The following is a 139197-nucleotide window of genomic DNA, read 5'->3' on the forward strand; positions in this document are numbered from 1 at the left end:
GTTACAGAAATCAAGCCTAGAGGTGACTGTCGTCTGGATCACTGTTGCTAAGTGTTCTGGGTCAAGGTAAGGCACTAGTAGATAGTAGCTACTCAGCTTGATGTAGATAGAAGAATGCCAACCGAGCTACTTTTGCAGTCTATTCCTACATGAAAAGAGGAAGGTATCAAAGATCACAACCAGGTTCCTGGCTGAGTGTGCAACTGACAGTTGCACCCCATCCAGGTCGAGCAGTCACGCTACCTTGCCACCACAGCACAAGGATCTTCAATAGGTAAATGACGGCAACTACCAGCAGCCATTTTGTGACTTGTGACTTGGGGACACCTGCCCTATACACTAAATTCTTAATACATGTTTGTATCATTGACATGCAGATGGTGTCTATTATACCACCTTTTAAATAATAGGACTAAATTTTGTGTTTGACTCCCAGCAGTCCAGCGTTATTACGAAACGTAGTAGGGTAAAGGTAAAGGTATCCCCTGTGCAAGCACCAGGTCATGTTTGACCCTTGGGGTGACGCCCTCCAGCGTTTTCATGGTAGACTCAATACGGGGTGGTTTGCCAGTGCCTTCCCCAGTCATTACTGTTTACCCCCCAGCAAGCTGGGTACTCATTTTACTTACCTCAGAAGGATGGAAGGCTGAGTCAACCTTGAGCCGGCTGCTGGGACTGAACTCCCAGCCTCATGGTCAGAGCTTTCAGACTGCATGTCTGCTGCCTTACCACTCTGCGCCACAAGAGGCTCTTACAAAACGTAGTAGAGTTAAATAAAATAACGGCATATTCAGCTACGAAGACGCAGAACTGCACAATCACCTCAGAAGCGCTCATCAAACAGTTTAGCTGAGATGGGCCCACATTATGAAGTAGATTTACCAAACGGCTGAGAGGAGAGATTGTGCTCTCCAGCAAAGCAGAACGGGGGAAATCGGACATGTCCTGATTTCAAAAACCCACACTTCGGAGAGAATCACGCTTGAAAGGATCAAGAGAACCAGCATAAATTGAGCGTAAAGAGGGCTGCCTGGCACGCTTTAAACCAGGCCTGGGATGTACACAACCAAGCGCTGGGATGTACCACTCGCTCTAGCGAGTGGTTTTGCTTCCCAGATCGTTTTTGGTGCAGAATCTGGTCAAAATCAATAAGGTGATACAAAATTTGAGTCCAGAAGAACCTTAGAGCAGGCATCCCCAACATGGTGCTGTCAACATCTTCTCTGCCACTTAATAAGTGATTTTAGAAAGAGGGTAGTACCAGAAGGGGCTTTGGCCCTGTTAAGTCTTCTGATTGGCCATACAGCTTTTATAAACCATTGCCTTGGCAGCAGCTGCCACTAGGGCACAAGGACTTAAACTATGCCATTTTGTGGCTGACTCCACCCCCCAGAGCAGCCATTTTGTGGCATCCATTTTGTGGCTGCATCTTCCTTGCCAGGTTGGAACGCCAAAATGTCGGAAAGGCTAGGGACCCTGTCTTAAAGACCAATGAGATTTTCATCAAGAGAGCTTTGACTTTCAAGAGCTCATACATCCAAAATCTTGGTGGCCTCTTTGATTGCTGACCAATACGCTTAACCCCCATGCACACCGGAGGACCAAGGGCCATATCCTGTCCGGGTGACAGCAGAAATTTGACTGAGTACAGTTCCATTTCAGCTAGACATTGTGCAAGAGTAATGATAAAAATCGAGCACAGATTTTTCACTGCCTGTCCACATTATCGTATGAACACCTGGGAGGGGCTCATGGGAATTGTAGTCCATGGACATCTGGAAAGACACAGTTTGACCACCCCTGCTGTATTCCAACATTTGATGCAGTTGTAGTCAAGTTCAGAAGTGGGGTCAGACTTGATTGACAAAGGTTTGTACCGGGACCAGGAAGGAGCTTGCAAAATTATCTCAGCAATATTGTATTACTCAAGCAAGAACCCAAGACAGGATACAATTGAGTTGAGTTTGTGCAAAGGCAACTTATTCATTTATTTATTAAAACCCCTACATCCCAGCTTTTACCTCAGGGTTCAAGGGAGCTTACAATAATAGTTAAAAACACTTTCAGCAAAAATCGGAGTCAGTGGAAAGTGGTGAGGCAACTAACTTTTGGCAATGCCCAAGGGCAGGGATTCCCAACCAGGTGTCCATGGACTCCAAGAGGTCTGCAGGAACTCTGAAGGAGGTCCATGGGAGCTCTGAAGGGGTGTGGTATGAAGGGGTCCAGGCTGTCTTCTCACCTCCTACTCTTCTTCCATATGAGGCAGAGCTGTGATAGTAATAAATGCAGTGGGTGGGAGCAAAAGGAGGGCTAAAGGTATGTGTAGTGATGTCATTTCTGGGGGTGTGGCCAGCTGACATCACTTCCAGGGCTCCTCAAAGTCTGAAAAATTACGCTCCTCTACGATCAAAAGATTGAAAAATGCTGCCCTAGGGGTTCTAAGGCAAGAGACAAACAGGGGTTTTCTCCTATCCAAGTACTACTGACCAGGGCTGACCCTGCTTAGCTTGTGAAAAAACTACACCATTGATTTCCCAATGTTACGGATAAGAGAAAAACGAAATCAGCAGGGCAAAATGATAAGTCTGACAGCCACTCTTGTTTGGTGTATAAATCATATAATTTCTGGGCAATCAGAACAGGCTCCTAGGTATATTTTCCCCCGTTTTCAAATACTTCTTCAATGATTGCCACTGCAGAGTCTGTAATCCATTTAACAGTAATATATCGATGAAGACGTATCCCTCGGCTTTCAGCTCTCTATCTTGAGGCAATTTTACTCCTACGTGCCTGCTTAGCACTGACCCTGCTTAGCTCCCAAGGTCTGACAAGAGCAGGCTAGCCTGGACCACCCAAGTCAGTACAGATAAGGTAAAGGTAAAGGTATCCCCTGTGCAAGCACCGGGTCATGTCTGACCCTTGGGGTGACGCCCTCTAGCGTTTTCATGGCAGACTCAATACGGGGTGGTTTGCCAGTGCCTTCCCCAGTCATTACCTTTTACCCCCCAGCAAGCTGGGTACTCATTTTACCGACCTCGGAAGGATGGAAGGCTGAGTCAACCTTGAGCCGGCTGCTGGGATCGAACTCCCAGCCTTATGGGCAAAGCTTTCAGACAGCTGCCTTACCACTCTGCGCCACAAGAGGCTCTTTCAGTACAGATAGAATATCGCAAACCCCAAATGCCTCTCCACCTCCTAGGAAAGTCTGCCATTCAAATCCACTCAGCCTGGAAAGGTGGCAGGCCTTGGAGAGCTTTTGGAAGTTCTCCAAGGAGGGAGCTCCTTCACCCCTCCAGGTAGCCTCTCCCACAGACCTGGAGCCAAGACGGAAAAGGCCTGGGCTCTAGCTGAGGCCAGACAGGCTGCCTTAAGCGATGCAAGAACCGTTGGCTGACCAGATTGTCGTTGGTGTCCAGAGTTGTACAGAAAGAACCGGCCTTTGAAAGATGACAACTTTCTTGCATCCCTGTTCATCACACAAGAGTTCTTCGTGAACAGAAATGTTATGCCACGGCACCTGCTGACACCTTTATTGACGTCTGCCAAGTGTTCTTAAAAAGTAAGCCGCATTGGGCTTCTGATTGGCTGTGCAGATTTTTTAAAAATGTTGCTTTGGCAGCAGCTGCCAACCCACCCCAGCGCAAGGATCAGCGTGACTGATCAGCACCCATTTTGTGATTGCCTCTGCCCGCCGCTCCAGCCATTTTGTGGCTGCAGCCATCGTGTGGTGCCAAATTTCAAAGGTGGCCACAGGCTCAAAAAAGGATGGGGGATCCCTGGAGTAGACAGAACTGAGCTTGCGGGATCAAGGACCTGATTCAGCACAAGACAGCTTCATGTGCAATCTGGGGGGAGGGGGGAATCAGACCAGGATTATGGCATTGGGGGAGTTCTTGAGGACTTTCCCATGCTCATGACAATACCTCCCAATGTGTCCAAGACTCAGATATTCTACTTGGGAAGCAGAATCCTGAATCTTCTCTGGCCTGGATTGGCGTTAGCCTTCCTCATCGCTGCCCCACTACCAACCACAAAGAATTCTGTTCCTCATCCCCTAACTTCCAACATCTCCCCCCCCACACACACACAATCAAAAATAAATCCATATATTATTTGTTTGGGGTTTTGTATTTACTGAAAAATGCAATAATAAAAATTTCAAAGCATTAAAATATTTTGGGGGGCCAAACAGGAAAACAATTGTGTATCTCATACAGTCTTGTTACAGTGCCAGTTGAGAATTCGGTTTAGGGCCAAGGATGTTGTGAGTTCCTGAAATGGGTGGCACAGGATCAGGAGGGCATTTAGCACCACTCAGATGGTTTCACTTAAATCCCACCACAAAATAAGACATTTGGGGACTTGGCAAATGAAGTCCACGAGTCCAACTGCTGTACTTACAGTTACAGAACTGGTGTATGAATAACTGGTCTTTTTATAGATTAAAAAGGTGTTGAGATTAGACCTAACCAAGCAGCTCTGCAGACTAGACAGAAAATGGATGTGGTTTTATATCCCTAAAACGGCCAAACTGCAACAGCTGTTCAGCCAGCAGCTCCCTTTTTCAGGCATTCCTTAAGAATACACAGTGGGATAACTGGCAGAGAACACAGCCTCAAGTAGTAGTTTTCACATTTTCTCATCAAAACGTAGGCTCCCGTTGTATAGAAAATGGACGAAAGGTGCTGTTAAAAATATTCTGTCTCCCTGTACCCCAATTAGCCCCTAGTGACAAGGGCCTCCTAGCGCATTTTCTTCTTTTTGGCCAGCGGAGATTTCTTGGCAGATTCCTTTTGCGGTTTTGGTTCATACAGAGCATTCCGCACAAATCTCGAAGCAGCGCCTTTGTCCAGTTTGGCGGCTTTCTTCTTGTCCGCGATCTCTTTCACTCTGTTCATGTATGTTCGTATCCTCTCCTGAAACGAGGACAGATAAAAATTACTGCACAAAGAAAGGTGTAGAAAAAGAGTTTGTTTTTATACCCCCTTTTCGCAACCAGGAGTCTCAAAGTGGCATACAGTCGCCTTCCCTTTCCTCTCCCCACAACAGACATCCTGTGAGGTGGGTGAGGCTGAGAGAGCCCTGATGTTACTGAAGAAAAAGGAGTCTCAAACCAGCTTATAATCACCTTCCCTTTCCATTCCTATTACTGAAGAAGAGTTGGTTCTTATATGCCACTTTTCTCTACTCGGGGTCTCAAAGCAGCCTGCAGTCGCCTTCCCTCTCCTCTCCCCACAACAGACACCCTGTGAGGTGGGTGAGGCTGAGAGAGCCCAGATATTTCTGCTCAGTCAGAACAGCTCTATCAGTGCTTTGGCGAGCCCAAGGTCACCCAGTTGGCTGCATGCGGAGAAGTGGGGAATCAACCCAAGCTTGCCAGATTAGATGCCGCTGCTCTTAACCACTACACCAAGCTGGCACTACATGGATTATTCACTTTTGTGGCCTGGGCCTCACATATCTGAAAGACTTTATGCCAATAAAATGTACTCTGATTCTAATTCTATCTGAAAGACTATCTCCTTCCACACAATCCTGTTTGCCAGCTGTGGTCTTCAGGTCACTGCTTGCTGGCTGCCCCACACTTAGGTCACTTGTCTAGTAATGAACAGCACCTGAACCTTTCCTGCCGTGGCCCCCCCAGTCTCTCTGGAACCGGATCCCTGAAGAGATGACTGGAAGCCCTGACCTTGGAGATCTTCAAGGAAGCACTACAAGGCTCGTGTGTGTGATCTTAAAGGTGCCACTGAACTCAAAATTTGTTCAAAAGCAATTATTGTAAGGACCAAACAGCCTCAAAACATACACAAGTAACAGTCATTTTAAAATTCCCAAATTATCCAACTGAAGTTTCAATTGATTAATCTATTTTATTGAGTTGGGCGATAAAAGAGGACAATAAAAGAAGAGCCCTGGAGAAGAGCCTAATGCTGGGAGCGATCGAGGGCAAAAGAAGAAGGGGACGACAGAGAATGAGGTGGCTGGATGGAGTCACTGAAGCAGTCGGTGTGAACTTAAATGGACTCCAGGGAATGGTAGAGGACAGAAAGGCCTGGAGGATCGTTGTCCATGGGGTCGCAATGGGTAAGACACGACTTTGCACCTAACAACAATATTGAGTTGGACAGACTAAATTTCCCATAAATGGAATGTGTCCCTTCCACTAATTCATGTTCAATTTTAGCACAGCATCAGATTGATCAAGAAACCAAAAGAGCTGGGTAAGATGCAAATCCTTCTGTCCCTCTTGCTATACATGCCCTGCCAGGTGTTAAAATATAGGGCAGGCTCCTTCAGCTTAAGAAGTATAGATTTCTACCACATTTCCAATATCTTAAACCTTTCTCCAGCTCTCCACGCAAGCATGCGGTCAAAATGGCTGCCTGCCCCAGACTTCAGGTAAGAGTTCTGTACCCTTGATGGACCCCACCAAACAGAGCTTCCTCCATGCTCTTCTGAGTTTTATCGCCTCTTTTTCTCCACCTATTGACCAAGTCAAGTTTGGTCAAAGCAGCATTTCCTGGCAGTCTCCAGGAATCTCCTTCCTGGAGGCCCTCTAGTATAAAAGGTAAAGGTATCCCCTGTGCAAGCACTGAGTCATGTCTGACTCTCGGGGTGACGCCCTCCAGCGTTTTCCTGGCGTTTTCCTGACAGGGTGGTTTGCCATTCCCTTCCCCAGTCATTACTGTTTACCCCCCAGCAAGCTGGGTACTCATTTTACCGACCTCGGAAGGATGGAAGGCTGAGTCGACCTTGAGCCAGCTGCTGGGGGTGACCAAACTGTGGCTCTCTAGATGTTCATGGACTACAATTACCATGAGTCCCTGCCATGCTCCTGGTAATTGTAGTCCATGGACATCTGGAGAGCCAGTTTGGTCACCACTGCTCTAATATTTAGCATCTCCAAATCTGTTCTCTGTTGGGGGGGAGGGGACACATAACCACCCGGTTGCCTTTAGATACAGCTATTTGCATTTGTATGATTGGGTTGCACCCGGAGAGCAACTGATTGACTTCCCCCTCCCTGCCTGGTCTCAGCCCAGAAATAAAATAGCCTGTTAAAACAAAAAAAAAATGTATTTCTTCACACCCATCTTCAGATGTCCTTGTTCACGTCTCCCCACCTTCTGAGATTAGGCAGTTGACTACCCAGGAAGGGGCCTTCTTGGTCCTGGCACCAAAGCCCTGCAACTCTCTCCCAGGGAAAGTCTCCTGTCCCCTCTGTCGCCATCTTCTTCCAGCAGATGAAGACATTGTTTTGTCTTCCCTCACAGCTATTTGCATTCCCTCACTGATCACTCGAAGAAGAAGAGTTGGTTCTTATATGCCGCTTTCCCCTACCCGAAGGAGGCTCAAAGTGGCTTACAGTCGCCTTCCCATTCCTCTTCCCACAACAGACACCCTGTGAGGGAAGTGAGGCTGAGAGAGCCCTGATATTACTGCTCGGTCAGAACACTTTTATCAGTGCCATGGCGAGCCCAAGGTCACCCAGCTGGTTGCATGTGGGGGAGTGAAGAATCCAACCTGGCATGCCAGATTAGAAGTCCGCACTCCTAACCACTACACCAAACTGGCTCTCCAACCAACGTTTCAATTGCTATGTTTTGTATGTATTTCAGGTCTGTTTCTTCATTGTTTTTAAAACGTGTGTTTTGGCGAGTGGGTTGATTTTAATGGTTTTATAAAGCGGTTTTATGTAATCCATAAGGGCAGAAAGGCAGGATAGAAATTTTATGTGCACACACACATAGAGATGGAACACACTGTCTGTGAGACCCTTTAAGGGTCTGCTAAAGTATATTTTGCTCAACTTTTGAGTTCTGAAAGGAAGCCTAGAGCATGCATTTGTTCAGAACAATTGTCTGTGTCTCCGAAAACAGACATTTCAACCTTCCCAAGATCCTAAAGGGGGGTTACAAGTTAAAATAAGATAATCCTTTTTCCTTCCTCTCCCTTCTGAGAGTTGAATTGTCTGCCCCAAACAGCTTTTCACTTACGGAATGGAAAAAAAGAAAGTTGCGTGTCCAATAATTATTTATAACTTCCAGGAGAGTGTGTTTTCCTATAAATACTTGGGCTTGCGTTAATCTCCAAGGCTACCTTTTTCTTACTCCTGTATGACTTTTAAAGTATTGGGTGGTTGATTTACTAGCAAAGATGGGAAGGATTTCCCCCTCCCTTTCTTCCAATTTGCCCATTAATTCATTTTCTCAGTGGTAAAGAATCCAGTTCGGCAAGAACGCTAAAAGCTTTTTTGGCACCAGTTGGATATGTGCTGTCCAGTAATTCTGAATCAGAGACATATTTATGGCTGATAATAAATCTTTTGGGTTTGTCTTCATATTCCATTTAGATGCAGGAGTACGGTATAGGAAACTGAGAAACCTTGCTGACTTAAAAAAAAAATCAGACAAAAAGATTTAGTTTGGAAAATGTGGGCTGGAGGGAACCCTCGTGGGCTTGGATTAATGGCTGTCCATCAGAACAGGTACTACAAATATAAATATGAACGCTATATTGTCTTTAATGTATAGTAAAAGCGCACTGCTAGAGTATATGTAGCCATAACTAATTGCAAACTACTAGTACTCTTGTTTGCAGGTACTCACTCAAACACACTCTGCTCTGGCGCGCTGAATATTTTCATTTGCAAAGGAAAAATGGGATTTGTTTGGCATCTCTTCATCTGAACCAAAATATTATCCCTCCTCCCCCCCCCCCCCCCCACCGGCATGCTCATTGCACTTTAGCTAGATGCAAAATTTCACGTTAGCCTATAGTGAATGTACTCAAGAGTTGGAAAATTGAAATTGGCACATGTCCTGTTTGGCTTTTTATTTATTTACATTTTTTTCTGACCCGATGCTCCCTCGATAGGCCTGTGGCTGTTGAAATCTCCCTGCCAGAAGGGATTATTCTGCTTGGAGACGTTCTAAAATGAGCCTTGGGTGGTTGGATGAAATCGGACAGGGGTTCCAGAACAGAATACGTCTTTATCTGGCCTGTCAAAAGGCAAATGGCAACAGCTTTTGCTGTTACGTTTGCCACTTAGGAACCCGTGCGCATGCACTCCTCGGGGATGCCGATAGGCTGAGCAAAACGCTATTTGCAGGCTGCAAGAACAAATTCTGGCTATCATCTGGCCGTTTATCAACTCTTCATCGCCAGTGTTGACACCTGGCCTGATGAGTAGTTTTCAACTACCCCAGGGGCCTTGTAGAGCATCCTATAACCTGTGACATCTCTTTAATAAGATCGGGAGCAGCGGGCGGGGGTAACTTGGGAAATCTTATTCTAAAAATTGGTTTCAGGCTTGCAAAATATGGCAGGAGGGAGAGACGGAGCTTGGTGGGCGGGCACGTGCTTGGCACGGGGGAGATCCCAGGCTCTTCTCCAGCTGCAGGTTCTCAAACAGATGGTGCCGAGAGGCTCAGATCATTTGAGCCTCTGGAGAATTGCTATCGGATGGGACAAAGACTGGGGACCCCTCAACCAGAGCACGATGTAGTCTGGCTGTAGCTGCCCAAGCATGCAGGCTGGGGAGCACAATCAGCATGGAATGAGAATTTTAAGAGTGAATGGGTTGGAATCCGGACTAACGGAAGACACTTCTGTCAAAAGAACAGAACTGCCTTCCCCTCCCCGCTGCAGCTCACTGATGTTTTGAAAATGCTGCTCAGGTTGGCTGGGGAGTCTGGGGGACCCCGCTTGGGAATTGCATGAGTGGCAAATCGAGGGCCCCTCTAATAGGAAAGCAGAATTGGTGAAAGGTACAGGCTCCATTGGGGGGAAATTAGTCTGTATTCAACCTAATAAAACAGATTAATCAACTAAAGCTTCACTAAACTTTTAATGACTGTTCCGTGTGTGTGCTTTGTGCCTTTCAATATTCTTCTTAAAGAACAATGAGGCCCATTCCGCACAGCAGCGGCCACACCGGAGCTGCTTGCATCGCAGCAGTCTGTGTCCACCCAGGGGACACAATTCAGCAGGGCATCTGGTGTCTCACTGAAATGTGTCCCACGGGGAAATAAAGTAATGGCGGATTAGTTCGGCCACGCAGGAGGGGACCTCAGTGTGGTGGCATGTGTGTGTTATTTTGCAGGAAGGTGGGATTGCGTGGAATGCAATCCCACCTTCCTGCAGAATAAAATGGTCCACCCCACAGCACAGCACAGCAGACCTAGCCGGGGCATTTTTCGCCCCCTTTGGAAGACTGTCTACACGGGCCTGTCATGGGACAGGCCCTGTTGGCCCCCACAGTGGGCTAGGAGAACTCAGAAAATTCTGCGTTCCCTTAGCCTGGGGCTTCTGGGGCTTGATCTGCGCCAGGCCCAAAAGGGCGTCGGCCTGGCAGCAACATAATCTCAAATCAGGGATTTGCCCGTGCAGAATCGGCCTGAAGCAAGCTGTGGTAAGAACTGGGTGTAAGCATTTGCCAAACCAATCAGCTAAATGCCTTTAATTGGCCGAGGTTACTAATTTCTAATTTGTGAAGGCTTCCTTTTGGAGCCTATAATGAATACAGAGGGAGGTGCTTTTCAAGGCTGAGTCTACACAGGAAACAGATTGTGCAGACTTAGATTAAAACTGTACCTGGTTCCCTTTCAGGCTGCCGAGTAGAGAGAGGTGGAAGAACGTCTTATTAAATGCTCTCCAGACAGATAAGCTTCTCTGCACATAGAGAACAAGGATATCGGGGGTGGGGAATATGGCCGTTTGCTCTGACCTGGACAGCCCAGGCTAGCTTGATCTCATATCTCAGAAGCTAAGGAGGGTTGGCCCTGATCGTTATTCAGAAGGGAGGCCACCAAGGAAGTCCTGGGTCGATGCCAAAACACCTCCATTAATTTCTTGCCCTGAAAACTCCACAGAGTAGCCGTATGTTAGCTGCAACTTGAAGGCAAAAGTATCTCGGCTCTTTCCCTGCAGTGCTAGCTTTCTATTGCAGAAGCAGGGTACTTCTCCATTTTCAAAGTAGACCTAACTGGAAAAGGGGACTTCTTGAAGAGCACGCAAGGGGCCAGCTTTGCCTTCCTCGAGCTATTCTGGGCTGGCAAATCAAACTGAAAATAAAACACAAACATGGATCAAATCATCAATTTTCCAGCGGACAAGACTGATTTGTACTCAGGTGCCTAACGGGCATCAGTGATCACAGATCTGCTGTAAGGAAAGTCACACATTTCAAAATACTGAAAATGCATGTCATTAATAATAATTCATCCACGATAAACCTATTCTTTAAGTGCCAATTTAATCTTATGCAAAGTCTTTTGCAGCAAGGGGGAGGTGTGCACTCAAATAGGGAGGGGCAAATGGAGAATCTTACCAGCTCTTGTTTTACTGCGTGTTCCTTTGGATTAACGCCCTGAGTGGCAAGATACACTGAAAAAGGAAGATTTCATTTTTTTAGAAAAGGCACGGTAGTAGCAATCCCTCCTGCACACTTCAGCTGCAGCCAGGCACATTGGCTGCACAGGAGGAAATGAACTTTGGAGAATCATCTATATCAGTGGCCCTTAACCGGGGACCGGACAACACTTGACAATTTTCTGAGGCCCGGGCAAGGGGGGGGGGTAGTCTTTTGCCGAGGGACTTTGCCGCCATCTTAGCCCCTGCTCCACTTGCTTTCCCGCTGGTGCCCCTGACTTCCTGCCACCCACTGGAGGGGCGGGGGGGCTCCCAGCAGCAGCTGCGCAGTGCCACACCAAGGGGGAGCCCCAGCCATGGCGGCTGCTGGAAAGCACCAAAGGTGAGCCGGCAGCAGAGTGGCAGGGCAGCCCCCTGAGGCAGCAGCTGGGGAGGAGGACAAGGAAAGAGCCACGGCCTGGTACCAACTGATCCACGGACCGGTACCGGTCCCTGGACCAGGAGCTGGGGACCACAGATCTATATCACAACAGGAAATGCATTAAAAGCTATCTGCAAACGGTGGCAGAGTCAGAGAGTAACACACCAAAGGCACAGAAGAAATGATTCAGACTGTTTTAACTAGGCAGAGTTTAGTTACTGTCCTGAATGTAGAAGAAGAAGAAGAAGAGTTGGTTCTTATATGCCGCTTTTCCCTACCCGAAGGAGGCTCAAAGCGGCTTACAGTCACCTTCCGATTCCTCTCCCCACAACAGACACCCTGTGGGGTGGGTGAGGCTGAGATAGCCCTGATATCACTGCCCGGTCAGAACAGTTTTATCAGTGCCGTGGCGAGCCCAAGGTCACCCAGTTGGTTGCATTTGGGGGAGTGCAGAATTGAACCCGGCATGCCAGATTAGAAATCCTCACTCCTAACCACTACACCAAACTGGAGTATGTAGGCATACTCACCCCAGAACAGTGAATTCAATGTATAAGCTGAGACCAGATCTAATTTTGCTTGTTCCAGGGGATCCAGCTAAAATAGAAAAAGGACAACATCATGTGCATTTGCGGTATTTCGTTAACATATCAGAGGCTGAATCTGTGAAAGCTTAAGGGGGTGGCAGGTTACAGTGGATGAGCGCTAGGGTTGTGAGTGTCCTGCATAGTGCAGGGGGTTGGAGTAGATGACCCATGAGGTCCCTTCCAATTCTATGATTCAGAAAAACACCATGTCAACACAATGTCAGAACAGAGACAATGCCAAGTTTTCCCCCTTCCAATTTTACAGTAGCAATTCCAAAGGGGTATCAAGACTCTGTTCTCAAGTTCACATGTTCTTGCCATGATTGCATGTTCATGCCATGAGCTGTTTTTTTCTATGCTGTTTCAACCTATTTATTTGATCTATTTCTTTGGTTCTGTCATGTGATGTTCATGGGTCTTGAGTGGCTGGAATCATGTTGTGTAAACCAGTGGTCCCCAACCTTTTTATCACTGGGGACCGGTCAACGCTTGACAATTTTACTGAGGCCCAGGGGGGAGGAGTCTTTTGCCAAGGGACGTCGCTGCCGCCAGCTGAGCTCCTGCTCCACTTGCTTTTCTGCCAGCGCCCGATTTCCCGCCACCCACTGGGGGCGCTGCCAGCAGCAGCTGTGCAGTGCCACGCCGAGGGGGAGCCCCAGCCATGGTGGCCGCAGGAGAGCACCAAAGGTGAGCTGGCAGCAGAGTGTCAGGGCAGCACCCGAGGCAGCAGCCGGGGAGGAGGGTGAGGAGCCGCGGCCCGGTACTGATTGATCCACGGACCGGCACCGGTCCCCGGATCGGGGGTTGGGGACCACTGGTGTAAACTAACTATGTGCACCGCTTTGGGTGGACTTTTTAGTATGGGAAAGCAGTTAACGTGTTTTGCACCTGGTTCTTGCGTGCCAAGATTTGATTTGGGAGGGAGGGGTCATGGGCCGCCTTATAGCTTTGCTGGCTTTGTTGCGATTCAGTTTCAGTAAGGAAACTCCTGGCACCTGTACATCTATTTTTACAACGAGATTCCTGTTGCATCTCAAAATTTGCTGGGGCTTTGATAATCAGACTCAGCTGACCTATTTAACTGGGGGGGGGTCCCGGATAATCCTTGCATCTATCCGCTCAGGACTGGTTCCTTGAGCAGGTCAAGGAATCTGGACAACTGACCCGGACACTGCTATAATTTGGAGTTCTGCAAACTCAGGTGAATTTCTAGGCCTATAGAAAAATCCAATTTGTTTAGGGGAAAAAAACAAGGAGGAAGGAAAGCAAAGACAGGGTGTGGGGACAATGCGCTATTCAGACTGCATTTTAGAATGCTATAGAAATCCCAAAATGGCAACTAACTTTGAAATCATGGTCCTTAATTATTATACCAACAATGATTATTATATACATTCGTGCTTCTGAGTGCTCAAACTACTATTTTCTCATAAGGTCCAGCAATGAACTCAGAACTTTCTTATATTTCAGATGGAGAGCATAGGATTACTTAGCCACATCATAAATTCATGGCAGAGAAGAGATGTGCATCGGGGACTGCCAAATTTCAAAGGTTTACATCTTGGCCAACGTACACTCCAAAAGTCCCATGGACCGGATAATCTGTTCCTATACAGGCCACGATTCAAGACAGCCAGGTCAACCAAAGCAGACCTCCCATAGGGCCAACTCAATGCTTGGATTTGTATCAATGTTGTGTGTTTCTGAACTGCTTTTCATACAGAACATTGGCAGTTTGCAATAAAATCTATTAAAGCCCATCAGATAATAAAAAACAGATTTTAAAAATCAACTTAACTCAGCATGTTACACATGTTAAGAGAGAATATATTTCGGCAACACCATCATAAAAGCCACTACTGATCCATCCAGCTTGAAGGCTCCCTAGCAAGGGTCTTCCAAAACCAGAAGGGCTTCCAAAACAGATCAGCACTTCCAAAACAGAACTACTTTCTGTTCAGGTGGGTGCAGCAACAAAACAGCTGCCAAAAAATGGCTTCCAAAGGAGGTGAAGCCAGTTGCAATTGAGGGAGATCTGCTGAGAAAACCCTTGCAACCGATCACATTTCACTTGAGCACATGAAGTTGCCTTCTCCTACATCAGAGCCTTGGTTGGTCCATCCAGTTTAATATTCTCTACTCAGATTAGCGGTAGTTCTCCAGGGACTGAGACAGAGGTCTTTCACACCACCTCCTATCTGGTTCTTTAACTGGAGATGCTGAGGGGTTATATCTAGTACCTTCTGCCTGCCAAGCAGAGGCTCTGTCACTGAATCATGGCCCCCATACCAGTCTCAATGACTGTTTACGCACTGGAGATTTCATGCCAGGCTGCAGGCTGGAGATTTAGTCGCGGCAGGTTGCCCCACCTCTTCCTGTACCCACATGGGGGCACATTTGGCTTGGTGCACCTCATACACCCTGAATTTGTGCTCCTGCACAGGAGCTGGGGCAGTGAAGTTCCCAGTGCATAAACGGTCAATTGGAAGCTATCTGAAACAGGACTCTCCACGAGATCTGCCTGCAATCTGGCGTGTGGAGCAACTGGTTATTTTAAACAACTCAGGCAGGGAAATTAAGGCTCTCTCTTAAGTAAAAAGGAGAAACGGTGGCCTTTGTCCAAGTCAATCCATCTATCACGTTGTTCTTACAGGATTTCTAGGGAATTCCAATTATGTGAGTGTACAGCTTACAAAACCAAACATGGATGCTGTCAAACATGGATGTCTGTCAGGACTTCTTGCTTCATGACTCATTTATGCATGGAAGAAGAGCTTTGGAGGGCAAAATTCCCCTGATGTACTTTTAAAAATTTTGCCCAAAGAAGTTACAGATTGGATTTTAATCGTTAAGGAACACAGATGTGTGTGGAAAGACCTCAGGCAGTGAATTGTGTGATAGGTGTTGAAAAGAACAGGAAAAAAGATACTTTTATATATTCTTTTAGACGTGTTCTCCATCCCAATATAGAAGGAATAACACAGCAGTTTAGCAAGGTCTTAACAGTCAGGGTTTTCCTCAATTCTAACAAGTTCTAGACCAGAGAATATGCTTGCTTTCTAGCCTCTAGACCAGGGGTAACAGCCTTTTCAAGCCTGTGAGCACTTCTGGAATTCTGGCAACAAAATGGCTGCTGTGGGAGGTGGAGCCAGCCAGAAAAGGTTTTCCACAGCTTAATTTCAGTGGCACAGTTCAGATCCTTGTGTTGTATTGTCAGCTGCTGCCAAAGCAGTCTTTAAAAAAAAATCTGCATAGCCAATCAAATCTCCAATGGCCAATCAGAAGCTTTGTTAACCAAAAGTCCTACCTGGTCCCACCCACTTCCTGAAAAACGCTTGGCGGATGCCACAAAAGGTGTCAGCGGGTACTATGTTGGGGACCCCTGCCCATAAATAATCTCAGCAATACAGACTAGACTAATATTAAACACAACCACTCACTGGGTTCCCTCCCAGTTTCTGCTGAAAGTTAGCCAAATGGACGGAAGCTACCTGTGATGCCCTCTTACCTTCTGAAGAAGTTCACTTCTGGACACGGACATCATCGTCTTGAGCATTTCATCCACAGAGCCAAGAGATTTTTCAAAGGTGGAAAGATAATCCTGTATCTCTGTCGGGTATTCTTCTGCCACCAGTTCGGTTTCGGACATTTTGTTTTCCCCTGCATGCAACAACCGGGACAAATTTCCGTTACAGAAATCGAAGAGAATACAGCTGCCATTCTTCCCTGCAAAATCCACAGCTTAACTCTGGTGTGCAGAGTTTGCTCAGTGATGGAGTCTGCTTCAGAGGTAGAAAGTTCAGTCCCTGCCATCTCTAACTAAAAGGACCAGGCAGCAGGTGATGTGAAAGACCTCTGCCCACACACACCCCTTTGGAGGGGCTGTGGCTCAGGGGAAAAGCCTCTTCTTGGCTCACCAGTTTATCCGAGGTTCAACCCCCGGCATCTCCAGTCAAAAGGGATAGATTCTCACTTGAAAACCTGGAAAGCTACTGCCAGTCTGCTGACCACGATGGATCAAGTCTGATTCAGTCAGACAACTTCATGTGCAGGATCATGAGTGTGAGGGGAAGAGCCAACCACAGTCTGTTTAGTTGAATTAGGATTTGAACAAATCTTTCATTAGCTCACTTCCCCCAAAGAAGATGTGCTAGCCCAAAGATACTATCATCATCATCCCCCCCCGCCCCCATGCAGCAACAAGTACCTGAACGGTGCCATTAAATTCATGACATGAACGAACAGCTCCAGTTTGTGTAAACTGTGACAACTATTGATGATGAAAGGAAGAAGCTCTTTAAAGTAGCTGTATTAACTTGTGAGCTTGGAATATAAGATGAACGGGTCACGATTGTGGACCCTGATACGCCAAACAGCTTTTTATCCTAAATAAAGTTCAAAGCAGGAGTGTCAAGCATCAGGCTCAGGGTCCGGGAGTGGCCCATCTGGGGTTCTTATCCAGATCATGACCAATTGGTGCAAGGGGCTGCTTGGGGGGAAGGGGCAAAGCTCCTTCAATTGTGGCTTCAGCAAAACCCCTTCCAACTCCATGATTCTATAATCAGACCTTCTGCCTGACATGGTGAAGAGACACCGTTCGGTTTTGGCATCACCAAACATCACCCTTGACGTTTTGTGGTTGGTTCTGCCTCCTCTGGCAGCCATTTTGAGATCGTGCCCACTGCCCTCTTCCAGAATCACAAAGATTCCTGCAGCGGCCTCTCCTCTTCCCCATGCAGCCAGCTGGGTGACCTTGAGCCAGTCCTAATTCTCTCAGAGCTCTCTCAGTCCCACCTACCTCACAGGGAGTCTGTTGTGGGGAGAGGAAGGAAAGGTATTTGCTTTGAGACTCCGTTGGATGGTAAAAAGCAGGGTACAAAACCCCAGCTCTTCTTCTTCCTTGGCTGGTAGGGAAAGACATAAAACTCAATCAGGTACATCATGGGTGGGTACCAAAGAACCTCTGGGCATCTCACTAGGGATCTCTGATGCACCCGATTCATCGGCTACAAGAGGGCTCCCCAACATTTTTGAGCCTGCAAGCACCTTTGGCATTTTGACCCTGGGTGTACAGCAGAATGATAAAATGGCTGCTGCAAACTTTTTGCTCTGCATGGCCAATCAGATTTCTACTGGCCAATGAAGCCCTGACCGGTGAAAGCTCACCTGGCCTCACCCACTTTCTAAAAACACATGGTGGGTGTCAGGAAATGGGTGCTGGTGGGGTTGGGGTTCCCTGGGCAAAGACATCCGCTTTCTGACATCAGCACTAGTCGTGAGCGCATGAGCTCACCACCTGCTTCCAGAAAACCTCTGGCTGCCAAAATCCACCCACGAACTGCAGCTACAGAACAAGGCCCACCAAGGGAAAATGAGGCTGTAAGGATGACTCCATATACCTCCAGGCAATCCTACTTATTTCCCTTATTGAATTCACAGAAGCAATCCCTTCCATATACAATAAAGCACTGTTTTACAACAAGCAGGAACTTGACTTGTTCCTGGCTGACTTTCCGCCTCCCCCCAACCCACCCTTTGCTAGGTGGCCTCTGCCAAGACTGCACTGCATTTGTTTAGATTATTCAGAAATTGGCTTTTTCTGCACAGGAGAGAGAGAGAGAGAGCCACATGAAGAGAGAGCAGGCGGCGCTATGGAATGTTCTGCGAGTCACAAGGCAAGGGGCCCCCGAATGAGGAAACCACAGTGGGCCACACAAACCATTTGAAGCACATGTCTTTAGACCAGGCTGGACAAGTCTGAAATTATCCTGGCTGGGCCAAGGAAAACTACTACAGCCATCTCCCCCACCCCAAAAACGTATGCACATTGAAACAGGCCTGCACCCCAGTTCATAAACGTGAAGTTTCTACATATAAGAAGTAGTGAGCAAGTTTGGTGTAGTGGTTAGGAGTGCGGACTTCTAATCTGGCATGCCGGGTTCAATTCTGCGCTCCCCCACATGCAGCCAGCTGGGTGACCTTGGGCTCGATACGGCACTGATAAAACTGTTCTGACCTAGCAGTGATATCAGGGCTCTCTCAGCCTCACCCACCTCACAGGGTGTCTGTTGTGGGGAGAGGGAAGGCGAACGTAAGCTACTTTGAACCTCCTTCAAGTAGAGAAAAGCAGCATATATAAGAACCAAATCTTCTTGTTCAGTAATATCAGGGCTCTCTCAACCTCACCTCCCTGACAGGGGGGCTGTTGTGGGGAGAGGAAAGGGAAGGCGATTGTAAGCCACTTTGAGACTCCTTCTGGTGGAGAAAAGCAACATATAAGAACCAACTCTTCTTCTTCTTTGGTGTGAGTTTGCTGGGTCTCAACTGCTTCAAGAGACAACCTGCTCAATAACTCCCTTGCATGCCACGCTCCATGTGTGCCCTTTGCAACCGGATTCTGCTGGCCTGGAATGGCAAAACCCACTTGCAAAGAGTCGCAGAGTTCCACCGGCATTACTTGGCACGTGTGGAATCTCCCTGCAAGGGGCTACCGGCTTCGTTCCCCTGGGGAATTAAGTACTGGAAAGGGGAGGTGAGGGGCTTTATGCAGAGATCAGTATCTCGGGGGGCCATCCTTCCCAAGCGACCGCCCCAAATCTCCAGGACTTCCCCCCCCCAGCCCCGCCCCAATATAGCAGACAGCGATGCGTGGGTTCAAATCCGGCCCCGGACGGGGAACTGGTCAACCTCCGGGGGATGGAGCCTGGCTAGGCCCTGCCTGCAGGCCCTGCCTGCAAAAGGGGCCTGCGGCGTCCCTCCAGCCCGCTCCCCGAGAGGATCCGGAGAAGAGACGGGATGGTCCCGCTCCCCCCATGCACCTTGAGCTGGCCGCCTCCTCCTCCTCGGGGCTCCCCTCTCCAGGAGGGAGGGGAGGACAAGCAGGACCCTGTTGCCCCAGGAGCCCGAGGAAGAGCCCTGCAGGGTCCTGCGTGGCTCTTCTCCCCTTCCCCCCCGCCGGCTCCGGCCACGCGGTTGGAATCCCGGGAGAGCTCCCGTCCCCGCCTGGCGCTTGGCACCCACTCCGCGCCTTCCCCTTCCGCTGCCTTCTGGGGCGGCCCCAATGGCTTACCTGCGGCTTCCTCCTTTCCTCCAGGGGCGGAGCCCGCGCCTGCGCAAAGCGGCCACGGCCCTTCTCCCGGTCCCTGGGGCGGGGCGCTTCCCGCGAGTAGCAGGAGGGGCGATGGGCTGCCGCAGAGGCTCGGGGCAGGGGCAATAGACCAATCCGTAACGCCCCCTTCGGCTCCTAGCCCGGCCCCACTGACCAGGGCGGGGATCCCATGCCTCCTGGCCGAATGCTCAGGTCATAGAATCATAGAGTTGGAAGGGACCTCATGGGTCATCTAGTCCAACCCCCTGCACTGTGCAGGACACTCACAAGGGTCACGACTCAAAGGCAGGCAGTGGCAAACCACCTCTCAAAGGCTCGTCTTGAAAATACTAGTCAGCTGCAACTTGACAGCATTTTTTAAAAAAAATACTGCTTTATGAAAAAATTAACATTTTTGGAAGTTTTCCTTTGCTTAATGGCCCTGCATTACAACTATAAGTTGTGACAATGGCCTGCTTATCTGGTCCTGGGGCATTTCATGAGGAAGCTCATGCCACCATCCTGGGGGCCAGGACCAAGAAGTCCACGGTCATGGCCAGGCAGATACTCTTGGGCCAGGTGCCCCCAGCCTCTTGGAACTGGCAGGACAGAGGGCACCTGGGGAGGGAGAGACAGGTATGTCAGGCCCAGGCCCTGAATGGCCTTCAAGGTCAAAGCCAGCATCTTGAGAACTCCCCTAGGAGCCAGCGCAGCTGACTCAGCACTGGACAAACGTGAGCTCTCCTTGGTGTTCTGGCGAGGAGTCTGTCAGCAGCAGCTTCCAGAGGAGGCACAAGGGAAGACCCCCACAGACCGAGTGACGGGAGTCTAGCCTGAAGGTGACTGTGGCTTTAAGAGATCTGGGGCCAACTTGGCACAGATGGAAAAACTGCTGAGCTACTCTAGTGATTTAGGCCTACACCGAAAGGGATTCCTGGCCATCTGTGCAGAAGCAGCTCTTGTCCATTGCAGCTCAATACTGCAAGTTTGTCTGGACAGGTAAATAAAAAAGCACTAGCCCCCAGTTATTAAATTACTAAATTACAAATGACAAGGAAAAAACATGTTAGCAACCAGTTACTAAAGCTGAATACAGAGGCTGTTTGGAATTCAAGGCAAATGTTGTCTTTCCTCTTGCTTTCATTCTATTAGAACAAGTCCCACTCTGTGATGCCCCCTTGCTTTCCAGAAGGATGTGTCTCATCAAAATACAGATGCAAAGCTAAGAGTACAGGAGAACACACCTGACTCGGGGCCTCTTTTTTCCTGGGATAAGAACATCCTCCTAGGAAAAAACGTAAGGTCAGCCTTGCAAGCAGGATCTGTCGAAAGAGGCCATGCGAAGATTTCTCTGATGTGGGTTTTAAAAAAGAGAGGCAATGCTCCATTACTTTTGTTTTTAAAAAACAGGAATCTATTTATACCACTTTCCCTTGGTTCAGTGGTTCTCAAACCTCCCTAATGCTGTGACCCTTTAATACAGTTCCTCCTGTTGTGGTGACCCCCAACCATAAAATGATGCAAGTGTTCTTTCACAGAAATTAAACCAAAACTGACCCATGGCGTGAAGATCCATTGTTCATGATTGTATATGTATTGGGGTTTTCCCCCCAGGGTTTCTCAGTTCAGTTCTGCCTCTTGTCCCACCATGCCGATCTCGCTATTTTCCTCTGCTCCAGACAGATGAACGCTCTACCTCGATCTATCCCGCAAGGCTCTTGTGCGGATGGCGCCTCCCCCCAGCCAAGCTGCTTGCCCTGCCGTGACTCCTGTGAAACGGTCATTCGACCCCCAAAGGGGTCCCAACACCCAGGTTGAGAACCACTGCCTTAGTTAAAAAAGCTGGGAGGGGCAGGGCAACTCTGGGGAGTATTTCTCAACTGCCCCCCCACCTCTGTGTGATGGACATGTTGGGAGGAAGAATTGGGGGGGGGGGGAGGAACACCTTCAGACAACAAAAAAGCTTGCTTGTAGTTCTGACGTTAACACTGAACTCCAATTCCCATAAGACATAAAGGGGGGGGTTATAAAAATAATATAACTGCTTATTCAGTACAGAAGCTTAGACAAGATGGGCTGAAGGAGGCAGTGATGTACCCCCTACTAAAGAAACCTCGCTAGACCCGCCAAACCTTCTCAACTACCACCCTGTCTCACACCTGGTGTTTCTGGGAAAGGTAGTACAGCAAGCAGCTGCAAACCAGCTGCCAGCATACCTGGATGAAGCTTCAGTCCTTGAGCTGTCTCAATCCAGCTTCCGACCTGGCCATGGGTTGGAAACTGCACTGGTCACCCTGACGGATGACCTTTGACATTAGCTACACCTGGCCCCACCCATTTCTTAAAGACATCAGGAAAGGTATGGGAGGGCACCATGTTGCCCGTGGGCATCGTGTCTGGGAGCCCTGAGTTGGCTTTATCAGGGGGGGTTTATCTGTGGGGCACGACAGAAACAACCAGTGAAATCTCTTTCCTGGCAAGATCCCCTTTGTTTTCCACGCGCCCCTTGAAGACATTTAGCTGCTTGGATTCTGTGTGGTGCTGGGCAGTTTGCAGCATACAAAATCCTTCTTGCTGCTACACCGACATCAAATTATGCATGGACCCAATTTCAGTGGCTGTGACGGAGCAGGGGGAATCTGCCTCTCCTTACCTGCGCTGCGTCCTCATCCTGAAACAGCCCCAAGGATCTGCTAGGTCACATTAGGGTGGTGAGACCACTGTTGGCAGGTTCCAGCACTGTATGAAGCAGAGGCAGAGAATGCTTCGCCCTAGCCTTTGAATAGGTCAGGGCTCTAGTCTTTAGCTGGAGAAATGGCAATTGAAGGGTGGCATGAGAGAAATGGGACAGTCTAGGGCATTGATGCTTTGTATTCTTGACACTTGGGGGGCAACAGTGGGGGGGACTTCTGGAATTCTGGCACTGCTGGTGGACCTCCTGAGGACCCCTGGGTTTTGGCCACTGTGTGACCCAGAATATTGGATGGGATGTGTGCTTAATCCCACAAGGCTTCTCTTATGCTGTTATGTCTATAGCTGTTTCGCATAGTACAATCCAGTTGCATATAGGGTATGGAAAGTGAATGGAAAGTACATCATTTAGTGTACATGAAAGCAGCTGGTGTTTCAACTCTTAAACTGTTTAAAGGTTAGAACCTAATTGTGCGCAACGAGGTTTGAAAACCACACGTGACTAAAGAAGTCCAGTCAAAGCATACCTGATGGGCTGCCATTCAATCACGAGGCTACAATCCCACCTAACGTTTCTAACTTTTTTATTCTTGAGAAACCCCTGAAACATTTTTCAGGCTTTGAGAAAAGGAGGTTGAAAGGGGATATGATAGCCCTCTTTAAGTATTTGAAAGGGTGTCACTTGGAGGAGGGCAGGATGCTTTTCCCGTTGGCTGCAGAGGAGAGGAGAGTAATGGGTTTAAACTACAAGTACAACGATATAGGCTAGATATCAGGAAAAAAAATTTCACAGTCAAGAGTAGTTCAGCAGTGGAATAGGCTGCCTAAGGAGGTGGTGAGCTCCCCTTCACTGGCAGTCTTCAAGCAAAGGTTGGATACACACTTTTCTTGGATGCTTTAGGATGCTTAGGGCTGATCCTGCGTTGAGCAGGGGGTTGGACTAGATGGCCTATATGGCCCCTTCCAACTCTATGATTCTGTGATTCTATGATTCTATGAAACCCCTGAAGTAGTACGATTGTACAGAATATGGTTAGGAAGCATAGCTGTGTACATGCTCAACTGAGACACCGTCACTTCCTACTCCCTCCAAGCCCAATATTGGCCATTTTGGGAGTGGGGAAGGGTTGACATAATCATATATGGTCATATCACTCAATAAATGTTTAACAATATTTAAAATTGTATAAAAACTTAATTAACTCCCATATATTCAGGAAACTCTTCCAGGGCCAATAAGAAACCCAAGGGTTTCCCAAAACCCTGGTTGAGAAAGCCTGGTGTATGGGCTATCTGCAATATACACGCTCCCTCACTAGGGGGCAGGCTGGTGACATGCTGCACCATTCTGTAGAGACCAAATGAAGAATGGGTCTTTTACCGTATTATTACCCAGTCATATATCAAGAAATTACTGAGAATTAAAACTGTTGCATTTCTAGTATTCTAGTTCAACTTCTGTCAGAAAGTTGTTCATTTCTCTCCTCATTTAGTTAAAAAAAAATAAAGGGAAATGTCCTGGTCAAGCCCTTAAATAGTTGGTGTGTTTTTGTGTTTATAACTTTTAACAGCATTTTAATTGCTTTAAACCAGAGGTTCCCAATGTGGCCTTTGCGTCCCATCGCTGCTACTGCCTTTCTTGATGTCTGTTAACTGGGGTCAGGGGCTAGAAGAAGAAGGAGAGTTGGTTCTTATATGCCGCTTTTCTCTACCCGAAAGAGGCTCAAAGCAGCTTAGTTGCCTTCCCTTTCCTCTCCCCACAAATTCAGAGTACCTTTATTGGCATAAAATTGCAAAGCATAAAATGAAATTTTCAAACAGTTTCAGATGTAAAATCTATCGTAAAAGATTTTCATTTAAAATTGCCAGTAGAAACTTTGCTACTTTTATAATAGTTGCTGTGTCCCTCACATTTAGTATCATTTTAATCCAGTGTTTCTCATTAACACAGCTGAATTTCAATTTCTTCAGATAATTAGCTAACGGGTGACGAAATACTTCAAACTTAGGACACACCAGAAGTATATGGTACAACTTGTTAGGGACACTACATCCATGTAAACAGTATCTCTCCTGAGGAGGGATCTTCAAAAATCTACCTCGGGTGACATTTGAGGGAAAGATGTTTAAGCGAGCTACTAGAAATGCTCTTCTTAACTGGTGTGTCTCCAAAATTTGGAGATACATGGGCATGGATTTGTAAGATAAGGGAATATCCCAGAAGCGCTCTCCCCACAATAGACACCCTGTGAGGTAGGTGAGGCTGAGAGAGCCCTGGTATTCCTGCTCGATCAGAACAGCTCAATCAGTGCTGTGGTGAGCCCAAGGTCACTCAGCTGGCTGCATGTGGGGAGTGCAGAATCGAACCGGCTTGCCAGATTAGAAGTCCACACTCCTAACCACTACACCAAACTGGCTCTAGGTGGAGCTTCTGACTGGCCCTTGGAGACATGTTAGCTGTGCAGCCATGAAGTTCACTGCATGACCTTGGGGGATTCACTCTTGTATTAGCCTAATTGGGTTCTAGGAAAGGGGACATGACTAAACTGTGAATGTGTAACCTATTCAGTTTAAGCAAAAATCATTTATTTTTATTGAAGAAGGGAGAGAGTTCATATCTATGACAGTGAACCTTTTGATACATTGCTGAAAATAGCCATAAACCAGTTTCAAAAGATATCATATTTGGAACAATAATTAAACATGTTCAACAACCACCAACAAGTAACAATTCAGGCCTGTTGTCTTTGGGCAGGCCAGGCCTGGCTTTCTAACATCTGGGAGTATCTTGAAGAAGTACCAACTGGCCAGCTGTGCTCTGCATTGGGAGGTTTTATGTTCTTCAAAGAAGTCTCTGGTATCTGCATTCTCAAGATGAAAGCCATCAGGATACAGATAACAGTAGGATTCTTTCCCTAAAATGTTAAGATATATAGTTTTTTTTATACAAAGCAATACTTCTGAGGGGACAGGGCTTTTCCTTGCAGCCTCAGACCTCCAATCCCTCTGGTCAGTGGTTAGTAGAAGAATTGGTTCTTATATATCATTTTTCTCTACCCGAAGGAGTCTCAAAGCGGCTTACGGTCACCTTCCCTTTCCTCTCCCCACAACAGACACCCTGTGAGGGAGGTAAGGCTGAGAGAGCCCTGATATTACTACTTGGTCAGAACAGCTTTATTAGTACTGTGGCAAGCCCAAGGTCACCCAGCTGGTTGCATGTGGGAGAGGGTGGAATCAAACCCAGCTCACCAGATCAGAAGTCTGTACTCCTAACCACTACACCAAGCTGGCTCTCTGCACCAAGCTAGCCATGGCGACTGAGGGAAACCTCCATATTCAGAGGCACTAAGCCTCTGGATCCCAGAACAGCCAGGAGGCAACTTCAGGGAAAGTCCTCAGCTTCTCTGCCCAGTTGTTTGGCCCTCCAGAGGAACTGTCCGGCCACTCTGTGAGGCTGGATGCTGGACTAGAGGGAACATTGGTCTGATCCAGCAGGGCTCTTCTGATGTTCTGAATGGCCTGCATGAGGAGATTGGGAAGGTTCCTAAGCTTCCAACATTCCAAAAACTGTGTGCAACAGAACTGTCAAGGTCATAGGGCTCTAATAAAACAGAACAGCCTAGGAAGTTGCTTAAATAAGGGCCAGGACTGTGTACTCAGCCTCTTGACTAGTACCATGTACTCTGCCTTGAGTCTCAGTGAGAACTCCACACAAAACTAATGTAAATAAGTATTATTCCTTCGTGCACATTCATGAGTCAATTTTTAGCAACGGGTGAATATGAGAAAGACAGCGCTACAAATGTGAAACCTTTATTCCATTAAACATAATGATTTCAAATTCTGAATACACCCAAGAAGTGCAAGCCATGCAGAGTAACAGACTAACGAACGTGGTGCCTTGAAGTAAACCAACTGGCTGCTTCTTAGGTCTGTCTTCAGGGGTGCATAAAATTACTAGATCATCTCGTGGAATGGAGGCTTGCAAAAATGAACACACAAAAAGTTAACCAGGGACAAACGAACACAGAGAGACTGTAAAAGGGAAGAACTTAAAGAACTCTGAACTCAAGAGCATCAAAGAACATCGATAGGTTTTCATGTGCTAAATCTGGAGGCGCGTTTTACAGAAATCAATTCTGCACTTCCAAGAAATTTCTTTTTTGAAACCCAGCTCTGGCCAACTGTTTTCACATTTTCTTTCTACGGCCGCCAAATGTCATTGAGCTTTGAAAAGGACGGCTTGCTCAGAAGCGTGTACTGGAGCCTTTCTTTGCTAGAACACCTCCGGTCAAACCCGGTTCAATTTAGTGACGATGAGTACCCGCACGGTCTGGTCAAAGGCACTGCAAACGCAAAGGCCCCTTTTGTCCGGGCTCCAGTCAAGGCTAGAAATAGGCTGTGTGGACAACGTCACGTTCTGCAGAAGGCTGACCGAACCGGCTACCCCCATTTCTCTGCCTTCTGAATCCTTCTTCAAGCGCTGGGCTGGATATTCACTGGAAATAGAAAGCAAGCTTGGCTTAGAAACATATACCAGGGGGACCCTTTTTACTGATACACCATTTTTGCAGTAACGGTTCAAAAAATCAATGGGCCAGATCAACAACTGAGTCACATGCTGTCTCTGTTGTGGATCCACCTTACGGAATGGCCAGCCTGATGTGGCCGTCAGAGCATCAGATGAGAACTTGAGACTTCGGTTCGAGTCCCCACTCTGCCACGGTACCTTGCTGGATGATTTTGGGCCACTTACATACTCTCAACCTAACCTACCACACAGGGTTGTAGTAAAGAGAAAATGGAGGTAACTAGAAGGATGTGAACCACTTTGGGTACCTGCTGGAGAGAAGGGCAGGGAATAGTAAATAGGCACTAGCCGTCATGAGGACTGGTCAGTGGGAACAGAGGAGACAAAAGTTAGACCTAGGCCAGTGGACTCCTGGAGTAAGGCAGAGGCAGATCAGGGAGACAAAGCAATCCTAAATCTCCCATTGCTTCATGTCGAGTGCTCAGCAATTCTACATGCTTCATTAACTTAGCAGAATCAGGGCATTCCACGGAATCAAGTCCTCATTTTGTGTGCCAAACTGACCGACTTGGCTCTGTTACTGAAATGAAGAAAGGTTGGGGGAGCTTGGTCTGCCTGGAGAGGAGACAACTAAGAGGGGATCAGATTACTATCTTCAAGTATTTAAAAGGCAGCCATGTAGGGGATGGAGCAGAGTTGTTCTCTCTTGCCCCGGAGGGACGGACCAGAACCAATGGGAGGAAATTAATTCAAGAGAAATTCTGTCTAAACCTCAGGAAGAAGTTCCTGACAGAGCAGTTTCTCAGTGGAACAGGCTTCCTCGGGAGGTGGTGGGTTCTCCATCTTTGGAAATTTTTGAACAGAGGCGGGATAGCCATCTGACAAAGACGATGATTCTGTGAAGGCTTAAGGGGGTGGCAGGTTACAGTGGATGAGAGATAGGGTTGTGAGTGTCCTGCATAGTGCAGGGGGTTGGACTAGATGACCCAGAAGTCCCCTTCCAACTCTATGATGCTATGAATGCAGGTTGCTATTTTCTTTAGTATAAACCATGGCGGCAGCTGCCAAACTATCCAGCACAGCACCATCGCTGTAATGTAGAAATCACTTGCCACTGGGTTCATGGGTCACATGGCCACCCCCAGTTGTTAATGATGCTTAATAGCACAAAAGAAAAGAGGGAGGTGAGCTGTTATCAGACACACCAGTAACCTACCTGGGACAGACACGCAAGAGGTGTTCCAATACTAAATGCCTGACATGTCATTTTTAACATGCAACCCATTGCCAGTTTTGAAGGGTGGCTCATATCTCCTGACGGACACAAGTTAGTGAGAAAATGACATTCCCACGAAAACAAGGTGATCAAGGACCTAGAAAGTGTGTGGGCACCTGTTACAACTTAAGCAGAACCAAGCACTAGAGCTGCTTACACCACTCCCATTCTAATGAGACGTTTCTCTCAGTCAGGCACGAATCCTACCTAGGCAGAGCCATGTTAAAGTGCAGAATTGGACAGAGTGCAAATCAGGGGTCCCCAGCATGTTGCCCATGGCACCTTCTGTGTCACCCGCCAAGTGTTTTTAGAAATGAGAAAGGGCCAAGGGGGCCTTTGCCCAGCAAGGCTTCTGATTGGCCACTAAAGATCTGACTGGCTGTGCAGATTTTTTAAAACACTGCTTTGGCAGCAGCCGCAAGGATTGTCATTGTGTGACTGAAGGTAAGTGGAGGCAGCCATTTTGTTGCTGGCTCCACTTCCTGCAGAAGCCATTTTCTGGGTGCACTCCCCACAGTGTGTTGGAATCCCAAAGGTGCCAACAGGCTCAAAAAGCTTGGGGACCCCTCATTTAGAATTCCTTCTGGAATTGTCCATTTTACCCTCCCTCCTACCCAGACATGAGCATGAACACTTACTATTTCCAAAGATGAAGATTTCCAGCTCCTCCGCTAGTCACGAAGATGTCCCTGTTCTGTGGAAGGTGCCGGACTTGCCACATGGTGGATTTGTGTGCCTGATAAACAGGAAAGTGCTATGAAGTTTTGCAATGAACAAGGTCATCAATGAACAGAATGGGTTCCAGTTATGTGTCCATGCACTGTAGGGAGGCTCTGTCTCACGGGCTTCTCATAGGAAGTGAAAACTGCATCCATGCTGTCCGGTGGGCAGGGACTGAGCGGCACAAACAATTGCTGTATTTAGTCCTTTATTGATACAGGACAGAAGCCAGAAAAGCCCTGATCAGCCTAACCTTGTCAGAGCTTGGAATCCAAGCAGGGTCCAGCCATGGCTGGTACTTGGATGGGAGAGGACCAAGAAGAAGAGTTGGTTCTTATATGCCACTTTTCTCTATCCGAAGGAGGCTCAACGCGGCTTACAGTCGCCTTCCCTTTCCTCTCCCCACAACAGACACCCTGTGAGGTGGGTGAGGCTGAGAGAGCTCTGATACCACTGCTCGGTCAGAACAGCTTTATCAGTGCTGTGGCGAGCCCAAGGTCATCCAGCTGGGTGCATGTGGGGGAGCGCAGAACCGAACCCGGCTTGCCAGATCAGAAGTCCACACTCCTAACCACTACACCAAACTGGCTCTCAGGAAGACAGTTGCTATGCAGAGGGGAGCAAAATCGCAACCACCTCTGCTCGGCTCTCGAAACCCTGTGATCTTGGGGTTGCCATGAATCAGTTGAAACTTGATGGCACACTATTATTATATTCACAGCACTGAGGAAAGGTGTCCGTTCTTCTGTCTAGCACCACTCACATCTCCCCAGTGCTTGTGCCCTCCCCCCAAAGTGGGGGACTGCTCAGCTCCACAGAGCTCTCCACTGACAAACTGTAATGTCTCATTTAATGCTGGGCAGAAGGGACAAATCCTGCCATTCTCCTAAGTTTCCTGGCATGCAAGGCTTGTGCTTTGGACAAACTCCTAAAGGGAAGTCCACAACTATGCAGCAACCACCAAAGAGTCATCTCTGAACAACTCTGTCATTTTATTTGCTCTTCTGACAGCATCATCCACAGGGCTTTGTGGGACAAATGTCAAGATCCAGATCAAACAGCAGGAGAAATTGCCCAGAGACTCATGGCCCTAGGCATGGCCCGTTAAGAAAAGTTGCCCCACATAGACAATTCTGTGCTTCATCTTGCCGTCATACAGCATAAATGAAACTTCTCTCTTCACAAAGAGGAATAGACCAGATTTTATACTGTACCTTCTCTGAAAGAGAAGCAAAACCTTTGGTCGGATGCTGAGTTCTCATGTCAAAGACATGAAATTTTCCTTCCAGGGATGTTGCCACCAACTTGTTCATATTTATATCCTTCCTGTCAAATTCCACACTGCACACCTAGGACCACAAAAGCAAGCATAAGATTTCAGCAGTATGCTTGACACCCGCAGAGGAATCCCCCGTGCTTTGGTCTACAGCTGTAACCAGTCGTGGTCTGGGCTGCTCAGTGTTGTACTTTTGCTCTTCTGCAAAACAAGCCCACCCACCATGCAGTTCAAAGGAGGAGGTTTGACAGAAACCCTAAAACCTTACTAGGGCTCAAGAATGGGATCCTGGACACCTGGGATTTACATTAGAAGAACCCAATCATTTCCGTTCCACACTGGACCATCCTGACAAATTGGAAGGCCCTATTGTTGCCACCACAAAGAGCCCTGAAACTGTGAAGGCTAAGGGGTGGCAGGTTACAGTAGATGAGCGATGGGGGTTGGACTAGATGATCCATCCCTTCCAACACTATTATTCTGTGATTCTATGATTCTATGAAACAAGGGCTCTACCATGATGTGGAACATGTCCTTCAACTCCTCCATTGCAAAGACTTGCAATGTACAAGGTTATAAGAACAAGGGTATAAGAACAGAAGAGAAGCCATGCCGAATCAGGCCAATGGCCCATCCAGTCCAATGCTCTGTGTGTCAGACAGTGAACAAAACCCAGGTGCCATCAGAAGGTCCACCAGAGGCCAGACTTTTGCCTTTGTCCCCCAAGCACCAAGAATACACAGCATCACTGCCCTAGACCGAGTGTTCCATCTATACCTTGTGGCTAAGAGCCACTGATGGACATCTGTTCCAGATGTTCATCCATCCCCCTATTATTACTTATTAAATTTCTAGACTAGTTAATAAGCTAGAAGCATCAACAAAACGGCAATGTGTCATTGTCAGCCAGAAGGTGGATCCCTTGTCTATCCTAGTGGCCATCAATACTTCCTGCAACAGTGAAGTCCACATGTTCAGTACTTTTTGGTTAATGAAGTACTTCCTTTGATTGGTTCTAAAATGACTGTTCATCAATTTTATTGAGTGCCCACAAATTCTTGTATTGGGAGAAAAATACCTCTTTTTATTGACCTTTTCTATTCCATGCATAACCGTATAGACCTCTGTCATATCAGCCCTTAGCTGCCGTTTTTCCAAGCTAAAGAGCCCTGGCCCTTTTAACCAGTGAAAGTATCCCATTCCCCCTTAACCATTTTAGCTGCTCTTTTCTGCACAATCAGAGCAGAGCGTTTTATCTTTCTCCCAACAATCTCACCGCTTAGGAAAAATAGAGAACAATTACTATCCAAAACCGAGCCAAACTTCATTAATAGGCTGACAGGGGTGGGGTGGGAACCAGAATATACTGTACCAACATCCTCGTAAGCAAAAATTTCAGGCTGGAAGCAACTGCACCCATTAAAAGGTTCAAACTGTTTCTTTGTGAAATGTTTACCCCATTCTTTATGTTGGTCTCCCATCGTAGTGACATGTTCTTAAGGTCGAACAGTTTAATATCCCCGTTGTCGTAGCCAGCACAGACCACACGCTCTTCTTGATTATAAGCATTGCCTGGGGGAGGGGGGAAGGATCACTGTTTAGATAAAGAACTGTCCGACATTCCTACAACAAATCCCTAGCATTTTTCTAATCCTGCATTTGACTAGAAGACAGTTCTGGAAAGGAGATGTATGAAGAAATACAAGCTTTGAAGAAGGGCTGTGGCTCAGTGGTTGAGCATCTGCTTTGCATGCCAACGGTCCCAGGTTCAATCCCTGGCATCTCAAGTTAGACAGACCAGCCGGTACGTGATGGGAAAGACCTCTGCCTGGGACTCTGGAGAGCCATTACCAGCCTGAGCAGTCAGCCCTGACATCAACAGATGAATAAACAGAAATAAATTCTGGCGTTGGCAAAAAGCTTTATTCAGAACAAGTTCCTAGGTATAAAACCTCATTTTCGTATTTTACTTCCTCAGTAAAAGATAGTTACCTTTATGGACTTTTGATACTAATAGACCCAAATTATATGGCTTTAAATATAAAGTATAAGGCATATAAAATAAAGAATTAGGTAGTGGGTTGAAGAATTTGTTCGTATCCCTGAAAAAAAAATCAATTCAGAAATAAGTTTACTGAGGAAGTAAAATACGAAAATGAGGTTTTATACCTAGAAACTCATTCTGAATAAAGCTTTTTGCCATCGCCAGCTTGGAAATTTCTTTCTGATTATTGACCTCAACAGATGGCAGGTCTGGCCACTTATAAGGCGGTTTCCTATGTGACCGTTACTTGGACCCACAAAAACATTAAGGCCCTTAACATTAAGGGAGTAGTTAGAAGATGCATGACCTACCACCACCATCTTAGATTTAGGTAGGAAGTTTAATGCCCCCTTATGTGCTACAATGGAACAGACTATCCAGTGCCATTTCTGCAACAAGCTGAACACCAGGAAGCATCCAAGACTTGTTCCGCTCGCCTTTTGTTGGGTTACGTAGTTTTAATGGGGGGTGTAGAGATTTGTCTAATTTTGTCTCTGCTCCTAGCTGTTGGGCACACCCAGGCTGGGGCAGGGTCAAGAAAGGTCAGCCTCTAGTCTCTGTGCAAACATCAGAAAGACAGAGTTTCTGTAAATAGCTAATCTCGAGAAACCTTCCTGGGTGAGGATTAAGCCATGTCTCGCACGCTGATAACAATGTAATGTGTACACAACAACAATCTTCTGTAAACTTTCATGACTAAAATGTATATTGCAAAGTCTGCTTTCCTGGGCTGGAAGTAAAATAAAAGGCTAATCTGCTCGAGAAGGCAAGCAAGCTTCAAGCCAAGCTTCAACCAAGCTTCTTCAAAGCAAGCTAGCACAGAGAGAGAAGCAAGCCTTGTGTCTGTCATTACTTCAGGAGGGGTTTATGTACAGTTGTAACCCGCCATGAGTTGTTGCCAAGAGTGTTGGGCTAAAAATAAAAAAAAATCAATCCATCAAAATAATAAAGGGAGCCTCCGGAGCGGGCTTTCTAAACCAGGGTTTTGTGAAACTCTGGGGTTTCTTGATGGCCCTGGAAGAAGAATTTCCCAAATGGGTGGGAGTTCATTTACATATTTAAAAATTTGCTTACATTTGTTATATGGTTAGGTCGACCCCCCTCCCCACCAAATGGCCAATGATGGGTCTGGAGAGGGTGGAAAGGGGAGGAGTCCTGGGTGGGCGTATCCACAGCTCTGCTTCCCAATCATATTCTGCCTGATCGCGCCACTTATTGGGTTTCTTGAAGCCTGAAGAACGTTTCAGGGGTTTCTCAATGGTCAAAAAATTGAGAATGGCTGTTCATGGACTGCATTCACTTGCAGACAGAAACTTTCAGTCTCGTCATGTATTCTGACTACCCGCTAAGGGCAAATGAGCAAGGTCTCTGCAGGCTCAATGTTGTCCGACTTGGGAGACAAAATTGATGAAAGGAAGATTGCTCCCATGACTGGTGTTTCTGCCAACTGTTCAGGATTTATTCACCTATGGTACATACCAAACGCTACAGTCCAGCAGTCTCTCTTGCTTTCAGCTTGGGCGGGCTCCATATTGGCTACCGGAAAGTCTTTTTGTCTTGGGTCCCACACCTTCACAGTGCCTGTAAGAATGGATAGCTCCTTACTCTGTTACTGGCAAAATGGCTTGTGTTTATTTCTCAGACCCTCCATTAGCTTTCAAGAAATCAGATGTTACATCTTTTTAAAAATTGTTCCTTATACTTAGCATATGGAAAAATCAAACAGATGACATGGCTATTTTCTGTGCTTGCAAAATCTAATGGAAATCATCTGTTTCCCCTTTTAACCTAAGGAATTATGTATTTTGCCAAGTGACATAAAAAGTTAAAAATATTACTTTCCAGGACCTGAAAGCTGTTTTCTTCATGCAAGAGGATAATCAAGAAACCAGTACTATAAATGTATATACAGAACTGTTTGCAGTTGGATTGCTTTACACTGTTGTTCGTACCGCCGCCCATATGAAGGTATCAGTTTGCTACAGCCCGTTAATGACTTATGTAAAAACTCTGTTCCATGTAGAACTCAAAATAGAACATACAGCATATGTAGATCTGATTGCAGGATACTTGTAACCATATCAGATGGCAGCTGCGGAACCCTGAATGGAAAAAAAGACTGACCAATACCACTGTTACCAAGTATATACTGGTTGAGAAAAATCCATGGAGCGGCAGGGATCAGTCAGTACAGGGAAGGCATGTTTTTAAGAAGGTGTTTGGTGTTGCAGGTTTCGACTTTTAAAACTTCTCCCTGCTGAATCCTAAAATGGCACTTAGATTTTAAGCATCTTTAGAAACAAAGAGTTGTGGTCCTAAATCGTAGTCCATGACAACAGCCAGAGGTCCAGAACCCGATCCATGGGAAAAGTTTCTTCAGGTTTCTCATCAAGCTTTAATGGAAGCTCAACATGAGCAGATCTCCAAATATACCTGAACACTTAACATACTTGTCATGTTCATTCAGATTCTGCACCCCCACCAGTCCTGTTGGTTGTACACCATTATTTGGCCAGTTTGCACATAACAGTATACTGCAGCTTGCCTACACATAGGAAAAGAAGAAAGCGGAAGCACATGGCAGAAGCTGAAAGCAGAGCTGCAACTCCTTTCCCTTTTAAAAGAGGCTTAATGCCGCATGCCACAAAAGACTCCACCTTCTGATTTCTAGACTTCAGACCTCTATTCAGACCTCAAAGAGCCTCTTGTGGCGTAGGGTGGTAAAGCAGCAGACATGCAGTCTGAAAGCTCTGCCCATGAGGCTGGGAGTTCAAGCCGGCTTAAGGTTGACTCAGCCTTCCATCCTTCCGAGGTCGGTAAAATGAGTACCCAGCTTGCTGGGGGGTAAAGCGTAATGACTGGGGAAGGCACTGGCAAACCACCCTGTATTGAGTCTGCCATGAAAACGCTAGAGGGTGTCACCCCAAGGGTCAGATATGACCCGGTGCTTGCACAGGGGATAGCCTTACTTTTTATTCAGACCTCATTTCTTTCCAGGACTGATTGCAACTACAGCTGGGAGCACCAAGCCTCATTCACATCATGCCATGCCCAGGCTGGGTGTGACATTTATATTCATCTGTAAATCTCTGGTTCATGTTCGATTGATTGAGGACCACAGCCCCCGCTCAGTCTGCTAGGGCATCACTTGCCTAAAAACACCCATGGAGAATCTTAGCCACTGGATGCTAACTTCTCGCCCTGACTTTCATGACCCAGGCTAGCCCAATTTCATCAGACCTCATTGTCTCTGGTATTTGCAGACTGGTAGGCAAGCCACTTGAGCATGGAACACATCAGTACGATGACAGGCATCCTTTAGCATTCGGACGACGGCACGAAATCCCTTTTTAACTTTCATATTATGCTAATTCCAAGATGGGAAAGGACCCATTCTCCCACCCACCCCCCAACGGTAACCTTGTAAGGGACCACCTCACCATCACGACTTCCAGTCACAATTTCTGGTGCTCCTTCCCCAATCCCTAAGCCACCAACACCGTCGATACAATTTATGATTTCTTGATGTCCCTTCACAGAGTACACCGGGACTTCTGGAGCTTCCAAATTCCTGAAGAGGGCAAAAAGGACAATTATTTTGTGTTCCTCAAAAGTTCACAATGCATCGAATTCTGAAGCTTTTTCTGACTCACATGAAATGCAATCTTGATACAGAATAAGACGATAGCTGAGAGTGGTATATCTTAGAAGGTGGGCTCGAAAAAGAAACACTTTAGAAACATTGGCTGGGCCGACACCAAACAGATTTCTCTTGACCACCCAGCAAAACTTTAGAATTGTTTTTTAGACAAGAGAGCACTGTATGGTATATATTGGCCACCGAGGAAGACACCAGTGGGTCAAAAGACATTTGGTCTGTTGTTCACGTGCAGTTAGATACGTTTTGTTTTTACTTTATTGGTGCACTTTAATAAATATTTGTAATAATTTTTAATATTGTTTTAATATTGCTTTGCGGTTCAACTTTTGAGTTCCTGACTTAGTCCAGGTTGGGTTTCTGTTCCCTTTTTTGGTTCTGCAAATACTCCATAGACCAAAATGTCTTTGGAACTAGGAGGGCAACTTGGCATTATAATAAACGGTTCTTTGCAAGCCGTGGGAGAACGGCGTTAAATATGGCAGGACCCTTGCCTCACAGGCTGGCACACTGTTTTTCCACAGTCAGTAGTACGGCTCAATAGTCTAGGCTTGTGTCAAAGTCAGATCCTGTAAAAACCTGACAAGACACTACTAGGGATTAACTCCCCCTTGGACCCCCCCCCCTTTTCAGCTTGTCTTTCACTATAGCCACTGCCCACTGTTTGCAAGGCTATTAGTGATAGGACATTTTGGAGGTCATTACTTCATAGGATCCCCCAAATCAGCAGTGACTTGATGGCACTTACCACATGCACACAGCCTAACACAGAGTTAGTGCTATAAACAAAAAACGCGTTGTTACTATGGCAAACTGGCTTCTTTGTGAAGCAAACACCATCCAGACAATATGGAAAGGGGTTTTGTTTTTCCTGTTTTGTTTTTTTTAATTAAAGGAATCAAATAGAATCCCTTCACCAAAGAGCTTTCTTTGGCTACACTCTGCCTGTGAAGAACAGCTTTTAGAGAAAGCCTTCTATTTGAATATGACCTTTCTGAAACAATAGTCAGGATTCACAGAGCGGCTTTATGCACATTCAAAGACTTGGTCATGCCCAGTGGAAATCTGAGTACTTTTCCCCTCTGCACAGTTAACTATTGTGGCTTAGGACACCTGGCTTTGGAAAGTTCTTCGTAGTTTGCCTTCAGGCACTGGGAAGGGAGGCTGCTGTCTGAATGAAACAGCCCTAATGTCCCCGTGGGCACAGAACTAGCTCCTGGGAGCTCAGCCAGTGTCTTCTCATATGAAATGCCAGGAAAAACCATACAGGGCTGACATAATCAACCCAACTGTCTTTAACAGAGAAGCTTTGAATTAGCTCACTCCTTGCTAAACCTGCCAGATCTTTGGTTGAGGCCGGGTTGTTTAAGATCTTGGCCCCCACACCCACAGGCTTTGTTATAACATCGCTTGAACCCTCTGTGGATGGTTGTTATATGGTTGTGGGGTGGGTGGGTGGAAGGATTTTCTGGATGGAGGTTTATGGTTTTAAGGTTTGGGATTTTATGGGGTTTTATGTAAGCCGGCTTGAGTCCCACCAAGGGGGAAGGTGGAATATAAGTGTAAGTAAGTAAGTAAGTAAGTAAGTAAGTAAGTAAGTAAGTAAGTAAGAAAGAAAGAAAGAAAGAAAGAAAGAAAGAAAGAAAGAAAGAAAGAAAGAAAGAAAGAAAGAAAGAAAGAAAGAAAGAAAGAAAGAAAGAAAGAAAGAAAGAAAGAAAGAAAGAAAGAAAGAAAGAAACAGGGATTTAAAAATGTTGCACAATATTAATGGACAAATGTAGTATTCTCACCATATATTTAAGTTGCCACCAAAGTCTCCTGTAGCTAGATATCTTTGCTGTAAAGAGGAAGCGCCAAAAGTTCCACATTTTATAGGCTTTGACTTTTCAATCTTGAAAGAGAAAAAAACAAGAGTTGAGGGTTTTTTAAAAAAAAATCAGAGCTAGGTAATAATACATCTATAGTTCCCCTCTAGTCAAGTCACGGATTGAACAGTTCTGCAGGGCCTGGAAAAGGCACCACCAGGCATTTGGTTGAGATCAACCAGAACCACCGCTTCCAATTGCACCCCCCAAGCCTCCCTCCTACAACCATCACTACAGATTTGCCCACTCTGCTGGGCCACCAGTAAATGATGACTTATTGTTCTTCCCAATGTTCTGCTGTTCATAATGTGGTTATTCTTATTATTGTATTTCAGTGTTCCGCAGGGCCTGCAAAACAGAGCTCTTCCGCCAGGTCTATGGTTGAGGCTGGCGTGGCGAGGAAGATCTGACGGACTCCCCCAGTGTTAAGAGCGTAAGTACCCGCCATGTGATCTGCGCTCCCTCCTCCCACTCCTGTACTAGATTTTTTTAGGGGAGGGGTTAGTGGGTGATGTTCTGTATTTGGATGAATGTCCAGAAGTGATTTAATCGGGTTTTAATGGGGCTTTTAACATGGACTGTTGTAACCCACCACAAGCCAGTTATGAGAGTGGCGGGCAATAAGTCAAAATAAATGAATGAATGAATGAATGAATGAATGAATGAATGAATGAATACATACATACATACATACATACATACATACATACATACATACATACATACATACATACATACATACATAAAATAAAACTGAGTTATTTGTATTGATCTGTTTGATGTAAACCACCCTGAGCCTTCGGTGAGGATGGTATATATAAAAATAAATACATAAATAAATTGTCATACTGAAGTGTTAAAGAATAGATGTTTCAAAACATATAATTTTCAACCTGAACTTTAAATGGAGTTGCCAGCCTCCAGATAAGGCCTGGAGATCTCCCAGAGCTCAGTTCCCTTTTAGAAAACGGCTCCTTTGGAGAGTGGAATCTCTGCTGTTGTAACCCTCTGAGGTCCCTCCTCAAACCTTGCAATCTCCATACTTCCCAGTCAGGAGATGGTAACTGTAAAATATGTACTAAACATTGCAAACGTTTGCAAAATTCAGATCTGATAACCCATAAAAGCAACAATAGAAACGATAGCAACCACAATGATTCCTGGATTTGTAATGTTGCCTGTTTGCAAATAGATTTTGCCATTTCACATAGTGAAATGCAATTGCAACGTGCATTGAAAGAGCACTCATTCATGTGGGTCACAGGACCCATAGTATGTGGATGAATCTTTGGACCTTCTCTGAGAGTTATGCCAGCCAGAAAAAAAAAAAAAGAATTATCACTTCAGAGGGAAGACGCCTCACTGAGAGTGACTCCTATTGCTTTGTCCAACTTGAAAAAATAAGTTGTCCACAAAGCAAGGAATCCGGATGTGATCTTTAACCCCTCCCTTACGATGGAGGCTCAGGTAATGAGAGTAGCACAGCTGGCATTTTTTCATCAAGCCAAGCTACTAGTGCCCTGCCTGGCCCTGGAGCAGTGATCCAGGTGATGCTCACTTCTACACTAGGCTACTGTAACTCACTCTATGTGGACCCCACACTTATCCTTGTCTCAGAAACAATAACTAGCCCAGGTCCTCACAGGAACTCCTTGGAGGACTCATATCCAACCTATCCTGTGGTAGCTGCACTCTTTGCCTGTTGAATTCCAGATCAAGTTTAAGGTATTGGTTCTCACCTGTAAGGTCATTTGCAGTCTCGTCTGGCATACCTAGTTCTCACTGCCTAGGCCTCACTGCCTATGTCCCAAAAGATTGTTGCGCTCTGCAAATTCCAACTAGTTGGTAGTCCCTTCCCCCAAGGAAATACAACTGACTTCAACCAGAGCCAGGACATTTTTGGTTCTGACCCCTACTTGGTGGAACAAGCTCTCTGAGGAAATCCAGGCCCTGTTGGAATTAGCCAGGTTTCACAGGGCCTGCAAGATGGAGCTCTTCTGTTGAAATTTTGGTTGGAGTCAGTGATCTAACATCAAGTAGGCCTCCCCAGGGAAGACTCCCCATGAAGTATTATCAGTAAGGTAAAGGTATCCCCTGTGCAAGCACTGGGTCATGTCTGACCCTTGGGGTGATGCCCTCTAGTGTTTTCATGGCAGACTCAATACGGGGTGTTTTGCCATTCCCTTCCCCAGTCATTACCGTTTACCCCCCAGCAAGCTGGGGACTCATTTTACCGACCTCGGAAGGATGGAAGGCTGAGTCAACCTTGAGCCAGCTGCTGGGATCGAACTCCCAGCCTCATGGGCAGAGCTTTCAGACTGCATGTCTCCTGCCTTACCACTCTGCACCCCAAGAGGCTCTGTATTATCAGTACCAAAAATGAGACTGCACTGATGGTACTGGGCCATGTTTAAAGAATTAATGTACTGTACTGAGATGGGTTTTGAAAGTTTTAATGTCTAATGTTTTATTAATGTTCAATTAGCTTATATTTTTGTTATTATTGTTGTAGTTGAACACTGCCCTGAGCCATTAAGGAGGGTGGTATAAAATGAAATAAATAAAATCAATACAGGTTGAATAATAATAGCATACAAAGATTGTCAAGAAATTCTGATATGCCAGCGCCTAGCTCTGCTGTAATACTTAAAAAAAACTTTTGGCATGCATATGAGGCAAGCTCATATCCGACCTATCTATTTGCTATGGCAAATCTAGACAGCATCCTAAAAAGCAGAGACATCACCCTGCCAACAAAAGTGTGTCTAGTCAAGGCTATGGTCTTCCCAGTTGTATGGCTGTGAAAGTTGGACCATAAGGAAGTCCGAGCGTCAAAGAATTGAGGCTTTTGAACTCTGGTGCTGGAGAAGACTGTTGCAAGTCCCTTGGACTGCAAGGCGAACAAACCGGTCAGTCCTAGAAGAGATCAGCCCGGACTGCTCTTTAGAAGGCCAGATCCTGAAGATGAAACTCAAATACTTCAGCCACCTCATGAGAAGGAAGGACTCCCTGGAGAAGAGCCTAATCCTGGGAGCGATTGAGGGCAAAAGAAGAAGGGGACAACAGAGAATGAGGTGGCTGGATGGAGTCACTGAAGCAGTAGGTGCAAACTTAAATGGACTCTGGGGAATGGTAGAGGACAGGAAGGCCTGGAGGATCATTGTCCATGGGGTCGCGATAGGTCGGACACAACCTTGCAACTAACAACAACATGAGGCAAACACATAACTTCTGATAAAAAGTGTTACACTCTGCTGTTTTTATTTACTTATTCCACTTATATAATGCCCTCCCAGCATGCCAGCCTTGTATCTTCTCCCACCTTTGCTTCTGCCACTTTAATATATTGCTTGGCAAGTAATACTTGGCTTTAACATTCTTTATAGCATAGAAAGGTTTGACAAAAATCAAATGTGTTTAAATTGGCACTGCCAAATGATGCTCACCACCACAAAACTATTCTAAAGCACACAGGTAGTTCCATGCTCATTGCTATAGCAAAGAACAAACAGTTTTCCATGAACAAAATCCAGGGATTGCCTGACTGGCTGAGTAAAGTAAACCTATCTGACAGGAGCGGCTTTCATTGTATTCTCCTTGATGCTATAAACGACCAATATACTGAGCTCTCCTGCATCACCATAGCAACAGCAATCAACACTCCCAAGGAAGCTAGGCCCTATGTACACAGGCAAAAATAATGGCTATCACCCTGACAACTAACGTGGCATTCCCTATCGTTATTCAATGCTCAATTCCTGACCCTTGAGCTGCCAAACAAAACTGAGCGAGAAAGCATTCGTGCCAATGCAAGCAGGTCGGCTCCTCACTGTCTTACTTCAGTCTGAGATGCACATCTTGGATTACTGGCAGCTATTTCAGTAGAACCCAACCTTCTTTAGCCTGGGATGCAAGTCAACCATTGTCTTGAGGAAAAGAACTAAAGGATGCAAATTAATTTACTGAGGAAAAGAACTAAAGGATGAAGAAAAGAACTACTGAGGAAAAGAACTAAAGGATGCAAATTAATTTAAAATCTCAGTTTTAGGCCCATATTTATATTTATACGTATACTTATATTTATATTCCACCCTCCCCCAAAGGCCCAGGGCGGTTTACAGGGAACAGGGAACAGATACAGATAACATGAGGTAACACAAGTGACAACAGCAATAACAGTACAGCAACAATTACCCCAACATGATAACAGCAATAATAATATGATAGAACTGCAAAGGAGCCTCGGCTCAACTACTGGGACCCAGTGGGTTAGGCAGATTAGTGGCAGTTGTAATCAACATAAATTCACCTTTGACAGCTTGGGAAAAACTGTACACACAGAGACACACACAACTGTTTCCCTTCTGAGTGTGTGTGTGTGAAGAGCCACCAAGCGGCAGACTAGCAGGAGTGGCTTCCCATTGCCTGCCTCTGCATCATGGTTTCCTATCCAAGAACTCACAAGAGCAGATCCAGCTCATCTTCCAAGATCGGGCTAGCCTAGACCAGGGGTACTCAAACTGTGGCCCTCCAGATGTCCATGGACTACAATTCGCTGGCAGGGGCTCATGGGAATTGTAGTCCATGGACATCTGGATGGCCTCAGTTTGAATATCCCTGGCCTAGAACATCTAGGTCAGGGCACTCTTTTCCGTAGCCGGCATTAAATTTGTGCAGGTTTTGACTGAGAGCTTGGTTTAACTTCCATCTTCAAGCAGATGGCGTTAAAAGAAATAGTACGGCCATACCCTAGGCAGCAGCAAACACCACTAGTTTTACAGTGGAAGAGCTCGATTCATGTCCAGGGGCACTTTGACGTCTCTGATGAAGGGAACTCTGCCTCTAACTTCTAATCTGGCAAGCCGGGTTCGATTCCTGCTCCTCCTTCACATGCAGCCAGCTGAGTGACCTTGGGCTCGCCACAGCACTGATAAAGCTGTTCTGACTGAGCAGTAATATGAGGGTTCTCTCAGCCTCACCTCCCTCACAGGGTGCTTATTGTGGGGAGAGGAAAGGGAAGGTGACTATAAGCCCCTCTGAGCCTCCTTCGGGTAGAGAAAAGCGGCATATAAGAACCAACTCTTCTTTTAACTGGAGATGAATGGGATCAAATCTGCTTCCTTCTGTATGCCAAGCAGATGCCACACATCTCTTTCTCTCTAATGTACCTCACAGGGGGTCAACCCTGAGCTCTCCCCTCCGGAGTGAAGCACTCTCTTCCATTCTAAGATGGACGGGATGTGGCAATAATAAAACAGAAAAAGGACAACCATATGTCTATGGGCCTTCCATGTTCAGAAGTTGTGACGAGGTGTGTGTTCCCCCTGCATGCAAAGTGTTCTAGGAAAGGAGAATGCTGTTGAGAAGGGCCAGGGACCTGTTCCAGGTTGGCTACTCTGCTCCCTTAGTACCCCACGTCTCTCTCCAGTAGGGATGCAAAACAGCTTAAGCATCATCCTGACAACAACCCTAGAACAGAACATCTGTGGTCCTCCAGATGTTCATGGACTACAATTCCCAGGTGCTCATGGGAATTGTAGTTCATGAATATTTGGAGGAGCACAGGTTGACTACCCCTGCCCTAAAAGGTTGCGTTTCTGCAGGGGAGTGGAGCTTTGCACCTAATTCTCCCGGATCCCAGCATGACATTGTAACCAAGGGCAGAGCCCTCAGTAAAAGCGGAGATAGACACGGTTGCCTAAAGGAAGACTCTCTCAAAAATAGTGAGGAAAGGCATGCAGTTGTCATAAAACTTTACTTGGACACGTCTTAAATTGTTGGAACAAAGTTTATAAGCCTAAATGAGTCAATTTGATTTATTTACTGCCTGTCTTGAATGCATTTCCCTCGAGGGGGGGGCGGAGTCCAAAGAGGCTGACGTCGTTCTCCTCCAATTCATCCTCGCAACAACAACCCTGTGAGGTAGGCTAGGCTGAGAGTGGGACACCCAGCAAGGTGCGGAGGGTTCGCACCGGCGCGTCTGCAAGTGACTAAGCCGGGGGGGGGGGGGCTCTCCATGGATCGTGCAGGCGCCTCGCCCTTCCCCCGCCCGGTGCCCGCGGGCACTCACTTCGCGCAGGAGGGTGAGGCGGCCGCCCTGCAGCTCGTACAGCTGGATGACGCCGGTGCCGCGCGGGAAGCTGCCCAGGCAGAGGAGGCGGGCGCTGCACGGCACCCACTTGCAGTCGAAGATGGTGTAGTTCAGGCTCTGCTGCGTGTGCGCGATCATCTGCGGCTTCTCCAGCGCGCTCCCCGCCGCCACCCCCGACATGGCCGGCCGCCGCGCTGCCCGCCCCTGGACACGCATGCGCCGCCAACCGCCACATCCGGCCCACGCCGCATTTCGAGGGGCGGGGCCGACTTCCCTCGGGCGAACGTTGGTTAATTTATTGGGAAACTTCAATAGATCTATGTTATGTCATGTTGTATGCAATATGTATGTACACGGAGGAGAATTCACGGCCACCCTCGCGTTTTCCCAATTTTTAACGGGCACCTTCCGGGATTCCACTGCGCATGCGCAACCAACCATAACATCCGGGACGCGGAAACCTAGGGTCCAGAAACTATGGCAACGTCCACCATGCTAATTCCAAATTTAAATTTGTATTCTATCAGTCGAAAATCATGTACCTCTAATTCAAAATTAAAAGAGGTATTATTCCCATGGAAAATAATACCCTATGGAAAATAATACGTCGTATATATTTTTACATTTTGAGTTAAAGGAATATATACATATATGCATACATATTGTGTGTGTGTTTGTGTGTGTTTATACATACATATGTTAAATGTATATGCATATGTGTGTTTGTATATCAATTTTGAGTCCAGGGACGACTTTGAGACCCACAGGTGTGCATGCGCACACCCGCAGACAATTAATTTTGAAAGATTCAAATAGGTAGCCGTGTTGGTCTGAAGCAACGCAATAAAATCCGAGTCCAGTAGCGCCTTTGGGACCAACAAAGATTGATTCAGGGCGTGAGCTTTCGAGTGCTTGCAAGCACTCGAAAGCTCACGCCCTGAATCAATCTTTGTTGGTCTCAAAGGCGCTACTGGACTCGGACTTTATCGAATTAATTTTGAATTAAGAGTTATAGACACAGACTCAAAGGCATATATGCACGCTACATACACAACTGTGTGCGCGTATAGATATGTATGTTTGTATATATATATGCCTCTAGTTCAAAATCGAAAGCCAGCCGCACACGTATAATAACTCTCCAGACAGTGTGAAGCAGAGGGGCGGGGCCTCCGGAAAGCCCGCCCAGGCTCCGCCGGCCGAGCGGAAATGGCGATGGAACAGTGACGTTTTCTTCCGCCTTTGCGGGCACGTGTGAGGCATGGAGACGGCTGTCGTGGAGCCAGGTTCGGCTGCGGTCCCCATGGAGGAGGAAGAGGGGGAGGAGACGGTGGCCGGCGAGGCGGCGGGCTTTAGGCCCGTGGAGCGGCGGAAGCAGCGAAAGCGGCGGCGGGCGGCGGCCGAGGGGGGCGAGGCGGAGGGGTCGCTGCCCAGGAAGCGCCCGGAACTGCCCCCCTTGCATGGGGAGGCCCTGCAGGTGAGTCTTTCCGCCCCGCGCGAAGGGGAGTCCCGCCGTTTCTGGGGCGGGGGGCTAGGAGGTTGCCCTGCTCAGGTCCCTCCCCCAGCATCTCCAGAGGTCTTCTCCCGGGGAGTTGGCTGCCCAGACGGCCTAGGAGATGCGCTCTGGGCCTCTCCTGGAGGTTGGCAACCATGTCCCCGCCCTGCGTGGCTCCCGGCTGTTTTTGTCCCTCGAAGGAAGGCGGCGAGGGCCTTGGAGGTGTCATGCAATGACCGCTGCTCTCCAGACTGCTACTCCCGTGGAGAAAAGGTGTATCTGGAGGGTGGCATGGAGGACAGTCAGCCCATCTGAGAGTCCCTTCTGAAATCTCCAGGGATTTTGGCAACCCTCGTTGGCAGAATTACCCAGGAGTCTTCTGTCACCTTATACGCTTTGCTGTTTTGGAGAGGAAGGTGGTTTGCACCCGTGGACCTTCCTCCAATGCCGTGTTTGCACTAGGTGAGATCAGGAGCTATGAAGTGGAGCGAATACGGATTGAAATGGAACGATGTCAAAACGAAGGACACTCCAGGAAATCATAGAACAATAGAGTTGGAAGGGTCCTCGTGGGTTATCTAGTCCAACCCCCTGCACTATGCAGGACACTTGCATCCCTATCGCTCATCCACTGTAACCTGCCACCCCCTTGAGCCTTCAAGATGTCAATGGAAAGGGTAGGCTTCTTTGCCCACTAATGACCATTGACGGTTAAAGCAGGGTTTATCACGTGCGGGTGCAAGACAAGGGGCCTTTGGTCTCAAGCCCCAATTTTGTGCATGAGTTATCCCAAAATCATTCTTGCTGTGGGCTGGGTCTTTCTTCCAAAGCAGAGTTCATGCTTAAACCCTCAAGTCATTGAGTAGACTGGAAGCAAAAGCACTGCCACTTTTTGTACCTCTGTCATTTCATAAATTTTGTGTTGAACAATGGAAAACAGGGTTGCACGTACCTGTAACGGGTGTTCAAGTATCTTCTGCGCAGGCACCCATGGGCTCATACCTGTGCAGTCCCATGTGGGACCCCACAGTACACATGATGACAAGCTGAAGGGTTTTTTTTTTCATACAATGGAATTTGAAGATCTTGTTTAACACCACATGTAAACCCAGATGTTAATCATGAGCCACTCCAAGGAAGGGGATATTGGCCTGATAAATGTTAAGACAACTGGACTGGGTGGTATTTCAGCTTTCTATGAGGTCCTTCTTGTCACTGAAGGTTAATCAGTTTAATCATTGTATTGTATGAGTTAAATGTCTGGTGCATTGAAATTTTGTATTAATTAGGGTGGGAAAGCTGAAATGAGGAAAATTCCAGTGCCAGCAAACAGATACACACCTCTGAAGGAGAACTGGATGAACATTTTCACACCCATTGTAGAACACTTGCAGCTTCAAATTCGATTCAACTTAAAAACAAGAACCGTAGAGATAAAGGTAAGTGATAAGATCTATTGCAGGGGAATTTGGAGGTGTACCACCTTGTGTCTGCTTGGGCAGTGGAGGAGTGTCCGGTTGGTTAGTCCTGGCATGGCCTACAACTGTGCCTGTTCAGCTCTCTGCCTTCTATGAGTGATGAATGAAGATGCAAAATCAAAGTCATCCCAGGATGCTTTGCACCACCAAGATCATTTCAGCTTTCTAAGTCACTCGTCCACATTCCCAAGCCCACTCTATAGAATGTTAGGTGAGAAAAGATCGACCTGATCCCCAAATGTATTGTTCCTTTTTATATGTAAACCGCTCTGAGCCTCTGGGGAGGGCGGTATATAAGTATGATGAAGGAAGGAAGGAAGGAAGGAATGTCCTGAAAAACTGAACTGAAGAAGCTTACCACCTTCTGAATCATCTGAATTTTGCATGTCAGGTGGCAAGACAGTCACAAACCACAGGTGACTGGGGCCCCACCATGCAAGGGCTGTAAGAAGGCTGGTTTCTTTTATTATAGGTCTATTTATTATTTACACTGTTATGTATTGTAATCATTTTAACAATTTACTAATGATGTGTGGTTTTAACCTGAGCCTTCAAGGAAGGGCAGCATAAACATAGAATAAATAAAAAATAATAGTCGAGTTGGAGAATTCTGCTGCCATCGCAATGGTGGGTGACAATCATTCATATTTAGATTGGGCTGAATTTTACAGTGAGCAGCTATGCCCAGGGCCGAATTTTCCTATAGGCTAACTAGGCTTCAGCCTAGGGCCTCAAGATCAAGCTGGGCCTATATTCCACATTTTTAAATAAAGGTTAGAATCATAGAGTTGGAAGGGGCCATACAGGCCATCTAGTCCAACCCCCTGCTCAACACAGGATCAGCCCAAAGCATCCCAAGTACCAATCACAGCATGTTTCATTTAACAAATTGATATATATCACAGTAATGATGCATTTTATTATCTCTCATGTAATTTACAAACTTAAAAATGGGAGGTGAAAGTGGAATAGCCTAGGGCCTCTTTTCATGTAAGCTAAGCCCCAGACTACATGTGTGCAGGAGGGGGAGCTGACGGTGCCATGGTCTCTTCAAGTAGGGACTTATGAGTCAGGGAAGGAGGCAAGTTACCTGACAGCTAAAGAGAGCCAACAATGTTTTGGAATAGTTTGTGGAAACCCAATGACTCGGGCTGTGTGAGAAGGTTGAACAAAACGTACTAGCTTCACCCTCTGCATTCATTATTCTCCCCTTCTTTTAGACTTGTAAGGAAACCAAGGATATAAGTGCCTTGACAAAAGCAGCTGATTTCGTGAAAGCTTTCATCCTTGGATTTCAAGTTGAGGTGAGTTGCCCGCATTAAAACATATGTATGTTTACAGCTTACTTTAAATCCTTTTGGAACAGATTTGTAGCTCAGTGGTAGAGTGTCTGCTTGGGAAATGGGGTCGATCCCCAGCATTTCCCACTAAAAGGACCAAGCACTAGGTCAGGTGAAAGGCTCAGACCCTGGAGAGCCGCTGCCAGTCTGAGTAGGTCACTCTGACCTTGATGAGCCAAGGATTTGCTTGGAGACAGGCTGTGGCTCACTGGTAGAGCATATGCTTGGCATGCAGCAGGTAATCTCCAATTAAAATGCTCATGTTATAAGTAATAGAGCTAGTTTGATGTAGTGGTTAGGAGTGCGGACTTCTAATCTGGTATGCCGGGTTCGATTCTGTGCTCCCCCACATGTAGCCAGCTGGGTGACCTTGGGCTCGCCACGGCACTGGTAAAACTGTTCTGACCGAGCAGTGATATCAGGGCTCTCTCAGCCTCACCCACCCCACAGGGTGTCTGTTGTGGGGAAAGGAATGGGAAGGCGACTGTAAACCGCTTTGAGCCTCCTTTGGGTAGGGAAAAGCGGCATATAAGAACCAACTCTTTTTATGGGAGGGACATTTCTGCCTGAGACCCTGGAGAGCCAATGCCAATCTGAGTAGGCAAGCCTGACCTTGATAGACCAAAGGTCTTAATCAGTAGAAGGCAGCTTCATGTGTGCGTTCATCCTTAGAATATGTACAGGGAAATACGTGCTTTAAAAAAAATATCAATCCGTGGACGGTTGGGCATCTCAATTCAGTCCCAGATGTAAAATCAACTCCTACTCTGGCTTCATAAAAATGAGTTCAAGTGGATAGCCATGTTAGCCTGAAGTAGCACAACAAAATGAGCCCAGATATAAAATTTGGCTCCCGCTGTGGCTTCATAAAGGTAGATTCAAGTGGATAGCTGTGTTGGTCTGAAGCAAAATTTGAGTCCAACAGCGCCTTTAAGACCAAAAAAGATTTATTCACGGTGTGAGCTTTCGTGTGCATGCATTCTTCCTCAGATCATAAGAATACAGATCTCTGTTCCATTGTCAGAGGAAGTGTGCAAGCACACAAAAGCTCACGCCTTGAATAAATGCTGGTCTTACAGGTGCCATTGGACTCAAATTTTGTTGTGGTTTCACGCTGTGTGATTAACGCTGTCAGTTGGCCTAGATTAATTCCACCCTTATTTTAATTGATTCTTTATAACGGACCTCTCTTAAATGTGAAAATTGGGCTGAAGGACTATACAGCAGGTGCTTTTTTGTTTCCTCAGAGCACATTTCAGAGGAAAGGGGGATGTCATCATACAGATTTTTAAAGCAATGTTTGTTTAAACAACATTGGGTTTCATTTCCTTTTGATTGATGGGGCCCAGGGTGCTGCCAATGGTGAGAGCTTGCCAATGGGGCCTTTGCCCACAGCACTACCCCCCACCCCCTTGGGCCCTCCTCCCAAACACTCCAGTGGATCTGGGAGTTCAGAAAAGGGCCTGGGATGGGGCTGCACAGATGGCTCTAGGAAGGTCACATGTGACTCCCATGAAACTGCTGTATCAGACCCTGGGTCCATCAAGGTCATCGTTGTCTGCTCAGGCTGGCAGGTGCTCTCTAGATTCTCAGGGAGAGTTATTTTTCATCACCTGCTGCCTGGTACTTCTAACCAGAGATGCTGGGGATTGAACCTGGGGCCTTCTGCACGCTGCTGAGCCAAGGCCCCTCCTTTATAGCAATGGAGCAATTAGTAGAAATCCACTCCTTGTGTTGTGAGCATTTGCAGGATGGTTCAGCTGCTGACCTTCTTCTTCCTGCTTTCTCCCCTACCAATGAACCACAGTTTGTGCTGTTCCTAGGGGTTCCTCCAGATCTCGGGAGCCCCTTCTTGGGGGGATATAGGGGGCACCCATTTGCTGCATTTGCCTTGGATTGTGCCTGACTCTTGTGAAGCCTTAACTCTTCTTTCTTACATGTTTTAGGATGCCCTTGCACTTGTTAGGTTAGATGACCTTTTCCTAGAATCCTTCGAAGTAACTGATGGTGAGTATTCCAAAGCCCTCCTTGAGAACATACAATTTAATAAAACCTGTCCTGGAAGGAAAGACCGTCTTTTCCTTTCCTGTGATACAACAGAAATCTCCTGAAACAAAAGCTTTTCGACAGAAGTATCTCCTTAAGTTGCTTACTGACATGTGTTACAGATAGCAGCCCTACTTCACAGTTCATGGGTTTAAAATCTAGGACATTGGGTTGGATCTAGCCATTTCCAGTTCCTGGGGGCAGGGGGAGGGGGGGAGAAAGGTTCCCCTTTGAGCGCACACAAAAAAAAACCTATTCTGAGAGTCATGGGACCAATGTGGACAAAACCCACGGGGAATGGAGTTAGATGAGTGGTCAAGAACTGAGTGGAAAAGTGGAATATATCTGACCCATTGTTTTACTGCCCTTGGATCCTGAGACTCATTGCAGATTTGATGTCCTTTATTAGAATGACCTTTCCCAATTTTGATAGCATCCACACGCTGGAATTGTCCATTTATTCTAGTTAGTTGCTCCTCTTCTGTACACAGAATTGAAATGGTGTTTCACTGAAGTGCTTCGCATAGCACTATATTCTCCAGAGATGCTCGAAGTCATATGTTTGCCTGAAGAATAATGAAGAGCTATCAAGTCACAGCCAACTTACGACAACCCCTCCTCATGGGGTGTTCAAGACAAGAGATGATGCCTTCTTCTGTCCAAGTAGTGACCATGGCCAACCCTGCTTAGCTTTCAAGAGCAGGCTAGCCCAGATCATCCTGGGATGAGCAGAGGTGGGTTGCCATGGCCTGCCAGGGCTTCCTTGGTGGTCTCCCATCCAAATACTAATCACAGCCAACCCAGCTTAGCTTCCAAGGGGGCAGTTTCCCCAACTCTTTAAAACAATACGTGCATATTTAATGAATTACTGCTTTGGTTGAGACAACCTTGTTCATCAATGACAGAAAAGCCCCCCATGCCTATAATACTCAAGAGTGCTTGTTACATAAATGCATCTGTTGAGTTCCCTGCCTATGGAAAACTAACATTCAGGGGACAAGGCTGTTTTTTCACATGTAGGGAAACTGATACATTTTCTGTGAACCAGTCAGATCTGAAACATTTTTGCTTCCCAATAAAGCCCCTTCATTGAAAGACTCCATAGGATTGTAGCGGTTAAGATGCTGGACTAGGATTTGAGAGACCCAGACTCGAATTCTGACTCTGCCCTGGAAGCTGGATGGGTGGCCTTAGGCCACTCACGCATTTTCAGCCTCAGCTACTTTACAAGGTGGTTGTTTTGAGGATAAAGGTGTGTAGGGGGTGTAAGCCACCTTGGCTGTCAATCGGGAAGAAAAGTGGGGCATAAATGCAGTAAATAAATAATTTTTAGTATGATTTGTTTTCATAGGAGTTTGGATTGTCTCCCATTGAAGATGAAGAGCTTTTTTTTTTGCACCCGACTTTTTACTACCTGGAGTTTCAAAGCAGTTTACAATTTCCTTCCCTTCCTTTCCCCACAGCAGACACCCTGTAGAGTAGGTGGGGCTGATGCAGTTCTGAGAGAAAAGTAATCCAACTGGCTATGTGTGGAGGAGTGGGGAATCAAACCCGGTTTTCAACAGTTGCTCTTAACCACTACATCGTCCTGGCTCTGTCTCAAGGGATTAACTAGGCCCAAGATCATTCATTGGGCTTAGAATAAACATGTTTAGGCTATGAATGTAAAGAGAAGGCATCTTTTCTGTTTTCTCTTTAGTGAAACCTTTAAAGGGAGATCATCTTTCTAGAGCAATTGGAAGAATCGCTGGGAAAGGCGGAAAAACCAAGTTTACTATTGAAAATGTTACAAGAACACGAATAGTTCTTGCAGACACGTAAGTTATATTTTGTGGTTCCTTTCCTTCTGAGTGTGATATCAGTCCCATTTAGCTGTGAGCTTTATAAAAGTAGCAAAGTTTTTACTGGCAATTTTAAATGAAAGTCTTTTACGATAGATTTTACATCTGAAACTGTTTGAAATTTTCATTGTATGCTTTGCAATTTTATGCCAATAAAAGTACTCTGAATCTGAATCTAGCTGCGAGGACTTAAAATCATTGATTGGGGTTTGCAACATTTTTTGAACCTGTGGGCTGTTTTGGACTTCTGACACAGCTTGGCAGGCACAGTCACGAAAATGGTTTCCAGTGAATGACTAAATCATACAATGTGAATGGGCCTTACCTAAGGATAACCCCACCTCTGAATAAGACAGGTGAATGCAGAAGCTAAGATGTTCAGGTGATGTGTGTTTGTAGTTTTTTAAGTGTTTTTGATTGGGGTGCAGCTCAATATCTCACCCTTGGACAGGAGCTTGGGAGTGATTCTGGATGCCTCTGTGTCAATGGCCCAGGTCACGAGAGTAGCCCACTCAGCGTTTTTCCATCTTCATCAGGCAAGGCTACTAGCACTCTGTCATTGGATTGCTTGGCTACAGTTTTCCACTAAACTCACTCTACGTGGTCCTAACCTTTTCTCTGACCTGGAAATTGCAGCTGGTGCAGAATGTGGCTGCTAGGGTCTTTAAGGCCATCCAAGGTCTCCAGGATTACCTGTCTCCTTATGCCCCCTGCGGGGTGCTTTGCTGTACGGATGCAAAACTGTTGGTGGTCCCGGGCCCAAGCAAGGCTCTCCTGGCCTTGACCAGGACCAGGGCCTTTTCAGTCCTGACCCCGACCAGGTGGAACAAGCTGGGTGAGCTGAGGGCCCTGACGGAACTTTCCACAAAACAGAGCTCTTCTTCCAGGTCTTTGGTTGAGGCCAGGGCCTGAGATCAGGGCCCCTCCCTGAAATAACCAGGTCATCAGCTAACCTTGTAGTGTCCCCTGAAGCACTGGACCGAAGCCTGTGTGTGTGTGTGGGGGGGTATTCTCATTGCAATGGGTGGGTTTTAATTAGTTTGACTGTTTTAAGGGGTTTGACTGTGGGTATGTATGTTGTTACCCGCTACGAGCCACTGTGTGGGAGTGGCTGGTTTATAAATAATTTACTATTTTGTGGTTAAATGATATGAAGCTCCCCCAGCCAGTAATACCAAGAGGGGCAATATAGAAATTTAATAGAAAGATAGACTATAGATAGACTATAGATAGATAGATGACTGCTGTACTGGTCTCATGCAGTGGGGCTGTTATGTTTTTAAATAAGTGGCTATTTCAAAACATTCTGTATGTATCTGAAGTGGATCCTAAACTTGTTCTGCTCACAGATTTCAGTGCATGGATGGTATGAAACTCGTCCATCTGGAGACGTTTGCACAAGGGTGCTCCAATAGCACAGAATGTTATGTCAGATGTAATAGGCTAACAAACCAGAACAGAATGTTGTCTTTCAGAGTGCTGTGTCCAAGGATATGGCCTTGTTAAAGCCACAGGAGACCCTGGAAGGATTATTGTAAAGAGATCTCGCAGCCTATATGAGTGCAGTTGATTTAATAAGCAGCAGATCTCAGTGAACTATTTATCCCAGTGATTTCTGCTCGCTTTACCTGCAGTCTTTTTTTTTTTTTTTTTGAGAAACATTCCTAATTGTCTGCAGTTGCAGGAAGGCTGTTACGAAGCCAGGCAGCTGTATTCTAGTCTGGAGGGAAAGGGTACTGTGCTGTAAGGTGGCCCTGGAAAGGATAAGTGAACAAATTAGCTCAATTAAAATGGAATCCTGAACTGCCAAGTGTACTTTGGCAGATGGTGTAGGCGTTAACCACACAGTGCAGCAGAGCTGATCTGAAAAGAGGCTGGGCGCCAGATGCTTTAGCGACATTTAATGTGGGGGATTGTTGAAGGAAGGGCTGGGCTTCAGGTGGGTGGCTGCAAGCAGTTGGTGGCGGGGGGCGGTGGGGAGCTGGAAGAAATGCCCTAGGTGCTAGTGCCACGATGTTGCAAACGGGACGATCAATACCTGCAGTCTGTTCAGTATGTTGTTTGGCAAACATGTTTCAGTGTGTTTTCAATTCCGCCACATTTCATGCACGATCATTTCTATTTCAGGAAAGTTCACATTTTAGGATCTTTTCAGAACATTAAAATGGCACGAACGGCAATTTGTAACCTCATCTTAGGTAAGCATCGCTTAACAGGCAATTCAAAGCCCCCAGCCTTACGTCCGGGCAGGGAAATTCCAGCTGTGTGAAAGAATCGCTCTAGTAGTTCTTTATATATAGTAGACATAAATGGACAGGAAGGTACCTTGTACTGAATCAGAACCAGGGTCAATATTGTCTCCTCGGACTGGCTCTCCAGGGATTCAGGCAGAGATATTTCCCGTCACTTAATGTCTGGCCCTTTTAAATTGGAGATGCTGCCAGGGACTGGACCTGGGCATCTGCCTGCCAAGCAGGTGTTGTACCTCTGAGCCATAGCCCCTGCTTAGACAAAAGAGGCTTGTAACTGGTGGTCTGGTTTCTTTCTGTAGGTCAGTGCAGCTCATAAATGCTCTTTATATATTATATTAATATTAAAGAACCAAGTCCTGACCTGGATGTCAGATCTTAGTCAGATCTTAGAATTTAAACAAAAGTAGCTCTGGTTAGTAGACCACTCTACCTGATGGACAGAGGCATATAATGGCAAGCCACATCTGAAGTCCCTTGCCTTGAAAACTCTACAGCAGGGGGGCTAAACTGGCTCTCCAGATGTCCCTGGCAGGTGCTCCTCTTAATTGTAGACCATGGACAGCTGGAGAGCCACAGTTTGGCCACCCCTGCCCTACAGGGTCACTTCAGCTTGACAGCAATTTCCAGTACAAAGGAACCAAATCCTATTTTGCGGGGTGGGGAGGACGAATCTGCAGTGGGAGGGGGAATCCTGCTGGACCAATGGAAATGCAGTTTCACTAGAACAGTACCTTTGGATCCAGGCCATTAAAGAGCTGAAGTTGGGACTGCTGTGTTTTGTTGATCTTCTGCAACTGTGCCTCGTATCTGGATCTCTAAACCTTGAAGCATCAAGTTCCTGCATGAACTGTATTAACATGTGACTTTCATTTCCAGGAAGTCCTCCATCAAAAGTGTATGGCAATATCAGGGCAGTGGCCAGCAGAGCAGCAGAGAGATTCTGAGACAATTCAAACCACAAGATTTTCTTCTGTGCCAAGCTGGGAAATGGCTTGTATGCAGAGCTGCTATGGATGGACTGGTGGTTTCATCTATTGAAAGAGGATTTTTGTCTAATAAAGAGAATCTGCCGATAGTTTTGTGTCGTGGAAGCAGTGAACTCGCAGGATCTTACAAAATCGAGTTTCTGATTTGTTGCTTCTACTCTTAAGTCAGTGTAGTCAGATCACTGTCAGATGATCTGTCATCTGACAGATTAAGTCAGATCACTGCAGCTGCCTTATGGTGACCACAGAGAATTTTCAAGGCAAGAGATGTTTAGAGGTGGTTTGCCGCTACCTCCCTCTGCAGTGACCCTGAGCTTCCTTGATGCTCTCCCATTCAAGGACTAAGGGGGACTGTACTGGTTTAGATTCCGAGATCTGGTGAAATCAGACTATCCTGGGCCAGCCAGGTCAGGACTATGAAAATCAGCGTTTTAAAATAGGGTCTGTTAAGTGTAGATTCTGCTTTAAATCTAAGTCACGGTTAGCATTTTCCAAGAATTGCAACTAATCTACAGATTGCTGATCAGTTTCCGCATGTGAAAAGTCAGCTTTGATCTTTCAAAAGCAACTTCAGTGAATGTCAGAATAATAGTCTGAAATTGCTCTATAGTTATAGCTAGTATCTGAAGTTGAATGGTAAAGGTATCCCGTGCAAGCACCAGGTCCTGTCTGATCCTTGGGGTGATGCCCTCTAGCATTTTCTTGGCAGACTCAATACAGGGTGGTTTGCCATTCCCTTCCCCGGTCATTACGGTTTTACCCCCCAGCAAGCTGGGTACTCATTTTACCAACCTCGGAAGGATGGAAGGCGGAGTCAACCTTGAGCCGGCTGCTGGGATCGAACTCCCAGCCTCATGGTCAGAGCTTCAGACATCATGTTGGCTGCTTTCCCTCCCTGCGCCACAAGAGGCTCAATATTCAACCTCAAGTGGTTAAATAACAATACCAATTCCCAGTGCTAATGTTGCTTACCAGTTCTGCTATCCATATATGGTAAACTGTCACATTTTGAAACACTTGACCAAGGGACAGCGGAATAAAAATTTAATGAATAAAACTAAAGTATCTATAGTTACATGCTAATTGTGTGTGCATTAGAGATGTAACATTTCTGGAGATTTTGAAGCCACAGGGGAAAAGGAAAATTTAAATATGTGCAGTAATTAATATCTCCTTGAACCTAAGCTAGTTTTACTGCTTTTGCAGCTTTAAACTTATAATTATATTGAACTGCAATATTTGAAATCTTTATGGAATTTAGGTCATGCCTTAGTTTTTTTTGTTTGTTTTTTTTGCAAAATTGCAAATATAGACAGTGCATAATAATGCTACCTTAGCCAATATACATTAACTTTTGGCTAACTGAAAAGTAGGAAGAACATGTGTTTAAAAACACAAGATTTGTTAAATGGTGCAAAACTGCATTATTTGGTCAGGAAAACCCCACAGGTAACACCAAAGATCAATAGTATCTGCACAGCTGGATGTGGTTCCTGCTAGATGTTGCATTTGTTCTGGAGGTTTTGATTAGAGCAGGACTTTTCAACATTTTGATCCCGGAGGAACCCCTAGAATATTTTTTCAGGCTTTAGGGAACCCCTGGAAGTGATGACATTTACTGCTTCTATTGTGAAGAGACTCCGTCTGTAGACCATATGAACTGGGGAGAGTTGCAGAACCATAAGGTTCCCCCAAGTTACAGATCTCAGTTCTTAGTAAAACTTTTTTTTGCTCAGAGGCTTTGGTGTGGTTTCTGCCCTCCTCCTGATCTGATTTCCCTCCACTTGGGGAGAGCCCTAAGCTACTTAACATCCAGTCTGTGGGGTTATGTGGAAGTGGTTTGAGGAAGAGGTGAAAAGGTCAACCAGAAGGGAGGCAGGGCACATAGGTCACAAAAGCAGTGAAAGTACTGCTCCCATAATTACATCTATAGCAGTCACCTTGTATTTTAAAAGCATTTCACTCATTGTACAAATCAAAATATTTCATAATAATCTACAAATAATCTACATATTTTGAATCTTTCCACTGGAACAATGTCTCCTGAATTTTTTTGTGACTTCACATCTCCAGTTTGAATAAATGGGGGGTAGCATGGTTGATTACTGAGGAACATCAGAGATGGAGGAAAGTAACTCCGTGAAAAATTCTGAACAATTGATGGCTTCCTCAGTAGAATCATGTTTAAGGCAGTGCTAGTACACTCTGCATTTATAAAGTTCCAAGTATTCAAAACACTTCAGGATTTGGTTTTGACTCTCTGTCCCTCAATATGCATTAAGTACCTCATTTTAAAAGGCACTAATAAGCAATACAAACTTGGCTAGGTTTTAGAATGTGTACATTGACTTCGTTGAAACATGTTCTGTTTCTTAACATAACTGTATTTCCCTTTAAAATTATATAACTACATGAATACACATTTTAGCTTGTTTTGTCAAAGATAAGACACTATGATAAAGTTCAAATATTTTTTTATTTTTTTATTCATACAGTATGAAGGTTCCTATAGTTCCAACAACGTATGATATAGCATGCAAAGGGGAAAAAAACTAAACATTCAACATAACCCATTTTCCACACACAAACTAAAAAAAAGTCTCATCCCCTCCCCCCATAAGAAAGTAATGTTAGCACTATATGCTATAACGCCAGCCAGGATATGCACAAGCAATTAAGAAACAGAAAGCATTTGCTAAAATGTTTTGTAACAAATCCTTATGTACAAAAAAAAAAAATTCACAAAAAGACTAGTTCTCCCTTGAAGCAGAGCGCATGGCAGTTGACACTGGAACAGGGAACAACCACTGGCTGGGATTATAAAGCCACATCCTGATCCAGAGGAAGGAAATTAACATGTCGTGGAGATTCTCTGTTTTTAAACATTTACCAAAGTTTGGCAACATTATCTTCTTTTAAATTATGCAAATCATGTAAACAAGAGGAACTTTTTTTTTCAAATTGATCTACATGCAAAACTTCATGTCATGCAAGGACACCAAGCACCCGGGTTTCTCACAGACGGAGCCCATGATGTGCAGCACTCAGTTTTGAAGGAACAGCTAAAATCAGGCAGGCCACTGACATTCATACAAGCCTGCCTTTTCCATGGCTGACAAAAAATCCTTTTGCTGTTGTTGATGGTAGCAAATAGAAGAAAACCCTGCTACAGAGGAAAGGATGTACTATCCTAAAAAAAAAAAAGTCTAATGTAAGTCTTTCTTCCAACCAACAGTACCAGTTGCAGAAAAGGAAAAGGATGATATAAAGTTGTATAGAACATAGTTCGCTACTTTTATATCACACATCAAGTTGCTTTTATGAGTCATGATATGGACAAATCTAGACAAAAATTCTCCAAGTGAAGAAGAGCAGAAGAACAAGAAGTATTAATTTAGATAATGTGACGCTTTCCTCCTTCCCTATGGCAGAGGTTTAATATTTCCCCCCATAATATCCATTATAATCATATATATACACACATATAAAATATTACCAGTTTTATTTGTGCAACCTGTGATACTATGTTAAATGCACAAGGGAAATTGTAACGGTTGAAACATAAATTAATGGCAAGAGAGGTTTCTGTTTTGCTTTTCTTAAAACAGTTTTACTGTGCACCAGGAATCCTATCCAATCACTTTGCTCATCCCAAATTCTAAGTGCTGCGAAACAAATGCAAACGCTTTTAATTGTTTTATCTGCTCTGAATGGGTGGCAGCTGGTCTTCAAAAGGGTTGCCTTTTTAGTTCAGCTGCACCCATTTACTAAGCGGAAGGACGAAATGGCTACTGACATTCTGTAAATCCTATTTGCACACAAGGTCTAGTTCTTGGCATTAACATTAAATTACATATTCTCATACTAGTAAGTAGAATTACACTTGGAAGCTATCAAGCAAAGATGCAGACCCCGATAATAGAAATAGATCAACAGGTATATAAACAAATATTACGTTTCCTGTCTTACAAAAAATATTAAGGTAAATTAACAGGAAACCATGCTTTCTCAACCAGTCTATAGATAGATATCTGAAATAAATCACAGGAAAAAGGAAAGAGTTGACCTAACAACCATTTAAAACTTTACATTCTTCTACTTATATATATATATATATGTATATATAAAACTGTGTGACATAAAAGTAAAGATGTATATCCATATATTGAACTGTTAATGTTCTGCTTGGCACTTTGTACTCTAGTTTTGTTTCTGAATCAAGTATATTAAATTAAAGCCCACTTAGCTACTACATATAGAAAGCTACATATATATCTATATATAAATACACACATATATATAGATAGATATTTCCTTGTTATAAAAGATGAGAAAAAATAAATTAAAAAGCCAACCCCCCTTCCCTTTCCCCACCACACTGATATGCTCTTTCCATCTTGCTGTCCTTCAGACTTTAAAGTGCTACACAGAGTTATTGAGAGAATAAAATGTTCAATAACACTTAGTTGGCTTCATGAGGCTCATGTTGGAAAATGTGGCTTCACAGAGAAAAATACTTCCATTTAAATACACAGAGAGCGTTGCTGGACGTCTTGAGCAGATCTTCAGAGATGGAGAAGAAAGCAAAAGTGTTGGGTGGTGTCCTAAAGAGTCACACATCTACCACCATCTTTTTGTGGATATCTAAGCCTCCTACAACCTGAAACAGTTATGCAAGAACAATGTGGGGATTAACAAGACAGTGAAGGAGGGAGGAATTCTCAGGTTTGCCCTTTTACAACCTCAGTGGCTTGGATCCCAACATGGCCTTCTGCTAGTAGAATGCATTTATCTCCAAATTACTGCTACTGGAAACTAAACAGCAATCACCCGAGGGCTAAATCTGAGGACTGCAACAAGGAATTGCCCCCCCCATCCAACCCAATTTGCAACAAAATTACTCTTATTTAACAAGGCTGCATGTCTAAATAATGCATTAAGTGGATGTAGGTGACTTTGAATCCACATTTACGCACTATAATGAACAGAAGAATGATGTTGTTCTCCCTGGATTCTTAAAGCCGAAATGATTATCACGATTCCTAATCAATACACGGGCTTTTTAAACGTATTTTTAATCTTAGGGTAGTTTTCATGATGTTCCCTCAGAGCAGAATCCATACAAAACCATGTTAACATCAGAGGATAATTCAACAATTCAAAAGACTACTTAAAAAGGTGTTAGTGAAGAAAAGCAGAAGAGGACCACAAAACAAGCAAACAAACAAAACCTGCACCCTGATTGGGCTGGCCCCTTCGCTTGCCGGTCTACCTAGCAGCCTCCCTCACAGGGTGCATATTATGGGGAGAGGAAGGGAAGGCGGTTTTAAACTGCTTAGAGACAACTGAGGCCTGCTGGGTGACTGTGGACCATTCCTAGTTCTTTCAGAGCTCTCAGCCCGACCTCCCTCACAGGGTGTCTATTACAGAAAGAAGAAGGGAAGGCAATTTTAAACTGCTTAGAGACACCTGAGGCCTGCTGGGTCACTGTGGCCCATTCCCAGTTCACTCAGACCTCTCACAGCCCCACATCCCTCACAGGTTTTTTATTGTGGAGAGATGAAGGGAAACGGTGTTTGTAAACAGCTTTGAGACTCCTTTGGGTAGTAAACAGCAGGGAACAAAAATCCAGCTCTTCTTCTAAGGGGCAACAGTGAAAGAAGCATGTGGGCACATAACATTATATCAACAGTAAAAAAAGTGGAGAAAGAAGGAGCAGGGTGGACACCTGTGTACTGTGACTACTCCATGTGGATTAGGGCAGGGGGGCAAAAAGGGAAATGAGGTTGTATGCAGAACTGGGAGGAATTGTTGGCCATGTAATCTCCCCCTAAGAAGAGTCTCCAGTCTGATTTTGTCAGGGATCAGGCTGAGCCCAGCCTGCGGAGTCTAGGATAGAAGCACATCCGAAATCCAACAGCCAGTTGCAGATTTCCAAGAGAGCTTTATTAGACTAAGTCCACAGAATGCTAAAGCATGCCAAGATCTTCCTAAGCAAAGATCTTGATAATAACAAAGTACAAGAAAACGCACGGGGCAGTTATAGAGCCCACCAAATAAGGGAGGGGGGATCCAAAGGTATTTCGGCGGGAGAGTGAGAAAGTTACAAAAGAAGGTTGGTTCCCAAGCTGCCAGATGGCCCGGAACCTTATCAAGCGGTAGGCACTTTGTTGAGACTTTGAGTTGTCTCCGTAAGGACACTTACAGTAAGACTGATACATTCGCATGGAGCCTCTCCCGCTGGGAAAGGGAAGGGAGGAAGAAGACCAGAGGACAGGTTTATTGCTTTATGGCCTTGGCCAGAGCGGGCTGGTGAGATCTAAAGAGTGTGTGAAGCGAAGTACCGAGATGGCATGAATCGGGGTTCATGACAGATTTTCCCTTCACATATCTGAACACATGGCTCTGGAAAGCTCACCTGTAACCACTATGCCACAATTTCCAAGGGTCAATCCTCTCCCACATTCAATTAATATTTCAAACCACAGGTTCTTGACACCCATCTCTCCACACCCATGTCCTCATTTGTCACCACACCACCACAACACCCCCCCTCACAACACACATATTCAACCTCATGCACTTACAGACTGGGAAACCCCTCTCCTTACTCTTCCCATTGCCAAGCTCTCTCTATCTTAATCACTCCCTTTCTACCTCCCTCTCTCTTTGCTATTCCCCCCCCCCCACTAGCACCCATTGTATCAGCTACAATGGGCTTTAATTCTAGAGACTAAATAAATTCCCGTAATTTTTTTTGAAAGAAGCAGAAAAAGCAGAAAAAATAACCAGCTAGCTAGCTTGAAACAACACTAGACTAACCATCTGCAGCATCAACTTATCAGGACCTTAACTTATGATCTCATGAGGATGATCGTGGGTGGAGGTGTTATCCATAACCTCAAGGGAGAAGGACCCTTCATGGTAAGTACCCAATGGTCATTTTCCTGAGTGGAGGACACTTTAGTGGGACCCATAAGAGCAGTCCATTAAACCATAGGTGGGAGAAGAACATCCTCATTTATCACTTGCTGAAGAACCAATCTACTAAAACTGGCATCGGCTGAGCTATAAGTTAATCCTATAGTGCCTTATAAAGGTGGAGAGGTTTGACCAGGTGACAGCTTTGCACACCTGTTCAGCTAAGGCTGTATGTGAAAAGGCGGCATTGGTGGCTGCACTACGCATCAAGCAAGCAGTGATCCCCTTGGGAGCTTGAATGCCTAGCGGTTTGTATGCATCAGCTATGCAAGACATAAGGTACCTGCCTATGGCTACAGAGGATTGGGCTTTCCCCTTTGTTAGGTACCATAAATGAAATGAAAAGCAATTCAGACTTTTGGAAAGGTTGTGTTCTAATGAGATAAGCTTTCAGTGCCCTTCTTACATTTACAATATGCCAAAATTGTTCTGTAGGATGTTTTGGATTTGGACAGAAATTGGGAAGACTTATCTCCTGTGAGAGTGGAAGGAAGAAGAGACCTTTAGTCTAAAGGAGGGGTTGGTTCTGAGAACCATCTTCTCCTTGTGCAAGATGCACAGAACTAGTTTGGTCGAAATTATGCTTAATTACGATATCCTTCGAACAGAGGTCACTGCTACTAGAATGATAGTCTTTAGTGAGAGATTTAGAATCCAATATTCACCAATGGGTTTAAAAGGTTCCTTCTTAAGGGCCCATAAAACAGTACTTAGTATCCACATTGGGAAGTGTGACTATGTGGTGGTTGTTTGGCCACTACCCCCTTAATAAATCTCAGGATGTATGGGTGCTTGCTAACTGAAAGGATTGTGATGAGGGCTACAATCTGTCTTCTTAATGTAGCAGCCCTTAAGTCCCTTGATGCCCCTCCCTATCCTGGGGAAAGGCAGTCAACCTTCTTTCTACTACATCATCTTATGACAGCTTTCCAAGAAGAGTTCTAGATTCAAGTCGCAGATGGTTTACTAGACTATAGGATGGTGTCCACTACTTAGTCTCTGTACCCTTTCTTGAGGAGAGTCATCCTCTCAGCTTCCAGGCGGTTAGCTTTAACCAGTTGGAGTCCAGGTGCCAGACTGGGCCTTGTGTTAGATCTGGCAGGACTGAGAACTGTAAGGGGTCTTTGGTCGCCAGTTGTACTATCATTGAAAACCATAGCCTCCTCGGCCAACATGGGGCCACTAGAATTACTTCTGCCCAATATTGCCTGACTTTGTGTTAGAATCTGGCAATGACTGTCATTGGTGGAAAGGCTTATAATAGGCCTTGTGGCCAATTGGAAGACAGTGCTTCGATTATTTTTGATTATTTTTGCTTCTCTGCCCAGAGAAGTATCTGGTGATACCTGGAACAGCATCTGGCTGCTTTCTGGTTGGTGCTTGTTGTGAACAGATCCATCACTGGGGTACCGAAGTGATGTGTGATCATGGAGTAAGACTTGTATTTCAGCTCTCACTCCCCTTATTGAATCATCTACTGACTCAACCAGTCAGCCTGGATGTTGCTTACGCCTTGAATGTACTCCACTCTCAATGAGATTATTCTCCATCCAGGACATAATTTTCTCCACCTCATGTTGCAGGTTGGATGAATGCAATGCTCTCTGGTGATTTGGCCAAAATATTGTCTGTTCTAACTATCAAAGTAGATGGTCACTGAAGTGATGTAGAGCAAGTAGGAATGCTCTGAGTTCAATAGATTGATTGGGAGTCTTGATTCTGACATGTTCATCTTCCCTATGCCAGGATGTTGTTCAGTACAGCCCTCTAGACACTGAGGCTAGCGCCATAAACAGCTGTACATTGTTCTTGCTGATGCAGAACTTTCCTGAAATCAGTTTGGATTCAATAACATCGACCTCTTGTTTGCTATGGCATTCTGAAATAGCTTTGAGAATTATTGGAGGGTGTGAGCATGCCATCTGCCCCACTGAATTGCCTCCCAGTTGACTACTAGATGCCCTAGTGCAAATAGGGTTTTCATGCTTACTCAAAGAAGTCATGGCCTACAATAAGGTTTTCATTTCAAATGTGCAGGCGCTGTTGCCCTTGCCCTCTCTCCTCCCCAGCATCAGCCGAGGAAGTCTGAATCAGTTCACTGCCTGTTGATTCTGCCACCTACTGCAACTCCGTCATAAGCAGGGATGATTGGGAGGCAGTTTCCTCCATGAAATCGTCCTGGAAAAGATGCGGGCTTTCCTTTTCCTTCTTCTTAGAGACAAAAGGAAAAGGAAAGAGAACAAAGGAAAAATAGGAGGAGGGAGGAAGGGGTTCACAAAAAAGGAGTCAAGAATTAAGAAGAAAGTAAGAGGTAAGAGAAAAAAGGAAAAATCAACACTGAGTCCAATTTGTCACAGATAGCTCCTAACTTGCTGTTCTCCCTAATGAGGCAGGAAAGAGACTGGCTTCTGGGCAGAGGACACATCCTCACACAGGAAGTGGGAGAAAATACTTGATCCTGCTTCCTTGGAGATGAGTGGGAAATAACCCACTAAGATGTCCTTCACTCAGGGGGAGAATGGGAAAGAGAGATAAGCTGCAGTATGTATGACTGAAGAAAAAAAGCACATTCTGAAAAAGAGGAGGGTGAAAGTGAGAAAAGGAGTGTATGTATATATGAAAGACCTCATGAATCCCTTTATAGTAAAAAGTACTTACAGCACAGAATTCCTCAAACGATATTCTTCCGTCACCATCTTTATCTGCATTTATTATGGTTTTGTCTACAATCTGCTGCAACTGAGTATCTTTCAGATTGTTCCCAACCATCATCTTCAAAACTTGGAACAGCTCCCCATTGGAAATGTAGCCATCTTTGTCCATGTCATAGATGCGGAAGGCAACTGTAGAAAAGTCAGGGAAGTTCAGTAATAAACTTGTAAGTGGAGATATATATGTGTTCTCAGGAACTTGTTGGCCACTGTGTGAAGGATTCTAGACTAGATGGATCATTTGTCTGATCCAGCATGGTTTTTCTTCTACATAGTTACTATATTTTGAAAAGCAAAATACAGGGCATATTTCTAGACTGACTACTGCAAACAAGTGATTCCTCTGACAAATCTCATTTTAAATACTCCTATTTAAGCTGTGATAATTGCTACTAACTAGGAATATTCCTAACTTTCTAAACCTAAAAGAGGACGTTTGCAGCATTTTTTTAAAAAGAGCCCAAAAGAGGATGGATGCTTAAAAAAAAAGAGGACACCTAGTAAGAGGTCGCCTATCCTCTGGGTCATATCCTCTAGTCCATTCAATGTTCTTGGCTCCCAAACCCTTTGTCCCTATTCTAATGGCTCTCACATCCATTGGATGACCATCATGCTACTATCCTAATTCAAGGTGGCTTGGACTTCACAGAAAAAATTATCACTGCTGTTAACAGTAACTCTACCACATATGCCATCAACATAAGAACGGGCAAGATCAGCTCATAAATATCACTGTAATATATCTTCCATCAGTAACTCAAACTTATTTCAACAGGACTAATTTCCAAGAAAATATAGGGCCAAGCAAATTTCGTGTTGCCCATAAAAGCTCATCCTGAAATCAATGTTAAGTCTTTATGGTGCTAATGAACTCTTGCTTCAAGACTCATGAATACATAGTGAATATTAATATAATTAAGGATAAAGGGATCCATCATAATGGTTAATGGAAGGTGCTGCCACAGTGGCCTTTTCCTCACCTTCTTGCTCCTCAAATAGCCAGCTTTGTGCCAGAACCCCTTCATGAGGCACACCACTTCCCCCCTTTGTGGGGGGGGGGGGGAGAAGGGAATGAAAATCAAGACAAGCAACCATTTTTGTCTCTTCTGAGGAGGAGGAGATTTGACTACATTCCTCAGCATTGCTGTGGACCCCCCATCACTGAGTGGTTCTGTGATGCCTATGTGGTTCTTCTAATCCCTCAGGACAAAATAGCAGACTGCACGAGGAAAAAATGATGGGGAAAGATCAACTCCACCAAATCCCTGCCAGTTCTTTGGGGGATCCAACCACAGTATGGTACTCCATGTATGTACAAAAAATATCCAGTACTTACACCTCAACTTCTGTTCCTTGTCACCTTTCACACTGAACTGGGAAACTCCTTCTATAAACTCTAAGGAATACAGGCAAAAAGCAATTATAAATCATTTTGCATATGAAGCAATCAGACCATCATTATGAGCTTCAGGGAGAGAGGTTTCTTGATCTGGACAGTTCTAATGTTGCATGCAATCTGTCTGCGATCAGCAACATTTGTGCACAACTGTCAAGAAGTGTTCTGCATCTTAGGGATGAGAGTGTTATCAAGGAGATTTAGAAAGCTGTCACATACACCACAATGTACAAATTAGCTACTGTCCTCCATAGAGTGTTTAGCCTTTTCTGATATGAGTTTAACTGTTATGTATGCAAGCACTGCTGACAGTTTAACTATTCTATATGTAAGCTGAGAGTAACAGAACCATTATTTCAAAAGCTGTCTACAAATGATACAATATATTCCCTACATGCATACACACCCTGATAAATATGGGCTGTGATTCAGTGGCAGAGCATCTGTTTGACATGCAGAAGGTCCCAGGTTCAGTCCCTGGCATCTTCAGGTTGCAGGTGATGTGAAAGATCTCTCTCTGACCCTTGAGAACCAACCAGCCTGAGCAAACAGCATTAACTATGATGGACCAAGGATCTGATTCGGTATAAGGCATCTTTCAGACTAAAGACTTCTTGCTATTGAAAAAATTGTAATTTCTCGTGGCATTTGCATCAGGTCATCCTTACCATTGTTCTCCTTAATATTTATGAAAAGCCTCTGTAGAAGTGCTGTCCAGGACCACATTCGGTGTCCAGCCTGTGCTTCTGACTCCATGGGCCAATCAGGATGTGCCCAGCAAAGCTGGGAGTGAATGGATTGGGCCAGTCCCTTGAGCACCCGCCTCCAGAAGCTGCCTGCTCAGCCAGCTTCTGGGCCAGCCCCTTAAGCACCCGCCTCCAGAAGCTCGTGCCCACCCCCTACTTCCCCACTGCCCCAGCCACTCCACCGTTACCCAGCTTCTCCCCCCCCCCAACCACCCCTAGCCCGCCGGCCATGTCACCCATGCCAACCCCAGCCCCCTCAGTAAGTCTTCAAGTGCATCCTCAAGGCAGGGGGAAGGAACGCCACTAGTGCCCGTTGCATTCCTGCATGCAAAGGCCTTAAAAGCTAGTATAAAATAAATTGATTGTCCTCTCATTCAAAATCCAGAACTGAACCGGTTTAGAATTCTAGTTTTTAGGCAGGCAATCTGCAGTCTATAATTTCACCATACTTGAGAATCAAGACAAACCAGAGTTTTGAAACCAGAAATCTTCAATCTCTATACTACATTGGAAGAGAGGGAGGAGGGACAGGAGAAGAGCCCAAACTCTTCCTCAATTCATAATAATGTCCTTTCTGGTTCAAATTCCAATTGCTTTTGTTTGTATTTTGAACAAAAACTAATACATCCTTACAACTTGTCTCTGTAGTACTTGGAATTACATTTTATGGCATACATGGCCTGGCCCAACAAAGTAACAGTTGTGTCAGGTCCAGCCCTTGTTCTATGTAATAAGTTATATTTTTGCTGAAGTAATTTTATAGTTATGTTTCTAACAGCATTATTCATATGAGACTTCCCTACATTAGAGAAAAGGCAATCTTGCCCTGTCTATCCATATTTTATAATCAGAGAGCTCTTTCTGCAAGGAACTGACCAGCAGTACAAACTCTACTACTAAAACAAATACAGTAGAGCAGGGGTAGCCAACCTGTGGTCCTTCAGATGTTCATGGACTACAATTCCCATGAGCAAACACTAGCAGGGGCTCATGGGAATTGTAGTCCATGGGCATCTGGAAGACCCCAGGTTGACTACCCCTGCAGTAGAGCATGTGCACATTTGTATACTGATGCTACGAAGTGATTTTATAGTGTGCACGCATCTCTGTGAAATGTTATTACCAAATGATGGAATCAGATTTTGACAATACTCTGTTCTTTGTGGCATTTGTAAATTTAAATTTGTGCTTGGGAAACAGCTCTTATCAAATAGAGATACAGAAGTTCTAAAATTGCTGAAATCCAAAAGAACCAATCCCAGCTGAATACAATTTCACATGCCAAATTAAGAAATATTCACCAAGGGAAAATCTTACCTTTGAAGTCCACTTCCCCATTTCCATCTGTATCAAATATGTCTATTACTCGTTGTACCAGTGGATTCTGTTGAAGTTCAGGCAAAGACATGAATTCTTCCACACTCAAAGAACCAGAATTATCTAAATCAAGCTTCTTAAACCGCTTTCCCAAGCGTTTGATCTCATCCGCATCAACTGGGTGGATGGGAGAAAGGAGAGAAAAAGAGTTTTCAGAAGTAATTTGCTTCACATTTATATATAGTGCACAAATTAATAAAGCAGCATTTCCTGTTAATGCAGTACTAATTTGTTTGCTGGTATAAAAGTTACATAGGCCTGGATCCAAACCACAAAATTAGCTACACAAGCTGCCTTTCCATTTATGGGAGCAGTGGTGCGCCAGATTGAAGCAATAGTGCTTACAAAGTACACAAGAAAAACTTTACATGAAAAACGTTCCAAAATAACCGACTAAAGCTTCTCACCTGTATTTCACTGCTGTATCATGATCTTCTGGCGCCACAGCTCTGAGTCTGTGCAGACTCGTGGCTGAAAGGATGGTTCTCATGCCGGTCACATGATTGGTAGATGACAGCAATGCTGTACAAATATTTGGCCATACAACAGGCAGGATGCATGAACTATTACTTTACCAGAGGCAGGTGGTTGGGAATACACAGAATTCAGAACTGTGTAGCTCAGAGACCAAATTGCAATTGGGATTCCCAAAGAGTGGAAAAAACTGAATTTGTCTTGGACAATGCAATTTATTTACTCAATCAGATCCACTCTTGATTGCTGGCATATGCACATTTATTAATCCCCACTCTGCCATGGAAACTTGCTGGGCAACCTTGGGCAACCAGTCACATACTCTCAGGCTATTCTACCTCACAAGGTTGTTGTAAGAATAAAACAGAAGAGAGGAGAAGGATGAAAGTGGGTTTGGCTCCCCATTGGGAAGAAAGGCAGTGTACAAATGAATTAAATCAGTTAAATAGCAGTTATCTCCCTGGTCACATGGGTGCGTACTGTTTCATTTTGTCACAACAGTTCTACTCTTCATGTCTGCAGGAGTGTTCAATAACTTGTAAAGGAAACAACTGTCAAAAATCAGTCATGTTGCTATAGGAGCCACTTGGGGGCAGGGAAAAGTAGGTTAGAAATAATATGATAAATATTTGAATAAAATGTCAGTGTGAAAGGAAGATCAAGGCAGGTAATCTGCCAAGCATCTACGAAAGAACCACCCAAATCCATCATAAATCAGTGTTACTACATCAGTGTACTACACAAAGCTTCAGAAAATGCTGGAGACTACCAGCTAACAAAGAATGATGCAGTTTTGATTAGCAATCTTTAATGGAATTTTAGAGAGGCATGTGAAGCTTGCGTCCTTTATGAGGCTTGGAATTTTCATGTACAAATGATAACAATTTGTTAAAGCTTATATCCATTGTAGATATGAATTGAGCCTAAAGGGACACCTAATAGAAATCCCTGGCTCCAGCTGGGCTTACGTGTGCATTCACTACAGCTGACCACTATCGCCTAAACTGCATAGACAATGCAGAAGTGATACAGCAAGCTTCTACGCTTCTACCTCCATTGACTGGCAGGCTACATCACATATGAAGTAGCCTTATCCTGAATCAGACCAGCAAACCATCAAAGCCAGTAGTCTATTCAGGCTACCAGGAGCTCTCCATGGTCTCAGCCAGAGGTCTTTCACATCATCTACTGTCTGACCCTATTTAACCAGGGATTCATATAGATTTTAGATTGTCCAGTGATATTTTGAATCCAATGGAGTTATAAATTCATTTAATAACAGTTAAAAATGCTTTAATAGTTTCCATACTCTCTATATACAGTATTTGCTGGCATATAAGACTACTTTCCCCCCCTGAAAAACATGCCTCCAAGTGGGGGGGAGGGTCGTCCTATTCGCTGGGTGCACTTCAGTTGGGATAGACATAGCTGCCCATAGTACTGTAATGTAATGTAACAAACTCTATATTTTGAGTGGAAATGTTGGGGGGTCATCTTATACGCCCAGTCGTCTTATACACCAGCATATACGGTATGTTATATATTTTTACATTGTTGAATCAAATTCTCTTACATTTTTTAACTGTGATAAGACCTCCTACAACATGACCAGAAGATGCTCTACCACTGAGCCACTGCCCCTCCCTATATCATGAATTTTACCAGATGAAAAACTTTTCCTCCATTAAAACAAGGACAGCTGGGTATAGAGTACTCAACAACAGCCCAGACCGGAGGTTACGTATAAATCTAAGGACGTTGAGTATAGCCATTATTCTCAGGCCCATTTGGCAAGCCGTATACCTGACCACTTGTGTGCCCTTGAATAATCTCGTGAGCACTATGTTAATTTAATGTTAGTCGCCAATATGTTGCTTAAGTAGTAACAATTCTCTGCCACTGAAATATTAAGAATGTATTATTGCTCTGGAAATTTTATACTGAGGAAGAAATGAAGAAACAAACAACAACAAAAAAGCTGGCTCTGTTGGCCAGAGAAGTCTCACTATATAATCAAAGGCAACCCTGTGGTTATTTTTATTTGCATGCCATGTTCTCATAAAGAATGGCGTTTCAGCAACATCTGCAGCCCACGTTGCTTTTAAGGTTTCCCCGATCCTCAGAAGTGGCTTTTAAGAGGTTTGTGGGCTGCAGCCAGATGAAAAAGTCCCAGGAAACACGGAAACTGTTTGGATCTAAGGCAGAGATTTGCTCCAGGCCACAGCTGGCATTCAGGCTCAACATTCAAGGGATTGTACCAACTTTTTTTGTTTTCATCTGATTGCTTGAGCTTCAGGTGACAAATGCAGTTAATGCTACTCTTTTGGCAGAAATGGCGAAGAATTTCCCCTTCAGTTGTTTAGAGCTCTAAAGTTCAATGCCCATGTTCTCCTGAGGAGTCCAAATGCACACACATGACTAAGGCTTTAGAAGATAATTCTGAAAGGCTAGCCTGATAAGTCACAAATGAGAATTCAGCAGGAAATCAGCTCCTTAGTCTCTGTTACAAACACTCTGCTAAATATTTAGCTGGGATGCACATGAGAATTTCAAGCTTATGGACAGGAACTAACAGTGCATGTTTAGTTACTGTACAGGAACCAATATGAAATCATGATTGAGACATATTAAACATAATTAACAATAAAAAAACAACTAAAGTTTAGACTTACAGTGCGAGCACATTTCCAGTGGGTAGCTTGCTTCATTTCCCTGAAATTGTGAAAAAGCATGAATAGTAAAATGCTCAATTTTTTCCATTTTTGCAGGTTATCCAAAATGAAAAAGGTCATTCTGTATACTACAATTTCCACTTTGTGATCAGATTACTTTACAGATTCTTATTGCCAGTAGTTTTACTGAAAAGGCATTACTGGCCTTCTTATTACCATGAAAATGACAGCAGCTAAAACATTTTCTTATGCAAAATTGTATCAGTATATAGAGTGTGTTGAGAAAAATCAAAGTCCCTGCAATTGACAAAAAATACATAATTATTCTTAGCCCATGTCACTGCAAAGCAAAATAAGAGAGAAGTGCAATAGAAAATGTGCATTCTGCCATTCTTCCAAAGAGCTCAGAGTAGCAAGCTTCTGGTTCATTGTGGGGATATAATTTTTTATCAACCAAAACAAGATGTAACATACTCCAATTCACAACCCAATTACAAACAGGTGTTTACTCTGGCATGGTAGAACAACCCCCCAAGAGATCAGAGCCCTGTGGGACCCAAAACAATTCTTCAGAGCCTGCAAGATGTTCTGCCAGGCCTACAATTGAAGCCCATACACTATCAGTAGAACTGGCTGCCCTATGCAGACATGCACAGAATGTATGCAAACAGATAAATCAACTAAAACCAAGCAACTACAGAGGCACCCTGCCTGAGCACATTCTCTCACCCCACCCTGTTATAGAAATGCCCCTGTGCAGTTTTAATAATATTTAAAAAAATTTAATTTTAATAACAAACCAATTTAATTTTTTTACTATGACTGATAAAGTTTTATCCAATGTATACATATGATGTAAACTGCTCTGACCCCTTGGGAAGGCCAGTATAGTAATCCAATAAATAAATAAAAATAATTCACTTGTATTTTCTGGAACTTCAGTCTGAACACAATGAGCAGCTTTCTGATGAGAAAACTCAATGAGGTTGAAATCCAATATGCTCTCTTGTTTTTAAGCAGCATCCAGCCAGCTCAGTGGTTCTGTGGCTAGGGCAGTACCACCCAGCATGACCAAATATTTCACAATTTCCACCTAATGCGCAGTGTTCTGTCTTGCTGATGCATACAGCAACCAAAGCAGTGAAATTCAAGTCTCACATTCACTGCAGACCCTGAATGCTCTTCTGATTCTTGAAGTCTAGCTGGAAGTTGAATTTGTAAGAATATTTACAAGACATTCCAATTAAATTCAAATTTACTAGATTTGCTTTTTCAGCACTGAAAACACGCTCCAATAGTTGACAGTGCTCCAAGTATGTTGCCTTTTGATGCATGCCTTTGGTTTTAGTATATACATGAACAGATGCACCTTAACTAATGGTCTTTACAAACAGCACTGCATGCTTTCTACTTGAGTAATTTTATGTTTAGAGGATTTATTAACTTGGCCTTTCCAAAATGACAGCTTTTTATAAGCCAGTAAGCAAAAATAGCTGACATCTTACTGGCACCATTCTGGGTTGTAGACCCATAAAAATACATAAGTAATCTATCCATACATCAGGTTCTTTTCTACAAACAGGCTATCCTGACCAAGTCTTTTGAGTCAGATGAAATTTTTTCTAAAAGTTCTTTGAGCAGTGAAGATGTCCAAACTGCTATTGAAATGTTGATATTAAGATCACTGAAAACCAGAGGGGGCAGAGAGAGAGAGAGAGAGAGAGAGAGAGAGAGAGAGAGAGAGATACAGCTGACAGACACTTAACCTGGGGAGCAGTTGTCTATGACTCACAAACTATTTATAGCTTCAGAGAGGAATCAACTTAAGACCTGACTGTAACACACTGATCTAACACTGCCCTGGACCTCAAGAACAGGAACACCAAAGGTTTTGTCACCTATGTCTTAAAAAACAAAATATATCGTTAACAAATATACTGTTAAATATATTTACCTTCAAAAACTCTTCCCTTCCCAGCCACTTCCCTACATTTCAGGAACTCCACATGGTGAGGAAGCCTAATTACCTCCAGACAAGCAGAGCCCTCTGAACAATCCAGAAGTGAAAAACTTGGACGTTTGTGGCCATCTTATAGAGCAAGCAGAAAATCTAGTCACTGGGTTGGATCCAGATTGAACAGGCTATTTTTTACCAATTTCCCCTTCTGCTGCAGACCATCCTCATGTCATTTTTGAGAACCCCCTATCCCACAGCAGTAACTCTGTGGGGGGGGGGATAAGAAAATTTTGCTCTGTTGATGGGTAATTTAGTTGCAATCCAACCCACTATCACCACAGTTCCTAGGCACCATTTTCAAACTTGAAACAGAAGACCAAATGGTTGGCCAATAAGAAAAACAGGTAGGAAAAAAGCATACAGTCAAACAGCAACCTGAGCCTCCGGGGAGGACAGTATATAATTATAAATATAAATAATATAAAACCAAATCTAAATTTACACTGAACCTCCAAGCAGTTGTATGGCTAGCCACAACACTCTTTGGGGTGAGAAGTGCAACAGTGTAACTGTGGTGCTTCCCACAAAGCAGCTCTTAGAATCATAGAATCATAGAGTTGGAAGGGGCCATACAAGCCATCTAATCCAACCCCCTGCTCAACGCAGGATCAGCCCAAAGCATCCTAAAGCATCCAAGAAAAGTGTGTATCCAACCTTTGCTAGAAGACTGCCAGCTCTTCTTTCACAACAGGAGTCTTCTTTCATAGGGATAAGAACAATCCAAAGAGTTGCTCCTGCTCCCCAATATATATATGTATCCCGCCACTCCCCAATGGGATCGTGGCAGATAACATGGTCTTAAAGCCTCCTTAAAATACCCCCATTAAAAGACTTAAAAACCCATAACATGACGGATGGTCTCCCAACCTACTTCCCCATCCCAACTAGAGGCATTGAGAGCATGGGGCGGCATGATGTCCACAGGCCCACAACCTCCCTTCACCGGGGCGGGGGGGGGGCAGCTTATCTCCACCACTGGTCAACCATAAACCCGGCGGAAGAGCTCCGTAATGCAGGCCCTGCGGAAAGATGTCAAATCCCGCAGGGCCTGCAGCTCTCCCGGGAGCTCATTCCACCAGGTAGGGGCCAGGACCAAAAAGCCCCTGGCCCTGGTCGAGGCTAAGCGCGATTCCCTAGGGCCGGGAACGACCAATAGGTTTCCCCCTGCAGAGCGTAAGGCCCTGTGGGGAACATAGGGCGGTAGGCAGTCCCGCAGATATGTGGGACCCAACCTGCGTATAGCCTTGAAGGTTAAAACCAACACCTTGAACTGAATCCAGGCAGCAATGGGCAGCCAGTGCAACTGCCTCAGCAAAGGCTAGATGTGGGCCCTCCAAGGTGTCCCGGTGAGGACCCTAGCAGCTGCATTCAGCACTGGCTGAAGTTTCCGGGTTAAGGACAAGGGTAGGCCCATGTAGAGCGAGTTACAGTAATCTATTCTGGAGGTGACCGTCGTATGGATCACTGTGGCCAAGTGATATGCATAGGAAGGACTTCCCATCTATGCTCTGTCAGACTGCCCTTCTGAACTCAGGCAGTGTGGTCACAATGATGGGCACAGGCAAGCTTAGCACCTGTGGCAGTTTTTGCAATGGCAGTAAAATCATTCCTAGCTTTAATATGAACAAGCATCAGGCCGTTTCAGAGAGTAGCCATGTTGATCTGCAGTAGAACAGCTGGGTTCGAGTTCATTAGCACCTCAGAAACCATGATATTTTGGAGGCATAAGCCAGGGGTAGTCAAACTGCGGCCCTCTGGATGTCCATGGACTATAATTCCCATGAGCCCCTGCCAGTGAACACTGGCAGGGGCTCATGGGAATTGTAGTCCATGGACATCCAGAGGGCCGCAGTTTGACTACCCCTGGTTTAAGTTTTCAAGTTTTCAAGTTCCCTTCATCAGATACTGCTGTTCAACTTGAATTTGGGGCAGATCTGCACTGGGCTTTTTATCCCTGGTGACCCCAAATTAAAAAAAAAAAAACCCTCATCTGCACCTTATTCAATTTCCATTCTGGTATTTAGCACTTTAAATTTTCATTCTGCAACGTCTATGATCGATCCGTGGTGACACTAACTTTCCCGTGATATCCAGGAGTGGTTATAACTAGTTACATTTGAGAAAATGGCTTCAAAAGCCCCAGTATTAAGTGTAGATCTCTGAGTTTTGCTAGATTAACTTCCTCCCCCTCCTCCGCTGCTATAATGCGGTAGTCTGTCGCTGATTGGTCATGGCATCCGTTCAAAGACTGCCTGATTTCCGGTTGCCATTTCCTCGCAAGGTTTATTTCTGCCCTCATTTCCAAAGTTACTGTGTTCCAAGCCCACACTTCTATGTGCCGAAATTTGCCTTTTGGATTGTCTTCCCCCACCCTCGTTCTCCCCCCCATTGCTTGTTCAGGAAAAGAAAAATAAACAAGCAGCCACTTGCTCCATTCCCCCCCCCCACACACACACACACACACTTACTTTGGCTGTAGAGGAGACAAGAGGCAGGAAAATAAACCCCTCTACAGCCTTTTGCTCCTTCAATGCCAGCTGTAGCTTCACGACCACCACTCCCCTCCCCCTTAGCTTCCCCAATCAAGCGGGAAAGAGCCAGACAATTAAATGTGGAATGCAACGTCTCTTTCAATTTGGGAATAACAAAAGGAGAAGATCAGGGTTCAGATCTATCTGAACTCAGCAGGATCGACAACGGGGGAAAAAATAAGTGCAGAAACAGCCCTAGTTGTTCTACTGTAAACCAACTTGGCTATCCTCTGAAACAAAAGATGATGGAGCATTGACTATTGAAGGCTCACAGCTACCCCCCCCCCCAACACACACACACCTCCCCCCAAATTCTGGTTGGTCTCAAAGTGGCTACTGGATTTGAATCTAACTATCAGGCAATTCCAAAGTGATTAAACTAACATTACTTTAACATGTGTTAACAGTAACACAATAATCTGTATTTTACCTTACATTGTTTGAATTCAAATGTATGCTAAACTATTTTGTGTTAAGTGCAATTGATCTTCCCTACCAAAATAAAAATGGCACATGTAGCTTAAATGTTTTAATGCATTTTAAAGCAGTGGTCCCCAATCTTTTTGAGGCTGGGGACTGGCGGCAGCAGGGAGGGCGATTGCCTGTGGCAATACCCTCATCACTTGTTTTTCTATCCTACATTTGTCATCATTTTCAAGGAGCCTCCATGCAGAAAGCGAACTGGTTGTAAATATAAATCCACTGAAAGCAAACACCTAGTCAAGGCCTTCCTTTTCCCCTTCCCTGAATGTTTTCTCAGGGATAAAGCACATGCCTGAAGAGCTGAAATTAATTCCAAGTCCAAGAAAAATGCATTGTGAACCACTGCCTCTCTTCTCAGAGTATTTACTGTTATGTAAGGACCACCAAGGAGTCACCAAGGCACGGATTCTCTCTGGATTTTTTGTGGATTAACAATGGAGAGAAAATGGTGGAAGAGAATGGGAAGACAGAAGTGTGGAAGAATGTTTATACAGATGAAATGAATTAAGTAGTAAGGTATGTGAAAATAGAAGAAAAACAATTACATGGAGATCAATGGAGAAATTATACAAGGATACAGCTTTGAAATACAGTATTTGCTGGCATATAAGACTACTTTCCCCCCCTGAAAAACATGCCTCCAAGTGGGGGGGGGGGTCGTCCTATACGCCGGGTGCACTTCAGTTGGGATAGACATAGCTGCCCATAGTGGCCCATAGTACTGTAATGTAATGTAACAAACTCTGTATTTTGAGTGGAAATGTTGGGGGGTCGTCTTATACGCCCAGTCGTCTTATACGCCAGCAAATACGGTACTGTTTATTCACTTTTGAGTCAAAACAAGGAAAGATAGCACAATGGCTCAAGTTACTGCCAAGCCAGTACATATTCCTGGGATCCCAGAAAAATTCTACAGGGAATTATTCCAGTCTAAACCCACTCATTTAATGGGGATAAAACTGGAGTGACTATGCACAGGATTGCATTGAAGACTTCGTAGAGCTGCTGGTTGAGGTGGCAAAGTAGACATGGCCTTTTTTCTACTGGGTATTCTCTTGGGACATGATCTCAGTTGAAGCTGCCAAGCAAATCCACTGGCCCTTCTTGAACTTTAGGCCCTCCACAAATGCCTACCTACCTCCATTTAAGACATCTGAAGATAATGCAGACAACAAAAATTTCACTGCCAACTTCTGTCAGCAGATCAAGCCTTTTTTGGGTCTTGTTTGGTATTACCTCAATGATCCTGCCTTCCTAAGTATTGTTTTGTATGTATTTTAACTCATTTTTTAATTGATGTGTGGTTGAGGGTGATTAATATAAATGGCTTTAAAATGCGTTTTCTCATGTATATTTTAAATACTAAGCTGCCTTGGTATCCCTTGTAAAGGCAGAAATGCAACTAAGGGTGGCATCAAGAGTGTTCAGATGGCAGGATGTCCTGGCATAGTGAAAACACATTATCCTTAGCTGATATGGTGGCAATGACTTGACTGAAATGCTCTTTTTTTCATTGTCACAGCAGGTGTGGGTTTGTACTGCTGAGGAAAAATGTTCTTTGTAACTGCCAATCCACAAAAAGCCAGAAGCAACAGCACTTGGCAGCAAGAAACAACAAGACAGAAATCCAACACAGAAGGATGCAAGATGGTCATTTCACTCAGGCAGTATTGTAGCAAACTGTGCAGTTATGTTTTAACGCACTGCACATTCAAAGTAATTTCAAATGTATCCTATTCATTCTAGGCCCTATTATGCACAGCGGCAGCGACACCGGGCTGCTGCTGTTCCATTGCAGGGGGCAAAAAGCCCCACTGTTCCTCACGTATGCACGGGGGAGGGGCTCCCCCAATGCATGCTGGGTGCCCCGATGCAACGGCTCCACGCACACAACACAGGGCTGGAAGCACTCCGGCTCAGCGGCGGCGGCGGGACGGGATCAGGGGCTTGGGGCCCCCACTGCACGATGGTGGGGAGCAGCAAGCTGCTCACCCAACGTGGGGGTGGAGGATGCCTCTGTCAGCTCCGCTGAGCCAGCAGGGGCGAGAGGCTTCCCTGCAGGGACACCCTAGGTCAGGGGAGGAGCTGGGCCAGAAAGCCTGCTTCCTCCGATTATGCACAGGGCTAGCCTGACCTAGCCCTCGCCTACACCGGATCCAGGTCCGCGGAAGAATCCACAGTTCCTTAACGCGGGTCTTCCTGGGTGGGCCCAGGGCTCAGATGGCGACGTCATGTATAATCAGGGATTTTCCTCAAAGCCCTGTCACCACCAATGATAATTCTTTGTTAAAATAGCCAAACACAAAGACAAACCAAACTGCCTGTTGCCAGTGATTAAAGGCTCTCATATGCTGCTTGCCCCATCTGTCTCCATACAACTGTGAAACATTCCTGCAAGGGAATTGCTGGTAACTATTTTATCCCAAGGCCAGGGAGTCAAACTCAAAATTCCATTACACTGCCATTCCCTTACAGTCACATTATCACAAATAAAATAAATTGTGAGGAATGTGGATACACGAGTTGAACAAGGTTAGCATGAATAGTGAGATAAAAAACCTATGTCCTTGTTGAGTCAACAGGCAGTTTGTTTTCTCCTTGTATTTTTGTAAACTACACTGAATTCCATGGGATTGATTGGCTGTTTTGACAAAGAATTATCATTGGCTGTATTTGGTTGTGTGACACAGAATACTGATGTAACAGATTTGATTTTTGCTATATATTCCCTGTCACGTAAGGAGTTCATAGTCTGATGAAGAGTGCTTGCACTAGAAAGCTCACACCCTGAATAAATCTTTGTTGGTCTTAAAGGTGCTACCTCAGACCAACACGGCTACCATTTGAATATAAATTAACCCATTTTAATAATTCTAGGACTGCTTGCATTTCATATTTTCATCTGTTATCATTGTAACTATTTTAATACTGCAACTTCATAAAGTATATGGCTAAATACTTTTATTAAGATTATTATTAATACCTGAGCAATTAGTACAAACAGGTTTTGTCTTAGTTTAGAAACCATGGACAAGTCCCACCCTCAATTCAATTTTGCTGATTTTATGAGGTGCATTCCCTCAAGGCAGTCATCATCTCTCTACTCTTCCTCCAAGTGCTTATTTTTCCCATTATTATTTTGGCCAGTTCACTTCGTATTCCCTTTCCCCATCTCACTGACACGGTTTTCCCTTTTGAAAGGCTCGATTCAGACAGTCTTCCAAACAATAATTTTTTCAACTAAAACTTTACATGCCTTTCCCAGAGGTTCCTTGTCTCCATTTCCTGGTCAGCACTGACCACAGTTTGTCATATCAGAAGCATATTGTTTGCTTTCAATACCCAAAATCAGGAAGTCACCTCCAACTTTTTTTCTTCTTCCCTGATTCTGGCCTGAAAGTCAAGCCCTGAAAATATGGATTTCCCAATGAAGGATGCAACATAGAAGATGATTGAATTTCCTGCCACAATTCATCAGGCAACTGTTGTTGAAGCAGCAGTTAAACACATGCCGCACAAGAAGACACAAAAAACATCAAAATGTCTCAGATCAAACTATAAGAAGACATGAATGTAGAAACGCAGCAAATGCTGCAGGCAAATGGGAGGAAGCATGAAAATTAAATGTGGATTTTAAAAAGGCAGCAAGAATGGACAGTAAACCTTAATGGAATCAGAAATGCAAGCAGTTTAGAAGATTACAAAAAGGGAAACACAAGAAACGCTTTTGCTCAAGTAAAGGGGTTCCAAATGCCATTTGCAGCATTATCAAATATAAACAAGGGAAAGAACTGATTGACCAACCAAGTATCAATAACTGGTGATGGGAATACACAGAAGAACTGTGCACATGCAGAATGGAAGTTCACTCTCTTCAAAATGAAAAAGAAATAGATCTTGAACCAGCCATTCTTGAGGAAGAAGTTGAATGAGTCTTGAATCAATTGCCAAACAACAGGGCCCCATGCATTGGCATCATACCTGTGGAACCGCTGGGATGTGTCCCAAACAAAGCTATTACAGCTTTGTGTCAGAAAATCTGGGAAACTTTCAAGTTAAGTCAAGTCAAATACCTTTATTGGCATAATAGCAAAACATGTATATAAAAGAAAAAGCAATTCAAATCCCAGATCACTTGGAGAAAATCCCGTGGAGGAATTTTGCAAGGCCTTCGGTTACTTGAGGATTGTGATCCAGTAAAAGAGAGTTTCCCTTTCCTTTCTCTAATCTGGGAAACTAATAACTGGCCAGAGGAGTGGAAACGAGCCATATTCATCCCACTACCAGAAAAGGGTGACTCAAAATACTGTTCAAATTACTGTACAATAGCCCTAATTTCTCATGCTAGTAAGACCCTGCTCAAAAGCATACAGCAACACAGAGCAACAACTATTGCGAGAAAATTATCAGATGTTCAAGCTGGTTTTCGATAGTGGCATAGCACTCATGATCATATAGCAAACTTGCGCTGAATTATGGAAAAGTCATGGGAATATCCGCAGGACATCTGTTTTATTGACCAAAAGAAAGCTTTTAATTGTGTGGATCATAACAAATTGTGGGAAGCTCTGCAACATTTGGAGGCGCCAGTACACTAGATCAAACTGACGCAGTCGCTCTACTCAAATCATCATTTGGTGACACTGACTGGTTCAAAACAAAGAAAGGAGTGCAGCAAGGTTAAATTTTTACCCCTTCCTGCTTAACTTGTATGTTGAGATTATTATGAGAAAGATTAAATTCAAAGAATCAAACACTGGAATTAAGATTGAAGGAAGGAATATAAATAATCTTCAGTATACTGATGACACTACCCTCCTGTCAGAAACTAAGGAAGGCCTAGAACGCCTATTTACAAAGGTCAATGAAGTCAGAAATTTGGCCTTTTCTTAAACACTAAAAAGACAAAAATAATGACCACTGCAAAAAACCCAGACATGTCACAATAACTATTAATGGTGAAGAGATCGCATGCATTCAATAATTCATTTTTCTTGGTTCACTCAAAATTTACTCCTTACGCTTCCAGGCAGCTAATGTTTCTGGGGGAGAGTCAGGGTGGCCATCCATCAGGAGGAAGAGAATGTATTATTTATTTATTTATTTTATTATATTTGTATACCACCCTCCCGAGGCTCAGGGTGGTTCATATGGAACATAAAGAATACATGGAACGTGTTTCTTCATAACATAACATATAAGTGGACTGCAGCAATAATAACAATAATAGTAACCATAACTGAAGGTAACAATCTAAATCATAACAGTTCAAACAAGTCCACGGTTCAGGTGTATAGGTTCCTGGGAGGGAGGTTCAGAAGACCTGCAGATGATTTTCATTGACCTCAACCGAATGCCTGATGGGAGAGCTCTCTTTTGGAAGATCTTCTCCGCGAGGCCATTCCACTAGGTGGGGACCAGGACAGAGAAGGCTCTGGCCCTCGTTGAGGCCAAATGGGCCTCTTTTCGGCCAGAATCCTGAGCTGGTTAGTGGTGGCAGAGTGTAGGGCTCTTTGGGAAACATAAGCAGAGAGGTCGTCCCTCAGGCACACTGGGCCCTGGCTGCGTATGGCCTTAAAGTTAGGGTTCTTTTCTTTAATCTCTGCCACACAATCTATTTGTATCGTTACTCTTGCTTACTGTAGCTTTAGAATATATTTTAATACACCTTTTAAAAGATGTTTGGCTCAGGTGTGTTTTATTTAGGGTGACCATACGTTGCGATTCTGGTGGGACAGTCCCGATATTTAAAGACTGGTCCCGCATCCTGCAGCATTTTCTAATAATCCCAATTTTTATTTAGGCACCCACTGCAAAGCAAAGCAGCCACCAAACCGGCAGTTCCCACCGGTCACAGCCAGCACCATGTCATGGGCGGGGGGGGGGGGGTGTGTGGAGGAGTAGGCAGCGGCATAGCGGCGGATGACAGTAGACAGTGTCTACTGCTCGCGTCCTGGACGTTCGTGTGTATGGTAATTACCAGAAATCTCGTTTTACTGACTTCGCCGCTGTCTCATAGCTTTCATCTGTATTCTATAAGATGTTCTTGAGGCTTCAGTGTGAGCCTTCCTCCAAACTCGCTGTAGTTGTCTCAGTTACCATTCCTTGCTGTGAAGCTTCTCATTGTACCAGGGGGCTTGCTTGAGATGGAGACGGAGAAGACATTGGGGAGCTATCTCATCGATGGCAGTCAGCATTCTGTCATGCCAGTCGATGACCACACCATTTAAAGAAGTGCTGGGAGGCATTGGATCCCACAGAACATTCAGGAATCCAATTGGATCCATAAGTCTCTGCAGGTGAGCTAAAATTTCCTTGGCGTTCAATTAAGGAGGGAATGGAAGCCTTAACTGAGCCTTCAGGTCATATTAGTCTGACCATGGCACTGCATTTGCTGCAACTGGATCCACATTCAGACTCACGTTGAAAATGAGATCCAGGCTATGGCCTACTTGGCGGGTAGGGCCAACAAATTGTTAGAGCCTTAATGTCACCATGGTCCACACCAGGTCCAGCTTGTTTCTAGAGGACAGCAGCTCAGCATGGACCTTAAAGTCCCCCAGAACTAATAGTCTGGGGAACTGTAGCATCCAGGCTGCCACCACCTCCAGCAAGATTGGCAGGGCATCTGGAGATGCATTGGGCACATGGTACACCAGCCAGATGGCCATGCTCTGACAGCATGGGAAGGGCTCTGAAGGAGAAATCCTCTCTGATTAGGATTAAACATTTATATGCAACTTAAAATTCACTCCTTACGCTTTCTATCAAAGATCTTTCATAAATGACCTTCAATACAAAAATAATTCAAGCAAAAGATTAATTCTTCTTGGATGGAGCATTTAAAATGTAGATAAGACATCAGAGATAATGAACTACCGCAGAGGGGATTGCAGGATTTAGAATTTATAGCCAGGATCAGACCAGGTTAAAGCTGTTATGGGATTCAGATACTGTTGCATTTCACAACTACACTGAAAATCAATGGTTCCAAATACTGCACATTATAGAACCATTACCTCCTATTTTTTCTAGTTAAACTAAGCAATGTATCTATTTAATAAACAAGTTTCAATTTCATTGCAAATTCATGAATTCCCACTCTTATCCCCACTGCTTCATATAATATAGAAATGCTAATAATTTTTGCTATGTCTAAGGTCTGCAAGAGATTATGATGAAATTGTGTTTACTCACATTCGGTTTTCTTGGGGTGGAGGGGAAGGCTGCATTCTTTTTTTCAACTATTCCCCCCCCCGCCCCCGAAAATAGTACCGTACACAAAAAGGGTCTAAAATTGTTTAATACAAAGGCATTTGCTCTAGCGACTCATGTACATGTATTTGTCTCATGCCTTGCTACATGCTACAGTTTCAAAGTGTAGAGTTATAAAACAAAAAACAGACCAATGCCATGAATCCTCTTCCCTAGCAGCAGGGGAGTTACTTTAGCAAACCAGGTTTTTATCCCAGCTCAGGATGCCATACCTGGTTCTCCTACCTCTTATTTGAGCCTCACCGTCTCCCATGGAAATAGGTGAGGCTGAGAGAACAAAGTCATGTGGTGAGCTTCATGGTGGCATGGGTAACTGAACCTGGATCTAAGCACTACTACCACACACACTCGCATAGCTGGTGAGGGAAGCAAGGCTCCTGATAACAATGGAGCAATACTTCACTGCAAGTGCCTAGCGGAACCAAGTCTCGGGGTTTAACCTAACAAAATCTTAACCAAGATGCCGTGTCATTTGCAGTGATTAATGTTCCTGCTTGGAACTGGGTTAGATTCTTCAAGCAAAGGTTGGATACACACTTTTCTTCTTCAAGCAAAGGTTGGATACACACTTCTCTCTTCAAGCAAAGGTTGGATACACACTTTTCTTAGATGCTTTAGGATGCTATGGGCTGATCCTGCATTGAGCAGGGGGTTGGACTAGATGGCCTGTATGGCCCCTTCCAACTATGATTCTATGATTCTAGATTTTCAAGTGCAAGACTCTATGCAAGAAACAATCATGTATTGCCTTAATTCGAGGAGAGTCAGAATGCAGACTCGGATATGGACAAACCCAGATTTGCATCTCCACTCTGCCATGGATGCTTGCTGGGTGAACTTGGGCCAATTACACACTCTCAATCTAACCAACCTCACAGGGTTGTTGTAAAGTAGAGGTTCCCAAAGTTGGCGGTACCTCCCCCCAGGGGAGGGGTACGAATAGGGGGGAGGGAAGGAAATTGGGGCAGTAGGGGGACAGCAGTCTGATTCTTCTCCTGCAGCTGCATTTTCCTAGACTTAGTGAGAGAGTTCCAAGGTGACTTGCCATTGCCTGCCTCTGAGTAGTAGTGACCCTGAACTTCCTTGGTGGTCTCCCATCCCACTGCTGACCAGGGCCAATCCTACTTAGCTCCCTGAAGAAAATGACAGCTTCAGAAGGTGGCCTGGAGGGGATCATATTCCTACTGAGCTCCATCCCCTCATCAGATTGGCTTCACCTCAGACTTCCAGGACTTTCTTAACCCAGGGTTGGCAACCCTTCCCCAAAAGTCCCTGACTTTTAAAGGCTGGAAAAGCCTTCTCCTGCTTGCTCCTGACTATATGATTTCCACTGCTTGCTTCTCTCCCTCTCTCCCTTCCCCAGTCTTTCTCCCCAATAAGGACCCAAAATGGCTTTTAAAAATAACATTTACAAATATTTTTTCCGGACTAAAACATGGCCGCTGCACAACAACAAAAAAAGAAGTGTAGGCAACATAGTGTTCTTTGAATTTGCAATAGACCTAACACCAGGAAAGATGTGAGTCTATGTGGTGGGAGGGCACTAAGGAGGTGGGGTTTGGAAGTCAAGGAGGCACCAGCCCAAAAAATTTTGGGAACCACTGCTGTAAAGATTAAATGGGGGAGGGATGAACAACGTATGCCACTTTGGGTACCCACTGGAGAGAAAAGCAGGGTTCAAGTTAGTAAACAAGATAAATTCACAACCAATCTTTATTTTACTCTGCAATAAAATTTCAAAAAAATTGGTTTCGAAATCTGGTTTATGACCAATTCCAGTTCTATTCAAGCTGCTGTGATTCAATAGACAGGTGGACTTGAACCTAGGTTTCCTACACAGTCACTCATCTAGACCTGTAAAATGTGAACAATGGGACTAATGAAAGAGAGAAGGCAATTAGATCTGCAATAAAAGAAGAGGTATATTCTTACTACTTCTGACTCTAAGCAACTCACTGAAGTATGTTGCTGCTGCTGCTGCCTGCTGCTGCCGCTGGACCTGCCTGGGGATGGCGGAGGGCCTGACTGGTGCTGCTGCTGCTGCTGCTGCTGGTGTAACACAATACAGTTGAGATGGCTATTTAGACTTCGCATCAGTGTGCTCATACAATAAAGGGGCCGGATCCAACTGAGTGTACTGGATCAGATGTCCCTTTGTGACGTGAAACTTTTTCACTCCCTTCTAGTGGTAATGGCAAGTGCCATCAAGTCACAGCTGATTTATGGCAACCACATAGGGTTTTCAGGGCAAGAGACATATAAAGGTGCTTTGCCAGTGCTTGCCTTGGAGCCCTGGACTTCCTTGGTGATCGCCCATCCATTTACTAGCCATGGCTGACCAGGCTTAGCTTCTGAGATCTGACGAGATCAGGCGAGCCTGTGCTATCCAGGTTGAGGATGTTAACCAATCTCTTCTACTACTACAGCTCAAGATACCTTCCCAAATGCTCCTTTTGGAAGTCCCATTCCCTAGGAATAGCACTGGAGAAGCACTGGGGTCTGCACTAAGACAGCAGAGGCAAAAAAGTAACTTAGAGAAATCCTGTCCAGTGAAATACTCTGTTGGATCCCAGCCACTGTCTTTTCCCTCGTCTTTTGAGAATTTATACCATAACTTCCCCTTCCCATCCTGTTACAATAATGTAGACACAAAAATGCTGTACCATATGGACTAGTCAGCAGCAGTTTGTGCTTGAAGATATACTGCTTCATGAGGTCTTTCAATGGTGTTTATAGTTAAAAGTTCTATTAATGGCATGCAGCCACTTAGTTGTCCTTTAAGCATTCCACAATTCTCTGGAACGTTCCAGTCTTGCCCTGCCTACCCATAATCCCTGTATAATAATGGAAGTAACTACTTGTTGAATAGATTAGGTATTTGTTTCAAAATGGTTATTCTTAGGTCCTTTTCATAGTGGGTTTTTAAAACTCACACAGGCTCCTGAAGGCAAATTGATTTTTTTAAAGGTTTCCTACTTGCAAAGTTTCCTACTTTTCAGCCCTGGCCCTGATCTGGTGGAGTGAGCTTCCGGAAGAGCTTAGAGCCCTGACAGAGCTCTTCTGCCAAGCATCTGATTGAGGCCAGGCCAGCAAGATTGGGTCCCTCCCTATATAGGCCCCTGTAGAGTCCTGTACAGGCATACCTTCTGGTTAAATGGGCAGGGGCACCTCTCCCAAGTACAATGGTGGATAATGGGGACCAGTGTGCCCTGGCATTATAGGCTGCAGTCGGGGTAGGCATATAGATTATTTTACCTGCCACTGAGGACAACTGTAGTTTCTGTTTTATGGGGTTGTATTCTTTTATTGTAAACTGCCACGAGCCGGACTGGTTTCAGGAGTGGCAGTGGATAAATCCAACAAATAAACGAACAAACAAGCAAACAAAATTATCTAGCAAACCAAAATGGGTTCTCCATTGATTGTTATCAAGGGAACCCTGTGGTAGAAACACCTACAAAACATTTTTTGTTGCAGCTTTTGACAACAGTATAAGGAACTCTTACACTTCATGAATAATGCATTATTTCATGTTCTGCATACAGGTTAATTATATTGTGTTTACATAGAGAAGAGTTTTTTCAAACATTGTTCATAAGGTAGGCAGTTTTGTATTTTTGATTCTCATTTTGTACTATTTGAGTTTTTGTGGTTTATTTCTAATCTGTATGTACTATTACACTGGAAAGCCCCTGAATAAGACGTTGTTAAAAACGAGTTTATTTCCTCCGGGGTTTGTTTTGCCTGTTTGCTTTGCACCACATTGAGGCATTAAAGAAGATTAGTTTTTTGCATTTTTGCCATCACTAGCCTGTTGTTTTCCCTGAAAAAGCCAACAGGGTTGAAAGACCCATACATAATGTCCACATAATTGTCCAAATAAGTATGGAATTGAAAGAGCTTAATTTTAACCAAGCCTCAGTCTCCAGTCCTTGGTTTACTACCGAAACTCAGTGATAAAAGTTGAAACCCCCAGAAACACTTTTATTACCCCCAAATATTAACCATCCGGTAGAAATCTGATTACTTTGCAAACAGTGCAATGCTCTGTAGTGTTACAGCGGTTCAGGCTCATTGATTTCAATGGACTTGGACAGGAGTAACTGCAAAGGTTCGCATTGTAAGTGATGTGATGAAGCAGCACAGCATTCTTTTTATCAGCAGTCACCCTTTAAAAAAAAATCACTCTTCTATTGAAATGACCAGTCAAGCAAACATGAAGGCACACTTGAGGTTTTGCCTAATGCTATGCTTGCCGAGTTCATAGCTTGCTCATCAGGAAACCGCTGGCGAAGCCAAAGGCACAAGCCCACTTGGTGGGCAGAAGAATGTGAGCTCACAGAGTGCTTCAGAGCATGGAAGTGAAGCTCAGTACGTATCGTCATTTCCCCCTCTCCCAAGTCAGGAAGTTCACACATGTGCACTACACACACACCACACCACATTTCACTGGAAGATATTAATGACCTATAAGCAGAAGCTTCATACCTCATGAACAAGAGAGACATACAATACAGCTTATTTTAATGCAGCCTGGGGAAGGCACTGGCAAACCACCCCGTATTGAGTCTGCCATGAAAAGGCTAGAGGGCATCAGCCCAAGGTGACCTGGTGCACGCACAGGGGATACCTTTACCTTTAGAATCTATGGGGTACATGATTCTCCTTCGGCAGTGGAGAAAAGAATATATGTAACAAATTTACTCCTTCATCAAGTGACTCTAGCTATGTAGCAGCCACAGTGTGAACCTATTTTTGACACAGAGAATACATAGGGTTGGAGTCAGAGCAGAAATGCAAAGGCATTTGGGGACATGATCTCCCTGCCCTCCTCCAGCCATCTCCAGAATGCTCCAAAAAGCTGATGCCAGAGGTCATAGGACTCAGGTGGACAAGAACTCACACTGCCAGATAGGCTGCACCAAGATAAAATGATGGAACCTAGCAAAATCACCAGCTTCTGTTAAGAAATTGGCTTTCCTATGTTTTCAACTATGGTTCAGGCATATGGTCTAGTAAAATAGCCTGGAAAAGAGGCCTTGCAAAAGGAAGAGTTTTCCTCCGTAGCAAAGCAAGCTGTGATTCAGAGACATAGATGAGAAGGGAGGTAGCCCAGCTGCAGATCATTCCATTAGGCCTAGTAACTCCAAAGACATGAGAGAGGTGCTTTCCATCTTGTTATTGCCTATACATGGTTGGGAGATCAGTATTTGTTCATTTGAATCTGCGGAGTGTCTGGTTATTTGACAAGTCTCTCTAATTGGTCAGATCATCACCTCAGCAACAAGTATGCTGGTTAGGTTATATCATTTCCCCCACACCTGACTGGCTAATTAGAATCTGGCCAACAATGGGTATGGGCCTGGGCCATTAATTAAAGGATTTCATTCTAGTTCTTTGCTTTACACCACTGCTGCAAACCATCGGGCTACCAGCCATGTGATGGCTAGGGTCAATAGAGTCCATTATGCCATTGTTACAAGCCATGGCTGCAAGGCATTGTGGATGGTGGTATATGCCATGGTGTTGCTGACCAGTTGTATTGGGCCCCAGGGCACTGCTTTACCCATTTATTGTGACTGGCCTTGTGCTTGCATTAGCCTGGGTGGTGTCTTGCTTGATGTGTCTTACTAACTTGAAATCTTCCCTTGGGCTCTGAAGATTAGAATCCTGAACACCAACCTCAGTTGAGTAATATCTGAAAATCTTGAAAGACCCTACAGGATTTACAAAAGTGCTTAGATATACTTAATTATATCTTTATCTTCACCATTCACTGATCGGTTTTGATTATTTCTGCACAATTTAAAATAAATCACTTTGATTATGTTTTGTTGAGTTTGAATTCAGCAGGCTGCAATCTAATTCAATACTTTAGCCATCACTGGCTACAATTACCAGAGTAATTGTTTGTGAAACTCACCTTGAAAGTTTCCTACCCTGCAAGGATGACTTCCTTAACATTATGGTTTCTGAAGGGGACTTGCAGTAGCAGCAGCTTGAGGTGTGAGAACTCACACTTTAGCCCTTTTTGGTTGGTTGTTTTGCTTTGACCAACCTCCATTTTCAGACAACAGCCCCAGTTTGGCAGGTGGGACTTGAAGTTCTGTGAAAGCTGCCTCTTCATCTTTTGACAGAAGTTTGGGATTTCACCTGGCTACCCCTCCTCCTTGCAGCTTCCCACATGGTGGCTTTTTTGCCTACTCTGGTCCTCCTCTCAATCTCCAGCATCATCTTTTTCAGAATTGGCTGGGGAAGTGTGTGGCAGGAATGGTTCACATTAGCATAATTCCCAGAGCATGATGTTGGATCTGATCAATTATGTTTTCAAAGCCATACAGCAAGATAGTAAAATTTTGCTCCTAAAACAGTGCAGTTAAAATCAGTAACAAGAAGCAGAGGAGTTGATTCTTATAGACTGATTATGCCCAAGGCACGTAATCCAGGGTTGCAACAGCAGGGCAGCCCCGATTGCACACGACGCTGCCACCATCCCAGCCCCGGCCAGTCACAGCACCCCGGAAGTCCCACAGTAAGGGAACGCAGAATCTTCCGCATTCCCTGGGATGCTGTGGGCGCCAGTGGGGGCTAAGTCGGGCTGGTGCCATGCATAATCAGCAGGGACACCGCACGCCCCTGTCAGCTTTGTGGAGCTGGCTAGGCAGTCCCTCCACCCCCACCTCCATCATGCAGTGGGGGCTTCATGCCCCCCCTGTTCCCCCCCTCCTCACTGCTGCCTCTGAGCAGCATACCAGACTTTCCAGCCCAGCGTTTTGTGTACGCACACTACACCAGGGCAGTCTGCCTATGGAAACACTGGGGCATGCTGTCCCAATGCAATGGCCAGCAGCAGCCTGCCGTGGCTATTGCCGTATATAATGGGTCATATGCCACTTTTCTCTACCCGAAGTAGTCTCAAAGCAGCTTAAAGTCACCTTCCCTTTTCTCTCACCATAACAGACACACTGTGAGGTAAGTGAGGCTGAGAGAGCTCTGATATTACTGCTTGGTCAGAACAGCTTTATCAGTGCTGTGGCAAGCCCAAGGTCACCCAGCTGGTTGTATATGGGGGAGCGCAGAATCAAACCCGGCTCACCAGATTAGAAGTCCACACTCCTAACCACTATACCAAGCTGGCTCAGAAAGCACTACTCTTATAACAATATTATTTTTAAAGCAAGTATTCAAGCTTTCAAGAGTGACAAAAAGACGGGATAACATAGCTTCCAAAGATTTTTAAGATTCATGAAAAAATTGCCACAGGCCTATAAAAATGATATCTAACTGTCCCACTGTAAAAGACCATATACTTCCTCCAACAGCTAGGCTATAGAGAAACATCCTAGCAGCTGTCAGAAAAGCCAGCTCCAAACTATCTAAACTGTTGATGGTGCTGGAAAATGCCATCAAGTTGCAGGCAACTCATGCCAATCCTGTAGGCACTTTATCACAAGACATGAGGAGAGACAGCTTGCCTGCCTTTGAGTAACAAACTTGGACCTCCTTGGTAGTCTTCCATACAAGTACTATCCAGGGATGACCCTCCTTCTTCCAAGATCTTAGCCATAATTTTACATTTATCTGTCTTCTATCTTAGAACTCAAGTCAGTGTATACAAGGTTCCCTGAAATACTCCTAGTCAAGCACAAATCATTCCTACATGAGTTCAGTTTCATCCTGGATCTAGTATATATGCCTACAGGCTATCATAGAAAACACTGTCAGCAACCTTCCTCCACATCTCCTGTTTCCAACTGCATGCACTCTTTCTAAACAAACGTTTAGCCTGGTCTGTGGTGTCTACTTAAAATGTAACATGGAATTTGTTTGTGTCCTTATAGCCAGCTCTTTTGCAAAATGCCTCTGAACAGATGTGATGTGGGATGGATACCGTGACATTAGCATGGGACTTCCAGCCATCACCATGTTTTGATTGATACTTTGCACACACAGGTAATGTAGGAGTATCAACAAGCATCATTATGACTGGTGAGAAGCAGTGAGTTACCAGGAACACCGTGGGAGTGGCTGTTATTGTTACATTAGCTTTCATTTTCAGTGGTGTTCTTATGCTTTTGATAATACTGCTGGGAGAACACAAAATCAGAACTAGGGCAAGCACCAAGGTGGCAGCTACCAGCATAGCAAGACAATTGCCTGAAGCCAAACCAGCGTTACTAATTTGAGCTAAAGTTCGAACATAGCCTAATGTCTCTTTGGGAGTGGGAATGGTTATTACAAAACAAAGTTCAAGAAGGCTAACTGCTTAAGGGAATTCTACACACAAATGATGTATCCAACACTCCACATAAGTTAGTCTATGGCATCGCTCTTGATTGTCTCTTTTCACATCTGTAGAATCTAGTTAGAACTAATCAATGGCTATATTTTGGGTTTAGTGGGAGCTCCCCAATCCCCATACCAAATTATATTGAGTCTTTAATACAGTCTATCTCAACTTCTTTACCACTGAGAAACTCCTGAAACATTCATCAGGCTCCGAGAAACCCTAGAAGTGGCGAAATCATGCAGAACATCATTGGCAAGCATAGTTGTATACATGCCAAATGGAGGTCCTTTCTTTTCCCACCTCCTCCAGGCCCATCACTGACCATTTGGGGGTGAATCAGCATCATATATGGTCATATCACCTGATAAATGTTTAACAAATTTATTAAATATATTAAAAATTAATTAACTCCCACCCATTTGGGAAATCCTTCAAGGACCATGAAAACCCGCCAGTTTCACAAACCCACCATTGACAAAGCTTACTTTAATAGGTATGTTAAGTGGAATAGTTACAGCAGACTGTCGTGCTATAAAATGAAAGACAACCTAAAGGTATTTTCTTCTGCATCTCAATTGTTACAGAACCATTATAATCTCTTCCACTACCCATACAGTCAACAAGAAAGCATCTAATCCACACCAGGCAGAGAAGCAGTAAAGCCAGGTCATCCATATACAAGACAAAGGTTTCTGCATGCTCTGACAACTCTCCCAGCTATGGGGAAAGCATATTACTTTGTGACTTTTTAAAAACAAATATTTATTTATAATTTGATTTATATCCCACCTCTTTTGATTGAGTCATCTCAAGGCAGCATACAAGAAAATGGTAAAATAATGTACCCCATAAAACTCCTTAAAATATTAAAACCCACAATTTCCACACAACTAACCATAACTGTAATTCAACAGATGGCAGTAAAAGTCAACAATTTCCCTCTATTCTAGTCAGCTATTCCAACCTTCCACTGCATCCACATAGAACTGATCTCACTCAAGGCCTCAGATCTTCTGCGCCGAATGTACAGCACTTAGCATTGGGCGGGAACCCAGTACGTACCTCCGGGCAACCCCTGGCCTCAACCAAATGCCTGGTGAAAGAATTCTGTCTTTCAGGCCCTGCGGAACCTTGGTAGCTCTGTTAGGGCCCTTAGATTTTCTGGGGATTCATTCCACCAGGTTGGGACCAGAACCAAAAACGCCCTGGCCTTGGTCTATGCCAGGCGAATGTCCTCGAGCCCAGGGCAACCAGCAGATTCATACCCACAGAGTGAAAAGCCCTGAGGGGAGCATAAGCAGATAAGTGGTCCCTCAGATAGGTAGGACCCCATCCACATTTAGCCTTAAAGTTCAAAACAAAAAACTTGATCTAGAAGCAAACCAGTAACCAGTGCAGTTGGTTTAGAACAAGCTAGATGTGGGCCCTCAAAGATGCCCTAGTGAGGACCCTTGCAGCTGCGCTCTGTATCAGTTGCAGTTTCTAGGTCAGGGACAAGTGTAGGAATATGTAGAATAAGTTACAGAAGTCTAATCTGTAAGTGGCTGTTACATGGATCACTGTGACCAAGTGTTCGGAGCACAGGAAGGGCGCTAGTAGCTGTGCTTGGCGTAGATGGAAAAACTCCATCTGGGCTACATTCACGATCTCCATGGAAAGGGAGGCATCAAAGACCACGCTCCAAATTCCTGGCTGCTGGTGCAAGTGTTAATTATGGCATGGGAGGTGTGCTGCCTGTTCCTATCCCTTCCAACTCAGCCACGGGACCTCCGTCTTGGAGGGGTTAAGTTTCAGACGACTCTGCCTGAGCCATCCAGTCACTGCTCCCAAACAACTGGCAAATGTATATGGGGAGCAGTCCATCCATCCAACAGAAGGTAAAGCTGATGGTCATTGGTGGGCACATATAGATGTTAAAAAGTATTGAGAGTATCACCTCCTATGGCACCTCACACAGAAGTGCCAAGGGATTCAACAATTTTTCCCCACTGCAACCCTGTGTCCGATTCTGGAGAAAAGAGACCAGCCATTTCAGCATAATCCCCCTAATCCCGGTCACAGCAAGGTGGTGGGCCAACAACTCGTGGTCAACCACATCAAATGCAACTGACAGATCTATAAGAACAAGGATGGCTGAACCACCCGGTCCAGCTTGTGCCGGATATCATCCTTTAGGACAACCAGCATAGTCTCTACCACGTGGCCAGGATGGAAGCCAGACTAGTATGGATCTAGGGCCGATATAAGAATATTCACTGCCACATATGAGACATGGAACATTATGGGAAACTGACATCAGTTACAGAAAAGTGGGGAAAATAACACAAATAGAGAGAGAAGTTAGCCTGCTAAAGTACATAAGAACATGCAGCGTCCTGGGGAGGAAGCCTGATAAATTTTCTCCTGATGCAAATAATTTATGCTGCCACAATCCCCACATTGTCTTAAAGCTTAATCTCTCCAATATCAGACTTTGCGGTCCAAGGCTTGGCATGGAACAACAGAATCATCTACATACAACAAAAAGGATTCTACTTATCCAGGATACTTATAGAAAAGGGGTTGTTGTTATTATTATTATTATTTATTTCCTGCCACGCTCAGCGAAGCTGGTTAATGGTGGATTGTAACTTGTTACATTTTGTTCATAAATTAAAGGGGGGGGAGACTTAAAAATAGCCCAGTAAGCACCAAGCTTCCTCAATGTATTCGGAATAACACACATAATAGCCTCAATGCTATCTGTCTTAATGGATAAATGCACTGAGACATATGCTTCCTAATCCAAACTCCCCTTCCCCAGCAATCAAAAATGCTGCAAACATTTAAGGGCTTTGATCACCTTGAGAACTTAAAAACTGAAGTGAATTTACATCCATAATATTGCATCACTATGAAGAATTCTCAGTTGAGAGGAGGACAGACCACAATAATTCATAGCACCGCTAATCAGAGTTTGGGAATACATGTAATGAAGCTGTGCATTCCACACAGCAGTCACAACTGTATACCACAGGATGGAAAAGATAAATATGTCCCCATTGTGTTATTACGGACTATAGCAGGTGTGTCAATAAAGGAATTCTGATCTGATCTGATAATTTGTATTGTTATGCTTAGATTTACAACTGGAAATTTACATTTTTAGAAGGGTATGCAAGTTGGCAAGCAAAATTTGGAAATTTGGAAAGATTAAATTGTAGTTCTAGGCAGAGTCTGCACTTACTTTCTTTATTCCATTGTCAATCCTGTTGAATTCAGATCGCTTTGAACTCGGGTCTTCCTCTCTCCCCCCCCCCATTGAAACAGGAAAGTCTTCTGCATGTGGTTAAGGTAGTTCAGAAGGGGGGGAGCCAAGCCTCTTTCTTGTTTTTCTTGAAGGGGAGGGGGGATAGGAGCCAGGCAGGGAGCCTCTTTCTTTTCTTGGAGGGGTGGGGGAGAAGATCGAAAAAGACAGAGGAGGGAGGAAAAATCCAGGACTGACAGAAGTTGAGAGAAATTAGGGGCTTCTCCTTTAAGGCAAGCATGTCACATGACCAGGTGTAGCCTATCAGAGGTTCTCTACCACGGAGCTTTCTTTCCCAATCCGGATATTGAGGATTAAAAGCACTCTAAGATATCGCACAATAAGGGTAGGGTCACTCCGGATCAATTCTTGCTGCAGAAGGAAAATTTAAATTGTCCCAAATCGAAACGGAAATCGCATTCTGTGTAGAGGGCAGGGACTGAATCCATCTGGGGTTGGAATAAAAGCTCCGTGCAGTTTACACCCTAGTCTGCCTTTCTTAAACGTTCACTTACGTGGCTCACCAAAAAGGAAATAAATGGAAAAGAACAGGTATTACAATCCTTCTATATCATATTCAGTAGAATTTACCTGCAGCTGAGATCAGAAATCCACTCTAAATATCAACATTCAATGATCCAAGAGGTGCTCTTTGAAACACAGACCCAGTATTGGCAGTTGTGACCAAACCGTGGCATCCCAGATGTCCATGGAGTACAACTCCTACGAGCCCCTGCTAATACAGGCTGGAGAGCCATTTTGGTCATCCCTGCAGTATGGTGCTGTGGTTACAGTGGCAGACTGGGAGCAGAAAGACTCAGGTTCAAATCCCTGCTCTACCATCAAGGCTTGCTTGGTGACCTTCGGGTCTGTCTGTCTGATTTTATATACCACATTCCCCTAAGGTTCAGAGTGGTTCACATGGAATGAAAACAAGAATACATCAAACTCAGTGACTATACTGAATGAAAGGCAATAGTAATAATAATAACAATAAATAATACACAGAGAAAATAACATTCTAACAGAGTAAACAATCTAACAGACCCATGGTTGGTTAATACTAAGGAAAATAATTTTCAAAAGAACTCAAGAGACTAGTTTTGTACCAAAGCTCTCTGTAGAGTTTATGCTATCACTAGTCAGCCATTTCCTAAACATATGCTTGCAGTCCGCATGGAACAAGGAAGGAAATCCATTCCTCGCCCTCCATGATCAGCAACAAAGGGGTTTACAGCAAAGCCACTATGGTGTTAACAGATAAACATGAGATCAACAGAGGCTTAGGTTATTCAAGCTCAGCCATGAACTACTTGTTTTAGAACAAGTCACCATCTCTCAGCCTACCACATAGGCATGTTGTGCTCATTAAATTAGGATTAAGCATAACAGGGTCATATCAATGAGAGCCAGTTTGGTGTAGTGGTTAGGAGTGTGGACTTCTAATCTGGCATGCCGGGTTCGATTCTACGCTCCCCCACATGCAACCAGCTGGGTGACCTTGGGCTCGCCACGGCACTGATAAAACTGTTCTGACCGAGCAGTGATATCAGGGCTCTCTCAGCCTCACCCACCCCACAGGGTGTCTGTTGTGGGGAGAGGAATGGGAAGGCGACTGTAAGCCGCTTTGAGCCTCCTTTGGGTAGGGAAAAGCGGCATATAAGAACCAACTCTTCTTCTTCTTCTTCTTCAAGACCCTGTTCACATGTTTCCTGTTCTCATGCTTTTGCTATGGGATGTTTCCTTGACCTGTTTATATCCTGCTTTAACTGTATTCATATAGCCTAGAATACTGGGAGAATTCAATTCCTTTGATCTTGCGATTCTGATGTATCTGTGAGAAATCCCTTTGTAGTGTCTAAACTGTTGCATGAACTTTTGATTGGGAAATATTGTCCATGCTTGGCACCTCATCTAGCATGCCAAATTTCAAATTAGGGAGAGGAGATTTTGAGAAAGCTCATAATCTGCTTGAAGGAAACATCTTGCTCTCTGGTATTTTCTTCAATAAAGAGATTTCTTTCAACAAGATAGTCTGCTTATCGGGAATTCAACAGCAGTTTGACAGCTTAGCAGTTGAGGGATTCATGCTAATATCTTTGCTGCACCAAATCCACGTGAAATAAATAAACCTCTTCAACCCCAGATTAATAATGTTTACATGCATCATTTAAACAGACACCCATTTTTGTTTGTTTTGTTGAGTACATTACAAACTGCTTCTCATATGCCCAATGAATCTGTAGCTCATATCACTTCTGATATTATGTCAAGGTGCAAAAAGCCAGGTGGGAGTTGCTCATTCATCTGCTCTCTTCACTAGGTCCTAATTTCCTAACAAACTGAATACATGGTTTCCTGCAAAACAGCTAAACAGTCAACTTGGCCTAAAAATGTAACAATCTGAATACATGCTTTCCTGCAAAACAGCTAAATCAAACAACTTGGAAAAGATGCTTTTGCTTAAAGAACACTGCTTCATAAATTATGGCTCTATATCTCATTTCTACTAGCTTTAGAAACGGTACCAGTGCTTAATGGTAAAACAAAAAAGAGTCCTAGTACAAAACCTCTCAGAATGACCCTTCTTGTGAGTAACCAATGGTCTTTCTCCCTCTGAAGCACATCTGAAAAATGGGTCCTTCCAGAACAATGATCTAAATCCCAGTTGGGACAACATCCTTCAGGTTCTGCAACACTCTTCTACCAAATACTGCATCTGCACAACTGTAAGCATTAATTTTATAATGCCTAGTAATTGTTCAGAGCAACAACCAGGTCAATGCCCTACATAAACTCTTGCTGCAATGTTGCTGTGAATCACGTCTTGAAAGTGAATTACTCCCAAGTAAATTACCCAAACCTCCAGAATGTTGATGGAGAGAAACAACTCTTGAGTGGACCAGATGCCTTGCCTTTGTCTGATTATGATCTATCTTTGGAGGCTGGCATCAGTAAACATTTGCATTTCCAGAAGTACAGGCAGGATTTCAAAGAGGCAGAGGAACTAGAGATCAAATTCACAACATACACTAGGTCATGGAGAAAGCTTGGGAGTTCCAGAAAAACATCTACTTCTGCTTCATTGACTATGCTAAAGCCTTTGATTGTGTGGAGCACAACAAATTGTGGCAAGTTCTTAAAGAGATGGGAATACCAGAGCATCTTATCTGTCTCTTGAGAAACCTATATGCAGGTCAAAAAGCAACAGTGAGAACCGGGCATGGAATCACTGATTGGTTCAAAATTGAGAAAGGAGTTCGGCAAGGCTGTATACTGTCACCTTGCCTATTTTACTTGTATGCGGAGCACATCATGAGAAAGACGGGGTTAGATGAGTCACAAATTGGGATTAAGATTGCAGGGAGAAATATCAACCACCTCAGATATGCAGATGATGCCACTCTAATGGCAGAAAGCGAAGAGGAACTAAAGAGCCTCTTGATACAGGTGAAGTAGGAGAGTGCAAAAGTTGGCTTGAAACTCAACATCAAGAAAACAAAGATCATGGCATCCGGCCCTCTCAATTCCTGGCAAATAGATGGGGAAGAAATGGAGGTAGTGACAGATTTTATTTTCCTGGACTCCAAGATCACTGCAGATGGGGACTGCAGCAAAGAAATTAAAAGACGCTGGCTCCTGGGGAGGAAAGCTATGGCAAATCTAGACAGCATCCTAAAAAGCAGAGACATCACCCTCCCAACAAAAGTGCATCTAGTCAAGGCTATGTTCTTCCCAGTTGCAACGTATGGCTGTGAAAGTTGGACCATAAGGAAGGCCGAGCATCAAAGAATTGAGGCTTTTGAACTCTGGTGCTTGGAGAAGACTTTTGCGAGTCCCTTGGACTGCAAGGTGAAAAAAACGGTCAGTCCTAGAGGAGATCAGCCCTGACTGCTCCTTAGAAGGCCAGATCCTGGAGATGAAACTAAAATACTTTGGCCACCTCATGAGAAGGAATACTGGGACCGATTGAGGGCAAAAGAAGGGGACAACAGAGAATGAGGTGGCTGGATGGAGTCACTGAAGCAGTCGGTGCGAAATTAAATGGACTCCAGGGAATGGTACAGGACAGGAAGGCTTGGAGGATCATTGTTCATGGGGTTGTGATGGGTCGGACATGACTTCGCACCTAATAACACCAACAACATTGAATCACTTGCAAGGTTGTTTCCCTTTTTAACATATTTCTTGAGAGGGGCAATGTAAGAAATCAATCTAATGGAATAATCTCAAACTTCATTTGTAACATTGCACAACTGTGTCTGTGGCCCACCCATCTACCAATGGAATGCTTCAAAGACCATTGACTGGAACAATTGCCCTCCCACCAACAGTAACAAATCATGGTCTGACCTGCTTGCTGGAATCACAGTCAGCCTTGTTCCGTCTGATGGGCCTGGGTCTGGAGAATTTAGAGAAGAACTCCTAAGCTATGCTTTCAAGGCAAGAACAAAAACTGGAGGCAGGGCTGCTTCACTAAGGCCCAGTATGCACGGCCGCCAAAACGGCGATTTCGGGTCACATGAAAAATGCGGAGGGGGAAGACGCGAAGCACACCGGTTATGCACGGGAGGGGGCGCGACGGCGGCAAAACCCGGAGTAACTGATTATGCACGTGGCGATCCCTGCGCCGCTTCTGGTTGCGCCCCGGTCACCCGGAAGCTGCGCTTTCTTCCGCGTTTCGCTGACGCGGCTTTTTCAGTGGCATGTATCGAAGCTGCGGCCGGTTGCAGCCGGCTCCATGCGTTATCAGTGATTTTAGTCGCCGCCATCCCACCCTGAATGTGCGTTATTCCCCCCGTGCATAATGAGTCTAAAGGAAGCAGGGAGAAGAGGGAGAAGTTTCTGTTCCTACCTCCCTGGAAGAGCAGTGGAAAAATCCATTTTTCAGATGTCCTTTGCCTTAAAGGGAAAAACAGTCTTTCTTCGTTTTGTTCCAGCTACAAGCAGCAATGACCAGTTACTAAAATATGTGGCAATATTTCCATGAACAAATATTAAAAACAAAATAGTAGCAGTGGTATGTTTTCCTTTACCTTTTTACAACTAAGCACAACTTTGGTTATAATCTGTGATTCCACAGTAGTCAATCAGAGAATCAACAACTCTTACAAGGTACTACTACTTCCCATTATTGCGGTACCATCTACCAATGTCCATAAATTCTCCCCCCATAGAAAATGGAACCAGGGAAGGACTGTGAATTCTTTCGTCAAGGAAAAAATACACCTGAAAATATACTGTAATCCAACTGTATATGCCGAATTACAGTTCATCAGAAGAGCTGTTTTGTACTTGCTTTTTTACTACCTGAAGGAGACTCAAAGCAGTTTACAATTGCCTACCCTTCCTCTCCCCACAATAGGCACCCTGTTAGGTAGATGGGGCTGAGAGAGTTCTGAAAGATTGACTGTTGGGTACTCACCATGAAGGGTTCTTCACCCCTGAAGTTACAGAGGACACCTTAGTGAGTTATTTCGCACTCACTAGGGAGACAGGATCAACTTTTCTTCTGCTTCCTGTCTACTTTTGTATCCTTCACTTGGAAACTGTCATCAACTACCTATAGCTTAAATTACTAATACGTTAACACTGGAGAGAAAAAGCAGTAGGTTCCCTCCATTTTTTTTTTTTTTTTTTTTTTGCAAAGTGAAGAAGCAGAAGAGGATAGAAGTCATAGAACTAACTGAATTTATATACAGGTCTATCCTAGTTGTTGGGAACAAAATGCCAAACTATCCACATAGTTAGTAGTTGAGCCACTTGAACATGTTGTACAATGAGAACAAGCCCAGAGAATATAAAGTATCCTCTGTAACTTCAGGGTAGAGGGACCTTTCATGGTGAGTACTGAACGGTTGTTTCCCCACTGAGCAGAAGAGACCCAAAGTGGGACCTACAAGACCAGTCGCTAGTTGAAGTACTAGTCTTATCAAAGTTGGCATCAGCTGAGCTATAGGCATGAATCCTATAATGCTTTATAAGGGTCAAGATATAGACCAGGGGGCTGCTTTACACACCTGTTCGGCTGTTGCATGAATGGGGGAGTGCTTTAATAACTGCATTACTATCAGTGTATTTGGGAACAGTCTACAGACAACCATCCCCATACGATACAGAGCCACTGGCCAGATTATATGTTAAGAATTTTTTTGTTTAATTAAGTTAAGGTTGATGATAACTTATGTTGTTACTTGGTTATTTCCTAAGTTTTGAATTATACATAAGCCTACTAAATGTATTTAATTACAGGTGTTATACAGGTGATTTGGAATCACTTATATTGATCTAATAGTGAGAGGTAAGGTATTATTTGATAGTTAATTGTATATTTTGATAACTTGGTATGGTACATAAATATTGATTTGTACTTGGGACAAGCACTGAGGAAAAGTGAAAATGGGACACATCTAAAGATTGTTTTTGGTTGGAACCTTCACATTAAATGAAAAGAAAAACAGAGACAAGTGTGTTTAATTCGTATAGCTTCATTCATAGCTTGTATTATTCATAATTTGTATAGCTTCATTCATTGCAAAGACTATATTCCCTGTCATGTAAGGAGTTCATAGTCTGACGAAGAGTGCTTGCACTCGAAAGCTCACACCCTAAATAAATCTTTGTTGGCCTTAAAGGTGCTACTGGACTCATTTTATTGTGCTACTTCAGACGGCTACCCATTTGAACATATTCTGTAAAATAGTGATAGTTACTTAATTGTAAGCCTAAGGGTCAGGTTTACTTTTCTGCTCAGTGTAGAACTACAAGCTGTCCCACTTTTCTTTAGAGTTACCCTGACTGGCAAAAGCGGCATTAGGGCCATATTGCATACAGAATGGGCTGTGATATCCTTGGGAGGCTGTTTGCCTTGTGACTTGTAGGTCTCAACTATACAAAATCTAAGGTACTTCCCTATGGCTACTGCTGTTAAGGTCTTCCCTTGTTTGGAGCAGGAAAAGATATAAACAAGGAGTTGATTTTTCTAAAAAGCTGAGTTCTAAAGAGACAGGCCTTCAGGGTCCTCCTGACGTCTAAATTATGCCACAGGCTTTCCATGGGGTGTGACGGACTGTGATGGACTTGGACAGAATGTAGGTAAGCTAATTTCATGGGAAGAGTGGAAGGTCAAAGAGATCTTTGGCTGAAAGGAAGGGTCAGTTTGGAGAACCACCTTCTCTTCATGAAACACTCAAAGGCATGGTTTTACCGACAAGGCTCCCAACTCTGAAATTCTGTAAGCAGAGGTTACCGCTATCAAAAATATTGTTTTGGGGAAAGAATCATTGGCATTTCACTACCCGGTTCAAAAGGTTCCATTGTGAGTGCCCTGAGAATTGTGTTCAACATCCTGTGGAAGTTGCTTGGCAGTTATTCCCTTAATTTCTTTAACGATATGGGGGTACCTAGAAATGGGAACCCCCCTCGCAAGTTGATAGAATTGTGTTGTGTCGCAACCTGTCTCCTCAAAGTGGCTACCCATAGCCCTCTGGAAGTACCTTCCTGACGCAAGTCCAGAACTAATTCAAATCAGGGGGAAAACAGTCGACCTTTTTTCTATTGCAGCACCTGACAAAGACTTTCCAAGAGGCGTTATATATTCTGGTCACTGAAAGTTTTTGGGATGAAAATTGGGTATCAATGACTTCAGGACTGTACCCCTTCTTACAATGTTTCATTTTATCAGTTTACAAGGAGTCAGTCTGAACCATTCGGGATTTGGGTGCCACATGGGATCTTGTGATAGAAGATCTGGGGATATCAGAAGCTCCAGGGGATCTGCTGTTTACAGTCGAACTAATGTTTATAAATTGGAAACATTCCAGTTGCATATTAAAGGCAGGGTGCGGAAACGCCCTCAGATTTGAAAAGCAGTCCTACATTGCCCTAAGGAAAGCTGTACAAAAGCAGACTACAATACAACATGGAGACCAGATACTTCATTTACAGTAATTGCACATATCTGTCCATCCTTAAGACCACTTGAACATTTTATAGGATTAGGCAATGCAGATACCATGGTCTACTTACAGCTGCAGTGACATAACTAAGCAATTCAATTTTCAGACGCATTCTAGTGTGAGAGTGAAAATCTCCACATGACTGATTAGGAAAACTATGTGACCCCCCCCCCCCAAAAAAAATACCTTGTTTCTCTTCCAGGCTATTAATGTACCACAAATTACTTATTTAAGTAGGTTATTCAGGCAAGTTAGTAAGAATTTATGGGTAACTGAGAACTTTGCAAACCTAGTAAAATGGATTAACACAAATATTCCACCTGGTGGAATGAGCTCCCGAAAGAGCTGAGGGCCCTGCCGGAGTTGTCAGCTTTCCGCAGGGTCTGCAAGACGGAGCTCTTCTGCCAGGCATATGGTTGAGGCCAGGGCAGACTCCCCGTAGTCCAACTCAGGATCCCCTCCAGTAGCTCATTAGTAGCTTATTAGACCTGCTCCCACTCTCACTAAAAGTCCTCGTGCCCACCAGGCTGAACGAGGGAGAATGGGATTGGAGTTGTGACCACTGCTGCCTTTATGATGTTAAGTTTGGGAAATTTTATTGGGGTTTATTGTGTTTAAATGTTTTATGATGTAAACCCGCCGCAAGCCCATTCGGGGAGCAATGGTCTATAAATCGAATGATAATAAAAAATCTAAATCCCTATGGAAGATGGTCCCCCCCAGCCCCCCGCCCATGACTCTCCCAAAGTTACTGTTAATTGGTATTTCTATAATAAATGTGGTTTTTTAATCTTTTGATGTAATCTTTTGATGTTTTATTGAAAGTTGTTTTGATGTTATAGTCTGTATAATGTTCCATGTAAGTTGTATAATGTTCAGTGTAAACCGCCCAGAGCTGCAAAAAAAATGGGTGGTATAGAAATCTAAATAAATAAATAAATAAAAATTGGTTACATATTAGCTCTTGATCCAAGAATACTAACTTCTGATCAAATCCCTCAGCTCCTCATATTGCACTCTGGCATTAAGATCAGCTGGAAATTCCTGCAAACAATGCACCAGTGTAGGACATTGAGAACATGAATGGAGATACTCATGTTTAGCTACAGTGACAGAACTGTCCCTTCCTGAAAGCATATTTGAACCCATGATAGATTTTTTAAAAAACTCTTATTATCCAACAAATGTGAATTAAGGCCAATATTGTAGATTTTGGTAGTTCTACACTTTTATTGTGATTTTTAAACTACTGTACAGAGCCTTGAGCAACTGGACTGTTGGTATAAAATGCAAAGGAGCCATATTTCAGCAGTTTTTTACCTGATCTTTGGTAGCTTTTGATGCTATATGCTTCCCATAGCTCACTCAACATGGTACAAAATATTAAAATGTCTAATCAAGTTATTTGGGAATACCAGGTCCAGTTAGCAAGCACCTGTTATGTTAAGAAAAAATACCGGGGTAACACAAATCATCCATTTGTCTGTGTATGATAAATAATTCTGTAAGAAGAAAGGTCCAGTGAGCTATTTTAATATATACATTCCTATAAATGTTGGCCAACAATAAAATGCTTGTATTAAAAGATGCAAGAGTCTGACAACCAGATTCAATTAAAAAAAAAACCTGGCACTGGCAGAAATTCTTTTCACATACTGCTGTAGTGCTAGCATTCTACAAGTTCTACAGTTTCCAACTAATTCTTCTGTCAAACTGATTAGCATACTAACTTCAAAAAAAAATTGTGGCTAAGTGGGGAAGTTGAAGCTAAGGACTTTTTCAGGAAATGAATATCTTGGTGTTTTGTTCTACCCTTCCTCCCCAGTCCAGGAAGTTGAGTACTATCATTAAAGCAGACTTAAAGAAATATTAAAAGTTTGCTCATTAATAACTATATCACCCACAAAACTGTATCAACACAGGCCACTGTGTTAATCAATTAAATGCTTTATTAGATCCCAGACCCCCAAAAAAAGATTACTTGCCAGGAAGAAATTTCTACAGTACACAGACAAAAAGCAATAAGGCCATTTTCACAGTTATCTATCTCTTCATACTGATCCAATTCAAACTTCTTGCAAGGTGTTAATATCTTTTACACATCAACCGTTACCAGATGTGGCACACTCAATTTTGCTTTTTGTTTTATTGTCATTTTCTCAGAAAAGAGAAGTAAACATGCTGCCCTTATACTACCTACAACCAGACTACACCCTACCTACAGCCATCACTATTGTTATAGCTGTTACAATTATTATGTTTAAACTGTTTGGCTTCGAGAGTATGTGAATTAGAGTGGGTAGGGTGGAATTTTAAAAATTGTAAGTTAGGATAGTTTGCAATGGAGGGGAAGGGACAGGAACTAAAGCAGCACAGGGAAGGGTCCACCTTAGTCTCAAGCCAGCCCTCTGCTAAATGGGATAACTGTGAGAAAAGAAACAGGAGTTGAGGAGGCTAGAGCAAGTTTGTAGGAAGACTCTCGACAACAAAATGGCAAGAACATCTTATTGGACGCTTATGAGATGGTAGCGAAAGCTGTAAACGATTTCTATGCAACTTCCATTGCATTTGACAGCACATTCAAGTTTGAACCCATTGAAGAATCCAACGCTAGATCCGCAGAACCAGACTAGCTACCGCCCCATCTCACACTTGATGTTTCTAGCTAAGGCAGTTGAGTGGGCAGCTGCCCACCAACTAAAGGCATACCTAGATGAAGCATCACTGGACCCATTCCAATCCAGTTTGCAACCTGTCCTGGTGGTGGAAATGGCATTGATTGCCTTAACAGATAATCTCTAAAGACAGCTAGACCAAAGCACATTGGTACTGCTTGTGTTATCAGTTCTCACAGTAGTGTTTGACATAACAGATCATGAGCTTCTAGCTCACCACCTCACCAATACAGGGACACTGGAGTCAGCTTTACAGTGGCTGTTCTCTTTCCTTCGCAACTAGGGACAAAGGGTTGCTATTGGCAAGGGACAATCACACTGTTACAAACTCCACAAGTCACAATTCTCTCCCTGATGCTATTCAACATCTTTAAGCACACTCTAGCTCAGCTTATTTGGAAGTATGGCTAGTGTGTCACCAATATTCGGATGACTCTGTTAATGAGCAGCTAGCTGCACACTCCACCCTAATCTTTGGTTAGGTGTCTGAGAGCCGTGTCAGAGTAACTCCAGTAAAGCCACTTTCAGCTCAGTCCCCTGAATATCAAGGTCCTGAGGCTGAGTAGGAAGGATCCAGAAGAGGAAGATCATCCCCCTGGTCCAGACAGGGTGCAGCTAATAAGTCTCAAACCATCAGTAATTTCAGAGTGATCCTTGACGCCTCCCTTAGCATAGAGGTGCAGATCACAAAGGCAGTGCAGCAGGCATTTTTCCATCTACATCAAGAAAAGCTAATAGCACCCTACCTGGCCCAATGTCAAACCATGTATCCAAACTTTTGCCATTTGTTTTTTTTTAAATCTGCCTTTCATTCTGTATAATTAATGGCCTTAGGTGTGACTGTAGCTTGTTTAGGCTAGTTTGAACCAGGGACTCTGCTCTGAGCCTCAGGGAAGGTCAGTGTATATAAATATATAATAAATAAATTTGTTTGATGTGTGGGAATGTGTTATCTCCCTTCGACTTTGGGGCCAGAGGCACCAGCTGTGTCTTCCTAGCCTGGCTATGAAATATGGCATCTGGAGTGTTTCATGCTCAAATGGGAATACAGGGGGAGCTAAGGGACTGGAGATTAAGAAGGGGCAATGGTTCCTAGGTATATAGTCTTGTCAAAGGATTAGAGTTGTTAGTATCATATCCTCAATAAAGATACTTTCTTCAACAAAGTCTGCTTATTGGGAGCAATCAGCTGAATTCTCACACTCCAGAACACATAGTCACAGTGATCCATGCAACGGTCACCTCCAGAAGAGACTACTGAAACTCATTCCATGATGGACTTCCTTTAACCTTAGTCTGGAAATTATAGCTGATCCAGAATGTAACTGCCCAGGTCCTTGCTAGGACCCTGTGGAGCGCCCACATACCACCTGTTATCCAGCAGCTGCACTAGTTCCAAAGGGCCTGTAAAACACCACTCTTCAACAAAGTATATGGTTGAGTCTAATGCCCCCTACTTGTACCTTATCCACTCCACCTGAACCCTGGGGAATTATAATTTAATTTTGATTTTGTCTGACTCTAGGTTTGAGGGACTTTGTGATGGAGCAGTGTTATTTTATTAGGAGCTTTTTAGATAACTTGTAAATGATTTTAAATAATATTACAAATATTTGTATATGGTTTTAATGATCTTAGATGCCCTGAGACCATTCTGAGACACGCAGCCTTAAAATGGCACAAATTTTTAAAAAATAATCCAACAAGCAACAGGCATGGACCCAGACCTAGACCCAGCAAACATTAATTATCTTTATTCAGCCTTTAATTGATAAAAAGGACTCAGCAATCCAACAATTTGAGAACCACTGCTTTGGTTTTAAATCCAAATCCAATACAATAGGTGACTGGATACTGTTTTCAGGTTTATTATGGGAGTCCTATTCCTACAACTACCTTTACATTTTAACTACTTTCAACAGTAGAATACAAGTAATAAGGCTGTTTCCTCTGAGGTAACCATTAAGTTAATGATGCTCGAAAGTAAAGATTTGGAGTAAAGGATTTCCTGGTCATTATTCAGCCTAGCTGAAAAGATACAATACAGCAGGAAAGGGCAGGAAACTGTAAGCCCTTCTGAAACTCCTTTGGGTAGAGAAAAGCGGCATATAAAAACTATTCTTCTTCATGTTTAGAATGTAGTCTGTAAGCAGTCACACACATAACTCTAAGAAACCCTGCTGCTAGCTACACTGCAGTTTGGTGTTGTGGTTAGGAGTGCGAACTTCTAATCTGGCATGCCAGGTTCGATTCTGCGCTCTCCCACATGCAACCAACTGGGTGACCTTGGGCTCGCCACGGCACTGATAAAACTGATAAAACTGTTCTGACCGAGCAGTGATATCAGCGCTCTCAGCCTCACCCACCCCCTCAGGGTGTCCGTTGTGGGGAGAGGAATGGGAAGGTGACTGTAAACCACTTTGAGCCTCCTTCGGGTAGGGAAAAGCGGCATATAAGAACCAACTCTTCTTCTTCTTCTTCATATACCACTGGATGGAATCAGCCAAGCATTCACACAAGAATTAGTACCTTCTGCAGATGGATCAACCCCCCCCCCCCAACCTCAACATGAATATTACTTATTTTCTACTACAATTTATCTTTCAGGGGGGAAATTCTTGATGCTTTATCAATATGACCAATGTACAATGAATTTAAGCAAAACTTTTAATTACTACCATTTCCCTGCAACTTTTCATGTACTCTGAGGAATATTTAAGAAATTCTGGACAAACTTTGGATGCTTACACCAAGGCAATGTGTTATTTATTTAATAAATTATCGCAACTAACAACAACAACGCATTCCTTGCTGTGACGAGGGGGAGAGCTAGCCTATTGCAGAGGCACAACGATGGGTCTATTAAATTATCGAAAGTCTCAACCTATTATTAACTTGGAAGGGCTATGCCACAGCAATTGCAATGAAATCTGGCAATAGAAACCTAATAAGTATCTCTCTCCCAACAACAAAAAAGAGTAACAAAAAGGAAATTAGAGGTACTAACCATTATTGTGTATCAACTATGCAGAGACAAGGTAGAAAGAACTGAAAGCCAGAAATGGGGAGGGGGGAGACTACTGTACCTGACCACTCCAGATTCAAAGCTTTTCAGTTAATTCTGCTTACATGTTATAGAACTTTTGTCCTGTCAGCCACAATTGCTGATGTGAGCAATGAAGTTTGAACTATTTCACCACATACATTTGCTTATTTCTTTGTCAATGGGAAGACCATAAACACTGTTAGTATCTGTCCTGCTCTCACCAAACATATTTAGGGGACCAGTTTTTACAAAATTTCATATCCCTTCCTCGTGTACTTATCAGGTAGTCTTTGAAGCATGGATGTCACCACTGGTTCACTGACTGCCACAAATGAGAGCTCCATTGGTACACAGGCTATTAGCATAGAAATGGACCTTGGCAGTGCGGGTCCCTACAAACTTGATGGCAATCTTTGTTGTTCTATTTTGTTATGCAAGGGTGTATGTATATGTATATATATCCTTATCCATTGTTATTCCTCTATATATTTCTGAAACAGCCTAGGGGATGGGATGTGTCCAGCTGTCCAAGTTGGAATAGGGCCAATCAGGGTGCAGCCAGCTTTGCCCCGATTGGCCCTGCCCCTGCAGCTCCCGCCCTCTGGTCTTTGACTCTAGCCTCTTTGCTCTCTAGCCTCTTTGCTCTCAGTGCCTGGAGTCAGCAGCAGGTAAGGGGAGAGGCCCTGGTCAAAGGGTCGTGGTGGAGGGCTTGCTAACAAGGGCCTCTTGGCCTGCAACAATGGGGCTGCTGACAAGGGCCTCCCAGCCTGCTGACTGCCTGCTAAGGAGCTCTGTCTCAGCCCTGCTAACGAGCTGCCCAGCCCCCGCCCGCCCCGCTTGATCCAGCCGCGAGCTGTGGCCCAAAGCCACCTTAAGCTGCCTGGCCAGGGGCAGCTTTCAGGGCCCGTTTTAGGAATGGGCTTTGAAGCTACTAGTCAAATAAACTTCATACCTAATCACAAAAATATCTTAGACAAAGTAAATTTTTAAAAAAATCATTAGCACATTGCCTTTAAGATTTTAACGTACCTGTAGATGCCAATTTTTAACAGTACTACACTAAGAAATTCAGTTTCTTTCACAATTTTTGTAACTTGCTTTATCCCGATTACAGAGGTTACCTTATAAGAAAAACTACCTATCACTACAAAACTTTCACCTCAGATCGTTCACTATGCCTGCCAGCGCTTCGGTCCTGCAGAAACATAAAGAATATGTTACTTCACACTAAAAAAAAAATCTCTATATTAATTGTATAAAAACTTAATTTCAAAAAATGAACTTACTATAGCACTATTTAAACATATTTAAGTAAATGGGCCCAACTGCATTTCAGTATTATTCCTTTATTTGAAAGACCATTGAATTGTGAATTTTCCCATATCCCAATAGCAAGAAATATACTGGAAACAGGAAAAGGAGAAAATCCGCTACAGAACACTTCTCCAGCTCCCTGCCCTAGATATCCTCTCTCAAAAATGCAATTATAATGACAGATCACAGTCAATAGGTGACATTACAATGCCATAATGTAAACGAGAGTAGCTCTGTGCACACTGCTCAGGAAAGGAACGTTTGCCCACATGCAAGATACTGCAGCCTGATTAAAGAATGTGGCACCCTGGGAACAGAAACAGTCCTGAGTGAAGAGTGGGGAATAAATTATCCTTCTCAGGACCAAACACCCTGGACTGGAAGAAAAGCTCAACAAGACCAAATGCAGGGGGGAACATGGATATCTTATGCAAAAGGACAGGATTGCTTATGTGAAGTGGACAAAGCAGAACAGCAGTGGAGTTTCCACATAGCAGGCTTCCCCACCTCACTCCCACTGCAAGTGGACACCTCCTCAGACTCCCAGTTTTTCAAAACTATGTATGTATATATTATTTTTAAAGCAGTACTAGAATATCAGTATAATTAGCAGGTGCTCTGAATTCCCAGGTTTCGGTCAAAAAATAAAATAAGTCTCTTGCCCTTTGAGCTTCAAATACATGCATTTTTCCTTAAATCTCTGTAACAGAACAAGCTAGAAATTTACTATTTATAAAATAAAGGCCGAGAATCCAGAGAACTTATTGTCACAACAGTATATCGATAGATATGCTACTGTTGGTTTTATGTTCTAGGGAAAAAACAGGCCAGGGAAAATAGATATTACACAGGGGGGGGGGAATCCAAATCTTCTTTCCCATACAGCAGCAGACCAGGCCAAAGTCTTTCCCAAAACTCTGGAGCACAGCAAGTATAATAAGATTATCAAAAAGCCGGGGGAACCCTCAGTGGTGCAAGAATGCACTAAGCGACTGTGGAGAAGCGGGGTGGGGGGTCGGGGTGTGGGAGATGAGTCCCAAAAGTATTGAACTCAAGGTAGATAACCCATGCAGAAGCTATTCACATCTCACACCTACAAAAAACATTTATGCCTTTTGTATTTAGAGTGGCAGGTGCCAAAAGATGTGCTAAGCACATCAAGCAGCTATAGAACACTTTGTAAGTGGGCTGCCAAGCTGCTATTCACTTGTGAGTGCTAGATATTGTTGTAGTCCCCTGGATGGTCCCCTGGAAGAGCAAACCATAATCAGTGGAACTCAGTATTTATACTTCTCAAACAGCAATCCTCCTACCACACAGCAAACAGTGCCTGAAACACAGTGTTTGATATGGCAAAAGCATATGCCCTTCAACAAGTTTAACCTGTGGATCAAGGCCAGTTTGTCCCCAAGTACTAATAGACGGCCAGCTTCCTGGTGAGAAACTCAAGGCAGAGCAATGCTGCTATACTATATGGAAAAAAGTTTTAGGCAGCACTACGCTAGGATAACCTATTAATTTTGAATTCAGATGTAACATTCCCTGAATAAAGGAAATGCAACTGAAATTCAAATGTATATAACGGCTTCCTTTTTACAGGGACATTATACAAGAACTTCACTTGACAGTTATTCTTGAATACAAAAATTTCTCACAAAATAATTCTGAATAAAGTATAAGCCTTAGATTTAGTTAAACATTAAATGCAGAATTTACTGACAACAATGCTTTAAGGCTTGTTTTTTTAACTTTGATAACCCTATGCTAATCACATGTATTCAAGAATGAAGCCTGTTATTTTCAGTGAGAGTTCATTCTCAAGTATGTTTGCTCAGAATAACTGCTGTAGTTTTGACTTTACATTACTGAGACATCACATTTCCTGCCTTACCTTGTTACAGTATTGCCCAAAACTGTTTTGTCCAGTTCATTTCAATATTTCAGCAGAATACCTACACTACATTTTCAGTCTTCATAGTCACAGTACACATTGTGAATATGAGCCTTATTATTAAGTCTTTCCTCCACATCCTTGCTTAGAAAACTGAAAGCTGAGCTCCCTTTTTTTTAAAAAAAAACTTAAAACTAAAGTAAAAAAAAAGAGAGACAGCCCTTTGACATTCACATTCATTGCAAAACTTTGAACAACAGAAGAGCTGAAATGGAAGGACAAGGCTCACAGGGTTTCCAAGTTAAAAATTAGAAGTTCTTAGAAAAGGGAAGGCAATATATAATTTAGGCTAACAAATGTTTGTGGGAAAGGGCGTTGATTCTTGGCACTAGCAGCTGGGAGGAGTCACCCCTAGCGTTGACATAAAATACTGCAGAAGCAGAGACTATGCTGGAATTATTTTATGAAAAGCAAATTTTAATCACCCAGATTTTTAATCAGGCAGCCTTTTTCTTCCTCATTCCCCCTTATTCAATGAAACAGCAGTCAATCCTGCATGCCTCCCACTTTATGCTTTCAAGTAGTCATTTCCCGATTGGAGCAACAAAACTCATCAGGCAGGTCTGCTGCCAAAGGCACTGTCACTTTTCATGTGGATATCAACATCAAACACTGCCACATGAGAAGAAGAAACCTTGTGAAAACAGCAAAACCAGCACACCACCACCAAGGATATAAAATGTGGTCTTTTATGTATGGGGGAAAGGCTCATTTAATAAGCCGTTTAAATCACATTTAAAAGGTAGGCTTTTGTGAGAAGGGGGCATTCACTCTGCACAAGTCTGCTTGGGAAAGGACCGCTCAGGTATTCAAAGATGAAAACATGGCTGAATCTTGCACCTAAAGCAAGATGACTGATGTAGAACAGGAAGACTTCTGTGTATTTTATAGTTCTATGATAAAAGGGCAACAAAGGAGAATATTATAGTGTTGCTTAATGCAAGGTGTTCCAACTACCTTATGAAGGGAAAAAAAGTTATCAATGTTAGTGGAAAAGAGGACAGGAAATCAAAGCACAAGTGAATATGGCATTTAAGGTATTTCTGGGCAAAGATTTAACGTGCTGCATGAAATTACTTCAACACCCTGATTAAGCACAATGGAAACATGAGCAAGGGGCATTAGAAGGAAGAAACCTGATGGCACACCAAGAAACAACATGAAAGTGGTCTGGAAATCATCAGGAAGCTCTAGGAAAAAAATGTCAAAGACTATGGCAGTATTACAGCAGGAATCTTAGCTTTAACTGTGTGGGAAGAAAGGCAGCATGTTGAGAAAACTCGCAGCTGCAGGGAAAATGCAAAGGCTGTGGTAATCCAAAAGCTTATGCCCGTTTACTTGAACCTAATAGCATGCAAGCACCTCCTCAAGATTAGGTTATTCTACTTGAAAGGCTTGCTAAAATACCAAATTTCCCAGTTTTTTTTTGGGGGGGGGAATGTTGGCTGGTATTAAGAAAGTAACCTCCCCTGGCACAGCAATTCTGCATAAACAACTCATTGAATATGAAGGGTTATTTCTTTTTATTAGACAGCATGCATCACTGTGAGAAGGCACGATGGGGGGAGGAAAAGAAATAGCTGGTGGTAGTAAGGAAACACACTATAGAAGGGGGGGTAGGTAATAGTGGAGGAGGCAAGCCACCATAGAATGCTGGGGGGAGCTGGTAGTGAGGGGGGGGAAATCACTATACAGGATTGGGGGAGCAGCAATAACTGGTAGTGAGAAAGGCAAACGACCACGGAATCTGGGGGAGGGGAAATTAGCAAGTAGCAAGAAGGCAAGCCATTGGGTGAAAGGAATAGTTGGTAGCACGGGGGAACCCTCGATACAATGCTGGGGGAGGCAAAGCTTAAGCCACTACTGAAGCCTGGAATGGGGGGGGGGCGGTATGAAAAGAAAAAAAAGCTAAGAGGGTAGGAGGACACGGTAGAAAGGGAGGGGGGGTAGCAATGGAAGAGGCACAAGCCTCTAGGGGAGGAAGGTGGTTCTGTGGAAAGCCAAGCGAATACGCCAGAGGAGCTGCGTGGGCTCGAGATCTTATCCCCCCCCCAAAAAAAAAACCCAGCATGTTGAGAAGGGGTTCAGACTGGAAAAGAAAGGGGGGTATTAGCAGATGGTTGCGGGGTTGGGAAGGCTCCTGACGAGGGGTGGGGCACTGCAGGGAAGGGGGTCCGAACCGGAAAAGCCATTGGAGCAGGCGAGGGGGGGGGAGACCAGGACGTCATCGAGAGGCTTTTGAAAAAAACGTAGTGGGTGGGTGGGGGACGGGCGCCAGGAAAGGCTACCTAGCAAGGGCGCATTTTTTAACCCCCCCCCCCAAAAAAAATCCACCGCATCGCCTTCCCAAAGGGGAGGGGAAGAGAAAAATCACCTCGCCCCCCCCCACCGCCCCCGCCGCTGCGGCCCCTCACCATGGTGGCGGGTGGGCGTCGAGCGCCGGCCTGCCTCTTCTCCCGCTCCTTTTCTGCCTCGGCCGCGGCTCCCTTCGGCCCCTCGGCTGGGCTGGGCTGGTGAGCGGGCGAGGCGGCCGGGCTGAGAGGGCCGCGCTTGACGGTTGGCCGCTGACCGTTGACGGTTGGGCGCTGCAGTGGCTCGCGCCGCCGACCCGCAGCCTCGTGAAGAGAAAAAAAAAAAAAACGGCAGGCGGGCAGAGCCGAGGAGCCGAAGGCGACGGATCGGCAGCAAATAGAATAATAAAGAAATATAGGGGAGGGAGGAGCTCCCAGCATCCGGGCCACTGCGGCAGCGGCGGCGTCTTCTCCTCCGCCTTGCGGCGACCGCTCGAGCGAAGGGAGGGCTCTCATTTGCATACGTCGCCGGGCGGAGAGGGATGCTCGTCGGACGGCCGGTGACGTCATGGCCACGAGGGGCGAGGGGGGGAAGAGCGGCTGTCAAACGGAGGCCGCGTGGGCGCTGTTCATTTTTTACAAGAAATAAAATAAATGCATGGCGAGGGGCTTGTTGAAAGTGAGGTTGTTTCCCGAGAATGGCCCCCCCGCCCTTTGCTGCTGCTCTTTCGACGTCTGCAGATGTCTATGGACTACAATTACCAAGAGCCTTTGCAGGCTGGCAGAGGATCATGGTCGTTGTAGTCCACGGAGGTCTGCAGTCATGGAAAGAGCCGCAAAAGGAGAAGGCGGCGACGAAAAGAGGGAGAAAAAAAACACAGTCTTTTAATCTAAAGTCTGGAGATCGGTTGTAATTCCAGGAGATCTTCAGCCCCCACTTGAAGGTTGAAAAATCCTGCAAACAGCTTACTGCAGTATCAGTAAACCCGATGGATTTTGTAGGGGAGATTGCCAACAACACAGTTGCCAACAATGAGCTGTGAAAGAATATTAAATCGCGTTGCCATCTCTGTGATGGGAGGGACTTCAACGGGATGTGATGCCATAGAGCCCACCCCTCCAAATGAGCAATATGTTCCAGGCTCCACCTGGAGGATGACATCCCTAATGGATTTCCCAAACCTCTCGCAGACCTTCAGTTTAAATTGCTCAGCTGCATAGAATCATAAGGCGACTGCAGTTCGTGAAGCCAAAAAATTGTTCTTAAAGGAAATATATCTTCTTTCATTTTTAAAAACAATCATCAAGACCCCTAGATCCTCTAGGTCAGTAGTTCTCAACCTTCCTAGTGCCACAGCCCTTTAATACAGTTCCTCATGTTGTGGTGACCCCCAACCATAAAATTATGCAAGGGTTCTTTCACAGAAAATAAACTGAAACTGACCAATGGTGTGAAGATCTATTGTTCATGATTGTATATAAATTGGTTTTTTCCAGGGTTTCTCAGTTCAGTTCTGCCTCTTGTCCCGCCATGCTGATCTCATTCTTTTCCGCTGCTCCAGACAGACAAACGCTCTATCTCGATCTACCTTGCAAGGCTGTTGTTTGGATAGCGCCCCCCCACCCCCGGCCAAGCTGCTTGTCCTGCCACAACCCCTGTGAAAGGGTCATTCAACCCCCAAAGGGGACTCCTGACCCCCAGGTTGAGAACCACTGCTCTAGGTGGGACCTGTAGATTTCCTGCAGTTACAGGTATCCCTTCCTTTTGAGGGGGGACTGCATGGCATTATGCCCCCCTCCATTCCTTCCTCATATCCCTGGGCGCCACCCCCAAATCTGGCATTTCCCAAGCCAAAGTTGCCAAGCATAGGAGGCCTTTTTAGAGCAACAAAGCCCTTGTGGAAAGTCCTGGTACCCAGGGAGATGAGCATCCTGCATCCAATGTGGCAGATGAAATGAGAGCATGTGTTTAGGATCCTTGCTTTCTTCACTCTATACTTGTTGGATACTTTTTCTATTAGTGGCTCCTTTAAATAACTATAGGAGTTTTAGTCATCGTTTCCCTTTAAATTTTTGAATCTTCATGGGAGAGGCTGAGGATAATTGCTATTTAGCAATGTCTCTAGTGCACTCCCTTAAGGATCTTTGTGGCTGGAGAAACACAGTGTTTGTAGTTTTTACTGATAGCCAGTGAAAAATTCCCTAATAGTAAGTATAGCTATTTCCCTCTAGCATGGAGTCTAATTGACTTACAGTTTTACTTTGCATTCCAACCTTTTTGGTTTTTTCTGCCTTATAGACTTAGTCGAAGAGCATATTTACAGCATAGACAGAACATGAAGCCTCTGTTTGCTCTTCTCAATTAAGTTGACCAGATGGTCCCACTTTTGGAGGGACATCTGGGGGCACCTGGCAAATTGTACTTATGTTGAAATTAAAACATATATATAGGTGCAATGCTATTTTTGCATTCTGTGAGTTCTATGAAAATTTTTGTTGCTCCATATAGACCAAATTTTAAATCAACCCCCCCCCCCCCCACAGTCAATGGTGTCCCGCTTTACCAATGTTAATATCTGGTCACCTTACAATTAATGCAAAACTTTATATTTAAATAAAGGCCTAATTCAGGTATTGGTTAATAAACAACAAATTATAAATGGCCATTACACTATTTTTCTTACACTGTGGTCCATGTTGTCTTTGATCATAACTGGACTTTATGGTTTTTTGTCCTAGTAGTCTACAGAAGCAGATGCGAAATAGTTTGAGCTACTGGGTCCTGTTGGGAGTTATGTATACACTTTATGATTGATTGTTTGTCATTAAAATTGTATGGGTACTCTTTCAATTTGTATAGTTTCGTGGAGTTGAGGCTCTTTTGTGGTTTGCATATTATCCTTTGTGAATTTTGCCACAAGGTTTCCTGCACTTTTGTTACCATTGCTCCAACTGGCAGTGGCTCTCCAGGGTCTTTTACACTCGGCCAGTTCCAACCGGCTAGCGATCCCTGGTCCCAAGGAAATATGTCTGGCCTCAACTAAGGAAACAAATGAATCTGTGCAGGCTCAATATACAGTTTAATGAGGGAACCTCCTAACAAGAGAGTGCCAATTTACCAACAAAATTTCCAAGTCCTTGTGAATTACCCTTGTTTTGATATACTTCATCTGTGTTTAATACAACAATCAGTGGATGAAATGACATACAGTGGCAAATGCTCTGTGTTCTCTCCGTCTCCAGGAACATGCAATGGCAGTTGCTCTTCCCGTTCTTGCCACGGCACATTCACTGGCACTTGTTTGCTGGGAATTGTGTTAGAAATTGGCACTCTCATGTTAGGAAGTTCCCTCGTTAGACTGCATATTGAGCCTGCACGGATTCATTTGTTTACTGGTCTCGAGCAAAGCCTGGATGTTTTCCACTTGGTGGAATGAGCTCCTGGAGGAAATCCGGACCCTGTCATAACTAGGGCCTCCAAACTAAAGCTCTTCCACCAAACTTTTGGTTTGGGCTAGCGAACTGGCAACATCTACTGGGCCTCCCTTTAGAAACCCTCCCCCATCAGAAATGCCCAGTGAAAACATCTGGGGTGAGCTGTAATTAATGACTGGACAGTTGCTAATGTTTTTAATAATGGTCTATAATAAAGTTTAATTTTTAATAAGAATAGCCATGTTGGATAGCCATGTTGGTCTCAAGCAGTGGAACAAGTTTAGAAACCAATAATCTTCCAACACTTGATGGAAGATCTCTTAAATGCAAGTCTGGGGGTCATTCGCTATTTTGACCAAGTTTTGCTTGTGGAGAACACAGTCCCCAAGCTCACTGACCATATCAGACAGGTCAACACAGCCAGCCTGAAGGTGAAGCAAGGGAGGTCCTGCTGATTTGTTTCCTTCCGCAACCACCGCTGTACTTTGCGGGCATTTCTGCTCATTCCGCCAAGGACTGCCTCAGCTCCTGAGTTCTCAACTGAGTGTTGAGGGGGTGGCCTACTGGCAAACTGACTTCACGCCCTTCATTTTCCAGCAAACCAAACTGTCAGTTCACAAGTGTTGCTTCCTGTGGGATCAGTTAAATTGCAACGACCCATCATGGAAGCACTGCACAATGGCCAACCTGGTATCATGCACATGAAAGTGCTGGCACAAAGTTATGTCTGGTGGTCCAGGATTGGGAAGGAGTTGAGTTTTGGGTCCAACCCTGCAAGACCTGCCAAGAATGTCCCCCAGAGGTGCCACAGGCACCAGTGCAACCATGGAAATGAGCTAAGAATCCCTCATCCTGGCTGCATATTGACTTTGCTGGCCTCTTCCATGGACACATGTCCCTGGTTGTTGTGGATTCGTTCTCCAAGTGGCTGGAGAACATTCCAGTAACACCCATGACATCCACTGTTGTCATAAGTGTCCTGCAGCACCTCTTTGCAACCCACGAACTGCCAGATACTCTTGTCAGGGGTAGTCAACCTGTGGTCCTCCAGATGTCCATGGACTACAATTCCCATGAGCAAATGTTGGCAGGGGCTCATGAGAACTGTAGTCCATGGACATCTGGAGGACCACAGGTTGACTACCCCTGCTCTTGTTTTGGACAGTGGGGTGCAGTTCACTTCAGCTGAATTCAGGACGTTTTTGGTGGAGCACTTAATTCGCCAGGTAACCTTGGCACCATTCCACCCTTCAACAAATGGACAGGCCAAGCACATGGTCCAAATGACCAAAGACGCACTAGCCAAGCTGATGCAAGGAGACTGACAATAGCACCTAACCCACTTCCTAGATACGACTCCATCCTCTGCAATGGGAAAGAGCCCGGCAAAACTGTTGATGGGCCAGAGACTCTCTACCCTCCTGGACTGGCTGCACCTGGACCATGATGCAACCCAGTCAGCATACCAAGAGGTCTCCATCACACCCAGCACCTTCATCTCGGACTACTCAGTCTACGTCTGAAACTACAACAACAGCCCTAACTGCATCACAGCCACCATCAAACAGGTAACAGGATCCCTGTCCTACAGCCTCTGACACCTGTTAACTCCAGTGGCATGTGGACCAGGTATGTCGCCACAAACCTGGACCAGCCTCACCAGGAGCACCACCAAGCCCAGCACCTGCAGCTGCCACCGCTGCTAACAGACAACTCATCCAGCCTGTCACAGCACCAGACTTGTATTGGCCTAAAGAATAGTCACCAAATGTAAAATTAGGACAAATCAGAATACAGTCAATTAATTCTTTAGTTCTCGCAGCTTAATTGCCATTTGGAAAAAATTAGCCACTATATCAATTATATCTGGATCCTGAATTGGAGAGAAGGAACTGTACCTTGCATTTATCAGAATAGCCAATTCATTTAAATGGGAGTATGTTAAGAGCCTCTTGTGGCACCGAGTGGTAAGGCGGCAGAAATGTTGTCTGAAAGCTCTGCCCATGAGGCTGGGAGTTCAATCCCAGCAGCTGGCTCAAGGTTGACTCAGCTTTCCATCCTTCCGAGGTCGGTAAAATGAGTACCCAGCTTGCTTGCTGGGGGGGTAAAAGGTAATGACTGGGGAAGGCACTGGCAAACCACCCCATATTGAGTCTGCCATGAAAACGCTGGAGGGCATCACCCCAAGGGTCAGACATGAGCCAGTCCTTGCACAGGGGATGTGCACAGCTCTTGCACAGGGAGCCAGTCGTTGCACAGCTCTTTATGTTAAGAGCTTTAGCCCCAAAAGCATTGTATATGGGGCAATAAAAGAAAACGTGTTATATGGTTTCTATAGAACCTTGTTTACATGGACAGTGTCTCTGTGGGTAAGGAATCTTCTGAAATCTCCCAGTCATAACTGCTGATGGAAGGATGTTAAATCGGGCAAGCATAAGGGCCCTGCATTGCTGGGGATTAACAAGGTGAGAGAAATAAAACGCTAATTTATCAGGTGGTGGTTGGATACCTATGGTTTACTCTTGGGAGGGTTTATCCTTCAGGGGGCCTTCCGGTGGTGGAGTAGGGTAGCAGCAGCTCACTAAAGCTCTTCCGTTTTAACTGTTTTAACTTTCCTTTTTATCTGATGTTTTTGGTGTGTAAGTAGATGTTTACACATCCTGGCCTAAAGAATGTTGCTACTTGTTTTACTCATTCGGCCCTTGTTTTTTGCTGTTTTCATTATTGCTTTTTATTTTGCTAAGATAAGACAATGCTGCTTCTGGAAATGCTATGCTCCCTAATTTTTACTCTTGTCGAAACAGACTGCAATACGTTATTCAACAAACAAGCCGAAGTACACTTGGCATGCTATCTGCCTCTAAAACAGGTTGGCAATTTATTACAACTAAGCTCATTATACTGGTCAGACTAATTCAGAACAGCTGAGAGGTGTGACTTTAATAGACGTTATTCTCTATGGGGGCTTGCAAGCGTGGAAGAGATCTGGAATACTCTCCCCCACCAGCTCCAAAGCAATCAAAGACTGAGGACTATTTCTCGTCCCAAATTTTCACAAGCAACTGATATGTAATCTTGGCCAACCATTTTGATCCTAGAGACACATCTACTGACGATGCAGCAGGAAATCTTGGAAAGGCTATAAACATGGGAAATGCTGAGGTTATAGCTGATAACCTAGAACTATAGCTGATAATCTATAGCTCCCTGCCCGGCGACCTGATGCGGCGAGAGGCGCAAAGCGCCTCTCACCGCGTCAGGCCGCCGGCCAAGGGAGCCCCCGCCAGCCACACTCTGCGCGACTGCCGGGGGCACCCTTGCCTAGCGCCCGCTGTATTTATTTTACAGCGGGCTTGATTACTAGTCATAGAATAATAGAGTTGGAAGGACCTCATGGGTCACCTAGTCCAACCACCTGCATTATGCAGGACACTCACAACCCTATCACTCATCCACTCGAACCTGCCACCCCCTTGAGACTTCACAGAATCAGCCTCTCTGGCAGATGGCTATCCAGCCTCTGTTTAAACATTTCCAAAAATGGAGAACCCACCACCTCCCAAGGAAGCCTGTTCTACTGAGAAATCGCTCTGTCTGGAACTTCTTCCGGATGTTTAGACGGAATTTCTTTTGAATTAATTTCATCCCATTGGTTCTGGTCTGTCCCTCCAGGGCAAGAGAGAACAACTCTGCTCCATCCTCTATATGGCAGCCTTTTAAATACTTGAAGATGGTTATCTGATCCCCTCTCAGTCGTCTCCTCTCCAGGCTAAACAGACCAAGCTCCCCCAACTTTTCTGTATACGTTCTTGGTCTGCATACCCCTCACCATCTTTGCTACCCTCCTCTGGACACACTCCAATTTGTCTATGTCCCTCTTCAACTGGGGTGCCCAAAACTGAACACAGTACTCCAAGTGAGGCCAAACCAGAGCAGAGTAAAACGGTACCATCACCTCCCGTGATCTGGACATGATACTCCGTTTCATACAGCCCCAAATGCCATTTGCCTTTTAGCCACCTAATCACACTGCTGACTCTTATTCAATGTATGGTCTACTAAGACTCCTAGATCCTTTTCTCACATGCTACTGCCAAGTCTCCCCCATCTTATATTGGTGTCATTGGTTTTTACCTAAATGCAGAACTTTACATTTGTCCCTATTGAACTTCATTTTATTCAGTTTAGCCCACTTCTCAAGCCTATCAAGATCATCCTGTATTCTGATTTTGTCTTCTGTTGTGTTTGCTACCCCTCCCAGTTTAGTATCGTCTGCAAATTTAATGTATCCTTTCTAATCTCTCATTCAAATCATTTATAAATATGGTGAACAACACAGGTCCCAGGAAAGATCCTTGGGGTACTCCACTTGTCACTCTTTTCCAAAAAGATGCTGAACCATTAACAAGTACCCTCTGGGTTCCATCTGTCAACCAGTTATTGATCCACCTGACAGAATTAGGATCCATACCACATTTTACCAACTTGTCAACAAGAATATCATGTGGAACCTTATCAAAAGCTTTACTGAATTCCAGATAAACTATGTCCATGGCATTCCCATGATCCAGCAAGGTAGTCACTTTCTCGAAAAGAGAGATAAGGTTGGTCTGACATGACTTGTTCTTGCAAAACCCGTGCTGAGTCTTAGAAATCACAGCTCTCAGTTCCAGCTGCTCAAGGACAGGGTGTTTGATTATTTGTTCCCAAATATTGCCAGCTACTGATGTCAAGCTGATGGGTCGATAGTTACCTGGATCCTCCTTCTTCCCTTTCTTGAAGATGGGGACAATATTTGCCCGCCTCCAATCATCTGTCACCTCACCTGTTCTCCAAGAAGCGTCAAAAACAATGGACAGAAGTTCAGAGATTACATCTGCATGTTCTTTTAGTACCCTTGGATGCAATTCATCTGGCCCAGAAGACTTTGTTTCATTTAAAGAAACTAGGTGTTTGTGGACTACCCCAACAGTGATCCTAGGGCACCATTCTCATCCCCCCTGTTTTGTTACGTTTTTGCCACATTCAGCACTATTTCCCTTACAAGAGAAGACTGAGGAAGAATAGGCATTAAGCAGTTCAGCCCTCTCTTCATCATCTGCAATAATTTCAATTTCTTGTGCTCGCAGTGGTCCTTTGGTGTCCCTATTCCTTTTCTCACTTACCTCCAAATCTCCAGGAGTTTCCTAGCCTGGATCTAGTGGCTGGGGGGGGGGGGGTGGGCTGTCAACCCTAGTGCCAAGCCAATATGAGAAAGCCACTTTCAAGGTTGCACCAGAAATAGAGCTGAGCGCCTGGCTACTGATGAGAGGGTTGAGGGATGGGCAGCATCCTGGGATATTTTAAAGACTTTGTCTACTTACAGGAAGTTCTGACCACTGAGATCCTGATGATATCTAGAGCTATCTAGAAGTGACAATGGTAGCTGTAGCAACTGTCCTAAGTTTACCCTCTCCAGGGCTGATTCTGCACTTACTTTGTTTATTCCATTGTGGATCCTGCTGAATTCAGATCAATTTGAACTCATGTCTTTCTCAATCCCCCTCCCCCCCCCATTGAAACAGAAAAGTGTTCTGCGCATGATTAGGGAAGCTCAGATGGGGGATGTGCCAAGCACAGCAGGAGCCTCTTTTCTTGAAGGGGAGGGGGAGAAGATTGGAGAGAGCCGAGAATGGGGAATAAATCCAAGAGGAAAATCTCTGCTAAGCTAAGTTAGGGCTTCCCCTTTAAGCGAAGCCTTGCAACCTGGGAACGAGGAAGCCTTTGAACTGATGCCCTGGCCAATCAGGGCTTTTCTACAGCATTGGAGGCTAGAGGCAGCAAATTAGTTCAGGAAAAGCAGAGAGCTGCATCTTTACTCATGTCGATTTTTCAAATATTGAAGGTGTCCGGTTAGGAGCAGCAGTGAGGTGGGGGGAGGGGCATCATTGCAAAAGGACATCCGGTGGAGCCGGCTGGAGCTACTGCCTCCCCTACTGGACTCCTGGAGCTCCCGGAAAGTGAGCACAAGAACAAGGGGGCAAACGGAGAGAGGCACGAACCTGGAGAGATGACAGGCCTGACTCAGGGAAGAAGCGCTGAGCCCTGCGCCAGCCAAGAGGAAATTGACACACATACTGATGGCAGCAAGCAAGGGACTGCCTTCCAGCCAAACCACCCGCCCGGACTTGGGGAGCTGCAGGATGGGAGGGAAAAGGGGCCAGATGCCAAGGAATTGGAGCTAGAAGGGAAGGGCCAAACCAGAGTGAAAGAGGCAGGATGAAAGCAGGAAGGAGCGAGGGGGCAGAGGGTACTTACCCCAATCCTCCAGAATGCTGAGTCCAGCTGAGAACGCCCAGAGTTAAGTCTCACGCAGCCTGTGGGAGGGGCGGTGGTTGGGGGAAGCATCAGCGAACACCCCACCCTGAATGCCCCAGGGAAGGGCCAGAGTGAGAGAACGCAGCTGGCAACACCTGAAGATAGAAAGGGATAGTTACTTACCTGATTAGCGGCATGTTCCGAGTGGTGTCTGGAGGGCAGGAATTGTAGGAAGAAGAAGGAGAATCTATAGGTTAAGTACACAGGGTGGGGACACGAGAGGGGAATAAAAGAGAAAGAGCATGTGGGGGTGGCGATACAGGATGGGAAGAATGGAGCTGCCAGGAGATTGTTGTGTACTGAAGACTAAGGAATAAATCAACTAACAAGCTTCGCTGATTGAACATTTTTGTTTTCCTGAGGTCAGGTGCAACGGGGCATGACAGCAGAAAGGAGCAGGGCCAAGAGAGGGGAAACCCCAACCCCCACAGAAGGTTATATCCACTCCAGGATATCGCAGGAGAAAGATAGGGTCACTCTGGATAAATCATGCTTTTTGCAGATGAAAAATTTAAATCACCCAATATCAAAATGGAAATCACATTCAGTGTAGATGGCAGGGACTGAATAGACCTGGGATTGGAGATTCAGCCCAGGTGAGCTTTCTAGGATTTGAGCGTACTCTTTGACCCCTTGCTCTTTAGTTGATACTCTCAGCATTCTAGATATTTTTTGTAATCTAAATGGGAGTTTAGGGTTGCCAGTAGGGTTGTGTGCGGCAGCGTATGAATCGGCCATTCCAGGCCAACGCAGTCAGCACCGCGCCACGGTGGGGGAGGGGAGGGGAGGCTCTGGCTGTGTCGGCCTGGAATGGCCGATTCGGACGCCGCCACGTACAACCCTAGTTGCCAGTCTCCAAGTGGCACCTGGCAACCCCATACTGTCATAATTGATCTCCATAGAACAGAGCTCAGTTTCCCTGGAGAAAATGGCAGCTTTGGAGGATAGATTATGTGGCATTGTACCCCAACCCTAGGTTGGTGGCAGAGACAGAAAAACTGCTAGGTTGCCTTGACCTATTTTCCTTGAAGATGTTTAGCATATGCTAGTTTGAGGCTTTAAAAGCAACGCAGCTTTAATTCTGTCACAATTAATTAGGGAGTGGGTTATTTCCCCCTTGACTTGCTGAAAGCACTGAGTGGGTTTAGAACCTCAAGAATAGATACATGTTTAAATTCTATAGGTAGCAAGAGAAGACGAAAGTCAGAAAAATCCCCTTGGCTTCAAAAATATGTATAGCATTTTTTTTAAAGTATAAATTAAGCTATGTTTCAGACGGAATATTTCAGGTGCATTCTGAAAAGAGAACGTTTAGGGTTTTTAAAAACTGGATATGAATATGACTTTTGAAAATTCTCACTTAAAGTAGTAATGCCATGTTTAGAATTTCATTCCATTGAAAAAGTTGGTGAAAATCAATTGGCACGATTAGGGAGGGGCATCAATGCAAATGGTTAGGTTTAGTTTGTAGATTGTGGCCCCAAAAGAACTGGCTTGCTTTCTGACAAATTGATTCAGTTCATGGTTTGTGGGCCCAGCAAACATTGTTTGAAGGGACCACAGTCCCTTTGAATGGGATTTTCAGAAAGCAGCAAAAACCAGCTGAGCAATGGGAGCACTCCCTCCAGTTCAGCAGTTTTTGATCTTAAAACGGCTGCGCAAGAAAGCTAGCAAACAGGGAGCAGCCTGCCCAGGTCAGGCACTTCTTCAAGAGGGGAAATCCAGATCTGTCACCTGGTGATCTGAAAGAGCCTAGGCACTCACCCACTCACTCCCCATTGCCTGAGAATGCCCCCTGAACCTCCCATCAGAAGCTCACCCAGGAAGCTGGAGGAAGAGGAGGCTGTCAGTAGAGAAGGGATGGTTAGCTGCGATGGCCGATGGATGGTCGACTGCAAAAAGCCATGCAGAAGCAGTACAGTCCTCGGATCATCCCAGGAGCCCAGTGTGGGCGAGGGGATGCCAGCAAGGAAGGAGGCCTCTCCTGCTGACATGATTGGGCCGGCCCATAGCCAGCCCATTTCTTGCGGGGACCAGCTTTGCCACCGCCGGAAAGGGGGGAAATTACTGATGTCTGAGAAGGAGCTTCTTTCTGAAGGCGACTGTCTGATTTCAAATGCTTAATTTATGACTTCAGAATCTAGAGACAGAAACCATCAAAAGGTCACCAAACGGACACATTTTTAATCCAGAATATTAGGGAGGTGAACTGAATTAATGTTGATAACTGAGCTCTGCAGAAGAGATATAAGGGAAGCCACTAAGCCCTGATTTTACTCGGCCACCTGAAGAGCCAGTTTGGTGTGGTGGTTAAGAGTGAAGGCCTCTAATCTGGAGAACTGGGTTTGGTTTCCCACTGCTCTGCATTCTGCCAGCTGGGTGACTTTGGGGCCATCACAGTTATCTCAGAGCGCTCTGAGCCCTCACAGGGTGTCTGTTGCGGGGAGGGGAAGGGAAGGTGATGGTAAGCCACTTTGAGAGTCCTTGGATAGTGAAAAGTGGGATACATAAAACCAGCTCTTTTGCTTAAAAGTTGGCATCAATTTTTGCTGATTCCTCCCTGTTGAGAGAGATTTAAATATGCATATTGAGTATAGCACTAGATTGCTTCAACAATACAATAGTTTTATTTGGAAGAGAAACAATTATAAGAGACCTACCATCATCTGGACATGGAATTGGGGTCTGAACATGGAATTGTGCAGGAAGTTGGGCTAGATGACCCTGGAGGTCCCTTCCAACACTATGTTTCTATGAATGGAACAATCTAGCTAGCTGTTGTCTGCAATCATTCTGCTGTTCTGGGGGCAAGCCAGGAGGAAGTATGTTCAAAAAGCAGGAAGTCTCCTGTTGACCCAATCAGGACCCTGGAATAAATAATTTGAAAATCAACAGGAAGTTCCTATTAGTCTTGCGTGCTTCAGCCGTTTTGGTGGCCATTCAAGACTGAAGCAGCCAGCGCCACAGCATCGGGGGGGGGGGGCAGCAGCGGCAATGGTGCACCAATTGGTGTATGCAAGCAGGTGCAGAACTCTGCACCTGCACTGGGTTGCACACCACCCCTCCCCCCCATGCCGCAGTGCTGACCACCTTGGGCTTGAATGGCTGCCAAAGCGCGTTGAAGCACTCATACCTAGTTCCTATCCTATCTATCTTAAATATAAATCTCCTCCAATGCCCCCTGTAGCACACCCTTTATATTCTGCTCAGTTATGCACACTGCAGATCTTGTATATTCATCCTCCTAATACAATACTCCCCCCCCCTTATTGTTCCTGGGGATCAGCGGACTATAAAGAACAAGATATTGAGGGTTTGCTGTGTGGGAATTGGTGAGAATTCCTGGATAGAGTCAGGTTGGTCTCCGTTCAATCCTAAGAACACTTCCCCGGGAGTAAGCCCAATTGTGTAGATTTTTGTAGGACTCCAAGGAGATCTGCTTAGGATCACACTGGATTTCTGCCAGGAAACAAGATTCATGGAGTAATAGTGCTAGTCCTCTCAAACAAGATTTGTGGAGTAATAGTGCTAGTCCTTAGTTAGCTAGTCCAAATTATGGTGGGGTTCTTTGGGCGATGTTAGTAAACAAAAGGGGCAAAGGGACAGGCAACAGAAGTACACAAAGACACTGAAATATTACGTCACTTTGAATGAGCTCTACATCTATGGTTGCAAATCTCTGGTACATTTCAACTGAAAGAGAAAGCTTTCGTCCAATACCTAATGTCGTTTGTCACCAAAAATAGCGGTAAGGACTGAGCAAATGGCTGTATGTACGAGCCCCACTTGATAGGTCCTTGCCAAATCCTATCATTTTCTTAATTACTATACTGACGATCATCTCTATCAGCTGCCTTGAGCAGTAGCCCCTGGAGATGAGACTCTTTCTCTCTGCTACTCCAAACACAATGATGTCAGGCCACGGGGGAACCCAGTGTAAAGACCCATTGTTCTAATCCTCTCTTAACGAGAGTCTCACATTCCCTTCGGTCTGGTTTCTATTATGTTCTTCTCCTGGCACATGCTGCTAACTTTTAGTTATACTAATCAGAGTTACACACAAGGGAGAGATACTGGGGGACCCAAGAGGTTTTGCACAGTAAGGCTGACATGACATCCAAGTAAACATTTCGTACCAGCAAGTCAACCTAAATGCAAGAAACTGCTCCCTCTTCTGTTGGCACGGTGAAAAATCACGCTGCCCTAAAGCATTCTCCTGTCCAGCTTGCACTGAATGGTAAATGAGATGCAAAGCGATCTATGAATACCATTTTTTAAGGGAATCACAGGGCAGTCTGAGGCAGAGTTATTCCCATCTAAGATGACTGAAATCAATAGGCTTAGAGGCAAGTAATTCTGATTAATATTCCATTGTCAGATGAAGGGCCAGGCAAGGCCAGTCCTGTCACCTCTTGGAAGCTGTAGAAGAAAAAAGTCTCAAGCTGCCGATGGCAAAGCGATTTAATGTTCAAACTGTCACAAGGTTCAAAACGGATTCCCTGGTAAAGCCCGTTTTCACTTCCTTCATCAGTGAATTCTAAATATAAATGTATGATATAATATATATTATACAACCTATAAATATATCCCCTTGCTACTTGTTAATTCAATGTAAAGTTCAACATTACAAAAATAAAAATGGGAATACCTCAATATTGTAATAACTCAATCTTCTCTATGTCCAGGGACATGGGTGCCTGCAGGAGAAACGGTGGGAAAACAGAATGAGGGACAGAGCCACACTGGTGCAAACTGAGGAGGTCTCTAACATGGCAGGCACAACTTCAAATGCAAGAACAGAGACTGGGGATGATGTAGAACAGTGGTCCCCAACCTTTTTATCACCGGGGACCATTCAACGCTTGACAATTTTACTGAGGTCCGGGGGGGGGGCTAGTTTACTCCTCTACTCTCAACCACTGCCCTAACGCTCTCTAATCACTATGGTAATGTTTAAACATCCCTTCAAAATAAGATACAGACACGCCGCAACAATGAACATAAGGAACATTTTATTTTCATGGACATTTTAACTCATGACAATGACAAATCAATGGGAACCCTGAGCTTGTTTCTCTGCAGCGAGATAGTCCCATCTGGGAGTGATGGGAGACAATGACACCCAAAGTGTGTTGTAAAGGGCTGGGAGGGGGGGAGGTGTCCTTCATGGCCCACCTCCAATTAGTCTGCGGACCACATGTGGTCCGTAGCCTACAGGTTGGGGATCGCTAATGTAGAAGACAGGAGAAAAGAAATAGGGATGTCCCCAGACTTAGGAAAGACACCGGGGCCACTCTGGAGAGTGAGAGGGGAGGGGAGGGGAAGAAAAACACACGCCTCCCCACTCAGTTGCATGAGCAGAGCCAATGTTTGAGTCCTTGGAGAGAAGCTGTGGGATGACTGCAAGAGAGGAAAGAGTGGCAGGCAAGAGGATGGAACACCTGAGAACCAGAGAGAAGGTGAGGAACCAGGAAGGGAGAAAAAGAGGGCAGAACTTTGGGGACTGGGCAGTTAGAGACAGGAGAGTAAAAAGAGGAGATGCAGGAAGGAGAAACATTGGTGCATGGTGAAGTATAAGAGTATCAAATAAGCTTCATTGAAGCCATGGAAGTCTTCTCCTATTACCAAAAATGAAACGGCCCAAAGGGGTGGGGTGAATAGGTGGGGTGTGCAATCCGCTACACTCTAATAATGTTTATTGGAAATAACCTACAAAGATGAATAAGTAGATTATATAAATCCTTATAAAATGCCGCTAAAGGTAAATTCTGTTTAAATTGTGAATATTACCTACTTAGTCTCTTATAATTTCTTGGGTATATAATTCAATCCCAATTTGGTCGCATAAATTCAAATTTGTAGGGGTCTAATAAAATTTTAAAGCAATATTAATATCATGATGCCTATTAACTGTTCTTTAAATGTTCTTTAAATATTAAGAAGAAGAATAGTTGGTTCTTATTTGCTGCTTTTCTCTACCCAAAGGAGGCTCAAAGCAGTTTACAGTTGCCTTCCCTTTCCCCTCCCCACAACAGAAACCTTGTGAGGTGGGTGAGGTTGAGAGCCCTGATATCACTGCTTGGTCAGAACAGTTTTATCAGTACCGTGGCGAGCCCAAGGTCACCCAGCTGGCTACATGTGGGGGAGTGCAGAATCGAACCCGGCATGCCAAATTAGAAGTCCGCACTCCTAACCACTACACCAAACTGGCTTAAGTATAACCTACACAGACATGATTCACTTACCTACTAATATTAACATCACTATGTGTAATTCCTCTATAGCAGTGACCCAAAGAAATGAAAGTCTTACTATATATATTGAAAGCCATTTAATCAGTTCATTAGAGCAATTATGTTGCAGTAGCCATTTAAAGAAATATGCTGTTCTTTTATAGGAAACATGTTAAATCCATGTTATTTAACCCATTGGGTTGTAAGGTGTTTAACTTAAAAACCCATTCAGCCTCCCTTTGTAGTAATCGTTTTTGAATGTTTACTTTTCCCAAACCATTGGGGACTATAGGGAGTATAACTTGGCTGCTGAGAAACTTCGAGCCATTCTGCACAAGGAAAATCCAGCAAGATCCTTACCTTACTCTGACACTTTTATTTTGGCGTTTTAAACAATGCCATAAGCATCCTGCCTCGTTGCAGCGCTGATCTCGCTAAATCTCCCGGTTTTTTAGCAAGAGCAGTTTAATCCCAAAAAGTTGATTCCCCCCCCTTTAAATCCCACCAGCTACTACAATCATCAGTCAAGGGAATGTTAGGCAGGCAGTGATGGCAGTATTTGTCACGCAAGGAGACGTCCCGCCTTCGCTCCCACCTCCTTTATTTCTGGGGGCAGGAGTGTTTTTTAAAAATGGTGAATGGCTCGTAGCAACGAATACTCACTAGTCTCATCACAATATTATTTTCACCCAATGTGACAGATTATTTTCAGTATGTGCAAAAAGTGCACCATTGGTCCCAATTTACAATAAAGTCCCTACCCTTTTTTTGTTTTGTTTTTGAATGGCTGGAAAGTACAGGGAGCCATGGTTAACATGTGCTCAAAGATCCTTTGACATTTGAGCAATGAATATATGTTCCTTCCCCCACTTTTTTTTTTTTTTTTTACTAATGAGGCTGTAAAGAAGTTGGGTCCTGATAATTCACCCAATACCACAACCCAGTGTCATAAAACATGTATGCTTTAGGATGCTTAGGGCTGATCCTGCGTAGAGCAGGGGGTTGGACTAGATGGCCTGTGTGGCCCCTTCCAACTCTATGATTCTATGATTCTATGTAGATGAGAGCTTTGGACAGGTTACCCTCTTGTTTTTTGTTTGTGAATGGCTGGAAAGAACAGTGAGCCATGGGTTAGGTTTGGTCAAAACCACTCTGACATTTGAGCAACGAAAATGAATTCCCTCCCCCACCTCTTTTTTCCTTCCAGGGTTGACAGATCTCCTCTGGTTGCTGGCAGGGGATGGGGGATGGGGTTGCCAGATCCAGGCTAGGTAACTTCCAGGGCAGGGCAGAGACCTCAGTTGGGTAGAATGTCACGGAGTCAGCTCTCCAAGGCATAAATTTTCCCCAGGGGAAACTATCCCTCTGGTCTGGAAATGAGCTGTAATTCCAGGGGATGCAGGAGATGAATTCTGCCTGGAGGCTGCCATCCCTATCTCCTTCACATCGTGTGGATATGAGAGAGATTAAGGTATTGGGAGAAAAAAGCAAAAGTGGATTTTTTAAAGGTTACCTATGTAAATGTGAATGAATGTTCATTGCAAGGATTAATTTTGTTTTGTTTTTTTTAATTAAGGGGAGTTGCTGCTGGGCTCTGTGCACACGAGCGATGCTGATTGGTTGTCAGAAATGATTGGCATGCTCGAGCTGGAGGCTGCACTGCAAGTTTGTCGAGTACTCATTGCTCCTCAGCCATAAACCGGAAGCAGGTGAGGAACACTGGAAAAGGAACAATAAGGCTACAAAAACAGAGATAAATGTCAGGTGTGAAATGATGGTAAGACACTACAAAAAAAGCGCTGGACCTTACAGTGCTGATCACGGTCCTTTTCCCATTGTGCGGAATGGCTCTTAGTACCTCGTTAAGAGAGAAACTATGCCTAAGCAGTAATCACTAGAGCAAGGGAGAGAGCAAGATTAACCAACAGGTGTGCATTGTCAATTTATAAAGAACTTGAACCTCTTAATAAGATGGTTTGTGTATTTGATTTTTCTCCTTATTCACATAAAATTAAGACTATTATTTCTAGACACTGGCACATGATCTCTCATTTAAAAGGATGTGAAACAAAACCCTTTGCTTGGAAATGGGGGAGGAACATTAAGGCGTTCATCACAAGACCACCTTTGGAGATAATCAGCTACCAGCTGGTTGTTATAAAGGTGGAATGTTTCAAGCTTGTAAATCAGGGGTAGTCAAACTGCAGCCCTCCAGATGACCGTGGACTACAATTCCCAGGAGCCCCTGCCAGCATTTGCTGGCAGGGGCTCCTGGGAATTGTAGTCCACGGACATCTGGAGGGCCGCAGTTTGACTACCCCTGCTGTAAATTTATGGAGGAGGCTAGGAGTCTAAATTATGGATTGGAGATTGTAATGTTACCATAAATAAGTTTATAAATTGGAATACATCTAGAGTAATTTCATTAATTAGGTGCACCTTCCCAAAGATTTACTTTGGAATATCCACACGTGCTCTTAAGACACACACATTAAAACATGTGTCCAGATTAAAGTACCCCCCATGCACCTTTTCCTGGATAACAGTCATTCTTGGGACCAGCTGAAATTCACAGGCACAGAACACATACAACAACATGGTTTGGGGAAAGTAAACATTCAAAAACGATTACTACAAAGGGAGGCTGAATGGATTTTTAATTTAAACACCTTACAACCTAATGGATAAACTGGGATCCTGCCACTTTCTCCCTCTCTTCTTTCTCACTCTCTCAGCCTTAACCTACTCTCTTACTTTCTCTCTGTCTTTTCCCAATCTCTTTCTCTCTCTTTCTTTATCTTTCTAACTTCTCAATCAATATATTTCTTCCTCAATGTATCACTCTCTCTTACTTTCTCTCTCTCCTTTCTCTCTAATTCTTTCTCTCTCTCTTACTTTCTCTCTTACTCTCTTTCTTTTTCTTTAAATCTCAATTTCTTTTTATCTCTCATGCCTTTCACTCTTTCTTTATCTCTCTTTTTCTTTTTATCACTTTCTCTTTCTTTAATTTCTCTCTCTTACTATCACTTCTCTTTATTTTATCTCTCTCCCTTACTTTCTCTCTCTTCTCTGTCTCTTTGTATCTCTCTCTTTTTAACTCTTTCTTTCTACCTTCCTCTCTCTTTTCCTTCTTTCTATTTTCTTTCTCTCTCCTCCTCCATTCTACCTCTCTCTCCCCCTCCCTGTTTCTTTCTTCAAATCCTTTTTTTCATCCTCTTTCTAAATCTGTTTCCTCCTCTCTCCATTTCTCTTTCTCTCTTTCTGTTTCTCTTTCTCTTTCACTCTATTTTTCTTTTTATCTTTCTGTGTCTCTATCATTCTCTCTTTTTTCTTTTTATTGCTCTCTCTTTCCACCTCTCAATCTCTCTAACCTCTCTTTTTCTCTCTCTTTCTATTTATGTCTCTTTTTATATCTCTGTTTCTATCATTCTCTTTTATTTCCTCTTTTTATCTCTAACTCACTTTCTTTTTAATTCAGTCTTTAGTATACTGTCACTCTATTTACCTTTCTTTGTTTCCCTTTCCCTGGACCTATCTTTCTATCTCCCCCTATTTCTTTCTCTTTTCTACATCTTTGTATTTCTCTCTCTATCTCTCCCTTTAATTTATTATTTCTCTCATGCTTTCTTTCTATCTCTTTTTCTTGCTGCTATTATTATTATTATATTTATATCCTGCCTCCCCTCCAAAGGCTCGAGGCGGCTCACATAAAAAAACCCTCCCCTAAAATCCATAACAATAACATAAATTACAATGAATAACAACCAATTAATCAACAATAACAACAATAGATGGCATAGTACTAATCATCGAGTCTCCACCGCCTCAGCTACAGGGAGGTGGAGGGAGCTGGCACTCACTACCACCAGATTTTGTGAGGGGGGCCTGATCCTCCTCACTGCCTGGCCTCGCCGTAGGCCTGGCGGAAGAGCTCCATTTTACAGGCCCTGCGGAATGCTGGTAATTCCCACAGGGCCCTCAGCTCTTCCGGGAGCTCATTCCACCAGGTTGGAGCCAGGACTGAAAAGGCTATTACTCTTTCCTTCTTACTTTCTTTTTTCCTTCTCTTCTTTCTGTCTCAACTCTTTTTATTTCCAACTCTCTCTTTCTTTTTCTCTGTCTTTCATTCTATATTTCTCTTAACTCTCTCTTTCTCTCTCCGTATCTATCTCACTGTTTCTCCTTCTCTCATTCTCCTATATCTCTCTCTTTCCTCCTCTCTTTTTATTCGTCTTTCTCTCTCCTTTCTTTCTCTCTCTTCTTGCTCTCCATTTCTCTTGCTCTCTATTTTCTCTCATCTCTTTTTTATCTCTCTCTCTCTTTCTTTCTTTCACCCTCTGCCTCTATCTCTCTCTTCCTCTCATTTTCCTTCTCTCTTTCTTTCCATCCTTTTCTCTCTCTGACTTCCTTTTTATCTCTCTCGTTCTCTCTCTCTCTCTCTCTCTCATTCTCCTCTTTCTATCTCTCTATATCTCTCTTTCTGTCATTTGTCTCAATTTCTCTTTCTTTCTATCTCTTTTTCTATATCTCTCTATCTTTGTATGTCATCCTCTCTTAATTTCCATCTTTCTTTCCATCTTTCTCTATTATTGTCCATCTCCATCTCTATTTTTATCCCTCTCTGTCTTTCTCCTCTTTCTGTCTTTTTTTCTCTCTCTCTTACCCTCTCTCTTATTTAATCTCTCTCTTTCTTACTATCTCTTACTTTCTCTCTGTCTCTCTCTTTCCCTCTTTCTTTCTATCTCTATATCTCTTCCTCTCTATTTTTCATCTCTCTTTCTGTCACTTTTTTGCCCTCTTTCTCCGTCTTTCTTTTTCATTCTCTCTCATGTTCTCTCATTTTTAGCCCTCTTCTTGGTCTTTCTTTCTATCATGCACTTTCCTTTTTATCTCCCTCTTCAATTTTTCTTGACCCTCTCTCTATATATATCTATTATTCATACTCTCTCCCCCTTTATTTCTCCTCTTCTTTCCAGCTCTCTTCTTTTAAACCCCTCAAACCTTCATATTAGCTCAGGGAGGGTCTTCCATAACTCCCCTCCATTTCTTAAGAAGATTGGACCAAGGGGCCCAATCCTAGGGGCTTCCAAAGACGGTGCCCCCATCTGCCCCATTATATACAATGGGACCGAATGTCCATTATATCCAATGGAGATTCGGTCCCATTGGTTATAATGGGGGGGTACCCTCTTTGGAAGCCCCTAGGATTGGACCCCTTGGTCCAGTCTTCTTGAAACCTTTAGGGGAATCAGGGAAGACCCTTTCTGAGCTACCCTGGAAGTTTCAGGGGTATAACTTACACTCACTCTCCCCGTGATTTGGGAAAGGTGGGAAAGCAGGGGAGTGACTCAGGTGTAGGATGCAGATGCCATCCTCCAGGCAGAAGATGATGGACATAAACAGGAATTGCTGCTCATCTTGACACAGAGAGCAGTTCTTACCATTCCTATCACCTCCACTGGGAAAAAGAAACACTGAATGCCAGAGCTGCAGGGGACAGCTATAGCTAGCTGCCCAAGGTATGCTTGGGTGTCAGCCTCCAGGTGATAACTGGAGACCCCCTGAAGTCCACACAGAGCTCACCTGGGCTCCCCTGGAGAGAAGAGGGGTTTCCTGGAAAGGTAGGGGGAGTCTCCCTGCACCACTAGTACTACTAATGCTGCAGGGATGCCAGCCTCCAGGGGGAACCTGGAGGCCAACAAAAAGCACAACAGAAATGGGGGAGTCCACACCTACCCAGAAAATCCCTTTAGCCCTGGGAAAGCCTCAGAGTGCAAACAGAGGAGCTCAGGGTAACCTGGGTGCTTCATCCCTATTCTAATCATCATTGGCTCTCCCATCCAACCTCCCCCCCAACAAATGCAGGAAACTCAAGAGGAAGACTTGCTTGTCACTACCCAAAGGAGTCTCAAAGTGGCTTACAAGCACATTTCCTTCCTTTCCTTAGGCCACTGGTAGAGAATCAAACCTGGCTTTCACAGGCCACCGCCTTCAACCACTACATCAAGTTCTCCCCTCAGGCCAGATACCCTGAGGGAGCTCTGACAGACCTAGTATGTGAGAACAGCTCTGTCAGGAATTAGAAAAATCCCCCCAGATGTCCACACGCAAACACTGGTAGGGAATCAAACCTGACTTTCACAGGCCACAACCTGACTTTCACAAGTGTTCTCCTCAGGCCACAACCTGAGAGAGCTCTGACAGAACTGCTCTGGGAGAACAGATCTTGCAGGAATTAGAAAGATCACCACGTATATGAAACTCCTGGGATCCCCCTGGGAACTGACAGTCACTTCTTGTCTGCTCTAAGGCTCACTTGGGTGAAGTTTTCCAATTAGTGGGTGGCTTCTGGTGACTGAGGGCCTAGATTTGATAAATATTTTTTTTCACATTATTTTACATGTTAAAATTTTATAAGTAAAATAGGGATTTTCATCTGCATAAGTTTCAGGTTAAGGTTAGGGTAGGTATGGATCAGGGTAGGCAGTTTCTGGGTTTAGTGGAAACGTTAGGGTTAGTGAAGACATAGTGAAGTGGATGGGATGTATAAATACTTTTACACATTATTTTACATGTAAAGATTACATTAAAAATAGGGATTTTCACCTGCTAAGTTCCCAACGTAGGGTTAGGGTTAGTGTAGGTATGGTTCAGATTGAGTTGTTTCTCTGTTTAGTGGAACCATTATGGCTCGGGAACATGTAGTGATGTGGTGGGGAACGGCCAAGTGATGTATAAATATTTTTCTCAGTAATTTACATTTTAGAATTTTGTAAATAAAATAGGATTTTCATCTGTATAAGTTTCAGGCTTAGGGTTAATATTAGGGTAGGTATGGTCAAGGGTGGGCAGTTTTTGGGTTTAATGGAAGCGTTAAGGCTGTAAAGACAAAGTGATATGCTTGGGAAAAAGCTATGGGATGCATAACATAGGGTTAGGGTTAGCATTAGGATTAGGGTTATGGTAGGTATGGTTCTGGGTGGGTAGTTTTTGGGTTTAGTGGAATTGTTAAGGCTGGGGAAGACGTAGTCATGTGTTTGCGAAAGGCTATGGGATACATAAATCTATTTTCTCGTTATTTTACATGCAAAAATTCAGTAAAAAAATATGGATTTTTACCTGCATCGGTTCTCAACTTAGGGTTAGGGTAACCGTTTGGGTTTGGGTTAGAGTTACTGGCCAGTTTCCTGGTTATTGGCCAATTTCCTGGGGTCCAATCTTCATGAAACTTGCAGGGAGGGTCAGGCAGGGTCTTCCCTGAGTCCCCTGCAAGTTTCAGGGAGATTGCATCAGGGGGTCCCATCCTAGGGGCTTCCAAATACCATTCTCCATAGAAGTCTATGGGGAATCAAGTTCAAACTAGAGATTTCCGAATCACCATTATATCAATAGGAGCGGATAGGGTTACCCTCTTTGGGAGCCCCTAGAATTGGACCCCTTGGTCCAATCTTCTTGAAACATGCAGGGGAGTCAGGGAAGACTCTCCCTGAGCTCCCCAAGAAGTTTGAGTGGTGCAACCTACACCCCCTCCCCCCAGCCCCCAGGAAAAGCGGGGGAAGGATTTCCAATGCAAGTCAATGGTGCCAAGACTTTCTCAATTAGGGTTTCATGAAACCCTGGGGTTTCTTGATAGCCCTGGTAGGATTTATTTATTTATTTATTTATTTATTTATTTATTTATTTATTTATTTATTTATTTATTTATTTATTTATTTATTTATTTATTTATTTATTTATTTATTTATTTATTTATTTATTTATTTATTTAAAGATCACCACGAGACAGCCCAGCCATCTCATGGTGGTTCACAAATAGTAATATCAGTAAAAATTTACAGATATATAAAAACATATAATACCCCATTACAGTTGATGATGGCATAATCAAAGTCCTAACTCCCCTACGGACCCCACACCCCAAAATGCATTCAGCCAATATCCCAGTAACCTTTATACTACAGAAATGCTATTCTAAGCCACTTAAAAGACCTAACAATTCCGCATTATAGAAGAGTGTTTATGTTTGTTCAGTTAAACTTGTGTAATCACTGATCTACCAAACCAGGATTCTCACTTTGACAATGTCCCACAGAATATTGAACTTGGGCCATTCTCTTTTTATTAGAATGTTTGTATAAATTAAATGAATAAATAAATAAAAATAAAATTATAATTATATAATCATTTTCTCAACCATATCTTTACAGGCATAGCATACTCAGAAATGTACATGAAAGTTTATACCTTGAATAAAACGACGTTGATTTTAAAGGTGCCACTGGACTCAGAGTTTGTAAATATGGATCAAGTCAGCTTGAGTCCTTAAAACATTTTATTGGAATGGGAAGTCTGGTGAGAAAGGTATTTGTCCTTCCTCTTAACAGGTTACATGAATTTATCATCTCAAAAAAAAATCATCCATCCCCCCCCTCTTATCTAAAGATCAGAAAACTACCTGAGCATTTGCTAAATAGTTAGCTGCAGTGATTGCATGAAAAAGAGCTGAATCTCAGTAAGACTATTGAGTCAAAATAACAGCAACATACTGCAGGCAGGCAGGCTCCAATAGAAGAGCATAATGAGAATTAGAGGTGTGTTGGGAATAATTTAACCTATCAAGGAAAGGGGGTTGTCATATAT

The 139197-nt window shown here is 44.4% G+C and overlaps 4 protein-coding genes across 9 annotated transcripts; 1 reads left to right on the forward strand and 3 right to left on the reverse strand.

The window, feature by feature from the left end:
- Positions 1-4109: 4109 nt before the first annotated feature.
- Positions 4110-19596, reverse strand: C1D (C1D nuclear receptor corepressor). 4 transcript variants are annotated; one of them, XM_077314899.1, is made up of 6 exons: positions 19451-19473; positions 17180-17285; positions 15890-16041; positions 12325-12391; positions 11333-11388; positions 4110-4916 (listed from the first exon to the last, which is right to left on the reverse strand). In XM_077314899.1, the coding sequence occupies exons 3-6, from the start codon at positions 16028-16030 to the stop codon at positions 4743-4745; spliced, it is 438 nt and encodes a 145-aa protein (XP_077171014.1). In that variant the 5' UTR covers positions 16031-16041; positions 17180-17285; positions 19451-19473; the 3' UTR covers positions 4110-4742. The 4 variants fall into 4 exon arrangements, with proteins under 4 accessions (XP_077171014.1, XP_077171005.1, XP_077171021.1 ...); XM_077314890.1 differs by lacking the exon at positions 19451-19473 and adding an exon at positions 19200-19435; XM_077314906.1 differs by lacking the exon at positions 17180-17285 and having other exon boundaries at positions 19451-19596.
- A 6360-nt stretch (positions 19597-25956) lies between these two features.
- On the reverse strand, positions 25957-43976 carry DNAAF10 (dynein axonemal assembly factor 10). Its single transcript, XM_077314928.1, has 8 exons — positions 43600-43976; positions 37455-37555; positions 35447-35577; positions 33486-33587; positions 31419-31534; positions 29901-30035; positions 28605-28702; positions 25957-26658 (listed from the first exon to the last, which is right to left on the reverse strand). The coding sequence occupies exons 1-8, from the start codon at positions 43834-43836 to the stop codon at positions 26451-26453; spliced, it is 1128 nt and encodes a 375-aa protein (XP_077171043.1). The 5' UTR covers positions 43837-43976; the 3' UTR covers positions 25957-26450.
- Positions 43977-44815: 839 nt separating this feature from the next.
- Positions 44816-55147, forward strand: PNO1 (partner of NOB1 homolog). The gene is made up of 7 exons (XM_077315033.1): positions 44816-45097; positions 46405-46554; positions 47814-47897; positions 49880-49940; positions 51679-51796; positions 53948-54018; positions 54949-55147. The coding sequence occupies exons 1-7, from the start codon at positions 44882-44884 to the stop codon at positions 55014-55016; spliced, it is 768 nt and encodes a 255-aa protein (XP_077171148.1). The 5' UTR covers positions 44816-44881; the 3' UTR covers positions 55017-55147.
- A 2368-nt stretch (positions 55148-57515) lies between these two features.
- PPP3R1 (protein phosphatase 3 regulatory subunit B, alpha) lies at positions 57516-115117 on the reverse strand. 3 transcript variants are annotated; one of them, XM_077315011.1, is made up of 8 exons: positions 114656-115117; positions 110136-110171; positions 85678-85767; positions 71416-71455; positions 68210-68386; positions 66087-66146; positions 64698-64882; positions 57516-59718 (listed from the first exon to the last, which is right to left on the reverse strand). In XM_077315011.1, the coding sequence occupies exons 1-8, from the start codon at positions 115100-115102 to the stop codon at positions 59671-59673; spliced, it is 1083 nt and encodes a 360-aa protein (XP_077171126.1). In that variant the 5' UTR covers positions 115103-115117; the 3' UTR covers positions 57516-59670. The 3 variants fall into 3 exon arrangements, with proteins under 3 accessions (XP_077171126.1, XP_077171115.1, XP_077171135.1); XM_077315000.1 differs by having other exon boundaries at positions 85678-85770; XM_077315020.1 differs by lacking the exons at positions 85678-85767; positions 110136-110171.
- Positions 115118-139197: the final 24080 nt, after the last annotated feature.

Source organism: Paroedura picta, chromosome 1, assembly GCF_049243985.1.
Source record: "Paroedura picta isolate Pp20150507F chromosome 1, Ppicta_v3.0, whole genome shotgun sequence".
NCBI classification, from domain to species: domain Eukaryota; kingdom Metazoa; phylum Chordata; class Lepidosauria; order Squamata; family Gekkonidae; genus Paroedura; species Paroedura picta.

Bases quoted from the DNA above. Each gene is read 5' to 3' on its own strand.
- C1D (XM_077314906.1), bottom strand. From the start codon at position 16,030: ATGTCCGAAACCGAACTGGTGGCAGAAGAATACCCGACAGAGATACAG. The intron at 12,392-15,889 runs GTAAGAGGGCAT...TTTCTATTTTAG, and splicing joins GAAGTGAACTTCTTCAGAAG to CTGGATCCCCTGGAACAAGC. The intron at 11,389-12,324 runs GTGAGTATGCCT...TTCCTTTTTCAG, and splicing joins ATTGAATTCACTGTTCTGGG to TGTATCTTGCCACTCAGGGC.
- DNAAF10 (XM_077314928.1), bottom strand. From the start codon at position 43,836: ATGCGTGTCCAGGGGCGGGCAGCGCGGCGGCCGGCCATGTCGGGGGTG. The intron at 31,535-33,485 runs GTATGTACCATA...CCCCTCCCCCAG, and splicing joins CTGCTGGACTGTAGCGTTTG to GCAATGCTTATAATCAAGAA. The intron at 28,703-29,900 runs GTACAGTATAAA...CCTGTTTATCAG, and splicing joins TTGCTTCTCTTTCAGAGAAG to GCACACAAATCCACCATGTG.
- PNO1 (XM_077315033.1), top strand. From the start codon at position 44,882: ATGGAGACGGCTGTCGTGGAGCCAGGTTCGGCTGCGGTCCCCATGGAG. The intron at 47,898-49,879 runs GTGAGTTGCCCG...TACATGTTTTAG, and splicing joins TCCTTGGATTTCAAGTTGAG to GATGCCCTTGCACTTGTTAG. The intron at 54,019-54,948 runs GTAAGCATCGCT...TTTCATTTCCAG, and splicing joins AATTTGTAACCTCATCTTAG to GAAGTCCTCCATCAAAAGTG.
- PPP3R1 (XM_077315000.1), bottom strand. From the start codon at position 115,102: ATGACGTCACCGGCCGTCCGACGAGCATCCCTCTCCGCCCGGCGACGT. The intron at 68,387-71,415 runs GTAAGTCTAAAC...CCATCCACCCAG, and splicing joins ACTGGAAATGTGCTCGCACT to TTGATGCGGATGAGATCAAA. The intron at 59,719-64,697 runs GTAAGTACTTTT...TAACTGTTTCAG, and splicing joins CGTTTGAGGAATTCTGTGCT to GTTGTAGGAGGCTTAGATAT.